The sequence below is a fragment of the Lolium perenne genome, chromosome 6 (genome assembly GCF_019359855.2).
Source record: "Lolium perenne isolate Kyuss_39 chromosome 6, Kyuss_2.0, whole genome shotgun sequence".
Lineage (NCBI taxonomy): Eukaryota > Viridiplantae > Streptophyta > Magnoliopsida > Poales > Poaceae > Lolium > Lolium perenne.
This window is the reverse complement of record NC_067249.2, coordinates 106,059,967-106,203,410: the sequence shown is the minus strand read 5'-3', so window position 1 is coordinate 106,203,410 and position 143,444 is coordinate 106,059,967. Positions and strand designations below refer to the sequence as shown.

At 45.2% G+C, this 143,444-nt stretch overlaps 6 protein-coding genes across 9 annotated transcripts; 4 read left to right on the top strand and 2 right to left on the bottom strand.

Annotated features, from left to right (window-relative positions):
- Positions 1-38,545: 38,545 nt before the first annotated feature.
- LOC127307440 (uncharacterized) lies at positions 38,546-40,987 on the top strand. The gene is made up of 6 exons (XM_051338166.2): positions 38,546-39,134; positions 39,230-39,332; positions 39,766-39,821; positions 40,229-40,393; positions 40,463-40,576; positions 40,714-40,987. Exons 1-6 carry the CDS (start codon positions 38,562-38,564, stop codon positions 40,813-40,815), a joined length of 1,113 nt encoding a protein of 370 aa, XP_051194126.1. The 5' UTR covers positions 38,546-38,561; the 3' UTR covers positions 40,816-40,987.
- Positions 40,988-41,359: 372 nt separating this feature from the next.
- Positions 41,360-77,043, bottom strand: LOC127307439 (senescence-associated protein OSA15, chloroplastic). 3 transcript variants are annotated; one of them, XM_051338161.2, is made up of 13 exons: positions 51,817-52,025; positions 46,808-47,209; positions 45,265-45,435; positions 45,072-45,145; positions 44,904-44,980; positions 44,725-44,796; positions 44,450-44,518; positions 43,630-43,676; positions 43,399-43,531; positions 43,256-43,324; positions 43,072-43,175; positions 42,098-42,173; positions 41,360-41,931 (listed from the first exon to the last, which is right to left on the bottom strand). In XM_051338161.2, exons 2-13 carry the CDS (start codon positions 47,125-47,127, stop codon positions 41,755-41,757), a joined length of 1,389 nt encoding a protein of 462 aa, XP_051194121.1. In that variant the 5' UTR covers positions 47,128-47,209; positions 51,817-52,025; the 3' UTR covers positions 41,360-41,754. The 3 variants fall into 3 exon arrangements, with proteins under 3 accessions (XP_051194121.1, XP_051194125.1, XP_051194122.1); XM_051338165.2 differs by having other exon boundaries at positions 43,399-43,522; positions 51,817-52,019; XM_051338162.2 differs by lacking the exons at positions 46,808-47,209; positions 51,817-52,025 and adding an exon at positions 76,668-77,043.
- Positions 77,044-79,340: 2,297 nt separating this feature from the next.
- Positions 79,341-82,206, bottom strand: LOC127307443 (uncharacterized). Its single transcript, XM_051338171.2, has 3 exons — positions 81,742-82,206; positions 80,779-80,980; positions 79,341-79,929 (listed from the first exon to the last, which is right to left on the bottom strand). Exons 1-3 carry the CDS (start codon positions 82,163-82,165, stop codon positions 79,764-79,766), a joined length of 792 nt encoding a protein of 263 aa, XP_051194131.1. The 5' UTR covers positions 82,166-82,206; the 3' UTR covers positions 79,341-79,763.
- A 25-nt stretch (positions 82,207-82,231) lies between these two features.
- Positions 82,232-85,916, top strand: LOC127307442 (uncharacterized). Of its 2 annotated transcripts, XM_051338170.2 has the most exons (9): positions 82,232-82,688; positions 83,481-83,561; positions 83,645-83,704; positions 84,174-84,217; positions 84,373-84,415; positions 85,197-85,268; positions 85,355-85,456; positions 85,531-85,659; positions 85,726-85,916. In XM_051338170.2, exons 1-8 carry the CDS (start codon positions 82,374-82,376, stop codon positions 85,654-85,656), a joined length of 843 nt encoding a protein of 280 aa, XP_051194130.1. In that variant the 5' UTR covers positions 82,232-82,373; the 3' UTR covers positions 85,657-85,659; positions 85,726-85,916. The 2 variants fall into 2 exon arrangements, with proteins under 2 accessions (XP_051194130.1, XP_051194129.1); XM_051338169.2 differs by having other exon boundaries at positions 82,237-82,688; positions 85,531-85,916.
- A 6,809-nt stretch (positions 85,917-92,725) lies between these two features.
- On the top strand, positions 92,726-103,191 carry LOC127307441 (uncharacterized). Its single transcript, XM_071822243.1, has 18 exons — positions 92,726-92,972; positions 93,092-93,189; positions 93,318-93,404; positions 93,477-93,624; positions 93,732-94,106; positions 96,657-96,980; positions 97,096-97,193; positions 97,289-97,375; positions 97,449-97,596; positions 97,681-98,031; positions 100,707-100,849; positions 100,931-101,122; positions 101,227-101,317; positions 101,399-101,528; positions 101,964-102,071; positions 102,142-102,226; positions 102,472-102,555; positions 102,723-103,191. Exons 1-17 carry the CDS (start codon positions 92,835-92,837, stop codon positions 102,521-102,523), a joined length of 2,655 nt encoding a protein of 884 aa, XP_071678344.1. The 5' UTR covers positions 92,726-92,834; the 3' UTR covers positions 102,524-102,555; positions 102,723-103,191.
- Positions 103,192-110,533: 7,342 nt separating this feature from the next.
- On the top strand, positions 110,534-111,721 carry LOC127310360 (uncharacterized). The gene is made up of 2 exons (XM_051341042.1): positions 110,534-110,724; positions 111,271-111,721. The coding sequence occupies exons 1-2, from the start codon at positions 110,534-110,536 to the stop codon at positions 111,719-111,721; spliced, it is 642 nt and encodes a 213-aa protein (XP_051197002.1).
- The last annotated feature ends 31,723 nt before the right edge of the window (positions 111,722-143,444 follow it).

Genomic DNA, 143,444 nt, shown 5'->3' with positions numbered 1-143,444 from the left:
GCGGCAGGGAGGGAGAGAGGGAGGCTCTAGGAGGGAGAGGAGGATGCTGCTAGGTGGTGTGGTGTTGTCCAAGAGCAGGGGCAGGGTTTATATAGTGTCCAGGGGCGGGAACGCGGCGTGGAGGCCATGGCGCGACGTCGACGGTTCCGGCGCGTGCGCCGGTCACGGGAGCGTGTCTGGCGGCTGCTGTCGTCCAGGGGAGCTCGTGGGAGAAGGTACAGGGCAAGAGGGGGCCTGGGTCGACGGCGCTGGTCGACGCACGGGCGTGTCCAGAGCGTGTCGGGCGCGTTCTGGCGCGTTCTGGCCACGTCGGGCACGACCCGTTCCCGGCGGTGCAGGGTTCCTCTTCGACCGTGGCTAGGATAGGCAGACTCAGTCTAGTGTGGAGAAGCAGAGGGACATGGTCGGCCAAGCTAGATAGGTGGGGAGAGAGGGGAAGCTTGTCCATGGGGGACATGGCCGGCATGGCATGGCATTGCCATGTCTGCCTAGTTCCTAGGGTGTGAGCAGGTGGCTTTGGGGTTGGAGGGGACCAGGGGACAAGGCCTGAGCAAGTGATGACCAGAAATTGGCCATACACTATTGCAAATAGTGAAATTGGATTTGGGTAAGATTTGCTCACAAGGTGTTTGCTATAATGGCCGAAATAAGAAAATGTTTGAATTTTGCAATTCTTTTTGGTGGAGTTCATTTATATAATTAATGTGATGGAATGGTGGTGGTGGTGTTCATTTTGGTGTTGTTTTGCAAAGTTTCAAAATTGGGGTTATCTTCACTTTATTTCAAAGTCTCCACTTGTCAATTCTATTCTGGTCAACCTGGTCAAAGTTAGCATGTGTGGTCAACATGAAAGTTGTTCACCTTGACAAGGTCTTGGATGAGATGGCAAGTGTTGACCCAGTTTGGTTGAAGAAAAGTCAAAAACCAGGGGGTAAAGTGGGGAACATTTTATAGAACTCAATTTTGACCATCATCACATGTAAGTTGATTTTGAGATTTCCTTTGATTTGATTCTTGTTTCTTTGATGCATTTGTGTTTTTTTATCATATATAAGTATTCTACAAGCAATAGATCAAGCAATGGTGGCCTTTGGTGAAGATTTGCAAAATTGGCCTTATGTGTATGTGAGTGAAATTGGGATTTTCTCACTATTTGATTTCTCTCCATTTGATTTGACTTTTCTTGACTCTAATGTGATTCTTATTAGTTTAGAAACATTTTCAAACCATTGAAACCATTTCAAATGGTCTTGTTCAAAGATTTGCAAAAATGGCCCTAACACATAAGAGGTGATGTGTCAATTTTCATTATTCTTTGTAAATTGTTCATCTTGTTTTACTTGGGCATGGGTTAGGGTCAATTTAGTATTAGATTAGATTTAGAGATGGTTTCACATCATTTGGTCAAGGTTTAGAGTCATAGGGCAAGAATTGGGTATTATGGCTATGTGTCACATATGCCTCTATGCATATGTGGCATTTGATTTTTAATTTGACTAGGCTTGACCCAATTGATGTTGTTGAGTGTTGAAATGGTATATAGGAGTGATCCAACCATTCACTACAAGTCTTAGGGTTAAGATCCTCAATTTCACAAATTGGATATTTTGCTCTCATATGCCTCTATGGCATTATTACTTTCTTTTCAAAATCTTTTGTTTCACTTTGGATTGTGTTTGAGAAGTACTAGATAAGGTTTATGAAGGTTTTCCAATCCTCTAAATAAAGTAGGAAGTCCTAGGGTAAAGTTTTACAAAAATAGCCATAGGCACATATGCCTCTATGCATATGTTTGATTTTATTTTGTTTCACACTTGAATTGATTGGTAAGTGCTTTGTTGAGTGTGTTGAGGTATTTCAATTCATCTACTCAAGGTAGACAAGGCAAAGCTCATCATTTTCAACAAGTATCCATAGGCTTGCATATGCCTTTTTCTTAAATAAGATCTTTTCTTTTTATTTTATTTTTCAAAGATTGATGACAAGAGGGATGAGGTTTAGGGTTTAGTAAGTTTTGCAAGGGTTCACCACCATTTTAGCAAAGTAAGAAAAGTAGAGTTCAAAACCTCCATATTAGGGCTATAGGCCCACCTATGTATTTTTCTTCTATTTTGGTTTCTCAAAATAGATCCAAAGGATTTTTGAGGAGGTTACGGTTTAGGGTTTTTCTTATTTGATTTCTTTCTCTTTTAATTTTATTTGGTTTGTGATCTTCACTTGATCACTTTAGGGTTTTAGGGTTTATCCCATAAGCATAATAACACTTGTCATGGCGAAAACACAAGTAATAGGTAGGAGCACTAAGCATAGCACCCTATATAGGAAAAGTTTTTGTTGGTTCTCATTTTTGGAAAAGGAAATTTATTTTCTCTTTGTTTTGAAATTTGGGGTGTTACAGCAACTCACATGATATTCAACAAAGAGTAGTTGATGGCGTCCCCAGGAACATGGTTATCGCTCAACAAGCAACTTATAAGAGATAAAATGCATAAGTACATATTCAATACCACAATAGTTTTTAGGCTATTTGTCCCATGAGCTATATATTGCAAAGACAAAGAATGGAAATTTAAAGGTAGCACTCAAGCAATTTACTTTGGAATGGCGGAGAAATACCATGTAGTAGGTAGGTATTGTGGACACAAATGGCATAGTGTTTGGCTCAAGGATTTGGATGCACGAGAAGTATTCCCTCTCAATACAAGATTTAGGCTAGCAAGGCTATTTGAAACAAACACAAGTATGAACCGGTACAGCAAAACTCACATAAAAGACATATTGCAAGCATTATAAGACTCTACACCGTCTTCCTTGTTGTTCGACCCTTACTAGAAAATATCTAGACCTTAGAGAGACCAATCATGCAAACCAAATTTAAGCAAGCTCTATGTATTTCTTCACTAATAGGTGCAAAGTATATGATGCAAGAGCTTAATCATGAGCACAACAATTGCCAAGTATCAAGTTATTCAAGACATCATACCAATTACTACATGTAGCATTTCCCGTTTCCAACCATATAACAATTAACGAAGCAGTTTCAACCTTCGCCATGAACATTAAAAGCTAAGAACACATGTGTTCATACGAACCAGCGGAGCTTGTCTCTCTCCCACACAAGGATGAATTTATTCAAACAAAACAAAAATGAAAACAAACAGACGCTCCAAGTAAAGTACATAAGATGTGACGGAATAAAAATATAGTTTCACTAGAGGAACCTGATAATGTTGTCGATGAAGAAGGGGATGCCTTGGGCATCCCCAAGCTTAGACGCTTGAGTCTTCTTGAAATATGCAGGGGTGAACCACCGGGGCATTACCAAGCTTAGAGCTTTCACTCTTCTTGATCATATTGTATCATCCTCCTCTCTTGACCCTTGAAAACTTCCTCCACACCAAACTCGAAACAAACTCATTAGAGGGTTAGTGCATAATCAAAAATTCACATGTTCAGAGGTGACACAATCATTCTTAACACTTCTGGACATTGCTCAAAGCTACTGGAAGTCAATGGAACAAAGAAATCCATCCAACATAGCAAAAGAAGCAATGCGAAATAAAAGGCAGAATCTGTCAAAACAGAACAGTCCGTAAAGACGAATTTTATAGAGGCACCAGACTTGCTCAAATGAAAATGCTCAAATTGAATGAAAGTTGCGTACATATCTGAGGATCACTCACGTAAATTGGCAGAATTTTCTGAGTTTCCTACAGAGAATTCAACCCAGATTCGTGACAGCAAGAAATCTGTTTCTGCGCAGCAATCCAAATCTAGTATGAACCTTGCTATCAAAGACTTTACTTGGCACAACAATGCAATAAAATAAAGATAAGGAGAGGTTGCTACAGTAGTAACAACTTCCAAGACTCAAATATAAAACAAAAGTACTGTAGCAAAATAAACACATGGGTTATCTCCCAAGAAGTGCTTTCTTTATAGCAATTAAGATGGGCTCAGTAATTTTAATGATGCACTCCCAAGAAATAGTAGTTGAAGCAAAAGAGAGCATCAAGAAGCAAATTCAAAACACATTTAAGCCTAACATGCTTCCTATGAAAAGGAATCTTGTAAATAAACAAGTTCATGAAGAGCAAAGTAACAAGCATAGGAAGATAGAACAAGTGTAGCTTCAAAAATTTCAGCACATAGAGAGGTGTTTTAGTAACATGAAAATTTCTACAACCATATTTTCCTCTCTCATAATAATGTCCAGTAGCATCATGAGCAAACTCAACAATATAACTATCAAATGAAACATTCTTATCATGAGTCTCATGCATAAAATTATTGCTACCCACATAAGCATAGTCAATTTTATTAATTGTAGTGGGAGCAAATTCAACAAAGTAGCTATCATTATTATCATCATCAAATATAGGAGGCATATTATAATCATAATCAAATTTATCCTCCATAACAGGCGGCACCAAAAGACCTCTATCATTATAATCATCATAAATGGGAGGCAAAGTATCATCAAAGTAAATTTTCTCCTCAATGCTTGGGGGACTAAAAAGATCATGCTCATCAAAACCAGCTTCCCCAAGCTTAGAATTTTCCACATCATTAGCAACAATGGTGTTCAAAGTATTCATACTAATATGTTCCATGGGTTTTTTAATTTTCGCATCAAACCATCCATGTCTTAACTCAGGAAATAATTTTAAAAGATCATTGTTGCTTTCCATTATGCCAAACTAGTGTAAAACAAGAAACAAAAAGATGCAATTGCAGGATCTAAAGGAAATAGCTTCGAGCACTTACAACGGCGCCGGAAGATAGCTTAGTAGCCGAGATCCGGAGTGTGAGTACCTTTTACCTTTCCTCCCCGGCAACGGCGCCAGAAAATATGCTTGATGTCTACTCACGCTTCTTTTCCTGTAGACAGTGTTGGGCCTCCAAGAGCAGAGGTTTGTAGAACAGCAGCAAGTTTTCCCTTAAGTGGATCACCCAAGGTTTATCGAACTCAGGGAGGAAGAGGTCAAAGATATCCCTCTCAAGCAACCCTGCAACCACAAAGCAAGAAGTCTCTTGTGTCCCCAACACACCTAATACACTTGTCAGATGTATAGGTGCACTAGTTCGGCGAAGAGATAGTGAAATACAGGTGGTATGAATATATGAGCAGCAGTAACAGCGCCAGAAAATACTTGATGCTACAACTGGCGTGTGGTTGATGGTGGTAATATTGCAGGCAGTATAGATGGAGTAGAACAGTAAACAAGTGATGATTTCAGTATTTGGGAACAAGGCCTAGGGATCATACTTTCACTAGTGGACACTCTCAACATTGATCACATAACAGAATAGATAAATGCTATACTCTACACTCTCTTGTTGGATGATGAACACCACTAATTGTGTAGGATTACACGAACCCTCAATGCCGGAGTTAACAAGCTCCACAATATTCGATATTCATATTTAAATAACCTTAGAGTGCATGATAGATCAACACAACTACACCAAGTACTAACATAGCATGCACACTATCACCATCACACTATGAAGGAGGCATAGATCACATCAATACTATCATAGCAATAATTAACTTCATAATCTACAAGAGATTACAATCATAACCTACGCCAAGTACTACACGATGCACACACTGTCACCATTACACCATGCAGGAGGAATAGACTACTTTAATAACATCACTAGAGTAGCACATAGATGAATTGTGATACAAAACTCATATGAATCTCAATCATGTAAGGCAGCTCATGAGATCATTGTATTGAAGTACATGGGAGAGAGATTAACCACATAGCTACCGGTACAGCCCCTTAGCCTCGATGGAGAACTACTCCCTCCTCATGGGAGACAGCAGCGGTGATGAAGATGGCGGTGGAGATGGCAGCGGTGTCGATGGAGAAGCCTTCCGGGGGCACTTCCCCATCTCGGCGGTGTGCCGGAACAGAGACTCCTGTCCCCCAGATCTTGGCTTCGCGATGGCGGTAGCTCTGGAAGGTTTCTCTTACCGTGGCTTTTCCGTATCGAAGATTTAGGTCAGGGACCTTTAAATAGGCGAAGAGGCGGAGTCGGAAGGTCGACGAGGCGGTGTCACCACAGGGGGCGCGGCCCACACCCTGGCCGCGCCAGCCTGGTGTGTGGGGCCCCCAGGGCTCCCCTCTGGCGGCTCTCGGGTGTTCTGGAAGATTCGTGGGATTTTAAGATCCTGGGCGTTGATTTCGTCCAATTCCGAGAATATTTCCTTACTAGGATTTCTGAAACCAAAAACAGCAGAAAACAGGAACTGGCACTTCGGCATCTCGTCAATAGGTTAGTTCCGGAAAACGCATAAAATCATCATAAAGTGTGAACAAAACATGTAGGTATTGTCATAAAACAAGCATGGAACATAAGAAATTATCGATACGTCGGAGACGTATCAACCATCCAAAGTCGCATGAAGAAAACGTCACCTTCAACCGCCTCCTCAAAAGCATCAACGTGACCTAGCAATGTCACATGCTTCAAGTGTGGAACACAAGGCCACAAGTCCTTTGAGTGCAAGAATACCAAGGTCATGATCACGTTGGAGAATGGTGACATAGAGACCTTAAGTGAAGGAGAATATGAAGCCCTTGTTCAAGCCGCCGTAGCTAATGAATAAGAATATGATGAAGAAAGTGGAGAAGATCCCCTCATTTGTGTGCATGATCCAAGTCCTTCAATTGTGGTCACAAGGGTGTTGACTACTCAACAACAAGCTATAGAAGATCAAAGGTGCAACATCTTCCAAACCTGTGCCGGCATTAGAGGAAAGTCCATCAAAGTCATCATTAATGGAGGAAGTTGCCACAACTTAGCAAGCACCGAGTTGTGTGAGAAGCTCAACCCCACGCTCCGCAATCATCCACATCCATACCATGTCCAATGGTTGAGTGACAAGGGCAATGTCAAGATCCAAAACACCGTCACCGTCACCTTCAAGATCGGTCCTTATGAAGACACCATCGAGTGTGATGTGGTTCCAATGACAGTTTGCCACATGTTGCTTGGACGGACATGGCAATATGATAAGAAGGCTACACATGATGGACACTCAAACGTCTACACCTTCAAGGTCCAAGACAAGAAGTTTGAGCTTCGCCCAATGACTCCTAGCCAAATAATCGCGGACAATGCGAAGGCTTTAGCGAGGGCACAACAACAAAAGAATCATTGTGACTTGAGTGGTGAGCGAGTGATCCACCTAAAGGAGAGTGACCGCCACAACCCAAATATGAGTGATATGAAGAGTGTTCTCATAGCCACCGAAAGTGACTTGAGAGAAGTGCAAGACAACCCATCAACCATATTGCACTATGTGCTCATATGCAAGGGGACACCATCGGAGAATAATGACTTAACAACCATTCCTTTGTCTTTGATGTCTCTTTTGAAGGAGTTTCAAGATGTCTTCCCCGGTGAGCTTCCTCCCAGAGTACCACCGCTTTGAGGCATTGAGCACCGCATCGACCTCATACCTGGCGCTCCACTACCGAACCGTGCCACCTACCGCACAAACCCCAAAGAAACGAAGGAGATACAATGTCAAATTCATGATCTTCTCGCAAAAGGGTATGTTCGCAAAAGCCTTAGCCCATGTGCGGTCACGGTCATTCTTGTTCCAAAACCGGATGAAAAACAACAAATGTGTATGGACTGTTGACCAATCAATGCCATTGCCGTCCATTACCGCCACCCCATTCCTCGCTTGGATGGCATGCTTGATGAATTGTGTGGTGCCAATATATTTTCGAAAGTTGATTTGCATAGCGGCTACCACCAAATTCGCATGGCCATTGGGGACGAATGGAACACAATATTGAAGACCAAGCTTGGTCTCTATGAATGACTTGTCATGCTGTTCGTTCTTTCCAATGCTCCTTCAACCTTTATGCGTTTTATGAACCATATATTGTGACCTCTTATTGGCAAGAGTGTTGTTGTGTATTTTGATGACATCCTTATTTATAGCAAGAACAACATTTTGCTTACTCATTTGGATTTTCATGTGTTGGTTCTTGATGAGATAAAGGAACTTAACCCCACTGACACATTCTTTTGCCCCATTTTTTCCAAGTGTTACATTTAAAAAGGATTTGATGATTTCTATTTGCATGATGGTTTATTGTTCAAAGCTAACAGAATTTACATACCCGAGTCTTATCTTTGAAAGTTGCTTTTGCAAGAGTCACATAGTGGTGGACTCATGGGACACCTTGGACGCGACAAGACTCTCCACCAATTACTATTGGCCCAAGATGAAGCGAGACATGGAACGACTATGCAACCGTTGCAACACGTGCCTACAAGCTAAGTCTACCACAAATCCCTATGGTCTTTACACCCCTTTACCAATTCCATATGCTCCTTTGTCCGATATTAGCGTGGATTTCGTACTAGGCTTACCACGCACTAGATATGGTCATGACTCTATTTTTGTTGTCGTTGATCATTTCTCTAAGATGGCTCACTTTGTACCATGCAATAAGACTGACGATGCTTCACACGTTGCTACTTTGTTTTTAGGGAAGTTGTTTGTCTACATGGGATACCCGCAAGCATTGTCTCGGATAGAGACGTCAAGTTCATGAGCTATCTTTGGAAGTATCCCATGGCCAAGTTCGGAATCAAGCTATTGTTTTCATCGTCCTTACACCCGCAAAACGGATGGACAAACGGAAGTTGTCAACCATAGCCTCTCCAATCTACTGCGTGCACTTGTCAAGAAGAACTTGAAGACTTGGGAAGAATGCCTCCCTCATGCGGAGTTTGCATACAACCGAGCAAAGCATTCAACAACATTAAGAAGTCCATTCATGATCATCTACGGCTCCGAACCTTCAACGGCACTCGACATCCTACCTCTACCACTTCATGAGAGAACCAACATGGACTTTGACAAGCGCGCCCTCAACATGAAAAAACTACATGAAGACACAAGGGCAACAATACAAGAACATGTACTTCGCCAAGCTACAAGACTCAACGCCAAGAAGAAAGAAAGGATATTCGAAGAAGGCGACCTCGTTTGGATATATCTCCGGAAGGAAAGGTTCCCACATGAACGCGACTGCAAGCTCAAGCCAAGATGAGATGGTCCCTTCAAGGTGCTCAAGCGCATCAACAGCAACACCTACGTCATCGACATACCCACGTCCAAGTATTTGTTGAGCAACACCTTCAACATCTCGGATCTCTCACCTTATCACGGAGATGAGGAAGAACTAGAGTCGAGGACGACTCTTTCCCAACGGGGGGAAGAGATGATGTAGCCCCTCCAAAGGTCGACACTACATCAAGGACAAGTAATCCCCCAAGTGGATTGATGACACGAGCCCGGGTGAAAGCGCTATAAGGTGAATTATATCCTCTCTACAATCAACCTCGACACACCCTTGAATGGTTTTCTACTTCATTCCGAGACCCTTTGTGTGATCATGTATGAGCATTGAGAGGAGTACGCCAAGGGTGGCCCAACACCGGACAAGGAAGGAGAAGGAGAACAGCTTCAGCCAGAGGCCACTGCCCAGGGCCGGCACTGCCGCCCTCAACATGCCGACACTGCCGTCAGGCGCACCCCGACACTGCCAGCCCGTCGACGTTGATGTCATCTGAACCGAGAACTGTCCATCGTGTGGCTAGGTTTATTCCTCGCAAAAGTACTAATTTACCTCTGTTTCGAATCTGGCCTATATGTATGGCTCCCCCAGCCACTTTCTAGGGCTAGACATAGTTTTGGTTTATTCCTCTTGGGCTTAGCTACAGAAACCTCTGGGATAATCACTCCTATGTTATCAAGGTACCTCTCGTTGAGATTTGGATACTGGTGTGTGAGATTCTAGTGAAAACCACTCTCTCTGTCTCACACACACATCTGTGTTCAATTCCCTCACTGATCTCTCAACCGGAATTCTAACTCACGATCTCTTCCGGGTGATTCTATCGGCGTGGTTAATCGAGGCACGTGTGTGAAATCGATTTTGTATCGGACTGGCATGTGTGTGTGTTCGTCGTGTTCATCGAGTTCGTCGTGTTCTTCGTGTATTCCTCTTTCCCCTCCTCTTTCGGTCAATTCGTGAGATTGGGCCAACCCCTTGAACCTAGGTCACATCGGGTTTTTTTCCTTCTAATTTACCCATGGAAGCAAAGTCGAAGTTGGGGAGGGAGACAAGGCCGGGGAAAAGAGATGATATGCTTCGCACGGAAATATCAAATGGTTATTAATGAAAATTTACCAGATCGGACGTCCGTGAACCCGGGGATCAGGAATTTGATCCCATGGGCAACACTCAGCGTGACCCCAAAATTTAAGAGATATATGGGGACTAGCGTAATACCCGTGCGTTGACATAGAGTAAAAATAAAGATGTACGGTTACATAGACCGATAGACGTTATTTAAGCATAGTTTAATATCACCGGCATGTGTCATGTGGGCATTTTGATGATGTCATTGTCTCCCCTCCCATCATACCCACCACAGAAATAGACAAGGTGCCTCTCAGTTTCTCCTTCTTTTGCAATATAGACCCCTTTCATGACACATTTTTCCTACTCTATTTTACGTCGATCCACCATTTTTTCTTCTCTATACAGTTTTCATTGCCGATGGTGGTATAGGTGAAGGCATTGTAATAGGCACTTTATCTTCTTATACCCACTTCATCTTCTTATTGATTATAAAAGAATAACATCAAAAGGTGGTAAAATATTAAAAAGCGTTTAAAATAGTAGCTTTCTAATCCGTCAAAAAAAGGGTTAATTTGATATAAGCGGCTGCCAACTTTGTGTATATAAAAGATGGTACTCTATAAAAATATGGAAATATATGTTTTGCCAACACTTGGATACCTTGATATACCCAATTAGCTATGGCAGTAACATAGAACTTAATGCTTGAAGTCAAAGTTGTATCAATAGTACATGAACAAACAAGAGGGAGGAATAATTAGTTCAATCAATATAAATAAATAAGAATAATTAGTTAAAATATTATCTAAGTTTGACCATATTTTCTGTAAAAGTATGCGAATAAATATAATATTAAATCAATATCAACGATCCACTATAAAATCTATTTTATATTGTACAAGCTAAATATCGTAAATGTTGATATGTTTTGTATGTGTCTTGTCAAACTTAGCAACTCTTGATTATCTCTAAATTTTATAGGACATATTTTCTAATTTTATAGGCTCGTGCTAGTGTTTGTAGTCAGTCATCCGGAGATCTAATGAGTTATTCGTAATTCTTATTACTTTTTAGTTTTTGATACTACTCCGTATTATGAATGACTAAGAAAAATGCCCGTGCGTTGCACCAGAACAATTAAATACATAAAATCTCTAGCAAACTGTCAGGGTATATATCCACCTCCTTTGGAACGTATAGTATAAAATGCCTATTTGAATAACCAACTGTAACACCAACATGATAAACCAAACCCCTCGATATCATGGGACCAAAACAAGAGTTTTCTATATATCCTGATCCCCTACATATTTATCTATACCTAATAATAAAGAAAATAAGGTTTCTTGCGGTCCAACATTTTTTGGGACGGATTTACCCTCCCACCAAATCACATAATACAGAAAATACCACTGTACCCTTTTGTTGTAATTTTCTTTCTTATTCTAACCCAAAACCGAACGACACCTTCCACCTATCCGGTTCTAATTTTACTTTCGTCCATCGCAGTTGATTAAGCAGTCCCGGTTGGAGCCAAGCAAAACGCGGTCCAGAGCAAGTATGCCAAATAGCGTATACGATCTGGATAGTCCTAGGACGTGGTGGTTACGAACTTGAACTTGCTGGCCGGCTCGGTCGCGTTAAAACGCAAGTATGTCTACCAGCGTATACGAGCTGGATACCCAAACGTGGTGCTTACGAACTAGGACTTGCTCGCTCAGTCCCGTTCCTAAGCCCTATATAAACATGCCAGAATTGATTGGAAGCTCCTACTCCGTCTGTGGAGGATGTTGGCGGCTCGGCGCCGTGCCCTCCTTCGCGCGCCTCTCTTGCGATCTCGTCTGCTTGGCTGATGGGCTGCCTGGAGCGGAGACCACGACAATGGAGACAATGACTACATTGAGAAACAGAATCGGACGGCCGACCGTGCCCTGACGAGCACTGACAGTGTTAGTTGCCCAGCCGAAGATAGGCCCAATCGTTTACGCCTCGCGCACGCGTTTCAGATGTGTGGTTGCGATATCCTCTTCTGGTTCTTTGCCGTGTCGTCTGGCTTGGTCTAAGAGATGTTGGAGCAGACGTCCATACTGCCTGCCATCAAAGCTGAGCAGTTCAGGATCACATTGCGGACTTGATGACATCGCCGATATGGACTCATGAATGATGATCATGTTTGCGAGACCTGGTTCCGATATCATGGACAATCGTGAGGAGGAAGGTGTACGCGCAGGCGCGTAGCATTAGGAGATATGATTCAATGGTTGGAGTCCTACCAGTGTGCAACCATGCCCCTGGTTAGCAATACAAGGGCAGAGTAACATCAGCCGGCGCACTTGTTGATGGCCACCACACTGGCGATAGGGCAAGAGGAAGATGGGGTGGCATGCCAGATTCCCCATATCGCAACTAGGTGCGCGGTGGTGACGTCGGACTCAAAAGCGGAATCGGTGCAGGGTGTGCGTCGGAAAAGACGTCATGGCGTTGGTGACATGCCCTGGGAGCCGGCGAGGACAAGTAGGATAGATGGTCCCTTGCAGTATCAAGAAGATCAATGAAGGAGGCAGATGACTGCAAGTAGCCGCATGAGCACCACGACACTCTTCCAATGATCCGCCAGCTGTTTGTCTCTGATTTGTAGTGAATAATCTTACAGAAGACTCCCTTCTAAAATCAACAACTTCTTGGATGCGTAATCTTGCTATTGTTGCTGCAAGAAACTAAGGTTAAAAGTAATTTTGTAGCGTTGTTTTAGATGGACAAGCAAGGTCAACTCGATTTTGATGGTTGTGTAACTATTGTACTTTTCTGAAAGTTTAGAGAAGAACAAATATGATCAATTAAAGTTATAGGTCTCTGATTCTTGTCACCTTCAAGACATGCAGATGAATCAGGCAGGTTAGCAGATTGAAGTTGCTTCATAAAACCTATGTATAAATAGCAAGGTTTGGTATGATGGCTAGAGAGAGAACTGGAAAAAATTACGTCAAGAAAGAAGATGTAATAAAGATCGGAGGCATCTATCATTGATGAGTTCTTTTGCCAAAGAGATTATGTACTTGATTAAATTTTTATTTAACCAGTGCATTCATAATACTAAGAAATGTCTCTCAAAAAAAAAAATACTAAGCAATAATGTTGATTACAAGGGTTGATCAATGGAATGAATTAACCAAAAGTTGAATTTTTCGTATCCCGATGCAACGCACGGGTACCTTTCCTAGTCTATACCTAATAATAAAGGAGCTAAGGTTTCTGCCAAAATTTTCGTCCAACAATTTTTTTGGACCGTTTTGCCATCCCACCAAATCGCATAATACGGCAAAATGCCACTGTACCGGTTCGTTTTATCTTAGCCTCCGTGCAGAACTGCTCTGCGCCAACCGACGCGAGATACGAGCCGCACGCCCGGCCTGCTCGGGAAGATGGTCCAAGTGGCACGTCTGTCGCCGGCCAGGCCCCCGCCGCCAGCGCCCCTCCTTTCCTCGTCGGCATTACTTTCCCTTCTCCCCACGACGACGCCCTGCTTCCCTCCTCACGCACGCCCCCAATAAGGATTCTCTGGCGGAACGGGACAAGGGGGCGCGGGATCGAACGGGAGGCGGATGGCGTGGGCGAGTCATGGGACTGGCAGATTAACCGAGTTGGTCCCTAGATCGATACTGCGTTGAACCAGATCGAGAGAGGATGGATGAGCAGAGAGGGGTCGGGGCAGGTGCGGTGGTGGCGCATGGAACGATCGAGGCCAGATCTATTGTTGTCGGCCGGCATGGCTTCCCAGGCCACGGGAATCAAGTGAAGCTGTTCAGGTTGGTGATGGATTGATTGGACAAAGGAATTATCGTAGCTGCTGTTGCTATGTTGCGCATGAATGGTTGATTGGAGCAGAGCATCTCTTCGATAATAAATTGATGCGTATGCGTTCGGCTATGGCGAACCGCCTGCCAACGAAGGCGGCGATTCCGGCGGCGGGGGCGATGTGATCTAGGCCACACAGTCGAGCTGCAGGCCTCTCCGTATCGTCAATGTGCAGCATCGTCGTGGAGCTACAGGCCGCCGGCGTCGTCAAGAGAAGGGGAGCTCCAGCGCGAAATCGATTTCCCCTGGTCCTCGCGCCGTGCAACGGAGCTACGCGGGAGCGTACCTCTAGAAGCTGGGGAGCGAGAGCGAGAGCGAGGAGGAGAGAAATCAGATGCAGAGGGGCAGAGAAGGGAGCCGGGATGAACTGATGTGCATATCCAGGCTCTCGGTGCCAGATGCTAGCGGCAGGTGCGGCGACCGGCGGCACTGCCCCCATCCCCTGCATCGCGTGCGGTAGTCGGCGTCGTCCCCGTCAAGGGTCGAGCTCAAAGCCGTTCAGACGTAGCTGTTGAATAACCTTCAGGTACCGGATGATGTGCGATTCCTCTCGCATGTGCAGATGCAGCTGTGACCGCGTGAGCCAATCCTGTATACGAAGTAGCATCAACATCCATTGTACAACTGGTCGGCCGGCTGCTGCTTGTGGGAGTCGAATTAGTCGATGCATCCATGCTAATTTTGTTTCTTGGCATACCTTGCTGTTCCTATGTCTTTCAACTGAACTGGATTTTTTAGCTCGATTAAAACTGACCTTAATTTATGGGTGCCATTTGCAGTCCTAAATTATACAAGATATTGGTATCGTTTTTTACATTCTCTTTTTGTTGTTGGCTTCTGTGTCTTTGATCTGAAAGCTTATCCTTTATTCATGGATGCCATGTGCGATTCTCAACCAAGCTTGATTGTCTACCATGTGCCATGCAACGATAGTGCAAACCAGAGCGTGGTTGAGCTGATGAAGGAACTAGGATCAAGTCATACCAGCAACTGACCATCTATGTGCCCAAAGCATAGTTGAGATGTGGATAGATGTCATTCTTTGCTATGTGCTTTGCTTCAGTGTGAGAGATAGTTAAAAAAGAGAACGCCGAGATATTTGATAGATTTTATTACTTACTATTTCATAATTATAAACTACAGAGGAACTTTTGGTAGTTACAAAAAATTAATATAATACAGGGAGTGAGGTTTTCCGCTTACATCGAAATGTGAGTGCAAACCAAATAATTTTTTTAGAGAGCTCTCCAAATAAATATACTATCTCTGTCAATTTTTAGATGTCAAAAGTTATCTAAATTCGAATGTATCTAGACATTATTTTAGACATAGATACATTCAATTTTAGATGAACCTCCCGACACCCATTAATATATATAGAGTTAAATTTGCCGTTTTCGTTGGACCATATCTAAGGAGAGAACTCTTTCGTACCATTTTAAACCCGTTGCAACGCACGGGCACTTTGGCTAGTAGATCATAAATTGTACATAGAATTCTAGTAGGACACAGTCTAAGGCAAAATCGATTGGGTATAGAATGTGTCAGACCACTTGGCAGCCTTCAAACAAAGACCTGATCACTGATTGTCTTGGTAGAACGGTAAACATGCAACCGCTGCTCCAGCTGCGGTAGCGGGCAGTTGGCGTTTCACATCAGCAAGCTGAAGTTCTCATGTGCCGACCAGTTGGCGAGTTGCTCCAATTGGCACGAGCAGATCCGGTGATTGGAGTGTTGGGCTGACCAGGTCTTAGTTAGTTAATTTCCTTGTTGATTGGAAATCCCTTGCTCCACGCGTGATGATTGTACAACTGCGGTACCAACCCGACCCTCCATCAGCATCGGGGAATAGTGGCTGCAGATGCCAACAAGGGTCGGCAGGTCCCTGAGCGCCGAAGGACATCAGACACGTCTGTAGGTGATGCTGCAGTTCATGAGTCTCACGCCTGGCGGCGATTTGTCCACCGTGGGACCCAGTTTTGTGAGTTGTGCCAGCGGTAGAACTCTGTGGTGCCGCGGAACTCTAGTCGCTCGCGTTCGGGAAATCGGATCACACCGCAGCCTGCCTGTATATCTGTAGTACGTGATGGAAACTCGATCTAGTGATCGAGTCATTGACCAGTAAGTCCTGAAATGACGCGGTGCCGTCGCAGGCCGGCGTGATGAGCATTGGGATGCCGCGTCCGCGATGGGACGGCGAGAAATGGAGGAGAGTAGGTCGCACCTGATGCGGCGAGTGATGAGGTCTAAAATCCGTGTGTGACCCGATCTCGCGGATTGACTTCGAAACCAAGGGGGAAGATGGAAGAACGCGAGGAACACGAAGAACACGACGAACACGAGGAACTCCGAGACTCACGCACGCACACCAACCCGATACACCCGATGCTTACCTCCGTGGCTCGATGGACCATGCCAATAGAATCTCCGAGGAAGAGAAACGTGGTAGAATTCCCGGAGAGAGATTGGGGTTGGAGAGGAAGAGCTTGGTGAGGGAGAGAGAGTAACTTGTACTAGAATCTCACTCAACAAGATCAAAGTCAACAACCAAGGTGCCTTGATTACAGAGGGATGATACCCAAGGGAGACTAAGCTCAAAGGTAGGTTTGAGTTCAAAACAAGTCTAAAGAGGTAAAGGGGCGTCTGGGGTGCTTATATAGTCTTACAAGGCGTCACGGGCCGAAAAGGTACAAGTGAAACAAGTTCGGGCCGATTTGGCGACTTAAGTCGTGCAGGCCGGTCAGGAGGCCGGTCAGACCGGGCCTGGGACCGGGCAGGCCGGTCCAGACCGGGCCTGGGACCGGGCGGCAACCGGACGAGGTTCCGGGGCCCCTGGATAGCGCCCGGATGGCACAAGCGGGAAATCCGGTTTGGGACCGGGTGACCCGGTCAGGAGGCCGGTCAGACCGGGTTCTGGACCGGGGGCCCGGTCAGGAGGCCGGTCAGACCGGGTTCTGGACCGGCCGGCCAACTTCTCTTCGTTGTGCTCTTCGGGCGACTTCCGGTCCAGCTCCATGTCCATCTTCGCGTCCAGCTGCTCCTCTCCTCCCTTTGACCATGGTGTGTCCTCTACTCCGTGATCTTGATGCTCCTTGTACCTAATGACACATAGCACGTCGGCATGAGGTAGTAATCCATCCAAAGGGGTACCGATATCAAGGGTGGTAAGGAGCGAGTTCACCTCATCATGAAGAGCTTTAACTCGGGCTCTCGTCATTGGTCCACTTGGGGGACTTGTTGGTCTTGGTGTGGGAGTGACCGAAGGCCACCCCGCATCATCTCCCCCCCCCCCCTTGGGAAAGAGTCGTCCTCGACTCTTGTTCCTCCTCATCTTCATGATATGGCGATAAGTCCGCAACGTTGAATGTGTTGCTCACCAAGTACTTGGAGGTGGGGATGTCGATGACGTAAGCGTTGTTGTTGATGCGTTTGAGGACCTTGAAGGGGCCATCTCCTCTTGGCTTGAGCTTCGAGTTGCGTTCATGAGGGAATCTTTCCTTCCGGAGGTGGATCCAAACGAGGTCGCCTTCTTGAAATATGCGTTCCTTCTTCTTGGCATTGAGGTGGGTAGCTTGACGATGCACATGTTCTTGAATGGTAGCTCTTGTTTCTTCATGAAGTTTCTTCACGGCGGCGGTGCGCTTGTCGAAATCCATGTTGATCCGCTCATGAAGGGGGAGCGGGAGTATGTCGAGTGCCGTGAGCGGCTCAAACCCGTAGACGACCATGAAGGGACTCCTTGATGTAGTCGAGTGCTTGGCGCGGTTGTAGGCGAACTCCGCGTGTGGAAGACATTCTTCCCATTACTTCAAGTTCTTCTTCACGAGAATGCGTAGGAGGGTGGAGAGGCTTCGATTGACCACTTCCGTTTGGCCGTCCGTTTGCGGGTGCGATGATGATGAGAACAAGACCTTCACTCCAAACTTCGCCATGAGCGACTTCCAAAGATAACTCATGAACTTGACGTCTCGATCCGACACAATGCTTTGCGGTACTCCATGTAGGCGGACAATTTCCCTGAAAAACAATGAAGCAATGTGTGAAGCATCGTCGCTCTTATGGCAAGGTATGAAATGAGCCATCTTAGAGAATCTATCCACTACCACGAATATAGAATCATGACCATGCTTAGTGCGAGGCAATCCTAGAACAAAATCCATGCTAATATCGGTCCATGGTGCATGTGGAATAGGCAAAGGAGTGTAAAGGCCATAAGGGTTGGAGGTAGACTTAGCTTGTAAGCATGTGGTGCACCGGCGGCAAAGGCGTTCAACGTCGCGGTACATTCTTGGCCAATAGTAGTGGGTTGAGAGCATGGCATATGTCTTCTCTCGACCAAAGTGTCCCATAAGACCACCTCCATGTGACTCTTGCAAAAGCAATTTTTGAAGCGAAGACTCGGGAATGCAAATCTTGTTAGCTTTGAACAAGTAGCCATCATGCAAATAGAAATCATCCACTCCTCGCTCAACGGAGCACTTCTCAAAAATTGGAGCAAAGAAAGAATCGGAAGGATAGAGTTCTTTGATCTCTTCAAGTCCCAAAACATGAAAATCCAAACGAGTTAGCAAAAGGGTGTTTTTGCGGGAAAGAGCATCCGCCACAACATTGTCCTTGCCCTTCTTGTATTTGATCACATATGGGAAGGACTCAATGAACTCGACCCATTTTGCGTGTCGTTTGTTCAAGTTGTGTTGGCTTTTCAAATATTTCAAGGACTCATGGTCGGAATGAATGATAAACTCTTTTGGCCAAAGATAGTGTTGCCAAACTTCAAGAACACGAACTAAAGCGTAGAGCTCCTTGTCATATATAGGATAGTTGAGGCGTGCGCCATCTAACTTCTCACTATAGTATGCCACGGGTTTGCCCTCTTGCATAAGAACACCACCAATACCAAGCCCACTTGCATCACACTCAATCTCAAAAGTTTTGGCAAAATTTGGAAGAACAAGAAGGGGAGCTTCGGTAAGGCGTTTCTTCAATTCATCAAAAGCATTTTGTTGGGCCTTTCCCCAAACAAACGGAACATTCTTCTTGGTAAGTTCATTCAAAGGGCAAGCAATGGTGCTAAAATCTTTCACAAAGCGGCGGTAAAACCCGGCAAGTCCATGGAAGCTTCGGACTTGGCCAACATTTGTAGGGGTAGGCCAATTATGGATGGCCTCCACCTTGGAAGAATCAACTTCAATCCCATTAGCGGAAACCACAAAGCCAAGGAAAATCAATTTGTTTTGAGCAAAGGTGCACTTGGGGAGGTTAGCATAAAGCTTTTCATGACGCAAGATGCACAAGACCTCTCTCACATGTTGCACATGGTCCTCGAGGTTTTTGCTATAAATAAGAATATCATTAAAGTAGACAACCACGCTCTTGCCAATGAGAGGACGCAAGATGTGATTCATGAGGCGCATGAAAGTAGATGGAGCATTGAAAAGACCGAAAGGCATAACGAGCCATTCATAGAGATCAAGTTTGGTCTTGAATGCCGTTTTCCATTCATCACCAATAGCCATGCGGATTTGATGGTAACCACTACGCAAATCGACTTTAGAGAAAATCGTGGCACCACTAAGTTCATCAAGCATGTCATCTAAACGCGGAATGGGATGGCGGTAACGGACGGTAATGGCATTGATGGGGCGACAATCCATACACATCCGTTGCGTCTCATCCGGTTTAGGCACAAGAATCACGGGAACCGCACAAGGGCTAAGGCTTTCGCGGACGTACCCTTTGGCGAGGAGATCTTGTATTTGGCGTTGTATCTCCTTTGTCTCTTCGGGGTTGGTGCGGTAGGCGGCACGGTTTGGAAGCGGAGCGCCGGGTATGAGGTCGATGCGGTGTTCTATACCGCGGAGTGGTGGTAGTCCATGAGGGAGCTCGTCGGGGAAGACGTCTTGAAATTCCTGTAAAAGAGACAACAAAGACGGAGGAATGTTGGTTAAGTCGTTAGCCGCCGACGAGGGTCTCTTGCATATGAGCACATAGTGCAATATGGTGGATGGGTTCTCTTGTAGCTCTCTCCACTCACTCTTGGTGGCTAGAAGGACACTCTTGGACTCACTCATATATGGCTTGTGGCGCTCACTATCTTTGTGGTGGGTCGCTCCCTCTCCTCTCATCTCACTATGGTGGGTGCGGAGTTGTGCCCTCGCTAAAGCCTTCGCATTATCCGCGATGATTTGGCTAGGAGTCATCGGGCGCAACTCGAACTTCTTGTCGTTGACCTTGAAGGTGTATGTGTTGGGGAGTCCATCATGTATAGCCTTCTTGTCATATTGCCAAGGGCGGCCAAGCAACATGTGGCACACCATCATGGGTACCACGTCACACTCGATAGTGTCCTCATAAGGTCCAATCTTGAAAGTGACGGTGACGGTATGTTGTATCTTGACGTTGCCCTTGTCACTCAACCATTGGATATGGTAAGGGTGAGGATGCTTGCGGAGAGTGAGGTTGAGCTTCTCACACAACTCGGTGCTTGCAAGGTTATGGCAACTTCCACCATCTATGATGACCTTGATTGACTTGCCACCAATTCCGGCACGGGTTTGCAAAATGTTGCACCGTTGTTCTTCCATAGCATGAGGTTGTGTTGTTAGCACCCTAGTGACCACAAGTGAGGGACTTCGGTCATGCTCACATAAGAGAGGATCTTCTCCACATTCTTGCTCATAAGCTTCTTCACTTTCCACGGCGGCTTGCACAAGGGCCTCGTATTCTTCTTCATCTAGTGTCTCGATGTCACCATTCTCCATAGTGATCATAACCTTGGTGTTCTTGCACTCAAACGATTTGTGACCTTGGGTGCCACACTTGAAGCAAGTGACACTAGAGGGTCCCGTGGATGCCTTAGAGGAGGCGGTGGAGGAGACCGTTTGCTTCATGCGACTTTGGATAGTCGGTTTCTTGGATGGTGTAGAGGATGCGTCGGCCTTGGCACTTGTAGTATGAGGAGTTGATGTAGTAGGAGGAGTCGATGTAGCGAGCTTGGAGGAGAAGTAGGTCTTGGCCTTGGAGTACTTGATGTCCTCAATCACTTGGCGCTCGGCCTTCGATGCTTGGTGGACCAACTCAACCATGTTGGAGTAGGGTTGGAACTCGACAATCCTCTTGATGGGGTAAGTAAGGCCATTGAAGAAGCGAGCAATGGTTTGTTCCTCGGACTCTTGGATGTTGGCTCGCATCATAGTGAGCTCCATCTCCTTGTAGAACTCCTCAACGGTCTTGGTGCCTTGCTTCAACTTTTGGAGCTTGTTGAAGAGGTCGGTCATGTAGTGCGTTGGGACAAAGCGAGCATGCATCTCTTTCTTCATGTCTTCCCAAGTGGCAATTGGCGGTTCACCCTTCTCTTCTCGAAGAGTGAGGACTTGCTCCCACCAAGTGTTGGCGTAGTCTTCAAACTCGAGTGATGCCATAGCCACTTTCTTGGCACCGGAGTAGTTGTGGATGCGGAAAATCTTGTCCACCTTGAGTGCCCATGAGAGGTAGGCTTCGGCGTCGTCTTCACCTTTGAACTTGGGCATGTTGAACTTGAGTTTGCCATACATGTTCTCTTCATCCTCCAAGTTTCTTCGACGAGGAGGGGCGCCTTCATCTCTTGCGGCTAGAGGAGGAATAGGAGGTCTTCTACGGCCAACCATAGCATTGGGTTGGCGTTGAAGATGAACGCTTGCTTCACTTGGTTCACGGTGAGGATGTGGTTGAAGATCTTGTCGCGGTTGAGGACGATGCTCAATGTTGGGTCTCTCATCTTGATCATGTTGTGGTTCTCCTCGTCCACGTTGGTCATGGCGAGGGTGGCGACGGAGATCTCGCCGAGGTTGATCTTGAGGACCTTGGTCTTGGGGATGGCCATCACGCCCATGGTGGGCATGGCGATCCGCTTGGTGATGATCTTGTTGTAGTACTTGGTCTTGTTGAGGACGCTCATGTGGGCGAGCATGGCGATGTATTTCTCCACGCCTAGAGTTGGAGCGAGAGTCTTCATGACGAGCATGTGGGCGATGAGGTCGATGATGGTCTTCATGCCTTGAGGAAGAGCTTGAGGACGAAAGGCCACCATGAGAGTAATAGTCTTGTGGCGAGCTTGATGAATATGAAGTAGAGCGGTGTCGACGATGACGACCCAAGTTGGTGATGGCGCGCTCGAGGCTATCCATGCGCCGCTCCATGTTGGCATCATTGGCCGCCATTTGGCCATTCAAGTTGTCCGTAGCTTCACGAAGAAGATCCAAGTCTTGGTTCACGGTGGAGAAGTTGTGAGCCACCTCATCGTATTGCTCATCGATGCGCGTCTCGAAGAGGGCGAGTTGCTCCTTGAACTCTTGTCGTTGCGTCCATAGGTTGTGTTGAGTAGCCAACCTCTCGGTGTTGCGGAGGATCTCTTTATCCCTATTGGTATCTCCGTTCCTATCCATGATGGAAAGACAAGAACTATGTTGTGTATGTTAGTGGAAGGATACTACCTCGTACCCTTACCAAGGTAAGATAGTATTGAGGCAATCCACCAAGCCGAAAGCAAGATCAAGTGTATCGGGAACACACGCAAAACCACACGCAAAAGCTAGCAAATATGGTGTTAGGCGAGTGTTGTGGAAAGCCAAAAGACGAATCCAAGATCGAGTATGTTGTTAAAAGTGGGTGAGGTCCAAAAATCCAAATGTCAATGTGAAGATCACTATAAACACGGAAAAAGTTGTGGAACACACACACGAGATAAGCGGGGTTAGTGCAACCAAAAGTGAGCGGAAAAGTGTATGTATAAGTGCTCGGTGTCACACTAACACAAGGAGAGCCAAAGCTTCGGTTGCAAAGGAAGAGACAACAAGATTCACACGCGGCCTCTCTTCTCGTATCTCTCTTTGCTTAAAAGCTTTTTCTCTTTTGTATATGGTGGCACTTGCACTCGTTTGTATCTTTGGTGGCACGTGGACACTTTTGTATGTATGGGCGTATGGATGTATGGATGTATGGATGTATGGTGCTACTCGCACTCTTTTTGTGTTTTTGGGGCTTTTTCACGCACTATGTTAGCGTTAGCCTCGCTTTTGCTATCTTGCCACACGAGTGTTTGCTTGGATGCCTTACTCAACGCGACACACACACCTCACAATGCGGGGCCACGTGCAATGTCTCGCAACACTAGACAAGCAATGCTCGATGGGATAGATCGCAAAAGGAAGAGGGGTTACAAGGTGAAAGCTGCAAGTTATACCTGCGATGGTGGTGGTGGTGGTGGTGGTGGTGGTGGAGATCGCCGGAAGTCGAGGTCGAAGGAGGGCACGAGGAGGCGCCCGGTCTGGGGCCCGGTCGGACCGGATCCTGGACCGGCTTGCCCGGTTGCCGCCCGGTCGACCGGGTTCTGGGCTGGCTCGGCCGGTCGTGGGCCCGGTTGACCGGGTTCTCAACCGGATTTCGCGAGCTTGAGCTTTCTCTCTCCTGTTCTTCCCCAAACCAAAACCAAATCGACCAAAACGAAGGGAAACGATGGAATCGGAGGCTCAAAGTTGGGGGAATAGTAGATCAAGCACAACAACACCAGATCCACGGACCAAAACCACTCAAAACGCCACCAAATCACAGATCGGTCAAGAGGCAATTTGGGGCTATTTTTGGGGATTTTTTGGAAAATTTTCTAGGGACAAAATCGAGTGGGTGGAAGGTCAAATCCGCGGTAACCAAGAGCTGCTGATACCATATGATGAGGTCTAATACCCCGTGTGTGGCCCGATCTCGCGGATTGACTTCGAAACCAAGGGGGAAGATGGAAGAACGCGAGGAACACGAAGAACACGACGAACACGAGGAACTCCGAGACTCACGCACGCACACCAACCCGATACACCCGATGCTTACCTCTGTGGCTCGATAGACCACGCCAATAGAATCTCCGAGGAAGAGACACGTGGTAGAATTCCCAGAGAGAGATTGGGGTTGGAGAGGAAGAGCTTGGTGAGGGAGAGAGAGTAACTTGTACTAGAATCTCACTCAACAAGATCAAAGTCAACAACCAAGGTGCCTTGATTACAGAGGGATGATACCCAAGGGAGACTAAGCTCAAAGGTAGGTTTGAGTTCAAAACAAGTCTAAAGAGGTAAAGGGGCGTCTGGGGTGCTTATATAGTCTTACAAGGCGTCACGGGCCGAAAAGGTACAAGTGAAACAAGTTCGGGCCGATTTGGCGACTTAAGTCGTGCAGGCCGGTCAGGAGGCCGGTCAGACCGGGCCTGGGACCGGGCAGGCCGGTCCAGACCGGGCCTGGGACCGGGCGGCAACCGGACGAGGTTCCGGGGCCCCTGGATAGCGCCCGGATGGCACAAGCGGGAAATCCGGTTTGGGACCGGGTGACCCGGTCAGGAGGCCGGTCAGACCGGGTTCTGGACCAGGGGCCCGGTCAGGAGGCCGGTCAGACCGGGTTCTGGACCGGCCGGCCAACTTCTCTTCGTTGTGCTCTTCGGGCGACTTCCGGTCCAGCTCCATGTCCATCTTCGCGTCCAGCTGCTCCTCTCCTCCCTTTGACCATGGTGTGTCCTCTACTCCGTGATCTTGATGCTCCTTGTACCTAATGACACATAGCACGTCGGCATGAGGTAGTAATCCATCCAAAGGGGTACCGAGATCAAGGGTGGTAAGGAGCGAGTTCACCTCATCATGAAGAGCTTTAACTCGGGCTCTCGTCATTGGTCCACTTGGGTGACTTGTTGGTCTTGGTGTGGGAGTGACCGAAGGCCACCCCGCATCAGCGAGGCAAGAGGAGGATTTACGTATGCTCTGTGCGGCTTTTATCGAAGGGATTGACGGGCGTGGATGAACTTCCTTTTTTTTCGAGAGCACCCGCAAAGCGTGCCTAGTAAAACAATTTACAAGAACAGCCGAGGGCTGCTACACACTCACACCGCACACTCCTCCTCACTCCGCCTAAGGCCTACTCTCGCGCTATCCTATCTCTCCCTCCTCTCCTCGCCCTTTCCCAAAGCTGGAAATCCTCCTTGATCGCCACCAGCGTTTGCTGCAAGGTCTTCTTCTCGCGCTCGTTGCCGAAGGCACTGGCATTTCGTTGTTTCCAAAGCGACCACGCCGTGCTAATGACCATCGAGTCAAACCTCCTTCTGTCGAGCTTCTGAATTCTCTTACGGGCTTCCGTCCACCACCTCTCCAAATCTCCAACAACTCCTGGTCTGGGAAACTGAGTCCGGCACTCTGCAACACTGCACACCACACCTGCCTCGCATATGGACACTGCGCCAGTATGTGATTCACATTGTCCTCCTCCTTCAAACACGTGAAGAAGGTATCCGGCTGCTCCTGGAGCCCGTGTCTAGCTCTCCTGTCTGATGACCAGAGCCGGTATTTCAAAGCTAGCCAAGCGAAGATTTTGCATTTCATTGGCGCAAAAGATCTCCAGACCAGCTTGCTCATGCTCCATCTCGTACTCCCCTGGCATAGAAGCTGGTAGGTAGCCTTTGCCGAGTACTCTCCCGACACAGAGCCCTTCCACCCAATCTGATCCGGCCTCGACACGTCCCGCTCCACCGTCTCCACCGCCTCCCAAAGCCTAAGGCATTGCTCCCATATTTCTCCCGTCATCTCACCCTCCAGGTCATCTAACCAGTCATTCTCTCTCATCGCTTCTGCAACCATACGTATGTTTTTGCGCCTAGTTAGAACCCTCTCAAAAGCACTCGGGGCAATCTCCTCCGCTGTGTACCCGCTTATCCATCTGTCCGTCCAGAAGAAGGTCCTATGCCCATCCCCCACACTGAAACTGGCCATACTCTGGAACACCTCTGTAGCCTCCCTGTCGTGTAACCCAGGCAAACCATGCCACGGTCTATCCGGATCTGTACGTCTTAGCCAGAGCCACCGGACTCTCAATGTTAGTCCCTGCAGCCTGAGATCTTTGATCCCCAATCCTCCAAACTCTCTAGGCTTACAAATGCTCCTCCAGGCGACTAAACACTGTCCTCCCTGGATCTCCTGTCTTCCTGCCCAGAAAAAAAGCCCGCATCCACTTATTTACTTCCTCCAACAACCAGGCAGGTGCTTCTGCCACCATCATTTGATGTACCGCCCTAGCCGATACCACTGAGTTAATAAGGACTAGTCTTCCTTCTCTCCGGATCAGCCCTCTTTGCCACGCAGGCACACTCTTAACCACTTGATCCAGGAGTGGTTGCCATTCCGCCTTGGTAAGAGGTTTCAAAGCGAGTTGGAGCCCTAGGTATTTGATGGGGAACTTCGCCAGCTCACAACCAAAGATCGATGTCGTCCTCTCCTCCTGCTCCCGCGAGCCTCTAATAAGGGTGGTTTTCCTGAGATTCACCTGGAGCCCCGAGGCCTCACCGAACATGCTCAGAATATGTTTCATGGCCCACAACTCATGGTTTTCCGGCTTAAGAAAGATCACCACGTCATCCGCATAAACTGAAACTCTCTGTAATGGCGAAATGGATGCCAAAGCGCCAAACAGCTCCTCCTGCACCGCCTTCTTTATCAAGGCCGTTAGGGACTCCATTGCTGCCACAAACAGCATCGGGGAAGTAGGGTCCCCCTGTCTCAACCCACGACCATGGTGGATTCTATCTCCTGGCACTCCATTCACCAACACTTTGGTATTTGCGGTGTGCAACAACAGAGCTATCCACTTGAGGAACCTCTCTCCAAACCCCATCCTCCTCAACACCTCAAAAAGAAAACTCCAAGAGATCGAGTCAAAAGCCCTTGTCAGGTCTAGTTTTAGGAGCACTCCCGTGTTTCTCCTCGTGTTGATCTTTCTTGCCACTGTCTCACCAGGACAAAATTGTCATGCAGACTCCTCTTTTTGATGAAAGCCGATTGGTTCATGCTGACCAACTCTCCAAGTCTTGACCTCAAACGATTCGCCACCATCTTAGAGAACAGCTTGGCAAAGCTATGCACCAAGCTTATGGGTCTATAATCTTTTGTATCCTCCGCATCCGGTCTCTTCGGAATAAGCGTAATGTACGCTCTATTCAGCCTTGCAAAGCCTCTCCCATCTCTAATTCCTAGTTTCATCAACCCTGCTAAAATATCCTGTTGGATGAACTTCCTGAGGGCATGTACAATGGAGACACTTATGGATGGGCGCTAGGATTATTTTCCAGATTAATCGGCAGTTGTATCCTACAATCCGAGCCCATAGACGCTTAATTACAGGAGTCAGACGCAAGAAGATGCGCCAGACGCTCCATGTTAAAAGGTTAGAGAAATAAGTGCCGAAAAAGAGGCTTGCCGTTGGAGCTTTTGCATCGTGGGTCGGACGCCAGGATTACTTTCCCTTTTTTCCTGAGCCTAAGCGCCTACACAAGCGCTTTGCATTGTACTTAGGGATGGCAATGGGTACCCATGACCCGCGTACCCGTCGGGTAAAAACCCAATAGGAGTACGGGTTTGGGACAACATATTACCCATGGGTTTGCAAATGGAAAAATATCATACCCATCGGGTAGAGTGGGTATGGGTATGGGATCATAGAATCCATACCCACATACCCATGTACCCATCTAAAATTAACAAGTAGGTCACTGCAATATTCTAAACTACTTAATTTTTCCCTAATTATGCATTCATGTTGCTAGGCTAAACCTCACGCTCCCCGGTCTCACAATTGTTGGTAGGTTAGTGAGGATTAGACTCCTATTTAGAATCGTTTCACCTCTTATCATATTTTTTAATCAATTTTATTTGTTATAAGCGCGGGTATTTTTACCCGCGGGTACCCATTTACCCTGTCGGGTGACGGGTATGGGAAAAACTTATACCCATTGACGGGTATGGGTACAGGTGACGGGTAAGAATAAAGGTGACGGGTACGGGTATGGGATGGCTCTACCCGTACCCATACCCTGCGGGTGCCATCCACTACTTTCCCTGATAGCTTCAGTTTCACGTATTCTCCCTGTTTCTGAGATCAGTAGTGGGGCAACTCAGACTATTAGGCTAATGCATGATGCCACGTTGCATCCGTAAGCCTATTCCGTAAGAGCAATCCGTAGGTGTAGGATTATCGAGGGCGATTATATCCCACGTGGGCAACGCGCTGCTCGTTGGCTGTATCTCGGCCATCACCGTGGCCGCGACGATGGGCCACTGGATCGGCGCTAGTGAGTCTCCATGCTTGTCGACTCCGACCCTAACGCCCACATTACGGAGGTTTCCATTGAGGATTTCGAGGCCCACTGGATCGGCCTTGGTGAGTTCATGATCGTCAACTCCAACCAAGCCATCGTTGCCCACATTGCGGAGGTCACCATTGCCTATATATGGCGAGACCGCGCCACCGGTTGTCGACCTCTTGTGCTATCGCCGTTGTTTCCTATATGCCCAGAGATATATGGAGATGATAGGTGGGTGTGGTTACGATCGGCTTTTGTGGATACCCTCATCATGCTAGGGGACTCCTGGTTCGTGGTGGATTAGAACTTATGGTGTTGTACGGACGGACCAAAACTTTGTTCCGATTTTTTTGACCTACCAACACCATCAGTCCGGAACTTATTAGTAGAGATTATCCATGCATCTGTGGATTGTTCGAATACGATGGAGGTTTTGAAATTGTAGTTCAAGTTGTAGTACGTGGACTGTTATTTTTTCCGAGTTTCCCTTCGCCTGGGTCGTTTCTTCCATTGCCATCGGCACAATCCAAGTCGCGGCTTGTTTCTTCGCAATTTCTATTTGGCAGCCGACCTTGATCGGGCTTTACAGCGAGGTCACTCGCGCTGCCGTGCGATCTCAATCTAGCGGTCCTTCTCAGCGTTTGGTGGAAGTGCGGCACCACAAGGAAACAAGGCCACACACGCATTCCCCGACCCGCACGCCCTCGACCGGTGCGCCGCCGCCCGAGCTCTTGCTCCGCCGTACCATGAGCTCCCGCGCCGCCCTCCACGAGATCTCGTTCCTCCATGCCTTGCTTGGCAACCCGACCCTCGCGTACGCCATCGAAGGCCACCGTCGTCGACGCGGTGCGCGAGGCCGCGAGCTTGCTGGCGCAACCTCCACTTTGACCTTGGTCAGCTGTGACCCACCAACCTCCACGTGCGCCGATTCGCCGACCTTCTCGGCCTCGCTGTCCGGGCCGATGTCTACAACGACGGAATGGCTCGGGATCTGGGGCGGTGACGCTCCATGTTCGTGCTGCTCCGCCCGCATCCGCCGCGAGGGAGTTCTAGGCTGCGCCGCAGGGAAATAGACATGTATTTCTGGTAGATAGGTGGTACTCGGGAGAAATTCCACTTCGTTTTGGTCGGATTATGGTCAGATTCAGGTAAAGAACTACACAAACCTGCGATGCGTAAATGATGATACAGTTTCTGACAGTGTTACACCCTATTTTTTTCAGGATGTAATGAATTTGTGAACTAGATGGTGCGGCCCCTTGTGTTTTAGTTTGATTTTTTTTATGTAATGTAGATGCAAATCTAGAAAGGCTGACACATTCTGTTTTTGTGTTCCACCATGTTGTTAGATGTAACGTAGTGTTATTTTTAATTGTAAAACTAGATGAGAGTTTTCGCTAACGGTGGCTGCTTCTTCGAGGTTTGGGATACATCTTCTCGGCGGAGGATTAATACTCACGGGGGCGGAGATTGCATCATCCAGGATGCGACTACATCCCTCGACCAGGCGGCTGCAACTAGTTAGGGTGGATACAACCTCGTGGTGATGGCTACATCCTTTCGGCGTCAGCTACTTCCAGGTGTCGCCGGCTGCATCCACGAGTCGTCGACCACATCCACGCCTCATTGGCTACATCCGAGCGGCTCCTGCTACATCTCTTTTTCCACAAGGTAAATAAGTGTTCTACGTTGGAATATCTCGATGTAGCAGTTTTGAGTAATTTTGTTGTGCATTTTAGGGTTCGGATTATTGATGTAGATGTAGCAGCGGGAGAGAGGGGGTGGTGGATACTGTGTTGTTGTGTCAGTTTGTGTGCTTTTGATGCTACTGATTTGTTGTTCTTGTAGATGTGAACATAGTATCTGTGGCCTGGTTTTGTCTTTTTAATCCATAAAACTTAGCCCCTGTTATGTAATTGATATGCATCAGGTTAGTAACTCCTTCCATCAAGTAGATGTAGCCATTGATTTACTGCTTCCATCAGTGTTACTAGATGCCATCTATTTGTTTCAACCCCCTGTAACATTTTGTTTTTTTTTGGCGATTCTGATGTGATCTATTTGGGCATGTTCCATCCACATCCATATTGGATGGAATCAACTCTTTTCAATCATATTAGATGGAATAGAACACATTGATGTGATTCATGAAGTAAGTTTTTCAGCTGTTATACATATGATGTAACAGATGTTCCCTCCTTTACATTGTCCGCGTTATTTTTCCCCATGTTTTGCTGTATATTACTTCTGATGGAACCTACTTTTTGTTCAGTATTCATGCCAATATAAAACTAGGATGTAACCGTTAGAGCATGTCTAATGGAACCCTTAAATCCGTATACAACCGTTTTTTTACGGATTTCAGGGTTCAAATGCTATATAGTGGAACCCCTAAATCCCTAAATCCCTAAAAAAATTTAGAGGTCGAGGCTCCAATCCGTGCCCCGACCTGTACAGGTAAGGGTTGGAGGCCCTGACCCGTGCTCCGACCCCTACGCGTTCACGACGGATGCGGGAAAGATTTCAGCTCCTCCTCCCTCCCCGAGCTCGCCTCCACACCACGCCGCCGGCCGCCGCTGCCCCAGCCCCTCCCCTCGCCGGCCGCCGACGCCACCGGATCGAGCACCCCCACCTCCTCCTCCCCCCGCCGGACCTTTTCCCGGCCTCCGTCGCCTCCTCCCTCCTCCGCATCGAGCTCCGCCCCGCCGCCGCCCCCAGCCTCCCCGCCGCCCCTAGCCTCCCCGCCGCCGCTCGCCCGGCCTCGTCCCTCCTCCCGCCGCCGCCCGCCCCGGCCTCCTCCCTCCTGCGCCGCCGCCGCCGCCCCCGCCTCCTCCTCCTCCGCCGCCGCCGCCTCCTCCTCCTCCGCCGCCTTCGCCCGGCCTCCTCCTCCTCCGCTTCGCCCCCGGCTCGTCCCTCCTCCACCCCGCCCCCGGCCTCCTGCCTCTGCGCCCCGCCGCTTCGCTTCGCCTCCTCCCTCCTCCGCTTCGACTCCGACGCGCTTGACGCGCTTGCCCGCCTCTCGAAGGTATTTTCTTCCCCTTTTTTTTGTAAATTTTGTTCATACTATTTTGTTCATACTATTTTGATGCAAATATGCTCATTTGTTGTAGATGGAGATGAACTCCGACGACTCCATGTCGTTGTCCTCCGAGTCCGGTTGGTCTTCGTCGGACGATTCGGACATTGAGGAGTTGCTTCAAGACGATGACGTGGAGATCAAGGTAGTCAGAGTCGGGATTCGGAGTCGGATCGATTTTCGTCAGGCAGAATCGAGTCGTAGTATCGAATCGTAGAATCTGGGATCCTACCTTACTTACTCAGAGAAGATATTTTCATCATACAGAAAGTTTGTGTAATAGTATAATGCAGATAAAAATTATAATACATTAAGTTTCTAGCAATAATATTCTAGCAATAGATCATTTGATATTTTTAGGTAAATAAAGGGTAGTAAAGCAAGTGAAAAGGGCTTGGGATGTTTAAGTAGTATCCTTGTATGGTTTTGCGAATGGGAAAAATAATGAGTTACTAGAATCGGAAAAATCCATAGAGGGGATCGAGATTCTACATTATTTTAAAGGATTCTATGATTCGGATCGGGACTCAACATGGATTCTACGCGATTGGGACTCATAGTGCGATTTGGATCCATACAGTGATGTAAGATCGTCAAATCGTAGGATTCCGGTAGTAGGATCGGGATTCTGACTACCTTGGTGGAGATGATGAGCCTCCTCGTCGACGTCCAAGAGATCGAAGATCGCGCAAAGCTGTTGGATCATAGGAGAGGATCGGTGATGGGGCGAGAGTACATTTACCGCAACCGTGGTCTCGGGCACGAGCAACTGATGCGAGACTACTTCGCGAAGGAGCATCCTACATACCCACCTCGCCTCTTCCGGAGAAGGTACCGAATGCGTCGTAGTTTGTTTGTGAAGATTGTTAATGATTGTGAGGCCGCCTCGGATTACTTCAAGCGTCGTAGGTCCGCCTCCGGTCAATGGGGGTTTAGTGCTTATCAAAAGATATCGGCGGCAATGCGTGTGCTCGCCTATGGCGTACCCGCGGACTATACCGACGAGTATCTTCGCATTGGTGTACAAACAACCACGGATTCCGTCCGTAGGTTTGCAAAGTTGGTCATCCGGTTGTATAGTGATTTATATCTTCGGGCACCCAACGAGGAAGATACAAAGAGGTTGATGGAGATGAATGAAAAAAGGGGATGGCCGGGGATGCTTGGTAGTCTTGATTGCATGCATTGGACATGGAAAAATTGCCCCAAATCATGGCATGGAATGTATTGTGGAAAAAACAAGGATGCAACCATTGTGCTTGAGGCCGTGGCATCGGAGGACACATGGATTTGGCATGCATTTTTCGGTTTGCCAGGTACACTCAATGATATCAACGTGCTCAATAGATCTCCTTTGTTTGCAAGATTAGTTTCTGGAGATGCTCCAACTTGCAACTACAAGGTCATGAACCATGAGTACTCAATGGGATACTATCTCACCGATGGCATTTATCCCGAGTGGGCAACTCTTGTGAAGTCCATCAAGGAGAAAAATGGTGTGCCCCTAACAAAAAAACAAGCTCATTTCACAAGGGCACAAGAGGCAGCCCGCAAAGATATTGAGAGAGCTTTCGGTATTTTGCAAGCAAGGTTTGCCATAGTCCGGGGTCCAGCTCGTTTTTGGGACAAGAAGACCTTGCAGGACATCATGACATGTTGTGTGATTCTACACAACATGATCATAGAGGATGAGAGAGGGTTAAACCTCCCTTGCTTCTATGACAATGTTGGCACCCGTGTGCAACCAGAAAGGAACCCCAATCGCGTAGAAGCTTTTCTTGAAGCACACCGTGCGATTGAGAATGCAAACACTCATTGTCAACTCCGGGATGATCTTGTAGAGCACCATTGGCAGTTGGATGGGCGGCGCCAAGGCTCATGATGTGTCTTTGTTTCACTTTGCTATGTCCTATTTGCTTCGAACAATTTTTTTATTTTGCCAAAAACATTGTTGTAATATTTGGAATGATTATCTTGTGCTTGAGAGTACTATTTGATGTTGTAATAATAACTAGAATGATTATTGTTTGATGTTTATGGTGATATTTGTGATATTTGTGATATGAAACTGTGATGAGGGTTTGAGGGTTTGAGGGTTGAGTCAAATAGTGGAACCCTCAAACCCTTAAAATTTAAGGGTTTGAGGGTTCCACTATTTGACTCAACCCTTAAAATTTAAGGGTTTAAGGGTTCCACTAAATGCCTCATGTTTTTCACACCTCCAACCTCTCCAATTTTGCCAATTCTCGACCCTTATAGCTATAAGGGTTTAAGGGTTCCATTAGACATGCTCTTAGGACTAGGACAGACTAGGACAATCTGATGCATCAAATGCATGATCTATTTCGTTCTGTTTTCCTTCAACTAATGCATTAGGATGTAAATAACCTAGCATCAGATTTTATGTAAGAATATGGATGGGAGTTTTGCCATCGACACGATTGGTTTATGTTTTTGTTCTAGTATCGTTCGCCTTCTGAATCAAGAGGTGTAGTTAGTGTGACGGCAGGGAGAAAATTAGTAGTTACTGTTAGGTTAGGTTCAATGGCAATAGGGATTTGATACACCGTGCTAGTATAGTATTTGGTTATTTTTGGGGGCTGATGACTACCAAGACATAGTGCTATTGATTCACTAGCATAATCTGGGCGCAATTTCAATCCCTATGTCGACCTAGTTATGGCTTACAGTGAGGTCAGGTCCTCGGGTAGTTTCCAGAGAAGCGAGCACTTGTATTCCCATTTCTTCTCCTCTTTTCTACCGCCGATCTGGTAACGACATGTCTGCAGCTCCGTCCGTGATTCACCGCCGTTCAGAGCGCTCACGTGCGCGCGGGAGGTGCTCTCTAGTTGCTCGGTGTCTGCCGGTTTGCCCAGCCTGGTGGAGATTGAGAAGCACCACGATTCGTCGGGAGACCAGTGGAGTGTGCATCTCGCCGCTGCGGTGGTGCCGTCTGAACCAGATCGTTGCTGTCCCACATAGAACTTCCTGCCTCGGTGGAGCCAGATCGATGCGACGCTCGCGGCCGGATCTCCTGTGACTGCATCAGGTAAGTATACGCCTGGTTTTCGTTGTGATTTTTTTGTAGTTTCCCTAATGTAATCCCGTGTTAGCCGCTAACGTGATGGTATTCCTCCTTGTCACCAGGACCGGTCCTGAGATTTCGGGGGCCCGGGGCAAATCAGAATTTAGGGCCCCTAATACTATTATTAAAATAGTAATTAATATTTGTAGCATAAACAAATGTTATTCCAAACACATTTATAACCTATAAATTATAGCTATTAGTTTAAATAATCAATATATATTATTGTGACTTGATAAACTTATATTTCTTTTAACTGTTGACGATATGGATGTTTGAAACCACCATGAGAGAACTTGTCACCCAATGACGACGAAATATGTGATGACGCATGTGAAATGACCAAGTAGCCTTTTTTCCTTATTCTTAAAAGTGGGAAAATAAAATTATCAATCTTATCGTTCTTCAATTCGGGCCTTATAAAATGAAAAATATTTATATATGTATATAAGGACTTTTATACAAAAATGCATATAAAAGCAACATCTATATCACATAATTTATGCATAGTGTATTAAAATTTTCTCCAATATCATGTCGACTTCGTCTAAAACCATAGTGGTCATGGCGGAGTGTTGGTGATTGGTAGTCTCCAGTTCTTGTCAAATAAACGGATGAACCGTGTCATGCACTGCCTCGTAGACTGAGAATTAAATCCGTACATAGCCATATGTCCTTTTGCATTCCTTTTTTTGTCAGATGAAAAAAGAAAATTCATACGACGGTTTTTAGTAGGAAAATTTGCATTTCCATTTTTCTTCTGAGCTGATCGTCATTGCATTTCTTGGATTCGATTTTTTCTGTTGAGATAAACATTTCTGGGATCGATATCTTGCAACCACGGTCCAGCACGTGGGGCCCAATTGCACCTGAAGTCTTGGTAGCAAACAAAGGGGAAAAAAGGACCAACCAACGGAAGAAGGCCCAAACAAAGAAAAGGATAAATGAAAAAGGCCCAAGCTCAGAATAACGCTTCGTACCGAACCCTTCTCGTCTTCGTCGTCCTCCCAACTGTACGAGAAAAGATCCACTCAAAAAGAAACTGTACGAGAAAAGAAAGTAACGATCTGCTCTAATGGCGCACGCTTGAGTTCCTCCAACGTCGCCGCTAGTTCGAACTTGGGCCCCTTGGTCCCAGGGGCCCGGGGCGGCCGCCCCGCCTGCCCCCCCTCAGGGCCGGCCCTGCTTGTCACGATACTAGATGTAATCCAGGCTATGTTGCCAAATTAGATGGGACTTAAAAGAGTTACATCCTCTTTTCTTTTATAATGTAACAGTAGATGGAATTAGATGGGACTTAAAAGAGTTACATCCTCTTTTATAATGTAACTGTAGATGGAACTGTTTATTTTTCTAGCTGTAACACATTAATTGGAACAGATTATTAGTATTTTGGATGGAACACATTAATTAGGATGTACTCTGTTTTTCGTTGTGGATGTAACAGCATAACCGATTTTTTTTGGATGTACTGTTTTTCCTTGTCAATGTAACAGCATAACCACAGTAAGATATTTATTCCATCTTTAACGGAGGGGAAGAGCAGAAAAAATCCGTTGGTAAAACAGTGGCTTGCACGGTCTTTCGTTGAAGAATGGGTTGAGAAATGTAAAAAGTTGGCTTGGCGTGGTTGCGGTATGGGGCAGGTTGCAGCCTTGCAGGTACAACCAGCTGGCTCAGGATTAATCGCAGGTCGCACGCGCTGACGCCCACCAGTTTTTGCCGTTTTTGGCAAAGATTTGTGGTCCACATGTTTCCTGTTTTAGAAATAAAATCTGGTCGGAGCGACCTCGTTGTAAGCTAGGATCTAAGTCGACCTCGATGTAGCATGACCCTTGTTTCTTTTCTGAGTACGCCCCGGCCTGCAGATTGCGTACATTCACGAGAAAGAATAGATACGACAAGATCATGTATGCTGCGTAGGAGGTCTTTTTTTTACCATCCAACACAGCTAGCTAGTAGCTACACGTGCTAACCAAGTCCATCTCATCTGGCTAACGATCGGGTATGTTTCCGGTTCAAAATTTTCCAAGGACAGTGCTAGAAATCCTCCGGAGGCTCTAAACTTTCCAGCCTCCTACTTGCATGCGTGACACGTGTTCACTTTTACCTGAAATCTAGACTTTGCTTCGTCGCAGCAAAAAATCTCCCGCTTTTGCTTTATTGAAGCAAAAAACGGTTCGACTAAAATAGAAGAGAGTTGCGACTAGTTCAGACTTTGCTTCGTCGCAGAAAAAACCTCCCGCTTTTGCTTCATTGAAGCAAAAAACGGTTCGACTAAAATAGGAGTGTTGCAAGTCATTCAGACTTTGCTTCGTCGCAGCAAAAAACCTTCTGCCTGTTCGACCGAAAAAAGACTCGTCGGAGACTCTCGGAGCACCATACTTCACAGGTGACCTCGCGAGAGACTTCGTAGCAAAAACTTTGTGCTATTGATGCTAAGCCGACCTCGCTGGAGACATGGCCAGAGACATTGAAGCAACAATTTTATACTAAAGTAGAAAAACAACAAAACATTTGTAGCAAAAAAAAAGTTGTACCACGGTAGCATCATCCACTACTCGCCAGAGACATTGCCGGAGACCTCGCCGGAGACATTGTAGCGCAACATCTATACCAAAGTAGCAAAATAATAGAACATTTGTAGCGAATGATTTATACTATTGTAGCGTCGTCAACTACTCGCTGGCGCAACCCCGATGGCATCCTAGCTCCGGCTAGCATCACCATCACTCGCTTCTTGCCCCATCGTGTAGGGTTTGCAGCACAATTGCTGAGCCTTTGGAGCAATGTTGCTGATAGATTGCAGCTCCGTACCACAACATTTGCATCTCCGTCCCACAACATTTGCATCTCCTCCCGACATTGTTTGCAACACAGTTCGTATGTGTGTGCATGGGAGAAAGAGGAGGCACGGCCGGGAGTGGCCGGCGAGCGGCGCAGCAGCTGCGGGACATCATGAGACTTAAGGGCTCGAGGCGGAACCGCAATGTGGGTTGGTAGTGCCCCGATGGTCGACATGGCTGCAGGATAAGCACCGCCTCACTTCCTTTGCAGCTCCGTTGCCGCCTATTGCTCGCGGCACAACAACCCTTCTTTCTAGCTGCGCCGCCAACCGCACGTAGCAGGGAGACCAAACATTTGCAGCTTCGCCGTTGAAAGCATGCAGCAGGACATTTGCAGCTCCGCCCTTGCCCAACACTCTACAATGGTGCCCCTAGCTTGCAGCATCAACGTTGAACCTTTGTAGCTTCGACGCATGCCTCTTGAAGCTCCGGTGATGGGCGGTTGTAGCAGCGACAATGTTGGCGGAGGAAATCCCGCGAGCAACACGCCCCTCGCTAGGTGTTGGTGGTGGAGGAGCTCCGGAGACCTCGTTGGGCACACTAGCGCCGCCGATGGTAGAGGAGGTGCTACAGGGCACTAGCGCCATGGACTTCCGTGTCTGTGGTGGTCCACGTGTGGAGATCGGTGGTGGCCCCCTTGAGGCACAGGTCGATGCAGTGGAGGTCAGCGGCAGCGCCCCCAGGGCACAGGGCGGCGCGGTAGAAGAGGTCTGGCAGAGGCCGGCAAGGTGGACGTGGAGCGCGGGCTTCCGGCGAGGTGGAAGCGGAGGTCGCCGGCGCTAAGATGCCCTGTCGCGCGGCGGCAGACGTCGAGGTGGAGGTGGAGGCGCGGCGGTGGACGTCGAGGTGGAGGTAGAGGCCGGCGCTACCGGCGAGTTAGAAGAGGAGGTCGGGCGGCGGAGCTGCGTGGGTACGACGACGGTGACGGCGCTACGTGCGGCCGCTCTCAATACTTTCCCCGGGTCGGGATCCTGTTTTGCATCCGCGTTGACGAAAAGAAAAGGCAGGAGAAGATAAGAAACGTGGCCCACCAATGCTGGACACGCGTCAAGCTTTGGGTGAACTGATCGATCGGATCGGACGAGTCACGACCCGGAGGTTGCGATCAGCGCAGCCTCCGGAGGATAAGAAGCATTTTCCATTTTCCAATCACAAGTGGATTTGTTTCCGTATCAAAATTTCCCAATCTAAACACAGGAGCGCGGAGATACCATGACTTAATCTAACGATACAGATATATGGTGACCTACTATCGCCAACCATTACGACCTATTGCAGGTAAAGATTGTCCGGTCAAAAAAAGGACCTAAAGGAACCCTGCATTGAAACGGGGACTAACCTTTCCCTAAACCCTGGACGTCGCCTTCCGATGACAATCACCGGCTGCTCCGACAGTTGGCTGATCGCCCTGTCGAAACCGCGACGCCGTGCGCCGGCGCCGGCGCCTAATCTCCGCTTCCCCGTCATTTTCCGAAGCAATCGCGCAACCTTGACGCCACCACCGACGACTGTCCATGACGACCCTGGACCACGCGAGATCCCGCTTGCTTTCGCTCTGCTACTCGCCGCCGCCGCCGCGGCGGCCATCCCGCATGCCGCGATCGCTGCGTCCGGTGGCTCCATGGGCGGGCGCTCGTCCTCAAGGTCGTCTTCTTCAACATCCAGAAGCTCGTCCTCAAGGTCCTCCTCTTCATCATCCAGAAGCTCATCCTCGTGGTCCTCCTCTTCAACACCCACCAGCTCCTCGTCCTCTTCAACATCGAATTTGTTCGACTCTTCGAAGACTCACGAATCGGTAGGCACAGCGGCGCCTCCACAACCTATGACTAAGGAAGAAATCACCCTAGTCTTCCAAGTGTGTGCGGCGTTCATCGGTGTCATTTTCCTGGCCCTCGCTGTGTGGCACTACAACCGGCCGAGGATTACCGTGGTTAAGCTCCAGGTTCTCCTAATTTCCTTTAATTCAAAACCCATTTTAAAAAGTTGTCTTCTTATAACTTTGATAATGCTAGTCAATGAATTCCGCTGCAATTTCAGGTCGCATTGCTGGGCTTGGCAAAACCGTTTCAGAAGGAACTGAACGAGATAGCTGAGAAGGTGGAGGCTTCCAACCAGCGCTGGTATAAGTTCATATTGACAGGTGACCCAACTTCTATGCTGTTGTTAGCTTTGAGTTGGAGATAGAGATAGCATACTGGTGTCATTGTTCAAATGCTAACAAACTAGTCTTTTTTAACCGTATTTGCTTTTCAAACCATTAATTTGTTCTTCTGTCAAGTTTACCCTCATTGAGAATCATTTTCTAGTTGTTGTATCATATAGAGAGAAAAAGGGATTAAGTTAGCATTACCACGTACAACATAGAATTATCTTAGTACAAAGTGAAGGAGTACGACTTCTTCAACTGAACGTGTTTTTGTTGTAGTCCCGTGGAAACAGATTGATAACTAGAAGCAGGGATGATCAACACAAAAAAAAAAACTAGAAGCAGGGAATTCACATTAGCACTAGTCAATTATTCATCCGTACTACTTAGTTTGTTTATCCCGTTCACGCTATGTCTCATTATGCAGAGACAGTATCTTCCTTGGGCCGTCACAACGACTGTTGCGTCTCTTCGGGCTTATCAGTAAGAAACACGTACAATTCCATATACCCTTTGGTGATGCATATTTCCTCCGTTCTAAAATAGTCTACATTGTAGATTTAAATTTTATTTTGAAAAATTCTACATTTTAGCTTTTAGTCAACAACAACACTGGAAATGAAATGGTTTTGCTCTCTTTAATGGATGTTATTATTTTGAATGTAGCTTGAATTGGTGGTTCACACATCTAAGTAGTACTAATAAATGCAACACTAATTTGTCAGATTTTTTCTAGAATGTATACGAAATGAGAACGGAGGGAGTCTTGTTTATCAGTCTATGGGAATTAAAGATTCTTTTCGGAATAGATGGTAATTGGGACTTTGTATACAGTCCCCTATACTTTAGCTTACCGAATCTTGTGATTTTTCTGTTCCATTTACTTTTAGGTTGATGTCAAAGTTGGAGAGGATTCATGGGAGAAGTATTTCGATAAAGTTGCTATTGAGGAGAGGAGCAAATTTGATGAAGAAACGCTTTGCAACTTGGATGGGGTTAGGAGCAAGAAAGAATACTCCAATAAACCAGATGGCTTTAGAAACGAATATATAGTGGTAAGTTGACTTTATTCACAGTAAAATGCTTCGCAAATGGATTTTTGGGATGATTGCCAAATTATACAGGTAACCATCCTAGTCGCTGCTGATGGAGCACTGAAGTTTCCAAAAATCACAAGACCCGCTGATTTGGAAGCAGTACTGCAAAAACTTAACTCTATACCTGCAAGAGAAATCCAGGTATGGAGAATCTTTCCTATCTTTCATAGTTCACAACTGTTTCTAAATGTATGATCGAGATAAGCGAGACAATGTTTTTACATGCCATTTTCTTCTGACATTGCTGATAATTAATTTCCAACTGCCTACTATCTCAGGGCATTAATGTCTTATGGACTCCACAAGAAAAGGATGATGTTCTTTCCGAGGAGAGGCTTCTAGCGGATTATCCTTATCTGAAGCCCCTGAGTGATTACTAGGACGTACGTTTCTTGGCTGCCATGGTATAAAATTTACGCCAGGGAAAAACTACAGGCAAAAAAAAGGGAATGGTAACTCATGGTAGTTTTGAAGTTAGTTAGTAAAAGAGTGCGTCGGGACCGCAAACTCCATTTGTACCGCATGTATGATAAGCTCAGCTTTAGTTCTGTTTGGGTAGTGAGTAGTATTTTTTTTTTCGCGAAAACGCAAAAAAGCTTTGCGTTTCGATTCATTGATAAAAGAAGAGTTTACATTATAAGCCTAAGAAAAAGCCAAACACGCACAGTACACACCCAACTCAAAACAAGACTACGACACCACACAGAGAAGTCCATTTTTCTAAGCTCAACGATGAGCAACGCAGGCAAAGACAGTTTGTCTAGGAGCAAAAATGAACAAAGTGAATATTGCAACGATTTAAGGTTCGTGGTTCACGATTTAAGTGATAGACTGATAGTTTAGGGAGTTCCAATGATATTATAGTTGCAATTGTATCTATAACACAATTGCTTAAATAACTGAAGCAACAAAATTCCAGGAAGCAGTAGTAGCACAGTAAATTTTATATCTTTTGCATCAGGATGTACACACAATCCCCCTGTTCTGATAAATCATAATCAGGCTAGAAATACCGCTGCAAGATTTGGGAAAATATCCTTAGACTATATTCTTATGCTTCATCTATAATCAATTTGGGTCCGAGGAAATGAGTACTCATTACACTACTTTCCATTTGTTCAGCTCTTACGAGACCATTGGCATCCACCCTGGTGAGCTGATCACCAAGCAGGGCATTGTATGCTGCCACTTAAGATGAGACGATGCAGCCGATTCATTTACACAAGTTCTTCGGTTCTTAAAGCTGTATCTACGTGTCAATCATGATGCTGTGGAAGTTATGATTAATCTTTACTGCAATATTTCATCTGATCTACGCCTCACGGGGTTGTATCATCTTCTGCTGAACTGTCATCACCAGTCTCTTTGGTATCCAAGTTTTGGTTCACGACAAACCTCAGACTGTCACCCTCTTCAAGCTCCCACTGCTTTCTGAGTTCATCAATGGCTCTTGCTGCAGAGCTAGCTACAGCGTAATTGGAATCTTGAGCCAATCTCTGCAATCAAAAGAAGGGTTAATTTATATAACAAGCAATCTTACTTTCCCAACTGAATTCAAAGAACTACAGCTCATGTAACGAGCAAGTGAGCATCAAACAGAAAAGGCTTCTGCTCAATGGCTTTGATGATGGAGAATTCTTCCTTTTGAGAGAATATGATAACCTGTAATGCACCCATCCCAGCATTCCCTAGAGTCCACATAGATGGAGCTGCAGCCAATGCGTTAGCCAAAGCTTTCCTGCAAAGAATAGAAATACACAGTGGTCATTAAAATGCAGCATAGTAGCACGGAAGTAGTATAGAAACACAAGTTAGGCATAAGGATATTTCGATAACATGATCTCTATTAATCTAGGGGTCAGTGGGTAAGTAGTAGATGAACATTCCATTTCTACATCCTGTCAAAAACACAAACCCTATTTATTTGTACGAAAACAAACAAGTCACCTGCGTTCATAGTAGGAACAAAAACAATCGGTGTTAGAAAGATTGTAAATACAAGAGAGTAGGGGGATATAAGTGACAGATATAACCATTTTTCCAAACAATCATGAAAACAAAACAACTCTTTCATACTGTCTAATCATCATACTGCCTGCCAAATAGCTACAGTAAATGCTCTAAGCTATCTATTTTGTTGTTACATATTTTAAACCTGGATTGAGGTATTTAAATCTGCATGTTTCCTGTGTATTCTCTTCTTTAAATTAGCCCCTCAAGGAAATGGCACTCCACAATGTACTTGGTCTTTCCCACAAGGTAAACGTTGCTCAGAATTTGGACACGGTGAATTGATGACTACAAAAAAGAGCTGAAAGGCGTGGCTTTGGCGCCATGTTTGTAAAGAGTGAATAAGACCCCCTGGCCCCTGGGCATCTTTGATCATGTGCCCATGATGAGAATGTATGTTTCGGTGTGTGGAAATTTTTTGTGTGTTTCTATGGGATTCTACAATAGCTTATTGATCTAATTATAGATACCTAGTTATGAGAACATCAACAACAAATTCAAATAGAACCCACTTATGAGTTTCAACATTCTCTTCGTTTCTTTGGTACTTGGCAGGAAATGAATAGCTACAAGCCTACAAGAAAGGAAAATGCGGTGAAATTGAGTAACAGAATGCTGCTATTCACCTGGTATTAACATCTGGAGAGCTTGAACATTCAGCTAATAAGGAAACACTCCTTTTCCCATCCATGGCATCCAGATCAATAAGAGCCGCTACTAATAATTCAAGCTTCACAAACAGAAAATAGATAATTGTAACACTAATATAACAAGGTTCATGTTTAATCGATGAGTTTAAACATGGTTCACCTCCTCAGGATCTGTGTAGTCGATACCATCAGCCTCAGACAAGGCAGATGCCATACTCAGGTATGCATCCTTTGAAAATATAAATTAAATACAAATTAGCAAGGCAATGAGAGCACCACTAAACAAATTAACATAGATACAACCTCTATGGCAGCAATTTGATCTGTAGAGACTTCACGAGGGAACAGCTCAAGAATCTTCCCATTTTTCTCGAGTGTGATGAACCTTGTTGAATTAGTACGTGAAAATGAAGCATCCTTTGGAATCCTACAAGTACTTATAACTTAATTCAGGATTAACATATGTCTGCACTTTTAGTAAACATTCATTTGCTTTACGGAACTTGGCATTTGAAATTTGTATTAGAAACTTACTGATCCTGTAATTTGTTTGCCATCATGTCATGGATATCCCGTACAAACTGCGCTAAATATTAGAATATTACATTCCAGTATAAGAATTCATAATCAGGATGTAATTTGGAGTAATAATAACTGCATGATAGTTGTCAAGTGAGATAAAAAATTATCAAACCAGCTAGGATAATCTAGTCTAAACTTCAAGCAATTGATTTGTGTTACAAATGCCAAATGTTTTTTTCATACACTAGTATGTTGCGATCACATATAGCATGGACTAGATCTACAAGGCAAGGTATAAACAGTGAGGTTCTTGGCTAGCTACTGGGTGCAGGATTATCTACTTTGTTCCAAGTATAAAAAACTACCCTGGATTATTTTTGCAGAGCATATAAGTAAAGGATTCATCGTTATAGCAGGCTCATAACACTTTACACTGAAGAAACGTTACCATGATGGATGGGGCATTGCACGATACTGATAAAATGCCATGGTAATCGTTTCAGAAAAAGCTGATACTTGGCATACACAAAGGCCACAATCAGTCTTTTTTCTTTCTATTTTTCTTCCTAAATACAGTTTTGCATTCCACCAGTTGCCAATTGTGTGTTATTGGAATTCTAACTACATCAGATGTCTCAATGGATGTTGCATTAGATATTTTCTTTGTATGATTTTCAGTATGCTGCCATTACCGCATCTAGTAATGACTATTGACAAAATAAGCAAGTGTAATGGCAGTTTGCACTGAAGGAGTGCCCGGTTATTCAGATATTACAAATCACCATGTGATGAAACACACAGGATGTAAAGATTATGAACTAAGTTAAGCTACCTTTAGAGCCATGAAAGCGTCCTCCATGGCACGTCGTCTAACAACCATGTCAGCTCGCCGCAGATCTGCCTGAATTGCAAATAACTAGTGTGTTAGATCAACATGAACCATGAAGCCAATAAACAGTAACATATAAATAGCATGTGAGGATGGTCAATAAAACAGGTACACCAATGGCATAGATAGGACACATGCAACTTTCTCTACAGTATATGTAAACTTAAACCTTTCACTTAGTTCCTACAAACTGAATTGAAGGAAGTTGTATAGTAGACCTCTAAAGCACCATCACTCCAATGCTGATCTGCTGCTTTCTTCAAGTCTGATTCAGCGCGCTCCTTCAGTATCTTGATTATGCGTACAGAGGTCAGATTACAGTATAAAAGTATGATGCAACCAATAATACAAAAGCATATGAAGCATTCAATATCTGATGAGCACAACAAACACATACTCTAGCAAAATTGGTCAGGTGGGCTGCTCGCTCCTTCACACTGTTATCAATCTTTTGAGTGTCCTTCCTTGCGCGAGCTTCCAGGAAAAATCATAAATTCACATGAGAAATTGATTCATACGGGATAAAAAACTAAAAGCTTGATAGTCAAGGGAGAAAACCATGTACCATCAAGCTTGAGAAATCCCAACCCTAATACAGCAACATCCTGAGATGCCCGTTTGTTTAGCCTTGTGATGCCACTAGTATCAAATGGGTACCAGATATAAGAAAAGCAATCCAACAAAATATTTTTGTATTCACCAAAGAAAATAATTGGCAGAATATTACGAAAATGATTACACATAGTGAACAGTACTACCGTGAAAGCAAAAGAATATCACTCTGAGCTCTTTCATTCACAAACTTTGCATCATTGTAAACAAATTGGCAAGCTTTAGATAGCCCTTGAATAGAGTAGAGTGATTTTTTCTGAGCCGCAACTTGATCATCTGAAAATTGCGAATTTCCTCTTGGCTGCTCTTTAAAATCCCTGTAAAGAAGCTTCAGAATATAAACCTAAGATGACGAACGGGTCTATATCCACTTTAAAATGACAATGTGCAGCTTAGCACAATAGGATCGTAGAATCCAGATACTGAACTTCAAATTTATTTTGGAAGAAACTAGATATGTGTGAAATAATGAAACTATGTGAAATTAGAGGGAGTCTTCTTCAGCTGGCTAAGCTTAATATTGTAAGTCAAAATAGATTACTCAGAGCATCATGGTACCAAGTTTAGCTTTATAATCATATGTACTGAATGGGCTCATCATAGACTATACTGAAGCAAAATATAAAAAGAACACTCTAAGTGAAACTTAAAAGATGCATATAGGCAGGTCTGATGAAGAATGAAAAAATTGCACATGCCCTAAAGCACATGGGCCCTATATTATCTGGTCAATTTGATAGGCCACTAGATCATTTTCCCTCTGGTTCTTTTCTATAAATTGCTAGCATCGTGTACGCTTTAGTCAACAAGGTAAAATGACAAATTGTCCTAGGTCATCCGTCTGCTTTGCTGAACAGGTGCAGCCATGGCGCTGGAGCACTTGGCCAAACTGCTTTTGGCCTGCGCTCTGCATCTCTGGGGAGAAAAAGAAAACTCCAGGGGTCTTTCACGGGCTGATAATTATGTTTCCAGTCAAAAAAAAAAATTCAAAGAGGAGCTACAGCTATAGACTGAGAGAACAGGCAGACATTCTTGCAGCTGATTACTCTTCTGAGTTAAGATGTTTGAGGCGGGATTGCTCTGCCCATTCTGGGCTTGATTTTTTCCTTTTTCTTGATGTTTGTTTTTTCTTTTCTTTTGTATATAGAGGACAAAAGGAACCAGCATTTTTTTGTGTGTTGAATTACATTACTGACATTTTCTCATCAGCTTACACTTGAGTCAACTAGTTGGTGCATGCAACGCAATAAGAAAATAAAACTAGAGAGCAGATGATCAATTGGTACACCAACTTTAGTGAGTATTATCATGTAGGCTCACAATTTATGAAATCCATCAAGGGTTCATGAACTCCAGGAAGATAATTTTCTCAATGAAAAATAGATGAACAGTATGCAAACTTGAGATATACCTGGGTTATTCCATTGGTTGGTTATTATTCTTTAGATTTCATTGACTTCAGAAAAACTAGGCTAGATTGCTTCACATTATGTGCAGGATCATGAAAAATAAAAGTAGCACAACAACGTTACTGACAAGAGAGTCATATGGAATGTCAAATTTCGTAACATTAGGAACATGGGAAGACATAGTATTTTTCATGCCAAAAAATATACATAGATTATGAAGTAGTAGTAAATTGGGGCAAAGGATAATCTCATGGGCCAGTACATGTAGTTCAAGAGTTACCTGTAAGCATCATTGTCATCTTCAGAACTCTCGCGCTCTTTAGTTTCACTGCTACCACGAGGCCCATAAGAACGGCACCAAACACTCTGACCTTGTCTGAGCATGGAACTGTTGGACTTAAGAGTGGTTTGCCCATATCTATCATTTGAACAGAACCTGACGACTAAGTGATATCCACTCATCCCCTTCCTTGCCTCTAAATTTGGGGGTATACAATTCAATGATACACAATGTAGTCCTTTCATCTTACAGGGCATTCCGTATTGATCATTATAGCACACCCCACTAGATGCTACAGTACCAGAGATTTGGCTAGCCATGTTGGTGGAAGCTGTATGTTTACTACTGATCGCGATACAATACTGGTTTGGTTAAGCTGATTTCCCAGCCAGTTTGATGTACCTGATGTCAAATATGGGCGTTAGCTGCACGTAAAAACAAATGCACACATATAACACCTAGAAACTATTTTGCAGTGTAAGTACTGATGTTTTTACACCATACGGATAGCAATTAAGGTAGTGTATATACGGGGATCTCTGTCAACGAATGATTCCAAAAGTAGTAGGAAACAGAAGATTTGATCCATGGTCGGTCAGTACTTCCACGGAAACATCTAATTTCTTCTACATGACACCAAATTGTCAGCTTATATTACACAAAGGCTTTTTTTTTTGACAAATACAGTGGGGAAGATCCCCACTGTGTCATTTTCATATATAGTGCCCCAAAGATGGCATGGTTATATACAATGAGAGGGCAAGAATAAAAAAGGAGAGAAAGACAAAAAAAGGCTTTTGACTGGCGTTTACGAACAAGTTGGCAATACATCCCAGCCAAACTTATGCTACCCACACAACACAAGCATGCATAAGATAATCAAAACCGTTAAGCATACAGATAAACTTGTCGGCACAGCCTCACAAAAATCAAAGGCATAATCATGATTTGTTGCAATAAGGTGTGCATCTATCTCTATTTTCTGCCCAACGGTGATATAGATTTAATTGCACAAACAGTTGTATGTTCTAATTTTGACCAACGTTGGATTATTGCATGCAATTGTTGTTATGATCTCATTTCATTGTGGTTTAAAGGAGGGTACTACTTGATGAGCTGCATCAAGGATGTTCCAACCCTCAGAGGTGATAACTACACTGAATGAAGAAAGAAGGCCGATTTGTGCTGAGGTGGACTGGGTTTCCCACAGCCGGTCAGACCAAAAGATCCAGTCAGAAATGACAAGAAAGATGATTCTGCATGGTAGAATAAAAGTGGCTAAGTGCCATTTATAAAGAATACAATTGAGAACGCTATTGTGGGCTCAATTGCAAAGTGTGCTTCCGTATGGGAGTATCTTGAAAGAATAAAGAGCCAGTTCACTGGTTCTTCAAAGATATGTGCGACCCAGCTGCTATATCAATTGGTGACAGAAAAGTACACATGGACAGGAAGGACATGGCAAGTGTGCCATATGGTGTAATAATGCTTATGTGGGTGTTGTCTATGTGTAATGTGAATGAAAAGTGTTGTCCGCGTTGGACAAAGAACAAAAGAAAAGAACTGATGAATCATCGAAATTGTGGCATTGTCGCTTATGCCATATTTCGAGGGGGAGAATAGAAAGACTTGTTAAAAATGATATTCTTCCTCCATTAGAATTCTCAGACATAGAACAGTGCATCGATTGCATTAAAGGAAAATTTGTAAAGCAAATTAAAAAGGGTGCAAATCGAAGCACATCAACACTAGAAATATTTCACACCGATATATGTGGACCATTTCCTGTGAAAAGTGTGGATGGCTATGATTCGTTCATAACATGCACGGATGATTACTCCTGACATGGTTATATTTATCCAATAAAAGAAAGAACAGAAGTGTTGGATAAATTCAAAATATTCAAAGCTGAAGTTGAAAATCAGCATGATAAAAGAATAAAGATAGTCAGGTCTGATCGTGGAGGGGAGTACTACGGTCGACATACTCCATATGGCCAAGTCCCGAGACCTTTTGCAAGGTTCCTACAGGAGACTGGAATAGTCGCCCAGTACTCGATGCCGGGCGAACCTCAACAGAATGGGGTAGCTGAAAGGCGCAACCGTACCCTTATGGATATGGTGCGCAGTATGATGAGCTATTCCACCCTACCATTGGGATTGTGGATTGAGGCGCTAAAACCGCTATTCACATTCTAAACAGAGTACCAAGCAAATCGGTGCCCAAAACGCCGTATGAGCTATGGACAGGGAGAGTGCCTTCTCTAAACCACCTGAAAGTGTGGGGGAGCCCTGCTGAGGCCAAAGTATTCAATCCAAATATCGCAAAGTTAGATACCAAAACAGTCAGCTGCCATTTTATTGGCTATCCTGAAAAGTCAAAAGGTTATCGTTTCTACTGTCCAGAGAAATACACAAAGTTTGTGGAAACGAGACATGCTGTCTTCTTAGAGGACGAAATGATGAGGGGGAGCATGGTAGCTCGGAAAATTGATCTTGAGGAGAAGAGGGTGCATGCACCTAATCCGATGACTCAGGGGCCATTTTTGCGCTACCATGTGCACTTGTACCGATGATCCCTGCGATTGTGGTGCAAGCGCCTATTGTAACTCCACCCATGACAACGATGAGTGAAAATTCGGAACCTGTCCGTCAGGAGCCGAATGAACCATTTGTTGAGCATGAAAGGGAGCAACAACAGCCACCTCTAGTGGCAAAAGGATTTACACAAAGAGAAGGGATAGATTACAATGAGACATTTTCTCTGGTCTCATGTAAGTTCAGAATCATCATGGCACTAGTTGCACATTTTGATTTAGAGTTGCATCAAATGGATGTAAAGACGGCATTTCTAAACGGGGATTTAGAAGAAAATGTCTACATGAAACAACCCAAGGGTTTTATCATGAAAGGCAAGGAAGAAATGGGATGCCGCCTAAAGAAATCCATTTATGGATTAAAGCAAGCCTCCAGACAGTGGTATCTAAAGTTTAATGAAACAATTAAGAGATTTGGATTTAAAGAAAATATTGAGGACAATTGCGTTTATGCAAAGTTTAAAAGTGGGAAATATATTTTCCTAATCTTGTATGTGGATGATATTCTGCTTGCCAGCAGTGATGTTAGTCTACTGCAAGAGACAAAGAAGTTCTTGTCCTCAAATTTTGATATGAAAGATCTTGGTGAAGCGTCATATGTTTTGGGCATAGAAATTCACCGAGATAGAAACAATGGAGTATTAGGACTATCGCAAAAGGCTTATTCAGAAAAGATTCTAAGTAAGTATAATATGCATAAGTGCAGTGCCACACCTGCCCCTATAGTCAAGGGCGACAGTTTTGGGAAACATCAAAGTCCCCAAAATCAATACGAGCTCGATCAAATGAAAGCGGTTCCATATGCTTCGGCTATTGGAAGCCTACAGTATGCACAAGTGTGCACTCGCCCTGACTTAGCATTTATCACCGGAGTACTCGGTAGATATCAAGAAAATCCAGGTTTTGAACACTGGAAAATGGTAAAAAAGGCATTGTGTTATGTAAAGGGCACAAAGAACTACATGCTAACATACAGAAGATCTGATTCCCTAGAAATAAGAGGGTATTCAGATGCAGATTTTGCGGGGGATAAAGATGATAGAAAATCCACATCTGGATATGTATTCACCCTCGCAGGGGGAGCTATTTCGTGGAGAAGCTCCAAACAGACCATAGTTGCATCATCCACGATGTATGCTGAATTTATAGCATGTTATGAAGCCACGGGGCAGGCATTATGGTTAAAGAAATTTATACCCGACTTGAAAGTGGTAGATTGTATTGACAAACCACTAAAGATGTACTGCGACAATGAGCCTGCAGTATTTTATGCTCACAACAACAAGTCGAGTAATGCTACGAAACCAATTGAGGTTAAGTATTATGTTGTGAAACACAAGGTCCAGGATCAAACTATAAGTCTCGAGCATATAAGGACAAAAGATATGCTTGCGGATCCGCTAACGAAAGGCTTACCACCCAGCCTGTTCAAGGAGCACGTAGCCGGCATGGGTTTAAGGGAAAGTCTTACCTATCCTGGATCATAAGAGGCCCAAAAAGCAAAAGAATTTGTTTCAAAACAGAGAAGTGTATTGTGGCTGTCTGATTCTATCGGCAATAGAGCTGTGACGATGAAACATGCCCTATGGACTGATCCAAAATGAAACGGATAAAATGAAAGTATAAAGTTAAAAGTAAAGTTGAGATCAAGGGGGAGAATGTTAGGATGATCTCCACCTGTTCGAGTCCAACGACTCGACGTAACCCTTGACCGCGTCCTGATCGGGGACGCCCAGCCGCATCTGGTTGGTGGGCCCCTGTCGCCTGCGCAATAAAGAGAGGTGGGGGTCGGTGGCACTCAGTACGAGGTGATCTGGAGCTGCCACTCGCCCCACTTACAGATCCACCGATTAGGGTTTGCGCAGTGCCGACGGGAAGCTCCGCCGCCACCACCTCCTCACGAATCCGTCGCCACCACCTCCTCACGTCGACGGGTTCGTCTTCCTCCAAGTGAAAGGTAAACGCTCACAGTATCCTATCCTACCCGGCTAAGATCTACTCTAGACGATCTAGTGCATCTAACACTAAGAACAACACAAAGGGCCCCACACAACGGATTCATGCAATTTTATTCCCGATCTATGGTACGCGCTAACATTTTTCCCTTGGTTAAGTACAACTGGACCATACTAATTCCCGAAGGAACTCGGCCTAAAATCAAAATATAACTCGCCGAAGGCCTATGCAGCCATTCTCGCATATGCTCTCTCAGATATTCCAAGAGCCATCAATCAGATCCTCTCGTGGCGCTCGTGCTAGACATTTCGGTGAACAAGTAGTGGGCGTTTCAGAATCCACTCCTCCGAACACCTTTGGTAGTGCTCGTGCTAGCAAGCAAACCAACCCAAACCAAACCAGACCACACCACGCATACCAAAGAAGTAGCGATGAGAAGGATGATGGCTGCACTTACTGTTGAAGGAGGTCGGGGGCCGGGGAAGGACGAGAGAGGAAGGGGGAGGGGGAGGGGAGATCAGGTACAACAGTACAAAGACTGGAGCAAGGTAGATGACGCTATGGACGAGCGAGTATGGGAAGGAGATTCTGGAAGCAGCAGCGAGAGCGACGCCGGGCCACACATGTTGGGGCCGCGAAGTGGCATGGCATGGCAGCCACCAGTTTCCCCTGAGGCGGGAGGGACGCCAACGGGCTGGGGCCCCGTTCTGATCCGGTGTATGTGGCCATGATGCGCCGACGTCCAGGATCTTGGCTTAGCACAGCTTCCGGTGGATAATTCAGAACAACACAAACTCACCACGCGATGTAAAAATTCTTTCTTTTGCTTTTACTTTCCTGAAACACAACGAAATGTTTCTCTTTTTTTTTTGCAAAACAATGGCATGGTTGCAGTGGCGGAGTCAATATTTTTTCCTTGGATAGTCATGTTTTAATTTGTATAAAGTTTTGATAAGTTTTACTAATGTCTTCTTTTCGAGAAAAGATCTACCAATCTATTAGTAATAATTATTCATAAAATCAAAAGAGTGAAAAATCTGAGCAATGGAGTCCTTCTATGCCGTCCTTCTATGTCAAATAGTTCCCAGAAAAAAAAACACTCATGTCCAAAGTACTCTTGAACTGCGTCAATTAATTTGGACTGCGGGAAGTACCAATCTTGCAACATGGCAATTTGAGAGAAAAATCTATTCACGAAAAAAGCTACAATGACTTAACTTGACTTTCTACCGAAATGACTATTAATTGTCAACTGTTAGCACAAGTGCACACGCAGACCGTACCAGACTAGTCCCAGTGTCTGTAGCAGTTAATGCAAGTGATTTGATTATCAACTATTTGTTGCCTAAATAGTTGGACAGGGTGTTTCTACACCCGGGTGCATATGCACCCTTTATTTGAAACGCATATTAAATATATTTAAAAATGTTAGAAAAATACAAATAAAAATTCTTTGTGTATACCTTGACATGTTACATGCTTACAAAGTTGTTTCAGCAAAAACCGATATGTTTCATGCCTTGTGCAAAAAAGACAAATCCTAGGTGCTAAAATAGTCTATTTTTTGAGGCATTATTTGCCTTTTTTACACATGGTACAAAAAATGTTGGTTTTAGGTGAAAATTTACGTGCACACATAGAACATGTCCCTCTACATGCTAGTTTTTTTTTCTAATTTTTTTACGGTTTGGAAATATGTTTTATACATATCGGGTGCATATGCACCCGGGATCAGATTTGATTTTCCGGTAAACACTACCTATCGTAGGCCCATGGCAAACAAATTATCGGACCTCCCTGACACCGTCCAATTACTTTCCATCGAACGGCTCTACAGTGCTACTGCTTTCCCACAGAAAAAAGGTTTAACCCCATTGATCCTGCACCCACCTAAATCCCAGAAATTTCCGGCTGTTACACTTGGCTCCTCCGCGCTTCCCGTCGGGATTTTTCTATCCCCATCGCACCTCATCTCTCTCCGCCGCTCTGGCCGGCGGTAATCTCCAATACTGGGTGCAGACGCGGCTGTGGTATCTAGCGTCGTGTACGAGCATATATCAGGATCGGCAGCTGCAGGTGAGGCACAATCTACTAACCTATTTCTCATTGTATTGTACTAATTTTTTTTGACAACTTACTAATTTATTTTGGATTCCAGTTTCTTTGCGATCTGGAAGTAGAAACCTCCAGACTTAACACTTGGTCCAAATTTTTTTTTTTTTGGAGCAAACACCATGAGCTCTGGCTATTCATTTAGGAAGAAAGGAAAATGATCCAGTTTATGAGGGAAACCGGATCGAAAACCATACATACTTGAGTACCTCCGACATGCGGACTACTCCCAAATTCTAAAACAACGACACAACAAGATCGAACAACCCGTCAACGACAAAACGACACGAAGGTTGCATGAAGTGCATCCATCATGTAATCTCAGCAGCCTTCTTCTTGGCGCCGACCTTGTTGCCCTTGGGCTTTTTCATCTTCTCCACATTCTTCACAAGGGAGCCAAGCATCGTGATGGAGCGAGGCGACAAAGGGGTCTTAAACTTGTCAATGAAAGCATCAAGGGCGTTGTCATCGAACTCAGCGTTCTCTTTCAAGATGCCCAAAACACGCGCAAGCAACTCCTGAGATGTAACATCCTTCCGCAATTGCTTCTACTTCTCGATGCGACCACTCCGACGAGGCGTGGTGGCCACCTCCTTAGGAGCACGGGCTCGCCTAGAGGGCGGCGAAGCAAGGATAGGCAGAGGCACTGGTCGAAAAACCGATGACAAGAAGGCATTGAGCTTGTCAGCAGCGGGATCCCCGGGATCAACTTGGATGTCCTCCGCAGGCACGGTTTCGGAAACAACGACACTGGCAGCAGGGTTCTCCTCCAAGGACTCACACGAGGGCGACATGAGCGCCCGCTTTTTCGAAGCCAAGTTGGCCAAGAAATCGCAAAGCTTGGTGGAGTCGGCCACCTCAGGATCTGCAACAAAAGGCACCAAGGGAGCTGCCAACACATCAACCACATCATCATGTTCAAACGCAGATGCCTCAAGCCTCGAGCGCTCAACCGAAGAAGCTTCAACAAAAAACTCAGCCAACCCAAAGCCCTCGACGTCATCAGGGATTGGGCTCTGAAGACACTCAGGGGAAGCAACCTTGTCATCAACAGCATCCGGCAGTAAAGGAGCAAGATCAGGGCAACCCTCAAGAGGTAGACGAAAGACGTCGAAACCAAGAGGAGAAGAGTCGCAGGGACGGCGGACAGGCGAGAAGGGGCCGAAGAACTCCAAGAGCCCAGCCTCCCGCAACCTAGCATCCGAAGCGCCGACAGGGGCGCGCCCAACACCACAGGTGGCAACCTCTTCTGCACGCTCCCAACTTCCGGCAGCACGCGCTAACCATAGCTTGATTGCAGCAGCCTCGTCCCGCAGCGGCCGAGTTACCTCCTCGATGCGGTCTGCAACAAGCTGGAGGAGCTCCATGCGCAGAGAAGCAAACTGGGTCCAAATATTAGGTCCTAATATTAGATCGCGAATCTGGTACTGCTACGACTATAATTTTACTCAAATCAACATCCGTTCTTATGCTTACACCGCCCCTGGGCACCCTCTCGATCCATCCAATGACTACACACTCCATTTGTAGGTAATTGCTACTGATGCAGATCCCAAATTGTCCATATTTTGTTTATTTTTGAAGATTAAATCCATGTAAAGTGTTATAACTATTTGTGAAAAGATTTTTTTATGCCGGTTCGTAGAACTAATGATTGTGGCAATGTAATTTGTGCGCTTCCACGCACACTACTTGTTATGTTCTGTTGCCGTGACATGTATGCTTCTTGTTTTGAACATTCTTCCAAACCATTATAGATTGTTGATCAAGTTGATATCATCATCACAAAATCTGCGGCAAACATTGTTACAATTTAATTTTCGAATTTCTGTGCTTCTACATAGTACTCATTATGCTTCATTACAAGAAATCTGATAGAAGCGTGTATTTGCTTTACTGGAAGCAAACATTGTATTCTATTGAAGTAAATTGGTGACAAGGTATCAACTTGTCAATGCCTATGGATTGTAGGCTAGGGTTTAGTTAGAAGTAGAGAGCAAGTAGATCTCGAAGGTTTCAGCCGAAAAGTACTCGACGATTATGAAAACTAGGGTTTGTAACAATGATTCGATTGCCTCTTCGTCCCTCGACTCCCCCTTTATATAGGAGGCGGAGCCGAGGACTTCGTTTTGTACAAGTTACAGAGTCCGGGACGGTTTCTAACTCATCCCGCCAGATTACAAATAACACTTCCTATTACAACTCTAACTTTCCTCAATATATCTTGGGCTCCCGAATCTTCTTATTCTTCGGGTATTGGGCCTTTAGTAAACCCCGGGTACTATCTTCGGCAGGCCCATTTGGGATGCCTATGTCAGTAGCCCCCGAGATTTTGCTTGAATCGTAGAGTCAAGGAAAATCTCCACTGTTTATTTCTATTCGAGAGCTTTAACTTTTTTATATTTCTTCACATAAAATTCTATATTGTACAGGGATAATGGTAGTTGGGGCTAGTTCATCTGACGGATCAGGTACTAGTTAACTGCTCTAGTGGCAATCCGCAAAAACCTACTTCAAGATCACGTCCCTGGACATGATCTCGGGATACTGGTGTAAACTTCGACAGGTGCCGCTTAAGGTCTTACCATTCTGTCGAGTCCCAGTCAAATTTATCGAGTACCTAACGCGTCCGTTAGGATTTTTCTTCGTATCTGTTGATACGGATAAAAGTAGCAGAGCGCAGTCTTCGGTGATGCCACGCCCAGCAGAACGGATCTGGGGTCTTACCTTCGCAAATTTGCGGCATTCAGAAATTGATCGCAACTTTGGCGTTCTGAGAATATATTGTCGAGTGCTTTTCCGGCTGTTGGAATGGCACATTTTATCGAGTCAAATATGACTTATATTGCTCTCCCGATGGGAGTATATGTAGAGTTAATTATAACTCGAAATATACTCTCTTGCTTTTCTACCTTTTCTTTTTTAATTTCATCGGGCACGCGAACAGCGTTCCCGATGGGAGTAGCCCCCGAGGCTACAGCCAAGAACTTGTGCTTGGTTGTAGGCTCAACATTTTAGTCCACCTTGTCGCTATATTGTCATTATTTCCCAATATGATTTTCTTTTTATCGCTCGGGTGCGCGAACAGCGCTCCCGATGGGAGTAGCCCCCGAGACTACAGCCAAGGACTTGTGCTTGGTTGTAGGCTCCCGCAATTTCTATACTGCCATACTCGAAATTTTACTTTTTGTCGAAGTAGCCCCCGAGCATTTGGGCAAAAACTTGTATTTGATCAAAGGCTCCCGAAGTATTTAATAACTCCTCCTGTCGCCAATCTTCTTTTATTTTTCTTGTCGGCATGCTTCCCTTAATCAAATTTACTTCATCTCTGTTAATAGTCGCGATTTTTCTGCCTTGTGGGTCCATTGCTTCCACCACGTTGACACGTCGTGCAAGTGGGGGACACACGTCCTCCGCTTTTCCTGGCGCACGTACGGTAACGCCTATCTCAGTAAAAATACCTTTTTACCCTTTTATCTAGAAGATCTTTTTTCACCACACGATTTCTTCATCCAACGGTGCATTGCTTCACCCGATTCTTATATAAACCTTTCTTCAACCTCCGTTCACTCCTTCGCTTGCGCCGCACATCTGTTCCCCTTTGCAAAAACTTCCCCTGCGCCCTACTCTCTTTGATCCTCCGCACGCATGAACATTGCTTTTCCAGTGCCGTTGATGCCACCGCACACGCGACTCACTCGCCACAGTACTCCAGAGTCCAAGATGGCCGCTGAAGATCTTGAGTGGGAGAGATCTAAAATCTCCAACCAAGACGTCAACACGCTGAAGAGGCTTGGCCTGATGAAGAAAGAGGACGCCATCCGCTTTCCCAGCGAAGAAAGCTATCCAAACCCTCCAATGGAGTACCGGGTTAGTTTCGTTGATCACCTCATCCGCGGCCTTTCTGCCCCAATTCACGATTTCCTCCGCGGCCTTCTTTTTGTTTATGGGATTCAGCTGCACCAGCTGACCCCCAATTCCATCCTCCATATTTCCATTTTTATCACGCTGTGCGAATGCTTCCTTGGAATCCCTCCTAACTGGGCTCTGTGGAAACGCATTTTCTGCCTCCGCCGCAATGGCTCTCACAATGCCACTTATAACATAGGCGGCGTTGTTATCTGTGTCCGAACTGACGTTGATTACTTCGACGTCAAACTTCCTGATTCTGTCCAAGGGTGGCGCAAAAGGTGGCTCTACATACACGAAGAAAGTGCCAACTCTGTGGAACACAACATAGTCCCTTTCGATGGAAGTGCCAAAATTCAGCGCCGCCGTTCCTGGGATGCTGAAGCTTCCGAAGAAGAGAAAAAGGCGACAGAAGCACTTATGTCTCGTATTCATCAGCTTCAAAATACTCGAGGCAAATAACTGTCTGGTGTTCAAATCACTGCCTACTTCCTTAGGATTAGAGTGCAGCATCTTCAGGCTCGCAAAAATCCCCTTTGGACGTATTCTGGTGAAAACGACGCCAATAGAATCTCCAGTGATCTTTCTGCAAAGGACTTGGAGAAGTTGATTCGAAGAATTTCCCGCTTGGCCAAGAAGGATCCTATTCCCTCCTCTTGTTGCGTGGAACCATACAGCGCCGCCAATCCTCTCCCCGAGGTATTTTGTCTTCTCGAGTTTCTGTCTTGTTCCGAGCTTTCCCTGCATCTCATTGTATTGATATCTCTCTAATTTTTCTTTTGTCGCTATTTTTCTGCAGAACCATCCTACTATGGCTTCCCTTCCTCCTCTTCCTGAGGATGGAGAAGTCGAAGAACAGGTTATCGTTGCCGAAGACAACCAAGGTTCTTCTCTTCCTGAAAGTGAAGTCGCAGGTTCTCACAAATCTGCGGCTTCCCATGAAAAAGAAGTTGAATCTGACGCCAGCGAGTCGACGCAATCTCTTCCTCCTGCTGTTTCCCCAAAGAACAAAAGGAAAAGGAATGACGCTGAAGGTTCTGGCACTTCTAAAGCCGAAAAAGTTGTTTCTTCTCATCCGAAGGCAGCTTATGATCCTTATATTGAATCCCTCGTCAGCTCGTAAGTCATTTTTATTTCTCCTTACTTCTGTACTCAACATGTTTATCTTGTCTTGCTTTTTATACTGTCGATTTTTAATCAACAGTGATGACGAGGAAGAAGTCCCAACTGTTGACGTGGCTCCTCGGACAAGCACGTCACATACTGTACTTGCCTCAGACACGCTAGTTGAAGGAGAAGAATCCTCGCCTCCTCAACAAAACGTCGTCACCACAACTCCGCCAGCAAGCCCCCTTGCTCCTTCACCAAAAAGGACAAGGATTGAAACGATTGTTGAACCTGCCCCTCAATTGGGCAGCTCGTCGACTCTGCTCTTAGATGATGTAAGTTTGTCGATATCTATATTTCCTCTATTTTGCTTCTTCACGCCTTCACTCTCTTTTTCATGCCGATGTTTCTCTTGCTGTGTTCTTCTTTAACAGCCCATGATCAAAGAGCTTCTCCGCATCGGATCCCAATTTATTGGGTACCGTGAGTATGCTAGCAGAGCCGAAGGTAACAACTTTTATACTTGCCGTTTTTTCTTGACTTTTTGCTCCTGTTGCTTGTCGCGATTTTTGATCTTTCTTCTTTTTATTGTTATCTCGACAGAGAAACTTGCAGAGGCCAACAAACGTGTCGACGCACTTGCTCAAAAACTTGAGCAAAGTGAGGCGGCTCGCAAGAAAGCCGAACTTGTTGCTAGCGAAGCCAAAGCCGAGGCTGATGAAGCCAAAGCAAAAGCTGCTAGTATCGAGGAACTGCAGAAAAGACTTGAGGATGCTGAATCTGCCTTAGACAAGCATAAAACTGCACAAGCTGCTCGTGAACAAGGGATCCTCAAGCGCCTGAAATCACAAAGTCGACGTACTGAAAGTAATATTATCGATCCCTTCTATTTTTTAGTGGACTTCCTGTTTCTTGTTTTTTGATTAATGTTTTGTCTCCTGTGGCAGCCCAAACGAACCAAGATTTTGATCTGGAGAATCCTGTCAATGACCCTCTCCTTGACGCACTTACTTATCTGGAGCTTCATGGGTCCGAAATTCGTGAAGGCGTGGCAAATGCGAATGCGGGCTTGTCGGCGCTGTTCCCCTACTTCTTCCCGAAGAAAGAGGAGCCCCCGACTTTCCTTACCCTTGCCAAGAGTTTCAATTCATCAGAAGACCTTGGACTGAAGATGCGTCAGGAAAACATGAAGATTGCTGTCGAAAGCACTGTTGCTCTGGTTGCTGACAGCCAACAGACTGTTGATTGGACAAAAGTTGGCGACACCGATCAGATAGAGCAATCAAGATGGAGGTCGCTGATTAAGGCAGCCAAGCCCAACACGAAGAAAATCTTGGCTTATCTCGGGATCAAACCAGCTTCGACTCCTAGCTCATCAAAGCCGGAGGTCTAGTTGCATGCCTCTTTGTTTTTCTTTCTCTGTTTCTTTTGCTCTTGTCGCCAAAGTAGTTATTTGGCGACACGTACTTCATTAGTTCCACTGTAAGGCCTTTGTAATTATTCCGAAAGATTAATGAAAACTCTATCTTTTGCTTGTTGATTGATGTTGTCTTGTTTTATTAAATTTCAGTTGGTATTTGAGAACTATACTCCATCTTCCGCTCCTTCCAATGTTTCGCCTTCTTCTTCTTCTCGCCCAAGGAGAACTCTTGCTGATGCGACACCTGTCGAAGATTCCTTGCCCCGAGAATTGGATGAACTTCGGCAGCAACTTCAGTATGCCAAGAAGCAAACACTTGTGATGATGGAAAAATCTCGTAAGTCCTCTGAAGCCGAAAGAATTGCACTTCAACAAGCTCGCGAGGCCGTGGCTGCTAAGGAAGTCGCTGCTTCCGAGGCTGAAAAGGCAACTACTCGAGAAAATTTCATGCTCGAGTTAATGAATGAAGCCAGTGCGGATATGTCGGGTATGCTTGTTTCATCCTCCGATATCTTTCATCTTCATGCTGTGTCTCTTAAAGTTTTCTACTCCGTTGTTTTGATAGGTTCCTTTACTGATGCTGCTGCCGAGGAAGAGAGGGTAAATACTAGGACGAACCTCCTTGTTAACCTTTCCCTTGACCATGGTTCTCTGTTTTGGGATACTCCGGAGAGGACCCGCCAAATTGTCAGATTTCAGGATCGCGCCTCTCAAACTCGCGACTTCCTTGACTTCTGTACCAAGATCCTATCTATGGTTTATAACTCCATGTTTCCTCGGAACATTCAACCAAAAACTCTTCCTGAGTTAATGGAGAAATTCAAGGATGCCCACAGGATCCATGATTTTGTCAGAGCTCAACTGGTAGCTGGCGCCAGATTTGCTCTTATCATGCTTCAGATCTGCCACTCAAATCTTGACCTTACCCAAGTTGTTGCGAAAGTTCATCAGAAGGTAAAATGTCGAAGAGTTGGTGTTGACCGAATTAACACGAAGGTTTCGCCTGTAGCCGAAGAAATGATTGAAGACCTTCTTCGGATGGACGCCGACTTTTTTGCCGATGGTCATTATGCTGATTTTCTTGGCGCTGCTCCTGAAGAAAACAGAGTTACCCTTGATGACATATTGAATCAAGGCTAATTATTTTCCTTTTGTAGATAACTCTTCTTTGTAACCCATGACTGTGATTATATTGTGAAGCAATCATTATATTTCTATATTTGTCTAGCCCCCGAGTGTTTCGGTGGCTTTTTACTGTATTTGTATATTGCGAGGTTTTGAACCAAGGCATTTATGTATTTATGGCGAATATCAACCCCCGAGCTTCTTTATTGAGTACTATTTTGTATTTTTATTGACTCACGAGGTATTTTAATACCAAGGCAAGGCTTTTCTTTTTCGATGAACTATATTGAAATTCGTGGGGTCAGAGACTTTGAGCATGTCGATAAAGAAAAGGTTATATTGACACTATCTTTATTATATTGCAGCACCGCGAGCCCGCCTCATTAAAAACCTTTCCCGGCCCCACTCGGTGCCCCGAAAAAGGAAAAGAGTGCGTCTGAAAACTCGCGGGCATTTCAGTACATTGAAGTTTTACAAGGACTATATTTCGACTCTAGGCGTAGAACCGCCTGAGTTGCGCCACGTTCCAGGGGTTTTGCTCCTCCACCCCTGTCTTCTTGTCCTTTATTCTGTATGCTCCTCCTCCGATTACTTCCGTGACAATGTAAGGGCCAAGCCATGGTGACTCAAGTTTTTCATGACTTTTTTGCGTGAGCCGAAGAACTAGGTCTCCCACCTGAAAAGATCTTGGCCGCAAACATCGACTGTGGTAATTCTTCAAGTCCTGTTGGTATTTAGTTACCCTTGATAGTACTTCGTCTCGAGCTTCGTCGAGTGCGTCGACGTCGTCTTCCAATGCTATCTTGGAAGTTTCTTCATTATACTCTGTGACTCTGGGGGAGTCGTGCTCTATTTCTATTGGCAGTACTGCCTCTGCTCCATGGACCAGGAAAAACGGGGTCTCCTGTGTCGCTGTATTTGGTGTTGTTCGGATGCTCCACAAAACACTTGGTAGTTCGTCTGGCCAGGTATGTCGAGCTTTTTCCAGTGGTCCTAACAGGCGTTTCTTGATGCCATTGCAGATGATGCCGTTGGCTTTCTCGACTTGCCCATTGGTTTGAGGATGTGCAACTGACGCGAAGTGCAACTTGATACCCACTTCTTCGCAATAATCTTTGAATTCGTGGGATGTGAAGTTACTGCCATTGTCTGTGACGATGTTGTGGGGCACTCCAAATCTGAAGACGAGTCCTTTTATGAATTTTACTGCGGATGCTCCATCTGGTGAATTTATCGGCTTCGCTTCTATCCACTTTGTAAATTTGTCGACAGCTACTAGCATGTACTCCTTTCCTCCTGGCCAGGATTTGTGTAACTTGCCCACCATATCAAGTCCCCATTGGGCAAAGGGCCATGACAATGGTATTGGTGTTAGTTCTGCTGCTGGAGAGTGGGGTTTTGCGGCAAACCTTTGACACGCGTCGCAAGTTCTTACTATTTCCTTAGCGTCCTCGATTGCTGTCAACCAGTAGAATCCTGCCCGAAAAACCTTGGCTGCAATAGCTCGACTACTTGCGTGGTGGCCACATATTCCTTCGTGTACATCCTTCAAAATTATTCTTCCTTCTTCGGGTGTGACACATCTTTGCAGGACACCTGAAATACTTCGCTTGTACAATTCTCCTTTGACCACCGTGAAAGCTTTGGAGCGTCGAATTACTCGCCTTGCCTCAACTGGATCATCGGGTATTTCTTTCCTGAGGATGTACGATATGTACGTCTGCATCCATGGTATCTGTATCACCATGACCAGGTCCTGATCTTCTTCTTCTTCCTCTTGCTTTTCCTTGGTAGCCCCCGAGGGTTTCTTCTCCTTCTTTTTTGATTTTGTCGATTTGGTGGATCTCTCTGTTATCTCTTCCCAGAATACACCTGGCGGGACTGCAAGGCATTGATGACCCACAAGTATAGGGGATCGCGATAGTCTTCGAGGGTAGTATAACCCAAATTTATTGATTCGACACAAGGGGAGGTAAAGAATACTTATAAGCCTTAACAACTGAGTTGTCAATTCAGCTGCACCTGGAAAAACACTAGTAACAGGGGTGATGTGAAAGTAGCAGTAATATGAGAGCAGTAGTAATAGTAACACAGCAGCAGTAATAGTAACACAGAGGTAATATGATGACATGTAGAACAAGTATTTGATGATGAAATATGGACCGGGGTTCCCAGCGATCTACACTAGTGGTAACTCTCCAATAAGTGACAAGTGTTGGGTAAACAAATTACAGTTGGGCAATTGATAGGAATCAAAGCATTAAGATAGAACATCAGGCTTATTAATTATGTAGGCATGTTTTCCGTATATAGTCGTACGTGCTCGCAATGAGAAACTTGCACAACATCTTTTGTCCTACCAGCCGGTGGCAGCCGGGCCTCAAGGGAAACTACTGGATATTAAGGTACTCCTTTTAATAGAGTACCGGAGCAAAGCATTAACACACCGTGAAAACATGTGATCCTCACATCACTACCATCCCCTCCGGTTGTCCCAATTTCTGTCACTTCGGGGCCATTGGTTCCGGACAGTGACATGTGCATACAACTTGTAGATACAATCTAAGCAACAATATAGAGCTCAAATCTAAGATCATGCCACTCGGGCCCTAGTGACAAGCATTAAGAATAACAAGATTGCAGCAACAATAACTTCACAAACTTTATAGATAGACTAATCATAATCTATCATCCATCGGATCCCGACAAACACAACACCGATTACATCAGATGAATCTCAATCATGTAGGGCAGCTCATGAGACCATTGTATTGAAGTACATGGGGGAGAGTATACCGACATAGCTACTGCTAGAACCCGTAGTCCATGGGGGAACTACTCACGGAGCATGATGGAGGCGGTGGCGTTGATGGAGATGGCTTCCGGGGGCACTTCCCCGTTCCGGCAGGGTGCCGGAACAGAGTTCTGTCCCCTGAATTGGAGTTTCGCGATGGCGGCGGCGCCCCTGGAGTCTTTCTGGAGTTTCGTCAATTGGTACGGTGTTTTTAGGTCGAAAGGGATTTTATAGGCGAAGAGGCGGCGCAGGGGGGCACCTGGGGGCTCCACACCATAGGGTGGCGCGGGCCCAGGCCAGGCCGCGCCGCCCTATGGTCTGGTGGCCCTCTGGCCCCTCTCCGACTCTTCTTCGGTGTTCTGGAGCCTTCCGGAGAAAATAGGAGGTTTGGCGTTGATTTCGTCCAATTCCGAGAATATTGCCCGAACAGCCTTTCTGGAACCAAAAACAGCAAAAAAACAGGAACTGGCACTGTGGCATCTCGTTAATAGGTTAGTTCCGGAAAACGCATAAAAACATCATAAAGTGCAAGCAAAACATGTAAGTATTGTCATAAAACAAGCATGGAACGACAGAAATTATGGATACGTCGGGGACGTATCAGCATCCCCAAGCTTAGTTCCTGCTCGTCCCGAGCAGGTAAACGATAAAAAGAATAATTTCTGTAGTGACATGCTACTTACATAACCTTGATCATACTATTACAAAGCATATGAAATGAATGAAGTGACTCAAGGCAATGATCTATAGTTGCTAACAAATAGATAACCTATAGCAAAACTTTTCATGAAGAGTACTTTCAAGACAAGCATCAAAAGATTGCACAAGAGTTAACTCATAAAGCAATAGATTCAAAGTAAAGGCATCGAAGCAACACAAAGGAAGATATAAGTTTCAGCGGTTGCTTTCAACTTTCAACATGTATATCTCATGGATATTGTCAACATAGAGTAATATGATGAATGCAAATATGCAAGTATGTAAGAATCAATGCACAGTTAACACAAGTGTTTGCTTCTTGAGGTGGAGAGAAATAGGTGAACTGACTCAACATTAAAAGTAAAAGAATGGTCCTTCAAAGAGGAAAGCATCGATTGCTATATTTGTGCTAGAGCTTTGGTTTTGAAAACATATAGAGAGCATAAAAAGTAAAATTTTGAGAGGTGTTTGTTGTTGTCAACGAATGGTAATGGGTACACTAACTACCTCGCCAACCGGACTTTTAAGAGCGGCTCCCATTTTGTTTTATTTTTGGGTGGCACTCCTTCCAACCTTTCTTTCACAAACCATGGCTAACCGAATCCTCGGGTGCCTGCCAACAATCTCATACCATGAAGGAGTGCCTTTTTATTTTAGTTTTATTATGATGATGACACTCCCCCCAACCTTTGCTTACACAAGCCATGGCTAACCGAATCCTTCGGGTGCCTTCCAACAATCACATACCATGGAGGAGTGTCTATTTAGTTTAATTAATTTGGGACTGGGAATCCCATTGCCAGCTCTTTTTGCAAAATTATTGGATAAGCGGATGTGCCACTAGTCCATATGAGAGTCCATCAAAAGTAAATGACAAGGTTGAAAGCTAAACACCACATACTTCCTCATGAGCTATAAAACATTAACACAAATCAGAGGTGATAAATTTTGAATTGTTTAAAGGTAGCACTCAAGCAATTTACTTTGGAATGGCAGGAAATACCACATAGTAGGTAGGTATGGTGGACACAAATGGCATAGTTTTTGGCTCAAGGATTTTGGATGCATGAGAAGTATTCCCTCTCAATACAAGGCTTAGGCTAGCAAGGTTGTTTGAAGCAAACACAAGTATGAACCGGTACAGCAAAACTTACATAAGAACATATCGCAAGCATTATAATACTCTACACTGTCTTCCTTGTTGCTCAAACACTTTACCAGAAAATATCTAGACCTTAAGAGAGATCAATTATGCAAACCAATTTTAACAAGCTTTACGGTAGTTCTCCACTAATAGGTTTAAACTACATGCAAAAACTTAATGATCCACTTGAGAGCTCAAAACAATTGCCAAGTGTCAAATTATCCACAACATATGAGGCATTTTCTTTTCCCAACCAAATAACCAATAAGTGATGTAGCTTCCAACTTTTATCATTGAACATTAAAAGTAAAACGAAGAACAAGTGTTCGTATGAAAAAGCGGAGCGTGTATCTCTCCCAATCAAGGATTGCTAGGATCCGATCTTATTCAAACAAAAAAAACAAAAATAAAAGCACACAGACGCTCCAAGTAAAACACATATGATGTGACTGAATAAAAATATAGTTTCAGGGGAGGAACCTGATAAGTTGATGAAGAAGGGGATGCCTTGGGCATCCCCAAGCTTAGACGCTTGAGTCTTCTTGAAATATGCAGGGATGAACCACGGGGGCATCCCCAAGCTTAGACTTTTCACTCTTCTTGATCATATATCATCCTCCTCTCTTGACCCTTGAAAACTTCCTTCACAACAAACTTCTCATAAACTTCATTAGAGGGGTTAGTACTCAAAAAAAATTGAATCCACCTTGGTCCTGTAGTGGCACATTGCAAGAACTCAATAAAACATTAGCTACAGCTCTCTATGTCTAGAAAAGCTCGCTTAAAGTCCACAAGAGACAATGCAAAAAACAGAGACAGAATCTGCCAAAACAGAACAGCCAGTAAAGACGAATTTTAATAAAATACTTCCGTTGCTCAAATCAGAAAACTCAAAACTAATGAAAGTTGCGTACATATCTGAGGAACACGCACGTAAATTGGCATGTTTTTATGATTTTTATACAGGGAAAACAGCCCAGATTCGTGACAGATAGAAATCTGTTTCTGCGCAGAAATCCAAATCTAGTATCAACCTTCGATTAAAGGCTTCACTTGGCACAACAAAACACAAAACTAAGATAAGGAGAGGTTGCTACAGTAGTAAACAACTTCCAAGACACAAATATAAAACAAAGTACTGTAGCAAAATAACACATGGGTTATCTCCCAAGAAGTTGCTTTCTTTATAGCCATTAAGATGGGCTCAGCAGTTTTAATGATGCACTCGCAAGAAATAGTATTGGAGGCAAAAGAGAGCATCAAAAAGCAAATCCAAAACACATTTAAGCCTAACATGCTTCCTATGCATAGGAATCTTGTACACAAATAAATTCATGAAGAACAAAGTGACAAGCATAAGAAGATAGAACAAGTGTAACTTCAACAATTTCAGCATATAGAGAGATGTATTAGTACCATGAAAATTTCTACTACCATATTTTCCTCTCTCATAATAATTTTCAGTAGCTTCATGAACAAACTCAACAATATAACTATCACATGCAGCATACTTTTCATGATTTCCAAACACATAATTTTTATCAAGCTCAAATATAGTAGGATCAAAACTTCCAAACTCACTTTTATCAATAATATAACAAGGTAATCGATCAATCTCAAGAGATATGGGACTCTTAAATAAAGTCAATACTTTTCCAATCCCATTTTCATTAGTAGTACAATTAATATTATCAAGTAACATAGGACCATCATCTAGAGCTTTATCATAAACATTTGCCAGGCAAAATTCTTTAGTACCATGCATTTCGACATCAGGCACAAACAAAGCATTATCATAAGATTTATCAAAGTAGCATGGATTATCATATATAACAGTAGCATAATTATTCTCACAAGTTTTACTCATAGGTACTATTTCAAGAGAATCCACAGGAACATAACATTCAACCTCTTTCGGTAAGCATGGAGGACAATCAAATAGTGTAAGAGATAAAGAGTTACTCTCATTAGAAGGTTGGCATGGGTAGCTAATCCATTCTTCCTCCTTTTGTTCGTCACTCTCCTCTTCTTTTTCATCCAATGAGCTTTCAGGTTCATCAATTTCCTCCTCTTTTTTATCCAATGAGCTTTGAGGTTCATCAGTTTCTTCTTCCACAGGTTCCTGCAAATTATGAGTGCATTTTTGTGCATTAATGTGTCTCTCTTTATAATCAAGGATATAAGGATTATTACCGAAGCATTCTATGCAACAATTAAGGATAGAAGAGACATAATCTTTAAGGTCCTTACAAACAACACAAGTTTCATAATTCTCAACCATGAAGGATTCGATCTCAGAGGCTCCCATAAACACGACAAATTGTTCTACCTCTTCGAACCCATAATGAATATAGCAATTCCGATTATAGTTCTTAATTAAAAATTCCTCACTAAAGCCACATTGAAATTTAAGATGTTTAGTATCCTGTTGAGAGCAACAGTTTATATCATGGCATTTAAGCAAGATTTTAGCAATTGTATTCACTTTTTCTATCATAGCACTCATTACTTCACCAGCTCTTGATTTTCTATAATTATTATAACATTCTATAAGCTCCAAGTAGGTTGTTGGTTCTCCCATAACAGCAGTTTTTAATTTTTCGGTTTTTCAAATTTTTATGGATTTTTGGGTATATGAGACAAATAAAACAAGACAAAAATAAACTAAGCAAAAGTAAACTACGCGAACTAATACTAGACAGAAATAAACTAAGCACAAATAAACTAGACAAAAGTAAACTAAGCAAAACAAAATAAAATAAAATAAAAACAGAGAGATAGGTAGAGTGTACTCCCCAGGTGAACTTATGAGTAGAGCTATGCCTCCCCGGCAACGGCGCCAGAAAACAGTCTTGATGACCCACAAGTATAGGGGATCGCGATAGTCTTCGAGGGTAGTATAACCCAAATTTATTGATTCGACACAAGGGGAGGTAAAGAATACTTATAAGCCTTAACAACTGAGTTGTCAATTCAGCTGCACCTGGAAAAACACTAGTAACAGGGGTGATGTGAAAGTAGCAGTAATATGAGAGCAGTAGTAATAGTAACACAGCAGCAGTAATAGTAACACAGAGGTAATATGATGACATGTAGAACAAGTATTTGATGATGAAATATGGACCGGGGTTCCCAGCGATCTACACTAGTGGTAACTCTCCAATAAGTGACAAGTGTTGGGTAAACAAATTACAGTTGGGCAATTGATAGGAATCAAAGCATTAAGATAGAACATCAGGCTTATTAATTATGTAGGCATGTTTTCCGTATATAGTCGTACGTGCTCGCAATGAGAAACTTGCACAACATCTTTTGTCCTACCAGCCGGTGGCAGCCGGGCCTCAAGGGAAACTACTGGATATTAAGGTACTCCTTTTAATAGAGTACCGGAGCAAAGCATTAACACACCGTGAAAACATGTGATCCTCACATCACTACCATCCCCTCCGGTTGTCCCAATTTCTGTCACTTCGGGGCCATTGGTTCCGGACAGTGACATGTGCATACAACTTGTAGATACAATCTAAGCAACAATATAGAGCTCAAATCTAAGATCATGCCACTCGGGCCCTAGTGACAAGCATTAAGAATAACAAGATTGCAGCAACAATAACTTCACAAACTTTATAGATAGACTAATCATAATGTATCATCCATCGGATCCCGACAAACACAACACCGATTACATCAGATGAATCTCAATCATGTAGGGCAGCTCATGAGACCATTGTATTGAAGTACATGGGGGAGAGTATACCGACATAGCTACTGCTAGAACCCGTAGTCCATGGGGGAACTACTCACGGAGCATGATGGAGGCGGTGGCGTTGATGGAGATGGCTTCCGGGGGCACTTCCCCGTTCCGGCAGGGTGCCGGAACAGAGTTCTGTCCCCTGAATTGGAGTTTCGCGATGGCGGCGGCGCCCCTGGAGTCTTTCTGGAGTTTCGTCAATTGGTACGGTGTTTTTAGGTCGAAAGGGATTTTATAGGCGAAGAGGCGGCGCAGGGGGGCACACAGGGGCTCCACACCATAGGGTGGCGCGGGCCCAGGCCAGGCCGCGCCGCCCTATGGTCTGGTGGCCCTCTGGCCCCTCTCCGACTCTTCTTCGGTGTTCTGGAGCCTTCCGGAGAAAATAGGAGGTTTGGTGTTGATTTCGTTAAATTCCGAGAATATTGCCCGAACAGCCTTTCTGGAACCAAAAACAGCAAAAAACAGGAACTGGCACTGTGGCATCTCGTTAATAGGTTAGTTCCGGAAAACGCATAAAAACATCATAAAGTGCAAGCAAAACATGTAAGTATTGTCATAAAACAAGCATGGAACGACAGAAATTATGGATACGTCTGGGACGTATCAGGCATTGCGACCCGATGTTTGCAAGAACGTCGGCTTCGTCGTTGCTCAATCTACTAATATGATTTACTTCGCATCCATCGAACAACTTCTCGAGCTCATTGTACACCTCCTTGTATGCCATCATGCTATCATTGACTGCGTCACATTGGTTCATAACTTGCTGAGCCACCAATTGTGAGTCGCCAAAGATTTTTAGTCGAGTTGCACCGCAAGCTTTCGCCATCTTCATCCCGTGTATGAGAGCCTCATATTCTGCTTCATTGTTAGATGCGTTAGGGAACGTCATCCGAAGGATGTACTTCAACTTGTCGCCTTCAGGTGATATGAGTACTACTCCTGCGCCAGCCCCTTCTAGTCTTTTGGACCCATCAAAGTTCATGGTCTAGGTTCTCGACAAGTCTGGAGGTCCTGTGTTTTGCAACTCCATCCACTCTGCGATGAAGTCCGGCAGAACTTGCGACTTGATTGCTTTTCTTTTTTCATACGTGATGTCCCGAGGGGAAAGTTCTATTCCCCAAAGGGAGACACGACCCGTAGCTTCTGGATTGTTTAGTATATTTGACAAGGGAGCTTCATTGACCACTATGATCGGGTGTGCCGAAAAATAATGGCGCAATTTTCGTGCTGTTGTGAACACTCCATATGCTAGCTTTTGGTACTGAGGGTACCTTTGTTTTGAGGGCGATAAAACTTCGCTGACGAAGTATACTGGCCTCTGCACGCCGTGAAGTTTTCCTTCTTCTTCTCTTTCGACAACTAGCACCGTGCTCACCACTTGGGGCGTGGCTGCAATATACAACAGGAGAGGTTCCTTTTCCTTCGGCGCCACCAGAATTGGTGGTGTCGAGATTGTGCGCTTCAAATCCTCGAAGGCTCTATCGGCCTCTTCGTTCCACTGTAATTTATCTCCTTGCTTTATTAGAGCGTAAAATGGTAACGCTTTTTCTCCCAACCTGGCGACGAATCTGCTCAAAGCTGCGACTCGCCCGGTTAGCTGTTGTATTTCTTTCAACTTTATTGGCTTTCTCATTGTTACGATAGCTTGTATTTTATCGGGATTTGCTTCAATCCCTCTTGCTGAGACTAGAAATCCCAGAAGTTCTCCTGCTGGGACGCTAAAGGAACACTTCGTCGGGTTCAGCTTGAGGCAGAATTTGTTGAGGTTGTCGAAGGTTTCCTTGAGATCCTCAATCAGTGTTGCCCCCTCTTTTGACGTTATGACGACATCGTCGATGTATACTTGCACGTTTTTCCTGATCTGTGTCGCCAAACACTTCTGCATCATCCTCTGATATGTTGCTCCCGCGTTTTTTAAACCGAAAGGCATTGTTCTGTAACAAAACACACCGTAAGGTATTATGAACGCTGTTTTGGCCTCGTCTTCTTCTTTCAATCTGATCTGGTTATAACCAGAATAAGCGTCCAGGAAGGAAAGACGTCCGTGGAGTCGATAATTTGATCGATCCTCGGGAGGGGAAAGTGATCCTTTGGACAATGTTTATTGAGACACGTAAAGTCGACGCACATGCGAAGGACTGTCGTGTGTTTCTTCGGCACCATCACTGGGTTAGCTACCCATGTGGCTTCTGTAGATATCTCTTTGATAAAACCAGCTTCCTCAAGTCGATTTACTTCTGATAGCATAGCTTTGCGGTTTGGTTCCAAAAAACGCCGCAGAGGTTGTTTGATTGGTCTCGCTAATGGATCCAAGTTTAGGTGGTGCTCGGCAAGTTCCCTGGGTACTCCTGGCATGTCAGCTGGACACCATGCGAAGATTTTCCAGTGCTCACGGAGGAACTCGACGAGCGTGCTTTCCTATGCGATATCCATGTCGTTTGCGATAGATGTCGTCTTTTTCGAGTCTGTCGGGTGAATCTGCACCTCCTTAGAATTTTTCTTGGTACTAAAAGTTGATTCTTTATTTGGCCTTCCAACGTCTGGCAGTACGTCGTAATCGGTCATGCTTTTTGACGCCAAATACTCAGCTTGCATCCCGAAAGTTTCTGATAGCCGATGAAAATCCTTGTCGCATTTATCGGCTAAGGCAAAGCTTCCTTTAACTGTGATTGGTCCCTTTGGTCCAGGCAATCTCCACAACAGGTATGTATAGTGTGGCACCGCCATAAATCTAGCATATGCTGGTCGTCCCAACAAAGCGTGGTACTGCGACGGAAAATCCACGACTTCAAATTCCAGCCTCTCGATTCTATAATTTTCTCGGGTCCCAAACTGAACGTCGAGATTGATCTTCCCCAATGGATAACTTGGTTTCTCCGGTGTGATGCCGTGGAACCTTGTGTCTGTTGGCTTCAAGTTTGCTAAGGATATGTTCATCTTCCTCAATGTATCTGCATACATAAGGTTTAGGCTGCTGCCGCCGTCTATGAACACTCGGGAGACATCAAATCCCGCGATAACTGCTGGCAGAATAAGTGCTGACTGCCCTGGTCGAGGAACTTGCTGCGGATGATCCGCTATGGTGAAGCCAATATCTTGTCCTGACCAATTAAGATACTCAACTGTTGGTGGAGGCATTTTTTCTGTCATAAACACCTGTCGTGAGATTACTTTCTGAGCTCTATTGGACGGCCTTCCCTTCTGAATCATCGACACCGCTCCGTTGGAGTTAGGATCAACATAAGGTGGTGGTGGAGGTGCTGCCGCTATTCTGAGCTGATGCCGATTGTCGTCTGTGATTGCCGGAGGAGGCGGCAAGTGAATCTCGCTTCTGGGTTCTCGAGGATTTCTCTGTGTTGCCCGCGCGTTAGCGTTCTCTGCATATCTTAGCATTGCCTGAAAATTTCGACAGTCTTTCTGCAGGTGCCCTGACTGTCTTTTACCGTTGCTGTCGAGGAAAAAGTGCATTTGACACGGCCCGTTCATCATCTCTTCAGGGGACACGAAAGGCCTTGGGAACCTAGGCCCGCTATTTTGCCTGTTGTTGCGAGAATCATCCCTGTTATCGCTTCGTTGTTCACTGCTTCTCTGATAATCATCTCTGTTGCTTCCTCCTGTGTTTGCCCGAAAACCTGCCGAAATTTGCCCTGGAGCGTCATAGTTCGGGTACTGCCGAGGAAATCGTCGCCTCGGTTGATAATTTCGACCACGGTCCTCCTCTGGCGACCTGTGCCGTTTGTTGTGGACAGCGTCTTCTCCATCTGCCCATCTGTTTGCTATCTCCATTAATGCAGATACTGTCTTTGTATTGGTCCTTCCCAAGTCTTCGACAAAATCTCCACGCCTGATTCCTGCGACAAACGCATCTATTGCTCTTTCGTCAGATATATTTTCTGCCGAGTTTTTGATGATATTCCACCTTTGGATGTACTTTCTCATTGGCTCATCTGGCTTTTGTCGACACGCTCTCAACTCCTCTAACGACGCAGGTTTTTTGCACGTGGACCTGAAGTTCTTGACGAACACATCCTCGAAACTTTCCCAGCTGTCGATAGATCCTGGAGTAAGTTTCTTTATCCAGGATCGTGCGGCTCCACTCAAATGCACCTGGATGCTTTGCATAGCTGTTGCCCTGGTTCCTCCTGTGAGCTTCACTGTCTCGAGATAATCAACTAGCCAATCCTCTGGATCTTGAAGGCCGTCGAACTTCTTGAAATTATCGGGTAACTTGAATCCTGAGGGGACTCGAGTTTTTCGGACTCTTCTCGTGAAGCATGGTAAGCCGCACATATCTTCGTCATTAAGCTCCGGAGATTGCCGATGATCCCTTCTGCTTTGCCGCGCTCTGTCGACCCTTGCTTGTGCTGCTGTGTCTCTTGCTCCACTTGGTCCTTCAGTCTTTGCCGCCGTTCTTGCTGCAGGTCGTGGACTATTTTGCCTTGCCGCTCCTTCGGGAGGCGTTGATACAAACGCTGTCCCCATAGCTCCAACTCCTGCTACCGCCATATTGTATAGTGTTTCCCTTGGATCACCTGGAGGTGGTTTAGATGCAAGGATAAAAGCATGTGTCGCCATATACCCAGCCTCTGGTGTCTTAGGAATGATATTTCCTCTTGTATCTATCGACATGAAGGACATGTCGAGGTTTTGGACCAAGTGCTCTCTTTCTGCCTCGGGTATATGTTGCAACCTTGATCTTGCTCTGTTCCGCGCCTCTCTGTGGCTATCACCCGAAGTTCTAGATTGTCGACTTAGATCTGCCCTCCTCCTGCTAGATGCAGAAGCTGCCTCCTTTCTTCTGTTTAACTCAGCTGTCTGTTTTTCCAATTCTCTTGCAGCTCGTGCGAGCCTATATTGATATGCTTGCAATTCCTCTGGTGTGGCTGTGGTGGCCATTGGTTCTGAACCGTTCATAGCTCTCGCGGCTCTGTCCCACGCTGCTTGTGAAAGTTGAACTCTGTCTCGCGGCTGCGGCCCGACGTATTTATTTCTCAGGCCTTGTCGCAGATTGGAGGGATCGACATATGGATTTCCCAGATCGTCGAAAGCCTCAGATGTTTCCTCTTGATCTTCAATGGCATAAATCTGATGATACTTTGTACTCAGATCTATGTTGGGTTTGGTGACATCATCGTTGAGATTGATGAAGACCTTGCCCACTGTGATAGATTTGTCGATGAAGTCATAACTGTCGACATCGCTTGAGCCATCGCTTATATATGAGTCCGCAGATGACTCAAACGACATGTTGTTGAAGATCTTGGCGAGTTTCTCTCTTGCTCTGGTGCTGACGTAGCGTGTCGCCGAAGTTTCTTCTTCTCCTGACTCGGTTGACGATGCATAGCTTGAAAAATCGGAATCGACCGCCGACGATCCCGACGAAATCGGAATCTCGACACGATACGATCCTTCCTTCTCGACGCGAAAGTGAAACCTTCCGAACGTCATCTCCATGGGCTCCGCCAGATACGCATATGCATCCAAACGGGAGGGTGGGTGAGGAACAAAATCGACAAGACCAGCAGCGATCTGTTTACCTCGATCCATTGTGTTGCTTGCGGTTGACGATGTCGAAGATCTTGAACGTGCCATCGAGATCAGATCCTTACGCCTCTAGTTCCCACAGACGGCGCCAATTGACAAGGTATCAACTTGTCAATGCCTATGGATTGTAGGCTAGGGTTTAGTTAGAAGTAGAGGGCAAGTAGATCTCGAAGGTTTCAGCCGAAAAGTACTCGACGATTATGAAAACTAGGGTTTGTAACAATGATTCGATTGCCTCTTCGTCCCTCGACTCCCCCTTTATATAGGAGGCGGAGCCGAGGACTTCGTTTTGTACAAGTTACAGAGTCCGGGACGGTTTCTAACTCATCCCGCCAGATTACAAATAACACTTCCTATTACAACTCTAACTTTCCTCAATATATCTTGGGCTCCCGAATCTTCTTATTCTTCGGGTATTGGGCCTTTAGTAAACCCCGGGTACTATCTTCGGCAGGCCCATTTGGGATGCCTATGTCAATTGGGTTCTGTTTTTAACATCATATACCGATGGAAGCGTATATTTGTTTCACTGTAAGCAAATCAATTCTACATTGAGAAATTCTCTGGTCATTTGAAGGATATCAATAGAAGCAGATACTATTTCATATAGTTGCAGAAATTCGATTCTTTTCGACGCAACGATGATAGGAGCATATATTTGCTTCACTGGAAGCGAGCGTTGTAATCTATTGAAGTAAATTTGGTTCTGTTTTTAACATCATATACTGATGGAAGGGTATATTTGTTTCACTATAAGCAAATCAATTCTACATTGAGAAATTTTTAGATCGTTTGAAGGATATCTTTTCAATGTTTTCGAAAATAAAATAAAACTTGGTGGAAACAATCACCAGTGGGAGCTTCCCCGTTAATTTTATGCTTCTATGTCTCCATGCTTCCCAGTTAATTTCGTATATATTGTCAGTACTGCTTTAACTTGCTGTCAACAATCATCAAATGTATCATGTTTCCGATCTTTTTTGCAGTACCAATCTTCATAATCGTGAAGGCTATCCAGATTTTATGCTAAAGACAGCTTTCACTGTGTCTCCAGCATCAACCTCGCCACATAGCCTCGTCAACGACCACCTTCATTCATCGACGATATTATAGCAGCTAGCAGTACGACTTTAATTTCTTGCTCCTACTTAATGCTCCTTTGCATGGTTCTATAGATGTTTATGCAGGCATCGTCCAAGCTATCTGTTAGAGTACGTCATGGGCCTGGACCCGTTAGTCCTATGGTGCATGCAACGCAATAAGAAAATAAAACTAGAGAGCAGATGATCAATTGGTACACCAACTTTAGTGAGTATATCATGCAGGCTCACAATTTATGAAATCCATCAAGGGGTCATGAACTCCAGGAAGATAATTTTCTCAATGAAAAATAGATGAGCAGTATGCAAACTTGAGATATACCTGGGTTATTCCATTGGTTGGTTATTATTCTTTAGATTTCATTGACTTCAGAAAAACTAGGCTAGATTGCTTTACATTATGTGCAGGATCATGAAAAATAAAAGTATCACAACAACGTTACTGACAAGAGAGTCATACGGAATGTCAAATTTCGTAACATTAGGAACATGGGAAGACATAGTATTTTTCATGCCAAAAAATATACATAGATTATGAAGTAGTAGTAAATTGGGGCAAAGGATAATCTCATGGGCCAGTACATGTAGTTCAAGAGTTACCTGTAAGCATCGTTGTCATCTTCAGAACTCTCGCGCTCTTTAGTTTCACTGCTACCACGAGGCCCATAAGAACGGCACCAAACACTCTGACCTTGTCTGAGCATGGAACTGTTGGACTTAAGAGTGGTTTGCCCATATATATCATTTGAACAGAACCTGACGACTAAGTGATATCCACTCATCCCCTTCCTTGCCTCTAAATTTTGGGGTATACAATTCAATGATACACAATGTAGTCCTTTCATCTTACAGGGCATTCCGTATTGATCATTATAGCACACCCCACTAGATGCTACAGTACCAGAGATTTGGCTAGCCATGTGGGTGGAAGCTGTATGTTTACTACTGATCGCGATACAACACTGGTTTGGTTAAGCTGATTTCCCAGCCAGTTTGATGTACCTGATGTCAAATATGGGCATTAGCTGCACGTAAAAACAAATGATGGATCCATGGTCGGTCAGTACTTCCACGGAAACATCTAATTTCTTCTACATGACACCAAATTGTCAGCTTATATTACACAAAGGTTTTTTTTTTTTTTTGACAAATACAGTGGGGAAGATGTCATTTTCATATATAGTGCCCCAAAGATGGCATGGTTATATACAATGAGAGGGCAAGAATAAAAAAGGATAGAAAGACAAAAAAAATTCTCTACCCACCCGCCGCCGCCGCACTCCGAAGTCCCCGCCGTTCTCTCCCCGGCAGAGATCACCGCAGCCCTCCGCGATCTCACCACTGCTGTCCAGGAGATCTGCCTCTTCCTGGCCGGTCCCTACGGGCCGCCGCTGCCGCCGGCGGCGCTGCTGCCGTGGCAGCTGACGCACCAGGAGGCCTCTGCCGCGACCGCCGGGCCGCTGCAGCCGACGCTGCTGCTGTCGTCGCCGCCACCCGACGTCGGGCTGCTGCAATCCCCGCTGCCGTTGTCCACCATCTCCGGGCCGGGCCCTACCTCAGCGCCAGGGGTCCCTCTTCTCCAGCAGCCGGCCACCTTCTTCCCCACCGGGACGCTGCAGCAGCAACAGCTGCTGCCGCCGTCACCAACACCGCCGCTGCAGCTGCTGTCCTCACCGACGATGTCCCTGCCGTTCGCTGGGCAGCTGCAACAGCAGCAGCTGTTGTCGCCACCAACACCGCAGCAGCGACTGCTGCCACCACCGACGCCGTCCGTGCCTTTCGGCGATGTGGGAGCGACCTTGGCCCCGGGCTCTACATCGACACCGCCCGGGATGCTCTTGCACCAGGTCCGTTTCCCTCCGTCGCCGTCACCGCTTCCGGCTTGGATCGCTATCCACCACGTGTCGGCGGCGGTGAGGCTGCAAGCTGCTGCGCACGGCCTCCTAGTTCGCCGGCGTGTGCGGGAGATGCGTGATCTGCAGCTGCAGCTCCTCAAAGTTGCGCTTCGTGGCGCAACTGACCTCGATCTCTTCCGCTGCGTCGAGGATCTTGGGCGTGCGGTTTCCCCCACGGGCGGCGGACATGTTGTTTTTCCCGCGGGCAGCGACCTCAAAGTCTGCGCCATCGACAGTCATCCGGCGGGGAGAAGGCATGGTGTCACCGACAGTAGCGCACCGCGTAGCGCCACTGCCTTCCGCCGCCGGCTGCCGCGCGAGCTCCTTTTGTCCCGCTGGACATGATCGAACCCGGGGCGATGTTATTTATATTGAAGCAAATTATAATCTCTATAGAAAGCATTATTGGTCGAAACAAATATTTTAGTCCACTAGGAGCAATTTAATGGTAAACCAAAACATTTATTTTGTCCTTGGAAGCACATTGTTTCTACGTTGGAAACTAAATAATAGATCGACACAATCTACGGTTAAGTTAGAAGCAGCCTCCTCGACCTGTGGAAGCAAAGTATTTTCTCTTTTCAATGATTGTTGGTGGAAACAAACTTTATTTCATTGGAAGCAATATATGATGGATCCACAGGCCTGCCGTGTAGTTTGGCTACATATCATTTTGGCGAAAACTTCACATATAGGCTAACATTCATGCAAAAAAGAAAGCTACAAATATATACAAATACATGTATTTGATATCACAACTTTGTACTCCCTGCTCCACCAGTATTACACGCAAGCAACTCTTTGATCTTTTGAAGCACATTTTTCCATATCAGAAAAAAATATACTCGTATCATCCTATCTAGCTGTCTCAGAGAAAAAAACCAGTACTGGAGGCAAATTTAAGTTTCAACGAAAAGCAAGCGGACGATACAATTGGAAGTAAAAATTCTTCCCGTGGAAGCAAACTGCATGGTGCTAGTATTTAGTTGTGTCGTGAATCAAGGGAGCGGTTTTAGGAAAGTAACAAATTTCCGTTACTAGTAATTGCGCTGCATGCAAAAAAATTGGGGCGCTTTTTGCTGGCCAATTGCACGCTCGTGATGAAAACAATCGTGTGGTTCGGCGCTAGTTTGATGGGAAGCCAAGGATCGACATCCGATTTCTAGTGGTGCCCTAGTTGGTAAACACTACCTAAATAGTAGTTTACAAGAATAGCGTGGAGGCAGTCTGTCTTTTATTTATTTTGCTATTAATGTGACACGTCAAATGTCACTATCAACCTAGGATGATATAAGCTGTGGCCGATCAGGATACTGTAATATTTAAAAAAAACATGATTCTACCCGCAAAAAGAAAAACATGGTACTAATAAATTCAGTGTAAAACTACATGAACAATTATTCCAAAAATGAGTTGTATATTGTACATTGATACAGAGCTCAACACTTTTGTTCTGGCCACTCTGCCGACAAAAAACACTATTTATCATCGGATGAGGTACCGATTTGCTCTTATCTCCTTTTAGCAAGCAACTGATTTGCTCTTGGAAACCATACCAAATGTCAAGGACTGAGATTAATTCAACTCCTCCTGTTCGTCCAATGATCCAACAACAAGACCTTTCAGATGGGCATGGAAACTCAACTAAAACCACTGAAAATCTGAGGGTATTGCTTCCAATCCCTGCCTATCTAAATAAACCCTTGGGGAAAAGGTTTTAGACTTTCTTGCTAATGTCAATGCTATCGTCCACAAAAAGGGGAAGTACGGATGGCTACGGAATGACACATCAGCCTGTCAATCACCTTACGGTCACCAAACGTTGGGGATTTGATGGCCCTGGCACCTGTACACCGGATGCTTGCTTTGAAGTATCTGGAGAGCTGTGCCCTTCAGAAATGCAGCACTTGATTGGCTTCTGAACCTTGCCAAACAACACATCTTTACTAGAGTATACTTCAACAAACCTGCACACAAAAAGTAAAGCATGTTTAGAGTTGTTGGAAACCAAAAGGTATAAAAGGGCTGAGAGAATTTGCACAGAAAATATGAATGCTTGCTCTCAGGAATTTATCCAAGCACCATTTAATACTCTTAAAAAATGCATGCAGGAACAAGATTAATGCATCATCTCCGAAATGAAATGCATGTTAAATGAACTGAAATGGGAAAATGCATTCAGCATGAACAAATGAACTTGCCAATTTGAAATGGGTGTTCTATGCTGTATAAATAAGTTGGTAGTTGTTGTATTCATTGAATGGGCAATGAGTGATGCGAGTTCGAAAGGATCTCAACTGCATTACACGGAGTTCTTTGTGGCCGAAGACAGAATTAAAAAGAAACAAACGTGAATTCCTGAGAAACAGCTTCAGGACTTCACCTTTAATGCGGGGTTTCATCAATATTTCAGTAGGAAGGAGTTGTATTCATTTGAATGGGCGATAAAAGTTCAGTAGGAAGCACTAATATATTAATACACATTGGTTTGCCGACAGCAATAGGGAGAAGCAAAGGAAACATTTCAGCCAGTTAGACAATGTAGGTACCACACATCATTGTGCCTGTTGGCAGAAGTAGCGTGCAATCCACAAGCTAGGAAATGGGATAGATGAATAAGAATGCCCAAGACAAGTTCTGATGGATGTATTCAATTAGTTATGTCATGTTGGAGTAACAGAAGATTCAGCTACTACTGAGCAACAGCACCAAATCTTTATTCATTGATAACATGAGAAAGGCACATGGCAGGAAAGATAAGGAATAACAAATAATTGTGCAAGGATGCGAAGAGAATTTAACGAAAATAAAATTACCTGGTTGCAGCCTCCACTGACTCCAGTTTGAGAAATGCAAAACCCTTACAAATAGGATCACGGGTCTTTTTAGTTCCAGAGTTTACTGGGTTTATAGCCACCAGTCCAGGAAACCCTTTAAAAGCCAGGTTCAGGTCCTTATGTATGTTCTTCTTTTTCGGGAGGTTCCAAATACGAACATGAACGCCATCCTTACTGAGATCTGTGATAAAGTACAGGAAATTCATCAATCAGGCTTATGTTCAACAACACTTTCTTCAAAGCTTCCATAGCGGCCAAATCACAAAATAAGTTGCCAAGAATTTCAAAAGGTTTCCAAAATGCAATGCTGAGGCAGGTGTGGTATCTAGAGTGGATACGAACAGTACAAGCATTTATCGTTTAAAGAGAAATCGACAAGATGTTCCACTTTAGCATTAAAAATCTAGTATGGACACTAATTTCGCATTTAGCAACACAGTTATTTGATATCTACTTTATAGTTAACCAACAAACTAAAACCATTGCTGATCTTTGGGATGGTAATCAACTTAGATGCACATTTAGAAGAGCCTTCTCTGAAGATTTGATGATCCAATGGCAGGAGGTTCTTGCCATTGCTGGGTCAATTGTCCTATCTGATCAGGAGGACCAGATGATCTGGATGTATGAATCCACTGGGGTTTATTCATCCAAATATTTATATGCTGTTTTTTTTCTAAAATAAAAATAAAAATCGCCTCTTCGCAAGATGGCACTGAGCCAATTCCCCATTTCTTAACCAACTTTGAACGTTTGCATAAAATAGTTTTTGCATATCGGATATCTCGGTATATCCAACATTGTAGCATTCACAAAATCTCAGATACTCCCTAAGATAAGCAGCAGGTGAGAATTCCCAGCTAGCATTATTACTTGGCTGACGATTCACAAAGAAAGCAGAGGAATTGTGAGCTGATGAGAGCGCGGGGAGAGGAAGCTAACCTGCGCCGGTTTCTTTGGCCGAGCCAGCGGCCTTGACGCTCTTGGCCGGGGATGGTTCGCTCTTGCGCCCCGCGCCGCCCAGGCCCATCTCCCGGAGAAGCTGCTCCTCAATGTCGGTGGTGTAGGTCTTCCCTACGCCGAAACCGGGCGGCTTGGGCCGATTCTTGAGAAAGATATCCTCGTCAACCGCCTCCTCGATGTCGTCGTCGTCGTCGTCGTCATCGTCCTCGTCCGCCTCGTCGAAGCTTTGGCTGGCGGTGGGTACTGGCTCACGGCTCTGGCGGCCGTATTTCCTCAGGCGACGGAAGGCGAAGACGAGGTGCGACGCGCGGAGCCGGGAGGGCGGGGGCCGCGAGAAGGCGACGGACGCCGACGCCGACGCCGCAGCGGCGCAACGCGCGGCCGGCAGCAGTAGCAGCGGCATTTCGTCTGTGTTGAGGAGTAGCCAGCCAGTCAGTCACGGTGGTTGTTTCCTCTTATCACCTCAAGAGTTACCTGCCGCCGTCCGATCCTTATCACGACCGCATCGCGGCCTCTGCTCTGCCTCGCCCGCCCGCCTCCACTCCGGCCATCTTCCGGGCACACCGCCGCCGCCTCCCCTCCGCAACGGGGCAATCCTCGGCTAGGGGATTATGCTTCGCCTTCGCCTCCATCCTTGCCCGAGCTTCTCGCCGCCTCCACCCCACCCCGCCGTTCGCCGCCACCTGGCCGCGTCCCCACTCCCAAAGCTTCCCTTTCCAATTCCATCCGCCGTCGCCGCTCTCCGTGCTCGAAATCCTCCGCTTCGGCTCGCCGTCGGCCGAGCGGTCTCCGGAGAGCGACGGCTGGGCGTGGATGAGGAGGACCTGCGCGAGGCACTCGCCAAGACACGGCAACTCGTGGAGTGCGCCATGTTCGCATCCGTTGCTGGCCTCGCATACTTCCTCAGCAACTCCCTCGCCATCGAGGTATTCTTCCTTCCTTCCTTCAGATCGTTGTGCTATTTTGGTGTCTCTATCTATTTAGTCGACTGTTGACACATCATAGTCCCCGTAGCGGAGTACTTTTAACGAATCATAGATGTGCTTGATAAATCTCGCCGGCATTATACATGATGAAGCTTGACTGCTGATTCAAACTTCAAATTATCCACTGGTGAGTTTGCTTACAGCATATACTCGCTCAGACTGCTGGCTTGTTTAGTTTTGTTCAGTGGTCTTCATCTAACAGTTGGGGGATGGCAAATTGGTGCAACATGTGATTTAGTATCCCGAAAGGAAATAAATCATTTGTACATTCGGGGTGGTGATTCGGGATGACAAGTACTAACACAATTTGGTCCGACTTAGCTAGTATCTACGCAAGCATGTGCCGCGCTGTGTGTCTAGAATTATCTCTCTTGTATTTTGTTCAATACTGTTTGACAGTAATAAGTAAAATAAAGTAGGATCTGCATTTTAATACTAGTTATAAGGAATGGTGCTCTGAATCCAAGTTTTGAACTAAAGCAGGCTAGTCATTGGAAAATAGAACTTTAATGCCGAAAATCTTCCTGAGCAGTAAATACTTTATTTTACTTATTACTGTCCAAAACTAGTTGTCTAGTCCCACTCAAAACAACTGTATGGAAGAATTTTATCATTTTTTCCTTATATTCCTTAAGTTATTAACCCTATTATTTGCAACTAAGATATTCGAATATTGTAATTTTCCATTCGAATTGATGGAGTAATCAACCATGTATTTATTTGCTGATGCAGAATTACTTTAGTTGCTTTTTTCCATTGCCAATAGTCATCTCCTCCTTGAGATGGGGACTAGCAGCTGGCAGGAAAACTATGGTAAGTCTGACCATATGCTTCATTTTCATATCGAAAGAGCTGTCATATCTTTTATCTTTAATTTTGTTCCATTGCCTCACCAGGTGGCCACTGTTTTACTGTTATTCACATTGTCTGGCCCTGTAAAAGCGTCAACTTATCTGGTAAGTATCTATGTTCTGACTTATGATTCATGTCGTAGTTGTAGCAATGGCAAGTGTGCAGTTTTAAACATGTAGAGTTATCAATCCACATATTTATCTTGAAATTAACAGCTTTTTGTACTGCTGTGTAGTGTTGAACTGGTGGCTTCACATCATTGAATGAATAATACGGAGTAGTAAAGCATCAGTACGTCTTAGCACTAAAAGAAAGCAATATTCTATATTCATAGATAGCCAGCTGCAACAGCAAGGTTATCATTAATCAATCATTGAGCAAACAGTATTCCTTAGCTCATTTAAGTACTTTAGTTTTGGTTTTGTTGGTGAACTTACCTTTTTCTCTTTGCTTGTCTGCATATGTTGGTCCATTTTAGTTCTGCATCTTCTGTGAGACTTGAAAGATCGAAAGAACTCTTCATTTTTTATGACTGAGGACATTCTTACATTCCTTGCTCTTGTTTTCCTGCAGCTTATGCATGGAGTAGTTGGTCTGGCCATGGGTACTATGTGGAGGTGAGGAATATAAAAGCTTAAAAGGTGAAGCTTTTGCTTTCACCGTTAGCTTATTATAGATTTGCATTAGAGATGCATCTGTTCATCTGCAGCTTCCGCTCAGTGTTACTTTGACCATGAGTAATGGTAACATTTGTTTCCTCTTCTTTCATCAGGTTGGAGACCAATTGGATTGTTTCCATTATACTTTGCTCAATTGTAAACATCTTTTCTCACTTGGTATTCATATTTTATAGATATATTCCTAAATGTTGATCACATAGAGATAACACATGTAAGGTTTTGGACAGCCTTACCATGAACGTTTTGAAAGATTCTACATAAAGTTAGAACATTCACCTTTTGTAAAGTTTTAAACATACTTATATAGTTTCTGTATGAAAATATGAATATAACTGTCTAGCCCATGACTTTAACAAATGCAAATCTCTGTATTCGTTCTTATACCTCTTAGATATCCTTTGGAAGAACTTTGTACAGTAAAGGGTTACCTTTATGCTAGTTTTTGTCACAAAACTACTGAGTGAACTAAAACTAGTAGGAATACCAAATATTTCCTATGTTCTTTTTACCATTTTTAGCAAGTAGCATATTCTTTGCTATTTCTTCTAGGAAGGCAATACATGGCTAGTTCATGATTCTCTTAATTTGACGTCATGTCTAAATTGACCAGATGAAACTTTCTTGTAACAGAAGAATAAAGGTTGGAAGAAATAATATATGCTGGCGCATAAGCTCATGTTTCTGTGATGACAAAGTGGATAGTCGATAGGTCCAAATAACATCAGAGTTCAGTGTCAGTGGGTGGAAATAAATAAACAGCCAGTGTTGCTAATACCAAAATTCAGGATCATTGGGTACTAAGAAATAAAGAACAAGACTTGCTTACAAACTAGAGCAATATCAGATATTTTCGCAATGATCATTTCGATCAGATATCTGTGCTACTCCCTTTCTAAGCTGACAATTTGATTTGCAGATCCGTGCTGTGGGAGCTTGCGGGTATGTTTTAGTGTCATCGTTCCTGATAAGAGAAAATATTCTTCAATTGGTATCTTTATTACTCTACTTGTCTATTCAACTTTAAGACCAACTGGGAGAGAGTCTGGTATTTTCAGTAACTTCTAATCATTTCAGATAACCGTTAACATACATGCCTCCTTGACGTTCATTCTGGCGGCGGCTGGTGTTAACGCAATTCCTTCCATGGATGCAATATATGTAATCTTTGGGACGCTGGTAATTTTCAACCTGCCAAATTAAACTTATAGCACAAGCTTGCTTCATTTAGTGACTTTTACTTTGTGTGACAGCTTCTACTTAACTGCGCGTTCTTTGTCTTCATACTGCATATAATTTACACGATCTTCCTGACTAAGCTTGGAATCAAGCCTTCAGTGAGACTTCCAAGATGGCTGGACAAAGCAATTTTGAGTTGATAGGTAGAGTGCCACTATACTAATTCTTAGATGCAAATTTGCGACCTGACTGAACCTGAAGCATTTCAGTATTACACTTGCTCTCTCATAACCACAACAAGTCTGTGCTGCTGCCATGGCCTTATAAAATGGACATTCCTGTTCGGTTTCCTGGTACGTTGTTCTTATTGTACCTATGCTAAACTAAATCTGTAGCACTGGAATACATGTATGTTATTTTTCTTTGTTGATGATTATTCAGAGTTGGTGGAACTGACTAATTAATTTCTCTGAATTGAATTGGTTGAATTGACTAACTAATATGCCTGATTCAATGGTCTTTTTTGACTGGTTGATTCAATAGTCTCATAGAGCTTGTTGGACTAATTTAGTACATTGTCCCAGAACTGCCCCATGATGATACATCGGCTTGTTCTATGAGATAAGCATGCTTCTGTAGTTGAGAAAATCCATAAATCACTCTGAGTTCCATGGTATGCAAAGAATAACTGCTTACTTATATATCCAATCAGTTTTTAAAATTTATTTGCTCTACGCCACGTCTCCTGGCATTAGCCTTATCAGCTTCCCTAGAAGAAAAATATTGCTTATGTGGCTGTGAACCATGGACCGCATTTTTTCTTGGATTCATAGTCAGTGTGAGTGGTGCTCCAGTAAAATATGTGGGTGCTGATTATATTGGTCATGAAGGAGAGCAAATAGGATCGAATTAGGTACAGTAGCAGATATTTTGTTGCGCATTGCATTCTCCTTATAGCCAAACGATGTAAATGGCAGAGTGGACTTTACATAACTTCCAGTGCCACTGTGGCGTTTAGATACAGCCATGACCAAAGGAGATAGAAGGTAGGGTTGTTTGCACCTATTAGCATCAATTGCATTGTAGCTTATTGTATCTGTGAGAAGTGGATCAGCAGCCACTAGCACTTGGTCGGTGATGTTGCTGGTCACCTCAGGTATTATTATAAGTTAAAAGAAGCCTCCTTAGCATCACTGTTAACCCAAAAGAACCACTTACTTGTGCTATGGACTGTCACACCTTAGCTTCCGATGATACCAATTGTCTTGAACATCACCAGAAGCCACTTTGGGAGGCATAGTCGTCCACCTCAAGCGAACCCATGAGTAACCGTAAGTGGTTTCTACCTTTTTCTACGCCGTGTTACATATATAGGTTGACTTCCTATAAGGAGACATGTGTGGACAAATTAAGACATCTCCGGAGATATCACGCAACCAAAGACTCGACCAAACTCTGTAAGATGAGATTTTGATAGATGACGAAAGAAATAGTTCCTGTCCTCTGCATTATCGGGTATACCGCTGTATACATACATGGTCTACGCTATTACTCAAATATTAAGACCACAAACCCAATGCAACATATGCAAGAGGGGAGTCCACTATATGCATCTAGTCTCTCAAGCGTTCCCAGTGGCAATTCATGCACAATAGAGGCTTGGTTGGGCAATACTTGACATGGCAGCGAAGTGATGACAATCAAACTGCACAATGTCCAAAATTGGGTGAAATGCCCAGTAGCAAAAGTACTATAGTAGCCCTCCTACTCTTAACCTTCTACGGGGTGCTTCTTACCGTTGCCTTGTACTAGCCATATCAGTACATCACTCTATGTCCATGTCATTTTAGGAAAACCAGCTGTCATACAGATAGTCGTTTCTGATTACCAAAACTCATTATTCACTCATAATGAGAGAGTACCTGTGGAGTACCTGTTATTGATCGTCTATGTTACTTATTATTCACTCATACAGATCGTCTACGTTACTGATGTGGGCATACCTTATTGAGTGCCTTATTGTTGTACTTGATTCCATACAATCGGAGGCCCATGAAGCCCACGAAAGGAAACACCGTTCACGTCACACTAGAAGCCCATGAGCTAGACGTAGAGACTAAGGAAAGCCCATACAAGGAAGATACTAGTTTGTATACGCCTCGAATAGCGTGGCACCCAATACCAGGCCTCCTATATAAAGGCTAAGGCTAGAAGGGGCCTCCGAGAAGAGGCTAAGCAATCCCAGAACACAACATCATGCAACACAAACCCTAGCCTAGCTAGACCATAGCTAATCTCGGCGACATTGTATTATCATCAATACAAACCACAAGCAGCACGTAGGGTTTCTCCTCTGGAGGCATGAAGCTGGGTAAAACCCTCGTTGCCCCCATGTGTCTTGTGTTTGTACACCACCGAAACCACCATCATGCCGCTTTGCTTAAAACCAAGTCCATCATGTGTGGGAATTGTCGTGGTTACCCCCACGTTAAGTAGTGCTCATTAATTTAGTTCTTACAAGTTTGCTCATGTTTATGCTCTCTTTCCTCGAAATACCAAAAGGAGTTCGGAAGAGGTTGAATTTTTTTAGGTCTCATTTTTTCTGGCAAAGTGATGGGCATAAAAAAATATATGGATTGACAAAATGGAGTATGATATGCAGGCCCAAAGAGTGTTAGAGTTAAAGAATAAGAGTCTACTTAGCAAATGGTTATATAAGCTAATGAATGAAAACGGCATGTGGCAAGAGTTGCTACAAAAAAAATCTTAACTCTAATCTTTATCTCGGGTTTCAGCATAACCAACTAACTCACCATTTTGGAAAGGCTTGATGAATGTTAAAGATGAGTTTTTCGGTAGAGGTTCTTTTGTGGTTGGCAACGGCCAGAATGTTTGTTTGTGGGAAGATAGGTGGTTAGGTGATAAACCCTTAGCTGAGGACTACCCGACTCTTTACAACATTGTCTATCATAAAAATGTAACGGTGGCAAATGTGATGGGATCAAACACCTTAAATATTGGTTTTAGGCGCATGCTGAATGGCAAGTGGGATAGAGGGACACATATGTTACATAGACTCATTCTGGTGCAGCTAACAGATAGTGAAGATGCTTTCAAATGGAACTTTAATTCATCGGGAAAGTTTTCTGTTAAATCGATGTATATGGATCTACTTAATGGCCACACGTTTTTTTCTTAAGAAATATATTTGGAAACTAAAAGTCCCACTCAATATCAAGATCTTCATGCGGTTTCTACGTAAGCAAGTAATTCTTACTAAAGACAATCTGATTAAAAGAAATTGGAAGGGATGCAGTAAATGTTGTTTTTGTAATCATGTGGAGACAATTCAACATCTGTTCATATCTTGCCCTTTTGTTAGAATGATTTGGAGGGTTGTTTTTATGAGTTTCAATATACCCCCACCTTTGAATATTACTAACTTGTTTTGCAATTGGTTAAATGGGGTATCCAAACAAGATAAAGCCCATATTAGAGTTAGTGTGTGGACTTTACTTTGGGCGATATGGAATGTTCCCAATGATTTTACCTTCAACCAGAAAACTTCCTATCATTTTTACAGGTTATTCCTTTAGCAACCCACTAGATCCATATGTGGTCCTATCTCCAACCGGTGTAGCAGCGTTAGGCTACAGATTTTAGGGGCAACCGACTGGCAATGGTAGCACGGGATTTTTACAGCCAGTGCCATTGACGAGTTGATCTATGATGCTGCATAGGCGCTTCATGCTACTTTTTATTTTTAGATGGCTCCTTTTTATTGAGACCTTATGTAATAAGAGCTGTGATACTCGGTTTGTACTGTTGCTTTATATCAATGAAATAAAGATGTATGCATCAAGTGATGCAGTGGCTGGAGATGCCCCATTTCGAAAAGAAAATGGAACTTGGCTGAATTTGGCCATGTGTGATGGTAGCGCAATCGTGTGACCTAAAAATTTCCACGACGACCGAAATCTCGTGTTTTCCAATTTATTCCCTCCGACTTAGCTTTGTCCTATATCTAGACCTATTTTAGTTATAGAAACACTCGTAGTTAAGAGCAACTCCAACAGAGACGATATATCGCGCATGCGCTAAAATAACCGTTTATGTACAGCGCGCGTGGTCGATTTGCACTCTTAGTAGACCCGTTAAAATTGTGTGCGCTGTAAATCATTTTTCACGCAGCATTTTGCCTCCGACGACCCAAAATTAGCGCTTCCACTCGGCGCGCTATTGTTGTGGCTCGGGCGCAAACAACCTACCGCCGCCCGGAAACTTCCCCCACGCCCTTGATTCCCCTTCACCTCCGCGCGGTCGTCGGCGGTATTTCGATGATGGACGGGTCCTCAGGCACTCCGTCGACCCCCCTACTCGGCGCTCGCGGCAAACCCTAATGTCGTCGCCACCGTCCGCCCGCGTCCTATTCGTGTCGCCGCGGCCGAACTCACAGACCGGCACTGCGCCGCCCGATGCCACACCTTCTGCACCGCTGCTCACGTTGAAAGGAAAGGTCCGAGCCTCCAAGCGTCTGGCCGCCGCTGCTGCGGAGGGCGCCCAAACGTCGGTCAAGGAGGCGGCAAAAGGAAACCTGTAGGTCGTCGCTCTGCTCGACCTCCTGCACCGAGCGCACCACAACAGCCAGCGCCACCGACTAGAGCGGCTTTCAGCGCGCGCAACCTGCTCGACCAAGCGACAACAAGGTAAAAAAAAGTCTTCTTTTTTGTTGTAGTCAAGATAGATGAGTGTAGACAATGATAGATGAATGTAGACAATGATGTGTTAATTTAATTGCAATGTAGTGTTTACATGAATGTTGGCTCTTCTTTCTCACACTCCAATTTCGATGAAGAAATTGGGGAAGAAGAAGAGGAGTATGTAGTGGATGAGCATGGTGAGGGTTTGATTGAACCGCCGAGAGGAGGTAGGATGGCCAACTACACCATGGAGGAGGATAGGTTGCTTTGCCAAACATGGTTGCATATTGGTATGGACCCGGTGGTTGGCATGGACCAATCAAGAGATACCTACTGGATGAGAATGAAGGACTGCTTTGATGCACACAGCCCAAGTGACAATGAGCGCACCGATCATTCTCTTCGGTCCCGGTGGAGGATCATCAACACCGATTGTCAAAAATGGACGGGTGCTTTGGCGGCGGTTGATGTGCACTCAATCTAAGTGGCACGGGTGAAGTGGATACGGTAAGTTGTTTCATTGTGTGATACTATCTTGTTTTGTTGATGCACATGTTTGTTCTTATCTATGACTCATTCTTCTGTTATGTTCACAATGTAGATGACCATTGCTCAAATTTTTGTTTAAAGATGAGGGGAAGGGAAACAAGAAGGGTAAGACAATTATAGGCAAGTCATTTGTGTTGCACCATTGCTATGAAGAGCTGGGAAATGAGGAAAAGTGGAAGAACCGTGATGAGATGGACGTGCACACATAAGGGATGAATGTAGCCACCGAAGCCACCACTATCATAGATGATGATGCATCAAGTGATGACAACAAGAAGAGAAGCTCCACTCCACACTTGGTTGCCAACACAAGAAGGCCCTTGCTTGGAAAGAAGGCCCCCAAAGAAATGAGGGGGGAAGACCGGGGATGAAGATCTAGCAAAAGCTATGGAGGCAATGGTGGCTGCAAGGCAACAAACAAACGAGGATACGAAGGTGGCTAGGATCTTGGAGGCTAAGGCCGAGGCCGAGGCGCGGGCGGTGGCATTGGAGGAGAGGATGACGGCAACCGAGGAGAGGAAGTTGGCATTGGAGGAGAAGAATGTGGCCAATGAGGAACATCAACGCCTAGTGGAAGAAGAGAGAAAGCTCTTTTGTATTGACACTTCCAACATGGATGAAAGGCAAAATGAGTACATAAACCTTGCTCGCGATGAAGTGTTGGCAAAAAAAAGAATGATGGCAAACTACTTGAAGAGCCAAAGTGATGGGAAGAATGCACCGATGAGTGGCTATGAGGCATGGGTGGCCATGGAGCTATGGAGGTATAGGAGCACCACCGTTTCCATTTGGAGGAATGGGAGCACCACAATGGAGGTTATGGAGGCATGGGAGCGCCGCGCGGAGGCTATGGAGGCATGGGAGCGCTGTGCGAAGACTATGGAGGCATGGGACCGCCGCATGGAGGCAATGGTGAGATGGCTCAGATGGGTGGCATGGGACATGGATGGATGAGTGCATCGATGGGTCAAGTTGGAGGTATGGGTGGCATGGGAGCACCGCCGGGGGATTCATGGCCTCCTTGGTGGATCCACCACCTTCTTACCAATGTTGATGCCTATAGAGATTCGTCGGTTCATGCTAACCCCACCATCCAAAAACTCCGAAGAAGATGTTGACAAATGATGTGTTTGTGTGTGTTTGAGTCAAATTTGTGTTGAACTTGGTTGTGTAAAACTATCCTTTTGCATTTGATTGTCATGAATTTGAACTATGCTATCTAGATTGAGATTTGGGGATTTTTAAAGCAATTTATTGGTCTATTTATTTTGACTTGTTTGATCTTGTTGATCATTGTAGTTTGTGATGAAAATTATTTGCGCCTGCGACACCTACAATATTTTAGCGCCTCTAGTAGAGAAGCGTTTTCTGCGCGTTGCGTTTTAGCTTTTCTGGTGGAGGACAAGCGGTCGCCACACGCTAAAATAGGATCTAACGTGATACAACTCTTATTTTAGGACGGAGAGAGTACCAAAAAGAAAACATTCATGTTATTTAATACTCAAAAGAAATGCTAATCAATTTAATACTCAAAAGAAAGGGCTAGATTAGCGAAAAGTGTATTTGGCACATGAGCACCAGTGCTCCTGATTTTTAAAAATCATATTTTTTGGATTTAAAAAAATATAAAATTAAATACCCACATACATATAAACATTCTGAAGGTACGGTAGAAATTTCGAAGAAAAATATGTTATATTTTAAGCTATACAAAAAAGACAAATTTCTGACAAATATATACCTCTATACGTAGCCACAAATTTGTTTTTTTCCTGTAGCTCAAAATACAATGCAATTTCTACCGAAATTTTACATGAATATTCAGAATATGTGTATATATTTATAGAATAAATGTGATGATTTTTTGAAATACAGAAATTCAATTTTTAAATATTTTAAAAATCGAGAGCACTGGTGCTCATGTGCACCAAATTTGCTTCCACCTAGATTAGCGGAATGGTTTGCGGGTTTTATTTTTGAGAATGATTAGTCGTTTATTTTAGTACGCCCTTTCTTTTGAGTGTCTGCTGGAGTTGGCCTAACAGAAGAAATCGCAGTAGAAGTCTTCCGGCTTATCGAGCTTCTTCATTCGTCCCTACAACTTCTCCTCTTTCTCGAGAACATCTTCCATGGGGAGGAAGGGCGCCGGCGGTGAGCAGATGAAGAAGGTCAAGGATGCGGCTCCCAGGAAACGCAACCCGTGCCCCGGAGTCCGTTTGGTCGGCGGCCGGATCTATGACTCGGAGAACGGGAAGACCTGCCACCAGGTGAGCACCTGTCATCGCCCATCTCCTCCATTCTGGATCTGCAAATGCCTGTGCGCTGTAGGTCATTCTGTTGGGGCGGATTTGGTTGATTCATTGTCGTTTTTGTTACCCGCCCGCAGTGTCGTCAGAAAACAACGGACTTCGCGGTATCTTGCAAACAGCCGCAGAAGAAGGGTCTCTGTCCAATCCACTTCTGCCACAAGTGCCTTCTCAACAGGTTAAGGAAATTCTTTTCACTTCTTTCTCAGGTTTAAGCCATCATTATATATCTCCATGGTCGGGCAAGCGGTAGAGCCTCTTGGTCTGATCTAATTTCCTTCGAATTATTGTCATGTCATTGTTTAGGTATGGTGAGAACGCTGAAGAGATGACCAAACAGGAGGCCTGGACCTGCCCCAAATGCAGGGGCATCTGCAACTGCAGCTTCTGCAGGTGTGCCAAGCAAAGCTGATGCTCGATTATTGTGGAATTTCTTGCATATTCTTAAATGGTTTTGGTTGGCAGAAAAAAGAAAGGGGACACGCCGACGGGAATACTGGCTCATGCTGCCAAGGCATGGGGACACTCATCTGTCCATGAGTTGCTAATCAAGGGCTCGGACATGGTGGCTGCTGCACAGACGCTGACATCACTCCCTATGACGGCCAAGAAGGTAAGTTTTGCTTGCCAATTCTTGGGGAGGCAACTTGCTTGGCAATTCTCTTTCGTATAATGTGACTGCTCATTCTTGTTGATCTGTTTTTCTGACCCCTTTGTTAGGAACACAAGGATGGCAACCCAAAGAGGGCCCTAGGGACAGATGACACTACTGATGGATTGTTGGCTGAAGGGGATGAGAATATAGGGACTGATCTCAATGCATTTCCATCTGTTCCTGTTAACAAGAGACTGAAGAAGGGCAATTGCAGGGTAAATAACATGACTGCTTATAAGAAGTTCCCTGTTGACATTAAGGGTGATCCTCAAATCCGAAATGAGAGCACTGATGTTCTCAAGACCAAAATTGAGCTACCCATAGCTACTCCAGTCACTAACATTTTAGGGACCGAGCTGGACGCAAACGATGTTGGTTCTGCAATTCTGTTTTATGAATTCTGCCGCACATTTGGGGAGGTTCTAATGGCAAGCAAGCAATAAGGATAGTCTTTTAGCTTTTACTTCCTTGGTCATTGTTATGTAAGTGTTGTTTACAATGCTAGAACTAAATGCAAGTGATAGCAGCAGCTTCTTCTATTTATTTTTACTTTATCCTATGTTTGTTCCCCCCTCCTGTTTGCTGCACATGATGCCTATTCATGTTTTTCTTTTCTCTGGTTTATTAACACTTAGTTATGTGCATGCCGTACGTTTTAACTACTACCCCTGTCTAAAAAAATGTCAAAAATTTATCTAAATTTAGATGTATCTAAACACTATTTAGTGTGTATCTAAACACTATTTAGTGTGTATCTACATTTAAATTTTTGACATTCTTTTATGAACGGAGGTAGTAATATACTATCTTTGCATGCCTCAGTAAAGTAATAATAGTCCGGAGGTTGGTATGTAGACTAAATCTGGTTCGCATGACAGGGACGTTGTAATGTGAACTCCTAGCAACCTTTTAATCTTTGATTACTCCGTTGAAATCTCTTAATGCAGTGATTTATATGTGGTTGAATCATGTTTTCTTCTTTGCATGACTGCATTGCAATGGTTCAATCGATTCCAATGGATAGTAGACTGCCGAATGCCATAAACTTGCACCGATTTTGACAAGTCATGTAACAAAAGTCTATTGAATTTCTTTTTAGTTGTGTGCACTATGCTTTTTAAAGATTTCATACTTAGCTCATGTCAGCATTCAATAAAAATTAACTTGTTGCAGTGCACGGGTAACTATCCTAGTTTTTCATATGAAAATGCCTTTTGAGGGTATAATATGATTTTTCCATGGAAAAGTCATTTAGAACAACTGACTGACGGATCCGCCGGTCTGGTCGTCTCGCCGCGCTGTCGAAGGAGTCTCAAGCCTCACCTGCCCCATCTTCTTTGTACCGTTTCACATAAGGAAAAAAAAGTCGAAGGATGCATAGGCAATGCCCAGTTTGATGTGGGCCAACCAGATGGCCGAGCGTCGCTGCTGCCATGCATCTCGTTGCCGGTCTCCGCCGTCATGCGTCAATGGCCGAGCGCCGTCGTTGTGTGTCTCGGTGTCGTGCGCCGAGAGCCGTCGTTGTGTTGCGGATGGTGGTGTCGCCATGGTCGACGGTGGTGGAGATAGATTTTGGGGAATTTTGTTGATGATACATGTGCTCATTTTTTGTGTGCTAGTATGGGTAAAGTGCTAGAATGTTTAATACGTATATGTTTCAAATAGATTGCACAAATGTTACAATCATCATGTAATGTTGGATAGGTTAGGCAAAAATGTTGAATGTTATACGGAGAAATATTGTAGAACAATGTTGGAGGTTTGGGATTTTTGGGATGTTTTACTGGGAAATGTTGTAGAACAATGTCGGTTGGGCAAAAATGTTAGATGTTTTACTGATAAATGTTTCATTTTGGATTTTTTGCTCCTAAATTTCACAATTTTTTCTTTCGAAAATACAACCTGGATGGTGTATTAATCATATAGTAGAATAAAGGCCAAGATAACCGATACAACGCTACAACCCCCACTAACTAGGCTACAACTCCACGTACACACCATAATACATTGCCAACGGCAAACAATGGATCCTCTACACACTCAATGATAAACGGCCCGCCTTGCCCAACCTCTAACCACAAATGGCGAGATGAAGGAGCACATGGTTTCAAGACCGCGTAACGAACCAAGCAAGACACCACTAAAGCTCAACCTCGACTCCAAGGCTATCCGGACCAACGTACCTCCTCTCATGCGCTTAGAGGAGACGGTGAGAAGAAGGAAGGGTCTCGAGGACTAGGGAAAGATGCCGATCCAGATGCGTCCACCATGTCGTACATTGAGCCCTCGAAGCCCAAGCCTTGGGCATCAACCAACACCGACAACGCACCACCTCGCCCAGTCTCCAATTGTCGCATCGGCCTCACTTAGATGGTCAAGACAACGTATTCAAGAGGATAACAACACCATGGCGCCGCCGGCAACCGAGGGGAGGGACGACATGAGGACATGGCCACGCTTGCAACGAGGAAACAACGCCCGCAAACATCACCGTGGTCAGCATCGGCCACCACCGAGCAGGGCTTTCACCCCAGCCATACACCATAACCCAATGCAGTGGCGACCGGAGATGGGGACGATGGTAAAATAACGGTGATGTTTGCGGGCGTTGTTTTTTATTTTTATTTTGAGGGAAAGCCACCACGTCAACTTTATTAATTTTTCTTATTTGTTTAGGGACCGATGTTACATACACACAAAAATTGCTACACGTGAAACAGTTTTTGTTACGTGATCGAACGCTGTGGAATTTAATCATCGGATGGTTCATTAGGCGGCTGATGTTCTGCAAATACTCGTGTGTAGACGAAGGCAACAACCTTTGGCCCGTCACTAAACCCGAAAAGTGAGGACGAGCTGTGGGAGGGAAAACATTGGGCGAGGGGGGGAAAGGGCTTGAATAGTGGCGAGAGGGGGAAATTTCAAAATTTCGGGGCAATTCACTGGCGGCATGCCACCCGCTCTCTCCTGACGCCGCTGCTATGATCTGACCTGACGCTTCCGTTCCCAAAATTTATCACATCCAACACCACAACGGAGGAATTCCTTCCGGCTTCCGCACCCACCCAAGCCTCTTGAGCTTTCCTCACTTCTCTCTGCCCCTTCTCCCCTTCCTCCAGCCCATCTCCATGGGGAAAAAGGGCGCCGGCATCTCCATGGCGAACAAGGGAGCCGCCGGTGAGGAGAGCGTGGTCCTGCCGGAGCAGACGCAGGAGATCAAGGAAGCCGCTCCCAAGAAACGCAACCCGTGCCCCGGAGTCCGTCTGATCGGCAAACGGATCTATGACCCGGAGAACGGCAAGACCTGCCACCAGGTGAGCACCTGCTGTCGCCCATCTCATCCGTTCTGGATCTGCAGATTCCCTTTGGGCCACCGCTGGGGACGGAGGATTTGGTTGATTCATTCTTGTTTTGGTCATCCGCTCGCAGTGCCGTCAGAAAACAACGGACTTTGCGGTGGCTTGCAAGCAGCCGCGGAAGAAGGGGCTCTGTCCAATCCACTTCTGCCACAAGTGCCTGCTCAACAGGTTCAGGAATTTCTTCTCGATACCTTCTCACTCGAGCAAGCGGAGCCTCCTGGCCTGATCTAATTTCCTTTGGATTGTCTTCATGTAATTTTCAGGTATGGTGAGAACGCTGAGGAGATGACCAAACAGGAGGCCTGGACCTGCCCCAAATGCAGGGGCATCTGCAACTGCAGCTTCTGCAGGTTTGCCAAGCAAAGCTGATGCTCCAGTATTACAGAATTTCTTGCAAATTTCTTATCTTGTTTTGTTTGGCAGAAAGAAGAAAGGGGAGACGCCGACAGGAATACTGGCTCATGCTGCCAAGGCATCGGGCCACACCTCTGTCCATGATTTGCTAGCCAAAGGCGAAGACATTGTGGTTGCTGCACAGGCGCTGTCATCACTCCCTGCCAAGGCCAAGAAGGTGAACTAGTTTTGCTTGGTGATTCTCTGCCGTATATCGTGATTGTTCAGTATTGTTCATCTGTTTTGCTGCCGCCTTTGTCAGGAACAAAAGGAGGGCAACGCAAAGAGGGCCCTAGCAAAAGACGATGCAACTGATGAATTGTTGGCTGAAGGGGATGAGAATATTGGGACTGATCTCAATGCACTTCCATCTCTTCCTGTCAAGAAGAAACTGAAGAAGAGCAGCTGCAGGGTAAATAACTTGACTGATGATGAGGTCCATGTTGACATTAAGGGTGATCCTCAAATCCTCAAGGAGAGCACTGATGTTCTCAAGCCCAAAGTTGAGCTACCCACAGGTACTCCAGTCACTAACATTCTAGGGACGGACCTGGAGGCCGACGATGTTGGCGCTGCAATTCAGTTTCTTGAATTCTGCCGCACATTTGGAGAGGTACTTATGGCAAACAAGTAATAAGGATAGTCTTTCACCTTTTACTTTCCTGGCCATTGTTATGTAACTGCTGTTCACCCATGTTAGAACTAAATGCCAGCGATAGCAGCAGCTTTTTGTATCATTGTCACTGTGTTCTATGTTTGTTCTTTTAGTAGAGCTGCCAGCTTGACCTTCTCCTAAATGGAAGTGCGATAGTCAATGCTAACATCTATTTAGGAGAAGATCATGAGCTTATCCCTAAGTTTATATTTGTTCATGCAGACTATCACATTGAGAAAAATATGTTGGTTATCAGGATGCATGTGCATGCTAGTGCCCACATCTGTAATGATCTGCATGTGTGTTTGTCTGTTTGACCAACCACCAGAAAATAACATATCATACATATTTAATTCATCATATATCTCGAACAAGCATCATCAACAATTGTATACATATAAATATATGAGCAGGTGAAGTATGGAATCATATTTTGTTGCATTGAGCCATCAACTCACTTCTGAATCTGCTTTGCTCAAGATTGTCATTGTGCTCATGGATTTCATTGTTGGAATGTCTAGAATCGCAGTACTGTTCTTATTCTGTCTTGTAAAAAGAAAAATAGAACTGAAACTTTTAAAAAATCTCAAACCTTGGTTTTCATGCAGTCGGACAAACTAGGCATAGCATGGGACAAAGTGTGGCTTTGGGGAAATTTGTTTATGGTCCAAAGTAAAGAAAATAATGGGCTGGATCCATATTCATGTTTGGTCTGTTACTTGTCAGGCCAAATTATGCACCATTGGCATCTAAGTTAGAAAGCTATAGTATGTAATATTTTACTTATTACTCCATCTGTTCTCTTTTAGTCTACATCTTAGACTAAAATTTTGTTCCATATTAGTTATTTTAGCCTTGTAATCAACAACAACACAGAAAACAAAGCAATTCTACTGTCTCTATTGGATGCCATTAATTTTAATGTAGCTTGGATTGCTTGATATCAAAGTAGAAGTATTAAATGACCTGGTAAATGGTCTAAAATTTGTAGAGTGTAGACTAAAAGAGAACGGAGGGAGTATATTGCAAATCATTCTTTATTATTCTATCTATGCCTGGTATGCTTGCAAGAAGTGTCATAATTCTTGTGTAGATGAATGGACTTATATTGCTGCAATAATACATTCTAGATAGATGTGTTTTATGGCTTATTTTGAAAGCAATAAATGTGAAGTAAAGCTGTTCATCTTAATGGGTACAACCTATAGTGAAATGGCAATGATGAAAATGATGTATGGGCTTGTTCTATGTATATATATGATCTAATCTTGACTTAAAACAGAAAGGAAAGTAAGTGTAGACAGTTTTTTTTAAAGAATATATCATATAAGTCTACATTATTGTGATTGTTTTTGAGAAAACGCAAAGGACCTTTGCGTTTCATTTCATTGAAAAAGATCAAACTTGTTTTACGTTCCTCCTAAGAGCATATTACATTTTATCGAAAAAAGATGCATATTACAAGGGGCACTATTGCGATTCATGCTCTGGCCCCCAATTAAGTTCCATCACTGGCCAGCAGCCCTCACGGGCATCCAGGGGAAGACATAATGGGTGTGTCTATAGTTTTTGGAGAGCGATAATGGTGTGGATATCTGTTGGCTTATTGCTTTCATTTGAAAATATTTGTGTACACATATTTTTTACCTAAATAAAAAACGTTGACCAACGGGGGATGCATCCCTTCCTTAGCTATACGTTGTTTGATAGATGAGACCTCTCCAGTCCGCAGATATCACCCTGTTTAGTCCAAGCGCGCTTGAGCTGCGACTCGAACCCAGGTGGGCTGGCTCAACACCGTGAGCTCTAGCCACCAAGGCAGCGCTTGGTTCTCTTTTTACTTACCTAAATAATGAAACAAGAAACACTTTTTCTAGCATAGCCTTCATGTTTTTATTCTATCGATATAATGCTATGCATCACTGATACGGATACATGTATCTGTATCGGGCCGATACGGATACAGAAATACGGCATTTTGAAAATGCGCGGATATAAGGATACGTTTTAATAGCTTTCTAAATTAGAAATAAATTTACACCAATACATTGATACAACGACATTTGGTATTGCCGCACAACCCCTGATTTCTCTAAAATAGTAACATGACTCCACAGTAGAACGTTAGGATTTGTAGCTTGCTCCTGGCTTGCTGGTTGCTGCTTGGCATCGGCTGCTTGCTGCAGCCGCCAGTCAAGCTTCTTGGCTCCTGCGCTGAGACGGAAAAGTTGTCGGGTCTCTACCAGCTAGGTCGCCAACTGCTGCTGGGTGCAGATCTAGTGGTGCCGGCGTGCCGCCACAAGAGGGAGGAGGCAGCTGTGTCGGGGTCTCGGGGGAGGGTGGGAACTGACAAGCGGAGGGTTAAAGGCATAGCTATTGTCCTGATAGATTCAAGAACTACATAGCATAATATTTGTTTGCTTCAAGCATTTCATGCTATCTTTGCTTGGTCCAAATCTCTAACGTGATGTATATTGTATTAAATTTGTTTCTTTGGACAACTTTTATTTCTGAAGCAATTTTCAAAACTCCTTTTTGTTTTCATAGTTTAACATGTCTTTTAGCGTGTGAATTTACTGTTACAAAATCATTTGTTTCCAAATGGAATTATGTAGACGATGATTTTTATACAGGTGCTTCAAATAAGGGAGGGACAACCAGAAAAGGTTCTACAAGTCATAACTGGAAGAGGTCGTCGTAATCGAGAGGGTTCCTTGGTTGTTTCTGACTTTCACATTAGTTTGCTCTCTGTCATCCAAGAAGACAGAGGAGAGAAGTAAATACCCTCCTATTTATGTTTCTGTGTTTTTCCCAACTCTGGTTATTAATTGGCTAAATGAGGTTGTTTTCTTCATAGCCCTTCAGATTATTCAAGTGACAGAGATGCTTGGATGGATGAAATTGGCAATTATATTAGTGAATCAACACTCATCTCAAAGGAATTGCCTCTTGGCTCTTTGGATCAAGGGGAACTAGAATACAAGAGTTTGAGCCCTTCTTTAAAGCTGCATGTATTAAATCTGTTGTGTGATGAGACCCTTTCTACTAGGTAAGTACCCCCTCCCCACCTCCACACAAACATGCCATATTTGCTGGAGTAGCTCATTTCACTATTTTACTTCTATAACAAGATTTTTATTTGACTTTTCTCAGTAAGTTGAGGAACTGGATCATCGAACAAAATGAAAATGCCACTGAGAGAAAGATTGCTGCTAAAGAAAAAATCCGTGCTGCAAAGGAGAAGGTAAGAGCTTGGGCAACCCTTTCTTTTATGCTTAGTCACATTTTTTTGCAGTAATAAATAACACTTTCTTTGGTTCCATAGGAAAAGGAGCTGAAAGAAAAACTAAAGACTGAGATGGCCAAATCAATGTTCTTGAGAAAAGGAGCAGAAATAAATAGTCTCATTGCTCAAATCAAGGAGTTAAACGAAGACAAAGAGGCAGCAGTAGATGGTTTGTACATCTTTCCATGTTATATTTGTTTTAGCTTTCCGCACATTCTTATTTCTCCATAAGTTTGCATTTTACTTGTTTACTATTCTGTGACTTTACAGCTTTTTCTTGAATTTGTGTTCAGCAATGTCATCACTTCATTTATGTGGGCATTTACTTTCAGTTTTGCTTATGTGGTGATAAGTTTTTAGTTGCATGTAGCCACGTGTATTGTTTTGAACATGCAATTACTAAAATAAATGTTTATGTTAGGCTCTTAGTATTTAAACATAACACTTGTTACCAGAGTGTTTATTTTAGGCTCTTTGTTTTCAAACATAACACCTCTTACCAGAGTGTGTACTTACAGCCCCCCTACGCTATCTATCTTATTCTCTACTGTGTTTAAGACACTGAATTAAATGTGTTTTGTCACGTGAATTGTGTCAACATTAGAGGAGAAGCTGGGAGGTTTAATCAGGGCGAAGCCTGTCAGGAAAGACAAAGGAGAGGCATACTGGAAGTTGGATGGCTATTATGAAAAGACAGCAATTATGCGCCAAGGTATGTTTGAAATTCTTGTGCAATACGGTTATTATAAAGTTAGTGACTACTAATATCATGTTTGTCCCAGAGTTTGATACAACAGCAAGCAATGACAAGTGGTTCATGTTCAATGAAGAGGAAGAAAAAGTAATTGGAGACCATCTAGCCCCAAGGTAAGGAGTTTACTGTACTAACATGGTTAGACGTCTCTACCTTTAATGAAGATGGTGTACTTCCTATTTAAGTAGCAGCAACTTTAGATGCGTTGACTTATCTAGCGAGCTTGTTTTTGTACGGTGTTATCATTGTTGGTCAAGCTGACTAGCAATTTTACTCCCTATGTGTGCATAGTAGTATAATAGTTCTTGTTGGCATGAATCATTTCTAACCTGTGTTCTTTTGCAACTTGTTGATATAGGTCCCAATTCCAGTGTAAAAATCCTACCCAGGTGACAGGTGTAGCGGTCTAGAGACCTCAAACTCCTGGTTCAGCTCGTCGAAGGTATTTATTTGGAACTTTGCCTGTTAGTTTTTCTTAGATTCAATGGCACAACACATTCCCATACAACTGAAACCAATCAAGTTTTAATACAATCACAGCATCACCAGCTGTGCAGTTCGTCTGCATTCAATAACTGACGCTGCATTACGATCTTTCTGTTTTGGCAGGTGCGTGAGCTGAGACCTGGGAGCGTTGTAGAGGGGATCAAAGTAGCTGACAATTTTTGCTGTAGGGAAGGCACCCAGTTGCTGAGCAGCCAACAACTATCTGAAGATGAACGCAGTCGCAGCGTTGGAACCTGAAGTTTGTGACACTTTTTGGCCAGACGGAGACTTAAGATAGTTTTTGCGAAACATTGCAACTGTTCCCTGCTTGTGCTGCTAGTTTAAGGGAGGTGTAGGAGTGTGCACAGCCTTGTGCGAAACTTGGCGTTGTCGTTTCAACGCTGCCTGGTCCCTTATCCTGGTGGTATAATCAATCGTTCCGTGGTATGCATGTAGCAACAAATTTGCAGGTTGGGTATTCGTGGATTGACTGCAGTCAGGGGCTATGCCCTTGTAAGCAAGCTGGTAGGACTGTCGCTGGTTCATATGCTCGTAGCTATGCAGTTTCAGATCCATCTTTCAATGTCGGTCATCTTCCCATACACTGTTGGTGGCCCATGGCTTTGGTTGTTTGTTTAGTTTTTGGCCCGGCAGCAAGGATAGGCCGTTGGTATGGGGACACGGGTGTGAATGGTGCCTGTTGGATTTCGGGGGACTTGTCGTCGACCTGATGGCAGAGAGAAAATAACAATCCCAAAACCCCACCTCTCCTCTCATTCTCACCCACCTCCACTAGAGTCCTTAGGCTGGTGCCAACGCAGGCGGTAGGAGGGGCGGTAGCACCGGCGCCGGGGCGAGAGGGAGGCGAGAGGGGGGCGAGATGAGAGTGCGGGGCGGTGGCGCGGGCGCCCGGCGGTAGCGCCCGCTACCGCCAGCTGCGCCGCCGCGCCCGGGGGCGATAGGGGGGCGACAGGGAGGCGGCAGCGTTGGCACCAGCGGGCGATAGGCGGGGCGAGAGGGGGGGGGGGGGGGGTAACGGCTAGCTGCGGTGGCGCGATCTGATTCGTCCACCTCAGCTAGCCGTTGGGGTAGCCGTTGCGGGTGTTTAGAGTAAAAGTATTGAGAGATGAAAACATTATTTAAATTATGATTGAGGGGTATATATACCCAAATAACAGCACCAATAAAGGCGGTTTACAAGGTTGTGTCCCTTCGAAGAGACACGACTGTTGGACAAAAGTAACTACCTAGTTAGCTTAAGACTTAAGCTAATCCTATTTCTAACACTCCCCCTTGGACAACGCCATTTCTTGAAAATCTCATGTGTAATCTTCAAGATCTTCTCGCATAGTCTTCTTACTTATATATGAGGATGTCCTTGTAAACAATGGTGCTCTTTGTAAATATTCATCATCTTGAAAGTCATCATCTTTAAAATGTCTCCCCCAAAAACCCTGTGGGAAAAATATGAGGAGAGTTGTATTTGATATGTTGTTAAAACTCCTTTAAACCCTTTGGGAAAAATAAGGAGAAAATAGTACAACATGTAAAGATTGTTGTCTCCATGAGAACTCATATGAGAAAACCTTAGAGAAGGGAAAAACCTCACGAATGAGTTTGGAGAACAATAAATATGCCTTATATACTTCCTTTAAAAACCCCAGTGGGGAAAATAGGAGGTACAACATATAAATATTGCAAAAAGTGCAATATGATGTGCCACCGAAAACTCCTTTAAAACCCAATAGGGGGGAAATAAGGAGAAAGCAATGTGACATATCTAGACACTTATATTTATATCTTCTCATTAAAAACCTTTTATGAGAAACCATTAGGGAAAACTCATTAAGGGAAAAAGAGTACAATATATATGATCTAATGATCATCACTGGTTATAATTTGGGAGTTTTACTCCCCGAACTTTGCAAATCTAAAAGTTGTCTCACACCAATCCATGAACTTAAATTCATGAGCGTGGGAATCTGTAAAACACTGTGAATAAATCTGTTAGATTTTCACATGATATGTTTGCAAAGTGTTTATCTCCCTAGTTTGAAAGATATTAATTGAACCCTGATGCATTTGAGCAATACAAGTGGTATTATCTGATAGATAATGGTGGGTGATTCTGTTGAATCTTAACCACATGATCTTGAATGTGTTCAATTATTATATGAAGCTGTTAGAGTCTATTTTGTATTCTTATTTTAGAAGACTCTTTCATTGAACTCAGTCTATGATATGGCATTTTCGGGATCGGGTAATTATAGCCAACGTAGATTACATGATGGTCAAATCTTGATATTCCTAAGAAAATTAATCAAGAACATTTGTGCCTTAAATATATCAGAGGATATTACTTACACCAACCTTTTAGTTGGGGTTTGCACTTAAAAGAAGTTGACAACAAAATATTTGCATTCGTGATGTAGTTTGTATTGAGATATGGAACAAGAGGTCCAATATCACTTCATCACTACTACAATGTATGAATGAATTTGTATCTATGTTAGGGATATTGTGACCATATATATCTTTGATTTTATTTATCCATATTTAATTTCTCCAAAATTTTATGGACATGTAAAGACTGATTGATATCTATTCCGAAGGAATATACTCAAGTTATAAACTTGGTTCAATCCAAATCTCCGTCTTGATAAGATTGTAAGGACCTTTCATGTATATTATAGACTTTGATGATAAAAGTATCGATATATACAAAGGTCATGTAGAATCCAATTAGGGATTTTGTTTATGACTGCATATAAGCAATCATTATTGTACGAGTAATCCTTTATAAGAAGGAGCTCTTATAGTCAATTGTACCACAAAATTTGTGTTTGACTATTTTAAGTCATAGAGTGACTTTTGTATTATTACACATATGTTGCTATTTATTTTGGATTTGGATTTATAAGTCTTAAGGACTTTAATATAGATATCCAAATTGAGTGACCCATATGATTATGTAATCACTACATCCATCAACTACATGGATAGTTTATTTATAACTGCCAATAATATTAGTATCGAAACGTAATTCCACTTATACCAATAGGGTATGTTACATCATATATAATTGATGTCAGGTCTCTGCGTGAACCCTTGCGCTACAAGCCTCACTTTATCACCACCTCATTGTTTTTTTTTGTTGTTAACAAAAATTCATTTCTCTTCCAGAGGGAAGGTGCTTATGAGGAATAGGTATTACGATGGTAAATACCTCCCTTGTTGAGTGAGTGCTATTCTTATTCAATTGCATCCTTCTAGTTGAACCAATATATGAGTGCATTAGGCACTCTGCCATGGACTTTGGTTCAGGGCCCTAAAGGTTTTAGCAATTTAAGAATAAATATTTGTCGACAAAATGTAGTCTTTGTTGTATAATTCTGTTGAATCGATAAGATTTGTGGAAATGTGATTAAAATATTTGAACTCCTCATGATTTCCCATAACAATGGAGTCAAGGTGTTTCGATGTCCCAACACTTAAAATTATGTGCACATTTGTGTTGGATTTGGATGATGAGCATCCACTATGTGTTATTCAACTTGAGGTTGAACTACATTTACTTGTTGAGGATATAATTTCCTCTGTTCCGCGGAAGCATGTGAGAATTTATATCTCATGTGGCCAATTTTCTCCCCCTTTTGCTCTCATTTCGGAGGAAAGTGGTTATATTAGGTACCTTCACTCTTTTTGGCACATTGTTGCATGCATAATATGATTTTGTGACATATTTGTCACGAGTAAATGTATGTGGCAGATTTGCAATGTGTTGCAAATTTATGACTGAACTTATCGTTCAGATTTTCAAGTACGTGAATATAAGGACTGAAAGTCTATGACATTTATTATTTATTTACCGGCATTCTTTGTGGTACTAATCTCCCCTAATGCCGAAAAATGTCGTTATTGCAAATGCAATCAGCGTACGGGCTATCAATAACTCCCTTGTTAGGGTCTTAAGGTATTTGACGGATAAACGATTATACCTTAGTTATTTATCACATAGATCCCAAATTGATGTGAGTGCCCATGATGTACGTTGGGGTGGTGATAACGGTATATAACCGTATTATCGCAGATGGGAAATACTTGTTTGATTTCCACGTACTTACTGCTAGGGGAAGCAGTATGATAAGCAGTTGTTGTGATCTGGATCAGATCTACGGCGTGTAAGACCGCATGTGTCCAACAATATGTTGGCATGTTAAAAATTTGTCAAAGTGGTCATTTAGTTAGTTTGATTCTTTTGATAAAGAATTTAGATACACCATTCTGGGTATGTACAAGAAGTACTTAGTAAAATCACAAATGCTTATGAAAATAATAATTGTATTGGTTTAACCAATAGGTTATTGATATTTTGCCCTTAATTTGATAATTTGAGCAATTAATTTAGTAAAATCATGGGTTTGTGGAGATTAGAGACCCACATAAGACCATCCATTAAAGTGTATATGAATACCATGAAATAATTATATGACCCAGATAGTTGTGAATAGTCCACATGTATCTTCTTGAATAAGTTCAAGAAATTTGAGCGGAGTGTGAGAGACTTATAAAAATAATTCTCATGACACATTAGGTGCTTATAACATCTGATGATTTGAGAATTTTGCAACTTTTAAGTTGTGAACAATGAAATTTTCACTAATTTGTTTTTCCGCATTATCCCTATAATGGGTGACCAAGGCGATTATGACAAATCTTAAATTCATGAAGATCCAAAATATTAGTTTCTACACAACAAAGTTTAGCATGAATTTAGTTCATACATTGAAATGTCATGTATGAGAAACATGATATTAATGGACAACATACCACATATGGTAGCATAAATATGGGCTTATGGGGATAGGTATGAGACTAAACAAGGTCTCCAAAATGTCTTGGGAATTTCATTCCACAAGAAAACTATTATTGCAAAGGAGTGTATCTCCAACCGGACTAGGCTTATGTTTTCTTCATGATGAAGATTATAAGTACAATCCCTAACAAGATTATAGTACGGTGTTTCTTGAAGTGAGCTTCAAAATTACCCCGCTTAACTCGTAGATGATCAAATTGTGGAATAACCCTACCAAAAAGCTTGGGAATTGAGATTTCATATGTGTAATGATTCATACAATAACATCTTTGATAATCTTGAGAGTTATCTTATCCCTTTGATAGATCCACTATGTTTCTGCTTGTCATTTTACCTCCACTTTACATTCATTTCTTTTAGTTCTTTTCAATACCATTGAGATTCTTAGTATTATGAGTAATAGTTGAATTTCAGGTAGTGCTATATATCACCCGTAGGGTGTATCTAATGATTCTATATAAGAAGACATCATATAGCCTGAAATAAAGACGATAATGTTTTTACATTACCATCAAAGTAGGATGTAAAGTTCATTGAGGTATTTGAATCAGGCTTATATTTGAAACTACCTAATCACAAAATATAAACTTGGAGCTGATTTTATAGACAACAGAAATGAATAACTACAGTGGATTAGAAATCCTCAAAAGGGAATGAGAACCTATTGGCATTGTGTTTATACAACAAATATCTTGTTGGTGGAGATTTAAAGAGGAATAGATATTTATCCAATTTCTCTCATCTATTTGAGTTAAGTGAATTCCTTTGATGGAGATTCTAGCCCCGCATGAGATGATCATGCAACTCATTTATTATGATAGTAAATAAGTTTATGAAAATGCTTCGATTGAGCATATTTATGGTCGAGGTAATTCCTTAATGACCATGGAGTAGACATTCAATATTGAGATATTAAATGATACTTCTATCAATGCTTTGGAGTTCTTACCCAAAGTGATGTGAGATCTTAAATTAATTGCCAAAACATAGATATGTATTTTCATATTGGTTATTTATGGTGAATATAATTATCACCATATAATGGAGAACCTATAGTAGTTTTGTGAGAAAACTCAATTAGTGTCATGTATGATGGATCTTGTCTTGATATATATAAGACACTACAATAGTATTTCATGATATAGACTCCTTAATTTTATGTAGCACCAATGGAATAGAAGCATGAAATGATGGTGCATGAATTTGTTTTACTATGATAGTAAAATATATTTGGCAAACAAAAAAATGCTCTAGAGGAACAATTTGAATATTAAGCTGATGCTTCTATGCCATATATGTGCGTGTGTTGATCTCAAATAGTAAGTTAACACAGCCAAGGTAACCTCCATATTTATGGAGTATATCTCAGTGGGACACATAGCCTAACATATGCTAGTATACATCTTATCCTAATACCTTGTGTCATACTTTGACATTAATATTTTTGGAAGAACACTTTTGGAAATGTCAAATTGACAAATTGGTACATCTCTTAGTAATGGAAAATTCTGCAATTTCCGCGGTCGATACCCATTACCTAGTGGTTCACAAATAAAATTTAAGATAGTCACATATTATGTTGGCAATTTTATCTTAAATTTCAATGAGAAAGTTTGCAACGAAAGTTACTAATTTCGGTTGCAAATAAAGTTTGTTGTACCAAAGTTGCATGTTATAGATAATTCTAGAGATAAATCAATTGAACATGCATCAAATCCTAAGAAAATAGTGTCTAGAATGTAAATGTGATCCCATTGCAAAAGTTTCGCCGCCCAAATCATGTATGTCAACTTATTGTAAAGGCCCGTGGTTGCTATATACAAACTAGATCTGATGACCTAAACCCAAAAAAAAATCTGAAATGAAATCTGTGTACAGATTTCCATGCGAAATATAGACAAGCCGACTAGCCGAGGGCTACAGGCATGGTACTGTACAGAAAATACAAGGGGTGAAGCTTATATCAAATCAAGTACAGTATCTGTATTGGATTGCAAAAATGCTGAAGGATAACCGGATAAGGTTCTCCTCTATCTCTTGTTAGTGCGGTTACTACCCGGAGGTGAATTTTCGCCAAATCCATTCTAAGGACGGAGGTGACACCGCCGCCGCGGGCCTCTGCAGCCACCACCTTCGCGAGGAGCAGGCCGCATCGTGCACCAGCCGTGGTCCGCGTTGCCGTTTCGCCGGGAGCCGCGGGCTCGAGTGCCGGCGTAACTTGGCAGCCGCGCTCGGAGGAGCGCCGCCGGGCGTGCTGCCCCTGCGCCGTGTCCGCCTTAAGCGGTCTTGCCGCGGGAACGAAGCGCCCACCATCATCACTTTACGGCGGAGGAGCACTGGTCTCCATGACGGGCTCGAGAGGAGCAGCGCCGGGAAGGGAAGCGGAGGCCGGTCGTGCGCAGCGCCGCACCACGAGGATGCGGTCCGTATCGGCCGCCGTCGCTCGTCTTGGTGCCCTGCCGAGTGCCGAGGACGGGCTGACGAGCACGTCACGGTGGGGACGGCGAGGCCACCGGCGATGTTGCCGATTGCAAACTGAATTTGATGCGGTAAAGCATCGTTTCCTTTTCTTCGACGGTGAGCGAAAAATCGCAGTTCCGACGCTCCGTCTCCGAGTTCTTCTACTCTGATCCTTGTTCTCCAGAGTAGATATTTTTTTTTGTGGCTTTTATGCTCTTGGCAGAGAAAAGTGCTGATAACGTGTTTAGAGTAAAAGTATTGAGAGATGAACACTTGATTTCATTGATGATTGAGGGGTATATATACCCAGCGAACAGGCACCAATAAAGGCGGTTTACAAGGTTGTGTCCCTTCGAAGAGACACGGCTGTTGGACAAAAGTAACTACCTAGTTAGCTTAAGACTTAAGCTAATCCTATTTCTAACAGCTGGCTCAAAAAATTTGAAAAAATGTCAAAAACCCCAAAATTTCATCCCCACCCCCTATAAATACCCCACATATGGTTTCACTCATTCCACACCTCACTTCATCTCCTCCACTCTCCATTTCCACTCCTCTCAACGCCATGTCTTCGTCTAGCAGCAGTTCGAGCGACGGAATGGAGGGTGATATGATCGGTGCATTTCAGGCGGAGTATGAGGAGGCGATGCTCAACGAGGAGGCGGAGCCAAGACGGCCGCGACGCCGTCGAGAGTTCATCAGGCGTGATCGTCTGGGTGCCCACGATCGGCTCTTCGAGGACTACTTCGCCGACGACTGCAATTATCCTCCGAGCTTCTTTCGACGAAGGTATCGGATGAGGCGATCCCTTTTTCTGCGCATTGTGGATAGATTGGGTGAATACTCTCCGTATTTCACCCAAAGAGTTGATGCTCTCAACCGTGCTGGTTTTTCTCCCCTACAAAAGTGTACTGCGGCTTTGCGTCTGTTAGCTTATGGAGCCGCTGCAGATACGATAGATGAGTGGCTTAAGTTAGCTAGACAAACTTCATCAGATTGTCTAGATAGATTTTGTGAAGGCATCATTGACTGTTACGGGGAACAGTTTTGCCGTCGACCAAATGTCGAGGATACTCAGCGTCTGTTAGCGAAAGCCGAGGAGCGTGGCTTTCCGAGCATGTTAGGGAGCATCGATTGCATGCATTTGCAGTGGAGGAACTGCCCAGTGGCGCATGCCGGTCAATTCACAAGGGGAGACATCAAACACCCTACCATAATCTTAGAAGCTGTTGCGTCGTATGATCATTGGATCTGGCATGCCTATTTTGGAGTGGCCGGGTCCAACAACGACATCAATGTACTCAACCAGTCGCCGTTGTTCACTGATGTGCTTAGGGGAGAAGCACCCATAGTGAACTTCACGGTGAATGGACATGAGGAAAACTATGGTTACTACCTTGCCGACGGCATCTACCCCTCCTGGCCGGTGTTCATGAAAGGTGTTACTCTTCCACAAAGTGAAAAGCATCGACTGTTCACTGCTGCTCAATCAGCTTGGCGCAAAGATGTCGAGTGTGTCTTTGGAGTGCTGAAGGCTAGGTTCAACATTCTAGCAGTTCCGGGACGCTCCTACTCGAGGCGTACTCTTGGGTTGATCATGCGTGCATGTGTCATTCTGCACAACATGATCATCGACGATGAGCGTGATATAAATTTGGAGAACATCTATGAGACAGTTGATTCCAATGTCGGTCCTGCGATACACAACCATGCACCACCAAGCCTAGCAGCCAGGATTCAGATGGACAACGAAATGAGGGACTCACCGATGTATACACAGCTCTAGCATGATTTGATTGAGCATGTGTGGGCTAATGCCTAGTATGTAATTTTTTCAAATTTTTATGTAATTTTTTTCAAATTTTTATGTAATTTTTTTTTATAATGTAATTGGTAACAATTTTAGTTGAATAAAATAATTTTCTTGCATTATTTTCAATGTTGTAATCTGAAAAAGAAATGCTAAATGTCGAGGAGAGAGAAAAGATGATGTGGAGGAGAGAGAGGTGAGAGCTGGCACTATAGCCCGTGCACTGGCACCGTGGGGTGAGAGTGGGGTGACAGTGAGGAAAAAAGCTGACGTGGCAGGCTATAGTGTGGTGATGCATTGGCACCAGCCTTAGATCTAGGGCCGGTTGGTTCCTCCCCTCCGCCCTGGTGGTGACTGGAGGCAAGTAGGGCGAGGGTCCCTACTTAATACAGTTGTAGAGTTAGGGAGTGCTTTGCTGGAGCTTTTGAGCCGAGTTCGGTGACCTAGGGTGGTGATCTTCTTCGCGGTGTTCCTATGGTTGGAGATGGAGCCGGGGATGGGAGGCATCTCCGATATCAATATGGCTTTGGTTCTTGTGCTAGATCCCAGGGAGGAAAGAAGATGTGCACGAAGGCTCTTGACACTGCATATGGGAGCTCATCATCGGTGGTGCATCGTTGGTCCAGGGCCGATATTCCGACGATTTCCATAGCCGAAGGGCGCATGCTCCGAGTTGGCCTTTGTCAAATCCATCTTCAACCTTGAGGCCAGAGCGTCATTTCGAGGCCCATCCTCAGCTCAGCGTAGCGTTTCAACATCAACTCTGACCCAGTGGTCTCATCCCTGGTGTTGGAGAAAAATGCTGCACTTCAAGGTTTTGTCTACGCGGCGGGGAAAGATTGAATTGTGTTTCTCTTCCTAGATCTAGAGCCCTTTTTGAAGTTTCTAAGGATTTGATTGTATTTTTTGTTATATTTCGAGATCCTCTTTGCATCTTGTAAACCACCGACGCTAATAAAGGAGCAATGCTATATCTACGAGGATATTATTACAGGATGCAACCTACGCGATTACATGGAGATTGGACAGAAACTACGACCCCTGAATTCACGGAAGACAAGTAGATTTGCACAAACCAAATTCATCCAGCAAATCCCGTAAGTATATCCCGTAAGTATCTCTACATAGCTCAAGGATTATTACTAATAAAGCAATGTCTCTAGGTCCTTAGGGGCCTTTCTTGGTTAAAAAAATAAAAAAAATCCAAAATAAAAAAATTTGTTGCCAGCCTGACCCTATGCTCCGTTACTGGCTTACTGCTAGGGGCGCCATTAGAGTGTATCCACCGGCACGGCCCATAGCGATTTGGGGGCCCGACGCGTTTTTGGGCCACAATGACGCACCAAATAAGTAGTCCGTCAGTTTTGGAGCCCAATACAATTGCCAGAAATCCCATGCCAACCTCTTTGCGTAGGGCACCGAACGGCCCACCGACACACAATGCCACATCGAATTCGAAGTGCAGGACCGCCACGTTAGGGACTATACAGCCGGCTCCATCCTTAAATGCGACGCCTCGGATGCTTTGCGGCGAGTCGTCACCGCCTATTTATTGCGCCCTCCGTCGCACTAGCATCTCCACCATCGTCGCTCTCTGCTCCGCCAAACTCACCTCTCCAGAAAAATGCTGTGTAGGCTGGTGACCACACACTCGATGCTACTCCGGAATGGCCGCACGTCGCCAGCGACGCCGCAATAACCACCGCAGCCAGAGGCACCGAAGACAGACCCCATGGCCCCGCCGCAACCCAATGTCGAGTTTGAGCTATCAGACTTCAACTTCAACGACTCCCAGTTCGATGAGTGGAACAAGGGGTTCATAGCACACGCGCATGCCGAGGCGGTGGAGGAGGCGACGCAGTGGGGAGCGGAGCAACTGTTCCACGGCGACCCGGATCAGGCAGTGATCTTGGCCTCCTTCAATGTGCACACTTCCGGCGACTGAAGAAGGAAAAACTAGAGTGTATCAACGACGCCCACTTTGAGCACACCGTCGAGATCTCGCGCCAGCGGGCGGCCACGGAGGAGGCAGGTCGCCTCCTCATGGCGGCCGAGCGGCAAAGGATGTGCTTGAGCTCAACCTCAATGCTAGGCCGAGGCGGCTGCCCGGGAGAAAGTAATGCTCACCCAGAATGAGGAGTCTCGCAAGTGACAAGCGGCGCTGAGGGGGCAACACTCTTACCAAGCATCGGCGTCACCGGCGGCCATGTTGCACCGCCAGATGCGTGCAGCAAGGGCAGAGAGGTGGGCGCGGGTGCATGCAGAACCAGAAGGGAAGAATAGCGACGAGGCAGACCCATTGCGCGCCCCAACCAACAACGAGTAGATTAGGGTTTATTTTAGTTCAGCCTAGTTCAAGTTTCATTCAAACTTTTGTGAATAGTCCTAAATTTGAATGAAATTTTCAGTTTATTCATATAAGCTTGTTTAAAGTTTTTTTTGGGATTCTTATCGAGATCGATGGTGTGTGTAACCTCTCCCCAAATTAGGGAGCTAGTGCCGACATCTATTTGGGGCTCCCCGGCGGAGATGCTCTTAGTGCAATTTGGGGGCCTGTCGAGTTTTTTTGGCCACATCGGCGTACCCCAAAAGCAGCCGGCTAGTTCTGGAGCCCAATACAACCACTGGCAACCCCATGACCGCTCCTTCGTGCGGGATGCCAAACAGACGCACCGTCACTCCGTCCATGTAGGATTTCACCCCGTTGGACCCTATACAAGGGGCACACCGGAGAGTGTTGTGTCATACTTGAGGGAGTGGTTGCTATGACCTCTGGGTTTGGCACACCTTTTTCGGAATGGCAGGAACTCACAACGACATCAACGTGCTGCAACGCTCTCCGGTGTTAGCAAGGCTAGCTGAGGGACATGTTCCGTCGGGCAACTTCAAGATCAACTACCACGCATATAACTGTTGGAGATATGCCCAAGAGGCAATAATAAAATGGTTATTATAATATATCTTTGTGTTTATGATAATGTTTGCATACCATGCTATAATTGTATTAACCGAAACATTGATACATGTGTGTTATGTAAACAACAATGAGTCCCTAGTAAGCCTCTTGCATAACTAGCTTGTTGATTAATGGATGATCATGGTTTCGTGATCATGAACATTGGATGTTATTAATAACAAGGTTATGTCATTAGGTGAATGATATAATGGACACACACCCAAATGAGCGTAGCATAAGATCAAGTCATTGAGTTCAATTTGCTATAAGCTTTCGATACATAGTTGCCTAAGTCCTTCGACCATGAGATCATGTAAATCACTTACACCGGAAGGGTACTTTGATTACATCAAATGCCATTGCGTAAATGGGTGGTTATAAAGATGGGATTAAGTATTTGGAAAGTATGAGTTGAGGCATATGGATCAATAGTGGGATTTGTCCATCCTGATGACGAATAGATATACTCTGGGCCCTCTCGGTGGAATGTCGTCTGATTAGCTTGCAAGCATATGATTGGATCATAAGATATGACATACCACGGTACGAGTAAAGAGTACTTGTCGGTAACGAGGTTGAACAAGGTATGGAGATACCGATGATCGAACCTCGGACAAGTAAAATATCGTGTGACAAAGGGAATCGGCATCGTATGTAAATGGTTCAATCGATCACTAAGTCATCGTTGAATATGTGGGAGCCATTATGGATCTCCAGATCCCGCTATTGGTTATTGCTCGGAGAGGAGTCTCGACCATGTCTGCATAGTTCGCGAACCGTAGGGTGACGCGCTTAAGGTTCGATGTCGCATGAGTAGATTTGAATATGGTATGGAGAAGAAGTTTGTTCGGAGTCTCGGATGGGATCCAGGACGTCACGAGGAGGTCCGGAATAGTCCGGAGAATAAGATTCATATAAGGGAAGTTGATTTCTAGGTTTTGGAAAAGTTCGGGATTTTTCCGGTGGATGACCGGGAAGGTTCTAGAAGGTTCCGGGGGTCCCACCAGTGGGCCCACGACCCTAGGAGGCCTAGCATGGGCCGAGGGGGTGCTCCCTAGCCTAATGGGCCAGGGGCACATGCCCCTCAAGGCCCAGCCGGCCAAACCCCTAGGGTTTCCCCAAAACCCTAGGGGGGATGAACTTGGGGGGGGGGGGGGGGGGGAAGAAAACCCTCTTCCCCCCCACTTGGCCGCCGCCCCTAACCCTAGATGGGAAAGGGGGCCACCCCAGCCGACCTGGCCCCCTATATAAAGAGGGGAGGGGGTGGCCGGCCATCCCACCCCATTGTCTCCTCCTCTGGCCGCCTCTCTCCTCCACCATACGCTGCTCCGGCTTAGGCGAAGCCCTGCAGCTTTTCTTCCTCCACCACCACCACCACGCCGTCGTGCTGCTGGAACTTGGAGGAGATCTACCACACCTCCGCTGCCCGCTGGAACGGGGAGAGGAAGGGCTTCATCGACACCGTACGCGCGACCGAGTACGGAAGTGCTGCCGGATTGCAGCACTGGGGATGATCGTCTACACCAACAACGAGATCTAATCTCGTAGGCTTTGGAAATCTTCGAGGGTTAGTCTCATATCAATCTCGTTGCTCCGATCTTGTAGATTAGATCTTGGGTGTTCCATAGATTAGATCTTGGATTTATTCGTCTTGCGGTAGGAATTTTTTTTTGTTTTCTATGCTACGAACCCCATCAGTGGTATCAGAGCCATGTCTATGCATAGATCTGTTGCACGAGTAGAACACAATGGTTTTGTGGGCGTTGATGCTTTTGTTGCTTTAGTTTGTGTACTTTGCATCTTGCGGGATGGTGGGATGAAGCGGCCCGGGCTAACTTTACATGACCGCGTCTCATGAGACTTGCTCCACGCTTGACATGCAACTTGTATTGCATAAGTGGCTTTGCGGGTGTCTGTCTCTCCCACCATAGTGAAGATCCAATTTACTCTTTCTATTGACAACACTAGTATCACCGTTGTGGTTCATGTTCGTAGGTAGATTGGATCTTACTCGAAAACCCTAAACCACGTAAAATATGCAAACCAAATTAGAGGCGTCTAACTTGTTTTTGCAGGGTTTGGTGATGTGATATGGCCATGATGTGATGATGATTATATTTGATGTATGAGATGTTCATTATTGTATTATGGCAACCGGCAGGAGCCTAATGGTTGTCTTTAAATTTGTTAAGACCTGCGTGTCTATTCACCTTGTAATAGCTGTATTTCAAGTAGTTGTTATAGTAGCTATAAGTGATGGACAACCATGAAGCGGTGCCATGGACCTTGGTGCAATGCTGGTGATGATGGAGATCATGCTCATGTGCTTTGGAGATGGAGATCAAAAGCACAAGAAGAAAGACCATATCATATCACATATTATGAATTGCATGTGATGTTAATCCTTTATGCATCTTATCTTGCTTAGATCGCGACGGTAGCATTATAAGATGATCCCTCACATTAATATCAAGATAATAAAGTGTTCTCCCCTCGTATGCACCGTTGCTACAGTTCGTCGTCTCGAAGCATCTCGTGATGATCGGATGTGATAGATTCTACGTTCACATAAAACGGGTGTAAGCCATGTTTGCACACGTGGAATACTTGGGTTTGCTTGGCGAGCCTAGCATGTACAGACATGGCCTCGGGACACAGGAAACCGAAAGGTTGAACACGAGTCATATGGATGATATGATCAACATGTTGATGTTCACCATTGAAGCTACATCATCTCACGTGATGATCGGTTTTGGTGTAGTGGATTTGGATCGTGTGCCACTTAACAACTATGAGGGATGTTGTATTAAGTGGGAGTTTATTAGTAATTAGATTAAAACATGAACTAATTATCATGAACATAGTCTGAATAGTATTTTGAATTAAATTTGTAGAATTGGCATCCGGTATCTACCATGCGCTAGTCTTGTAATTGAGATAGAAATACTGTTAAGTCTGACAAGTAACTTTACGGACTGGTACCGTATTGTTAAAGAATCAAGATATGATAAAGTCCTAATGCAAACTTTTAGTAAACCTCACATAGATGATTCAAAGAGCAATGGTTTCAATTAGTACCAAATCATCTTGTCTCCGTGAAACTTGAAGTTCAAATCCGTTTGAAAAGTAAGGAGCTGGAAATTTTGTTTTCAGAAATAAGCAAGGTATGAGATATATGTGATATCTAAGACCTTATTGCAAGATGATAGAATATAATCTAGTGAGACTACATAAACTCATAAGTTTTATGGGAATGTACGAAGGTTGAAGACGCCCGGCGTCTCAATCCTCCAACTAGTTGGGCACTAACGGTATTCGCATATCCATTAAGTGATCGTCCTTAGTATGCACCGTTGCTAAGACTCGTCGTTTCGAAGCATCACGTGATGATCGGGTGTTATAGATTCTACGTGTGCATACAACGGGTGCAAGCCAGATTTGCACATGCGAATACTAAGGTTAAACTTTACGAGCCTAGCATGTACAGACATGGTCTCAGAAAGTCGTCATGATATGATGGATAAAATTATGAGTGAAATTGTTCATCATATTAAAAAGTTACTAATAGTGAAATCTGGAACACTTGTCATATGATGATCAACTTCAAAGTAAGAACCTCAAGGTTATTGGTATTTGACCAGTGGACTTAGAAGTTATTGAAAGTGAAGTGTTTTCTGAGAATGAGGAAAGCTAAAAGAGAAACTACAAAAGATATTTTGGCAGAAAGAAAGAAAAAGACTAGAAAGTCTAGCTCAGGTGTATATAGATGATATACATGTTATGGATGTATTCCTTGTTTGGTCACATAATAAAATTCTTGGGTATTTGTACCAGATTGGTTGGTATGAGATGTCATACAATACAACGCAATACAAGAATACGATGGCCTAAGTGACTGATAAGGAATATGGTAATAATGCACGTCTGGAACAGAATAAAGTGTTATTATGTTTGTCGTTGGCATTCTACCTAGCCCTTAGAATTTATAATAAAGAACTTAATAAATTGTTATTTTGCTCTGGTCAAATGAAAACAATGAGTTGTTCAAATTATGACATTACTCCATGTACGATGGATAAGTTATTATAAATCTTTATGGTGAAGCACACATACATAACACTGACGCTGAAATGCCATAAGGCAAATGATGTGAATTCCACTCATTAGTGGAACCGCCATTTAGGTCATGTTAGAAAGGAACGCATGAAGGAACTCCATTTGAATGGATTTTTGGAGTCATATGATTTTTGAATCATTTGGCGCTTGCAAATCTCTTTTAAAGAGAATGACTTAAATACCGTTCATAGGCCAAGAGTTGAACGGGCAATTAACTTAGTGGAAACATACATGGTGATGTATATGGTTCACTGGGCATAGTTGTGTGCGGGAGATTCTTCTACTTCATGAAAACTTCCAACAATGAATTGAGTATATATATGTGGATATATTCGATAAGGAAGAAGTTTGAAACATTTGAATGGATTCAAATAAATTTCAGCATGAAGTGGAAATCATCGTAATATAAAAGTCAAATGTCTATGATTGGATCATGGTGGAAATATTTGAATTACGAGTTTTAGCGAACATCTAAGAGAGTTATGAAATTGTTCTACAACTCACGTTTCTTGGAGTATCATAGTGATGATGGAGTTTCCAAGAGAAGTATCCAAACCTTGTTGGGTTAATGATGAGATAATATAAAATGACGCCATTATATTTTTGTGGATTATGCTTTAGAACTACCGCTTTTACACTGAATAGAGCATCATCATGATCCATTGAAATGACACCATACGAGTTATGGCATGGGTATAAACCCTAAATAGTCCTTTCTTAAATTTTGGTATGCATAGCATAAGTAAATAAGTTTACAACCAAAATCGGATAAATGTCTTTGTTGATTATCCCATAAAATTGATTGGGAATTCTTTCCACTATAAAGTCAAAGACAAAAGTGTTTGTCGATGTTTCTTACTTATTTCAAAGAAATTATTTCTAGCGAAGTATTTGAGTGGGAGGACAATAGAACTTGATAAGGTTGATGAACCTGAGCATGATGATCAGAGTAGCGCAGCATCAGAAATGGTTCTGGAAGCGGCCACGATGTTCATGGCTCCCATGTCTACAAAGTGTTATAGTCATGGAGATCGAAGTACCTGTTGAACCTTGTAGGTATGGTTTACTTTGTGATCAAATAAATGATTTGTGGACAAAGGATTGATTTTGAACAATGATAAACCAACTACATACAAAGAAGTTATGATGGGCCCTGACTCTGTTGAAATGGCTATACGCCATGAAATCCAAGATAGGTGAATACTTTTTGAAAGTAAATGGATCTATAAAATAGATGGACTTGGATGGAATATCCTTAAAGAAGCTTGAATTATCGAAAAGTTGTTTGCGACAAAGTTCAAAGAGTTGACTACGATAAGATTAGATCTTCCGTGGCAATGCTTATAGTCTATGTGGATTATTCTAGTAATCGCTACATATTTCTTTTATGAGATATGATAGTAGGATGGCAGAAATACATTCCTTACCAGAAATATGTATGAAGGATGTATACTAGATACAACCAAGAGTTTTGCTGGTCCGTGGAATACTAGATAGGTATACAAACTTCAATTGGATGAAGTGAGTATCGCGGAGTTGGAATCTTCACCGGATGAAATAATCAAAGAGTTTTGATTTCATCAGAAACGATGAAGATGCTTGCATTTGCAAGAAATTAAGTGGGAGCGCTGTGACATATTTGTAATACTTTATGTAGATGACATATCATTGATTATAAATAATGTAATTATATAATTGATTAAAAAGGTTTCATTGAGAATTAACTTCAATGAAAGGATATGGACTGAAACATATTTAGTGTCAAGATCTATGAAGATAGATTGAAACACATAATAAGTTTAAGTCAAAGTACATATAATGAAAATTGAAGTAGTTCAATATAAAAATATTAAGAAGGTGTTCTTTTCCATGTGAAGGTTTAACAAGACTTGAGTGTATTTGACACTCAATGAGTAAAAACACATGAGTGACTTTAGATCAAGAACAATATGTACAAAGTCAGATGTCCTGTGCTCTAAAGTGTTACGAGCATATACCAGAATGATTCATGTGATGATTATTGGACAACAGTAAGAATATCCTTGAGTATTTTAGAAGAACCAAGGATATATATATAGTTTTGTATGGGGTAATGACAAACAAATTTCTGTAAGGTGTTACACCGATATTAGTTTGGTCACATATGAAAATGAAATTTCAATCTCAATTAGGATAAGTTTGAGGTAGCACAATGAGCTAGAAGTTGTCTATGCTAGATTTAGATGAGTTCTAAATATTGTGACGGATTCTACAAACGAAGGCAGAGTATGTTATTGTTTGACAATGACTGAGGATGTTAAGTCGAGGAGTTCTTTGAGAACTTGGTGTAGTTCCGATAGTGTCAGAACTTTGAAGCTATATTGTGTATGACAATATTAGTGACTTATTTTCAGACCGCGGAATTAAGGTTCCACCAGAGGACTAAGCATATACAATTAATGCCGACTCATTTGGAAAATGAGTGATGCGTTGAGACGCAAATGAATTGCAAAATACATACTTTTCTGAGCGAGTCAGATCCGTTGACTACAAACCTCTCCTGTGAGCAAAACATGATAAGCACCAGAAGGCCAAGGTGTTATATCTTTTCAAATGTAAACTAGATTATTGACTCTAGTGCAAGTGAGAGACTGTTGGAGATATGCCCAAGAGGCAATAATAAAATGGTTATTATAATATATCTTTGTGTTTATGATAATGTTTGCATACCATGCTATAATTGTATTAACCGAAACATTGATACATGTGTGTTATGTAAACAACAAGGAGTCCCTAGTAAGCCTCTTGTATAACTAGCTTGTTGATTAATGGATGATCATGGTTTCGTGATCATGAACATTGGTTGTTATTAATAACAAGGTTATGTCATTAGGTGAATGATATAATGGACACACACCCAAATAAGCGTAGCATAAGATCAAGTCATTGAGTTCAATTTGCTATAAGCTTTCGATACATAGTTGCCTAAGTCCTTCGACCATGAGATCATGTAAATTACTTACACCGGAAGGGTACTTTGATTACATCAAACGCCATTGCGTAAATGGGTGGTTATAAAGATGGGATTAAGTATTTGGAAAGTATGAGTTGAGGCATATGGATCAATAGTGGGATTTGTCCATCCTGATGACGGATAGATATACTCTGGGCCCTCTCGGTGGAATATCGTCTGATTAGCTTGCAAGCATATGATTGGATCATAAGAGATGACATACCACGGTACGAGTAAAGAGTACTTGTCGGTAACGAGGTTGAACAAGGTATGGAGATACCGATGATCGAACCTCGGACAAGTAAAATATCGTGTGACAAAGGGAATCGGCATCGTATGTAAATGGTTTAATCTATCACTAAGTCATCGTTGAATATGTGGGAGCCATTATGGATCTCCAGATCCCGCTATTGGTTATTGCTCGGAGAGGAGTCTCGACCATGTCTGCATAGTTCGCGAACCGTAGGGTGACGCGCTTAAGGTTCGATGTCGCATGAGTAGATTTGAATATGGTATGGAGACGAAGTTTGTTCGGAGTCTCGGATGGGATCCAGGACGTCACGAGGAGGTCCGGAATAGTCCGGAGAATAAGATTCATATAAGGGAAGTTGATTTCTAGGTTTCGGAAAAGTTCGGGATTTTTCCGGTGGATGACCGGGAAGGTTCTAGAAGGTTCCGGGGGTCCCACCAGTGGGCCCACGACCCTAGGAGGCCTAGCATGGGCCGAGGGGGTGCTCCCTAGCCTAATGGGCCAGGGGCACATGCCCCTCAAGGCCCAGCCGGCCAAACCCCTAGGGTTTTGGGGGGGGGGGGAAGAAATCCCTCTTCCCCCCACTTGGCCGCCGCCCCCCTAACCCTAGATGGGAAAGGGGGCCACCCCAGCCGACCTGGCCCCCTATATAAAGAGGGGAGGGGGTGGCCGGCCATCCCACCCCATTGTCTCCTCCTCTGGCCGCCTCTCTCCTCCACCATACGCTGCTCCGGCTTAGGCGAAGCCCTGCAGCTTTTCTTCCTCCACCACCACCACCACGCCGTCGTGCTGCTGGAACTTGGAGGAGATCTACCACACCTCCGCTGCCCGCTGGAACGGGGAGAGGAAGGGCTTCATCGACACCGTACGCGCGACCGAGTACGGAAGTGCTACCGGATTGCAGCACTGGGGATGATCGTCTACACCAACAACGAGATCTAATCTCGTAGGCTTTGGAAATCTTTGAGGGTTAGTCTCATATCAATCTCGTTGCTCCGATCTTGTAGATTAGATCTTGGGTGTTTCATAGATTAGATCTTGGATTTATTCGTCTTGCGGTAGGAATTTTTTTTTGTTTTCTATGCTACGAACCCCATCAATAACAAGGGGTACTATCTAGCTGACGATATCTATCCTGAGTATGCTACATTTGTGAACACAATTTCAGATCCTTCTTCGAAGAAGGAAGCTTATTTTGCGACATGCAAAGAAGCATGCCACAAGTATGTAGAGAGGGCATTTGGCGTGTGACAAGGGATTAACTTGTCAATGCCTACAGATTGTAGACTTGGATTTTCGTAGAAAGTAGAGGGCAAGGAGATCTCGAAGGTTCAGCCGAAAAGGTGCTCGACAAAGTAAAAACTAGGGTTTGTGGATAATAGATTCGATGTTTCTTCACCCCTCGGCTCCCCATTATATAGGAGGGAGAGCCGAGGGTTTCTTGCCGTACAGGTTACAAACTCCGGGAGACTGTCTGAGTCCTTCCCGTACAATTACATGACTCTCGACTCCTAATATAACTATCTTCCATATCGATGTTTACTGGGCTTCTGGGCCTTGAAATCTTCGGGTCGTGGGCATCCAGATAATCTCGGGTACCTTATTCCGCAAGCCCATCCGGGATGCCTATGTTAGCGTGCTCCAACAATTTTTTGCCATTGTTTGTTACCCTCCTCTCACCTGGTTGGAGGCTCAGATGTGGGAGGTGATAAACGTTTGTGTGATCTTGCACAATATGATCATTGAGTGTGAGCGCGACACACATGCGGATGATGACGAACCATTTGATTTTCAGGGACCTCTTGCTCAGATTGAGAATGTACCGGCCTAGTTGGCCACTTTCCTCTAGAATTATGAAGAAATTTTAGGATGTAGGTGTTCATTCTCAACTACAGAATGATCTATTTGAACATTTGTGGGTGCGAGAGAGAAAGTGCTCCATGATTCACAAACTTGTTGGATTGTAATTTATTTGATGCTTGTATGAATAATTTAATTTATATTTGCAAAATACGTGTTATAATAATATACTTATGTTTAAATACCATACATTATTGTTTGAAGTGATCGCAAAATGTAAAAAATTGGTGAAAAGATCAAATCTGGGGGATGACAACATTAAGCATGTTGGTGTGCAATGACCGTCTCTAAAGTAAGGAGTTCCTTGTTCAAAAATAAAATAAAATAAGGAGTTCCTGCCACGGCGCCCCGTAGCGTACTTCAAACACACCTGCCTATTTAAAACGTATCCGTGAAGATGCTCTTAGGGCATCTCCAACCGGGCGACCCATCCCGCGCCCACGCGTCCGGATGGGTCGAAACGGACAAAAACCCGGCCCAACGCGGGGACGCACCACAAAAGCGGACGGCCGCGGCGTCCGGAACGACGCAAACCCGGCCCAAATCTGGGCTAGGTTTGCGTGGCCGCGGATGGCACGCGCCGTCCGCTCGCGTCCGCGCGCTGGTCGCCTCGTCTCCCTTGGGCCCACCCGTCGGTGACCAGGGAGTCTATTAAATGGGGACTGGAGGGGATCTGGCCCTCCACTCCAGTCCCCACTCCACTCCCGCAGCGAAACCGCCGCCATGGCCCCGAAGCGAGTTTTCGCCGGAGCCAATGACGACGAGGCGAGCAGCAGCCGACGTCGTCCGCCGGCGCTGCGGCCATCGTGCGGAAACCGAGGCGGCCTCCACATCGGAGAGGTCGCCCGTGGCGGCGCAGCATTGCCGCAACCGCCGCCGCTGCTGCTCGAGCCCAAGCCCGAGTCCTCGGAGGAGGACCCAGACCTCCGCGCCGCCCTGATCATCTCGGCGGCGGAGGAGGAGGCGAAATGGCCGCAACTCCATGCGGCCATTCGCACCTCCGAAATGGAGGAGGCGGCGCGGAGGGAGGTGGAGGACGCGGAGGCCGGGAGCTCTACGCCCGGGCCCTCCGGGCGCGACGGGAGGAGGAGGAGGAGGAGGCGGCGCGGCGGGAGGAGGCCGGGCGCCGCGCCGACGAGCAGCCGCCGCCAGAGGAGAGGTGCCGCCGGCCGGAGGAGGCGGCGCCAGAGGCTGTGCGCCGCCGGGCAGAGAGGCAGCGGCGCCTCCGGGCGGCGCGGGTGGCTCCGGACCCCACTCGCCGTGGGAGGAGGCCCCGTGGTCTCCCTGGCCGGAGTCCCCGGCGCGGTCGAGCCACAACGGTGCCTCGCCGCCCGGGGACCTCGACGACGTCGCCGACGACGCCCACAGGGGCTAGGCGGCGCACCGGCGGCCACCGCGCCGCCGACCAAACCCTAGAGGGTTTTTTATTTTCTGTTTATATTTTAGTTTAAATTTAAAAGCCCATATAGGGGCTTCTTTTGTTAGTTTTATTTGCCCAAAATAGGGCTATGTACTAAATTTGCCGAAAATAGGGCATATGTTTAATCAAATATCGTTTAAATTTGCCATTTTCATTTTGTTTTCGTGTTTCTCCAATTTGCGATGCGTCCGCGCGTTGGGCGCAGCGCGCGACCCAAACGGACACGCGGACGCGGGGCGATGTCCGCGTGTCCGGGCGGCGACCTAAACGGCCTAAAACGGACGGCCCAGCGCGTCCGTTTGGATCGCCCGGTTGGAGATGCCCTTACAGCCCGTGAGATAGTAGTGGGCTTGCACAGAGAGTTGAGTTTCGGTGACCAGCGACCAGCATCTCGGTCACTATAACAAATCGAAGAATCAAAGCATGGAATATCCTGCGGTCTTCTTGATCACCTCTGGGAGCTCCGTAGTATTTTAACCTATCCGAATCCTTTTCCCAGATTCTGATAAATCGACCTCTCGCCTTGGATGGCTCCTTGGCGCCACGAAGGGCCGAGCTCCCAGCTGTGACCAGAGAACAGCGTAGCCAGCCCTGCCTGGATGTGAGGCCAGGGCGGGCCATGCGACTGGATTTTGAAGTTCGTTCTCACATGCCTTTGCAGAAGCGACTGTAATAAAGTCAAAATGCTGGAGGTCGATGGTTAGGTTTGGGTTAAAACTTAAATCCTATCTATACTGACTGATTAGTAGTATCCCTTCTGCCACTATTAGACGACCGAGAACTCAGTTAAACTTATTCAGACTCTAGACTCTAGTACCAATAGATTAGCTCCGCGATTCATGTTCGAGAATTTTTCCAGTTACACATGAATAGAACCATCTTTATTGGCCGCCGCTGTCAACGATGGTGGCCGAGGGCGATGTAGGCACACCGTGTACCCCTACGACGCGTCTACGAGTAGAGATGCTAATTAGATTGATGCACTAGCTAAGGTTTTTTAAAATTAAAACTATTTTTTAGATAACGAGAATATATCAATATAAAAAGATACCAATTACATCCAGTTTCTGCAACAACCCCACTCTAGTGGCAGTACGGATGCACACAACCAAAAAAGAGTAAAAAAACTAAGAAATAAAAATCCTACTACCTCTAGACCTAGAACCAGCAATACAACCACCACCATAACAACACTTGAAATACAGACTCTACAAAAGAGACGCCTTCAAGAAGGGAACAGTGCACCAACGCCGTCGTCGTCCGACCAAAGGTCTTAGGTTTTCACCCTGAAGAGAGTCCCCACTCTCAAAAAATGCTTCCAACAAAGTCATTGTCAGGCACAACCAGTTAAGGACAGACCTTGGGCTTTCACCCTGAGAGGTGAGACTCTGAACTTCACCAGTGCTTCCGCCCCCACATACATACCACTGCTGCAGAGCCTGGAACGCCAAGATAATCCCTCAGCATCACGGAGACTCGAACCTCTTTTAGCCAGTCCACCAATCCAGCCTTCATGATATTCCTTCTTCTGACTTCACCATGGACCAAAAAGTCACCTGATGTCAACACGAATAGAGCTTTACCCTGCTCCCTCCGGAACCAAACGGTCGAAATAAAAATATGGGTGCGCGTGACCAAATACCACCCGATCCAGCAAACTCCGGGCAAAAGATGCACTGTTCCATTCGCCCGTGGAGCTTTCCGGAACTCATCTCTCCAGCCATATCAAGGCAAACTGCCCTCCGGTAGATCTTCATCTTCGCTTGCGAGAAACCCGAGGACCGCCACCAAAAACAAAGCAAGACCAGCAGCCCCCACGCCACCAGACCCTCCTGCCGGATCACCAGGGAAGGGGACGGCGGTGCGTGTTGTGGGTATACTTTATGGGTATATCAACGGCATGGCCTAGATCCGGCAAGCCCGGGTGGCCCATAGTTGGTGGTGAGGCATGTGGCCCATCGGGCGGCCCAGTTGCTGTAGATCATGAAGGATGAGGTCCAGCCCTGGAACAGGAAGCCGGATCTCAACCGACCTACGAAGGAGGCCGGATCCGTGACAGCCCATGAAGTATCCGGATCCAGCACGTATTTGGAGGAAGGCGGATCCTTTACGTACACGGCAAAGCATTGTACCGTAGTTAGGCAACTTGTATTCCGGCTAGGACTCTCCATGTAAACCCTAGATCTGTGCGCCTTTATAAGCCGGATCCTGGGAGCCCTAGAGGCACAACCACAACTCATTGTAACAACGCGAAAGCGCCCAGATAATTCTAGACAAGCAGCAGTAGGCCCTGTCATCGTGCAGGTGTTCCGAAGCTGGGTAAATCGCGTACCACCGTCCCGAGAGCACTCCGCCCTATGGCCCCTACTTCTTCTCCCCCTCGTGAGGATCCCTCCTCCGAGGTACCGTCGATTAGGCAACGACAGTTGGCGCCCACCGTGGGTCCTGTGGCGTCTGGAGGCCGGAACCGGGAGGGTTCCGCCATGGGAAGCTACGACGACACCATCGCTGTGGGGCGCGTCCTCTACTCCGGAAATCTGCCGATCGTCCCTCCGGATGAGTGTTGGATTCCGGCTAGGACAAACCCCGTCAAGCTCTCCATCGTCCCAGTTGGCGGCATACACATCTTCATTGGGGAAACCGTCGATTCCAACGGAAACCCACTGGTAAGTAACGCAGACGCGACCGCCACAGAGCTGGACGCTGTCGCGAAGATCCGATCTGAGATGCAGGAGCTTCCCAAGAAAGATTCCGCCTCGGATCTGGAATTTTCAAAGCCCACCCAATCCGCCCCTGAGCAGGAAACAACGGTGGAAGACCAATGCAGATCCGCCTGGGTCTCCCAGGTGTTAGAAAAGCAGAGGTGCCACTTCGTACACTTCTTGGCCCATACCGCCGGAACCGCCCCTCAAGAAGACGGAGCTGGTCCTGAGCAGGTAGAGGCACCGGAAAACGACGCGGATCCGGATCAGGCTGAGCCTGTCGGAGAAAGCGAAACTCCGGTTGAAGAATCGATTTTGGGCAATCTGAGCCCAATTTCCGGAGATACCCCCTCCATGGATACTGACGAGTTTAACCGCAAGCTAGGGGAGTACGGTTTCGGTGATCAGCCTGAAGTCGACTCCGCCCAGCCTAAGCAGGTTCTCGCAACCGTAGCACCGCTGGGACAACCTGGATCAGAAGAGGCAACCAACCAATCTGACCCTCAGCCATCCCGCCAAGGATCTCCAATGTCACGGGAGCGACCCCGCAGGGACTCTTCCTCGGAGGAACTCCTGTCACCTGAAGAGATGGTTGCACGAGCAGTTCTTAACAAACCTATAACCTCGGGCGACGCCGCAGATCCGGAGGCTCTAGAGGCCACTAGAAAGGAAATGCTGGCCACAGCCAAGAAGCTCGCCAATACCGCAGCCGCATTGAGGGATGAAAGGGCAGAAGCTGCAAGTTTGATGGACCACTTCGACAGACAGGATCGCGAAATTGCTGACACACTCGAGCATGTCAAGAGCATGAGGCAAGAGTGGGAAGTAAAGATGACTTATGCGCAGGCGGAGGCTGATCGAATCGTTAGAGAAGCAATTCCGCCTCGCAGAATCAACTTCGCCACGCCCGCAGAGCAGCAGCCGCTGGAAACCCCAAAGGACAACATGCTAAAAGCTGCGGAGCTATTGAAGAAGAAGGACGAAGAGGTTGATATCAACTACCTCCGCAAACTTGTCGCTTCAAAGAATGCAAAGAAAGCAAGGCGGATACCTCGCGCAGGTTAGAATCCAATCCGGATAACTGTGTATCTACCGCGCAGAAGGACGCTCGCGCCGATCGGCATCCCGACGATGAATCACACACCGGATCCTCGGTGCGCAGAAGAAAAACCAGGGAACACCCAAATCCGATCCCCGTTCCATCAAAGACGCCTTCGTCAGATCCAAGAAAGGGAAAGGATGCAATGTACTCTGGACGAGATAAATATCGCAACCCTTCTCCTCCGCCTAATGGTTACCCGCGACCCCCTCGCCGCCGTAGTCCAGCCGGAAACACCAGGCCCCCAGGGCATGGTGGGATTGTTATCCGCGACAACGTGCTGCCAAGAAACAGAAACAGGGAGCGCTCGCCGGAACCTCGCCGGAACCAGAACAACGATCGTGAGCCCGAGCCCAGGAGGAGTCGGAATGAGGAGCGTGACCCAGAGCCTCGCCGGAGCCGTGACCCGGAGCCTCGCCGGAGCCGGAACGACCAGGGCAGCCAGCGCCATGGCAAAGGCAGCCACAGAAGCTGGAGCCAGCACCGGGAAGGCCGAGGAGAATCGGAAGGCGGAAGCAAGAAATCGGACCGACCACCTCGCAGGTCTCCCTCACCACCACCTAGCGGTGGCGGCGGAGGTGGAGGCGGAGGCGACGGCCGAAGATCTCGCTCTCGCTCACAATCTCCTCGCCACGGCCCGCGCGATGCGCGGGAACGCCTTAACGAATACAGAACCGACTACATTGGTCCGAAGTGCTTTGGCAGGATGATTCGAGAGGAACCAAAGCCAAGGATGAACCTCAAGCTACCCGGAAACCTAAAGCATTATGATGGCACCGAAAGGCCGGATACCTGGATTGAGGATTACTATAATGCAGTAACCTTTGCCGGAGGAACCCCTAACATCGCCTGCCGCATGCTCCAGTTGTACCTTGTAGGTCCAGCCCGGATCTGGCTCAGTGACCTCGAGAAGAACTCCATCTTTTGCTGGTTCGACCTGAAGACCGCTTTCGAGAAACACTTCAGAGGCACCTACAAAAGACCTGCCACGGCAAGCGACCTGCAAGCCTGCATCCAGAAGAAGGGAGAAACCTCAAGAAACTACCTCACACGATGGTTGGCATGCAGGAACGAGTGCGAAAACGTCGACCATACCACCGCCATGTACGCCTTCATTGGTGGACTGCAGAGGGGAGGATTGCTGAGGCATACGCTCACTCGTTTGGCTAACTCAAACAAGCTGACTTTGGATGAAATGATCTCCATTGCCAGTGATCATACTGCCGCCGATGATGACGCAGGCGGTGATCTCGCAGCCTACAAGAATCCCCCTACATCAACAAAAGAAGAACCGTGATAACGGCAACAGCAGCAGCCATAAGCGCAAGAACCCTGATGACCAGAAGAGTGGCGGATCCGAGATGGTCGCCATGGCGTTTCAACGCGGAGGTTCAGGAGGCGGAAGAGGGCGCGGCCTTGGAGGCGGAGCCGGCAGGGGTCAGCAGCATGCCACTGAGGTCACAGCTGGCGGATCCCGCGCACCGCAAACCTACGAGGAGTACAGAGACATGCCCTGCCTGGCCCACCTGGATCCGGTTACAGGGAAGTCCACTCACACCAACCGCAACTGCAAGTGGGTCAATGATCTAAAGAACGACCCGGAGGCAGGATACAAGCGAGCCCGAAAGCACCGCCCACGCGGCAAGGGAGGCAAGGGCAAGAACAAGGACAAAGAGGAAGATAGTTCCGAGGCGATGGATGAGGATGATAACTCGCCGGATCCCAAGGTAGGATCCGCAGGTAAATCCAACCCATTCGAGAAAAAGAGCGTGGGGGCTTACCACACTTTCCTCGGAACCCCAACAGTCCGCGCTGCCAAGTCAGCTACCCGGATCCTGAACGCCACAGTTCCGGCTGTGCCGCAGTATGTCAGGTGGTCGGAAATCCCGTGCACATTTGATAGGGAGGATCACCCTGCTATTGTGCCAAAAGAATGCTACGCCTTGGTTGTAAGTCCCCACATAGACGGGTATGACTTCTCCAAGTGCCTCATGGATGGTGGAGCCAGCCTGAACATCATGTACCTGGAGACTCTAGAGCGGATGAACCTCACCAAGGAACAGCTCAAACACAGCAACATTGAGTTTCATGGCGTGGTTCCGGGTAAGAAGGCGAATTCCCTCGGCAGCATCACACTTCCCGTGGCTTTTGGCGATGTTCATAATTTCCTCGAAGAAAAGATCACGTTTGAAGTTGTGCCCTTCAAGAGCTCCTACCACGTCATCTTCGGCAGGCCCACCTACCACAAGTTCCACGCGAGAGCGTGCTACATCTACAACAAGCTCAAGATTCCGGGTCCTAAGGGTATGATTACCGTATCCGGAGACTACAAAAAGGCTCATGAGTGCGAGTTAGACGAAGCCGCCTTCGCGGAATCTGTGATATCTGGAGAGGAGCTGCAAGGCTACATAGCCGCGGTGGATCCGACTGAGATGCAGACCACCAAGAAGCAGATCTCCGAACAGAAGACCTCCTTCAAGGCCGCGATAGAAACCAAGAAGCACGACCTCATCAAAGGCGACCCTTCCAAGCAGGTTTCAGTCGGAGCCAACATGGACCCCAAATAGGAAGACGCGCTCGTCGAGTTCCTCCGCGCTAACATGGATATCTTCGCATGGCAACCTTCTGACATGTCCGGAGTACCTAGGGAACTCGCCGAGCACTACCTCAACATAAATCCGGGGGCTAAACCGGTGAAGCAAGCTATGCGACGTTTTGGAGATAAGAAGCGCCGCGCCATAGGAATGGAACTAGCTAAGTTACTAGAGGCAGGTTTTGTAATAGAAGTTATCCACACCGATTGGGTCGCAAATCCCGTCCTTGTACCCAAAAAGAACACTGAAATACTAAGAATGTGCATCGATTACTCCGGCTTGAACAAGCATTGCCCGAAGGATCCGTTCCCCTTGCCGCGCATTGACCAAGTCATTGATTCGACGGCGGGGGCGGAACTTCTGTGTTTTCTTGATGCGTATTCCGGGTATCATCAGATCCGGATGAAGGAGTCCGACCAAAAGGCGACTTCATTCATTACCCCGTTTGGTACTTACTGCTATGTTACTATGCCTTTTGGTTTGAAAAACGCAGGTGCCACCTACCAACGTACGATGCAGCGGTGCCTGAAGGACCAAATCGGCCGGAACGTGCACGCCTACGTCGACGACATCGCGGTCATGACCCGGAAAGGATCCGACTTGATCAGCGACCTCACGTAAAACCTTCGACAACCTCCGCAGGTACAAGATGATGTTGAATCCGCTGAAGTGCGTCTTTGGCGTGCCAGCCGGAAAACTCCTTGGCTTCATAGTCTCTCACAGAGGCATTGAGGTTAACCCGGAAAAAATCAAGGCAATCTTGTGTATCAAATGGCCAACTTGTCTTAAAGATGTGCAACGACTAACTGGTTGCGTCGCAGCAATCAGTAGGTTTGTTAGCCGTTTTGGCGAGAAGGCGCTACCTTTGTACAAGCTGCTGAAGAAAACAGACAAATTCGTCTGGGACGACGCAGCCGACGCAGCTCTTCGGGGGTTGAAGGAAATACTCACCTCCCCACCTATCTTGGCAGCCCCAGCAGAGTCAGAGCCAATGCTCCTTTATCTGGCAGCTACCAACAAAGTCATCAGCCTCGTCATCGTGGTGGAGCGAAAGGAAGAAGGTCATGAATATGACGTCCAAAGACCTGTCTATTACATTAGCGAGGTACTGACGGAGTCAAAGCAAAGATACCCTCACTTTCAGAAGCTAGCTTATGGAGTGTTCCTAGGCAGCCGGAAGCTGAGACATTACTTCCAAGAGCACCCAGTAACAGTTGTGAGCAAAGCTCCGCTGTCAACAATTCTCAACAACGCTGATGCAACAGGGCGTACGGCTAAATGGGGCATCAAATTATCCGCCTTCGACATCGCTTACAAGCCTAGGACTGCGGTTAAATCCCAAGTCTTGGCAGATTTCGTCGCAGATTGGACAGAAGCTCCGGATGCAAGTCTGGAGCCGGAACCAGAAACATGGGTCATGCACTTCGATGGATCCAAGCAGCATCAAGGCTCAGGAGCCGGAGTCACCCTGAAGTCCCCTACCGGAGAAGAACTGCAGTATGTTCTGCAGATCCACTTCGAAGCTACAAACAACATGGCGGAATACGAGGCTCTACTACACGATCTGCCCATCGCTAAGGAAATCGGGATCAAGCACATTATATGCTGTGGAGATTCCGACCTGGTGGCACAACAAGTAGCCGGAACCTGGAACGCCAGAAATTCCGTCATGGCGGCCTACAGAGACGAAGTTGACGAGATCGCCAAGTGCTTCCTCGGATACGAAGTCAAGTACGTTAGGAGAGATGATAACACAGCGGCAGACATGCTATCCAAGCTCGGATCCGGCAGGAAGCAAATTCCGCCTGGTATTTTCCTGGAGCACCTACGGATACCCTCAGTTAAGGGCGCTAACCCGGAAAACCCAGAGGTGGCAGTATCTCCGGCAAAGGAAGTGATGGTTATCATTCCGGCTTGGACCCAGCCTTTCCTGGACTACCTCATCGATCAGAAGTTGCCAGAGGACGAGGTCTTTGCGCGACAGATCGTCAGACGAGCAAGATCCTACACAATTGTTGATGGACAGCTCTACAAACGAAGTGCAACAGGGGTATTTCTCAAATGCGTCTCCAATCAAGATGGCATTGAAATCCTCAGAGAGATCCATGCAGGGGACTGCGGGCATCATGCCGCCTCCAGGTCACTCGTTGCAAAAGCTTTTCGGCTAGGTTTTTACTGGCTCACAGCTAAAGAAGATGCTGACAAAATAGTCAAGACCTGCCGAGGTTGTCGCACTACGCTACTCAACCAAACGCTCCAGCCCAAGAGCTGAAGACCATACCTATCACCTGGCCATTTGCGGTCTGGGGGCTCGATATGGTTGGTAAGTTAAAAAGATCATCTCCTGGCGGTTTTGAATACCTTCTGGTCGCTGTTGACAAATTCAGCAAGTGGATCGAGGCAAAGCCAGTGAGGAAAGCCGATGGTGCTACGGCACTAAAATTTGTCTGCAGCCTCGTGATGAGATTCGGCATCCCACACAGCATAATCACAGATAATGGCACAAAATTCGCTCAAGGAGAGTTGAGGGATTATTGTGAGACAGTAGGGATTCGATTGGACCTTGCATCTGTGGCTCACCCACAATCCAACGGTCAGGTTGAAAGGGCTAACGGCCTAATATTATCAGGAATTAAACCGCGCCTTGAAGAACCACTGCGACGAGCAGCTGGAGCTTGGGCTGATGAGTTGGAAGCTGTTTTGTGGAGTTTACGAACTACCCCTAACAGATCAACAGGGTTTACCCCATTTTTCCTGGTATACGGATCCGAAGCCGTGCTTCCCTCCGACATCATCCACGATTCACCGCGAGTTTCCGCCTACAATGAATAAATAGCTGACGAGGCCAGACAGCTATCTGTGGACCTGATCGAGGAAGCTCGGAACCTAGCTGACCAGCGCTCCGCCATCTACCAGCAGAAGCTCCGACGCTATCACAGTCGTCGAGTTCGGAATCGCTCCTTCATGGCAGGAGACCTGGTCCTCCGCCTTCGTCAGGTGAAAGACCATAAGCTGCAATCTCCATGGGAAGGACCCTTCATCGTTAGCAAAGTGCTTCATAACGGGTCGTACTACCTTGTTGATTTCCGCGAGCTGAAGGATAGACCTGCTAATTGGCACCGGAAACGCAAGCGTGAGGATCCGGATGACATCTACGACGAGACAGATCGCCCTTGGAACATCGCACAGCTACGTCCTTTCTACACTTAGCATATTTTTTCCGAGTTACAAACTCTGTAATAGTTATACATGATCAATGAAATAAAGCTTATGGTTCACTCTTTGAGTCTTTTACCTCCTTTACTTCATTTTAGATCGTGTATGTTTTTCCGACTAAAACCGCAGAGCTGGATATTTCCGCCTAGGCGTGCATGAAAGTTGTGATTTTCAAAATCGTCCTTTAGGACGTAAGCATAAAGTTTTCTGGTGGAAATTTTTTTCGTTGCGAACTCGTGGATTCCTGGTAGCGACTTCCGGCACCTAGGCTGAGGGCTTGTTTCCGCGGTTATGGATGGACGCCATTAGGTTTCGTCACCGCAGGCGAGCGTTTCCGGCCAAAGGTTTTCCGGCTCGTGGAAGGTCAAACGAGTAAGCTGGAAAATTAACAAACCAGCACTTGCTTTTAACAAACGAAACATGCAAATAATTCTAACGGATAGCAGGATAAGTTTTCCGCCCATGCATAATTGTTTCGTCCCTAGATACTAAAGAATTAAAGTTATATTACAAACCCTCGCTGGGGCCAAAATGATGCATTGTTTTTCCGCAGGACTAAGTTTTTACTTCTCCTCAACCGGAGAAGTTTCCACGTTGGCATCAGCTCCCCCTGTGTTAGTCGGAGTTTCCTTCTCTGCGTCTTTGGCAGGCGAAGAGACATCTTCATCTTCTTCCGCTCCAGCTGCAGTCGGAGAAGTAGCGCCACCTTGGTTCTTTAAGCTTGTCCATGTATACTGGCTTCCGGATTGGGCGGGCCTGTTTTCCGCTTCGCGATCCTCCAAATGCTCAGCTTCGAGAGGTTCGTCAGCAGGAAGAATCACCTTCTCATAAAATTCATCATGGCGGATCCTCCGAGCAATGCGTGTATCATAGCCGCTAACCGCGTCAAGCAGCGCATTGACATTGCATTCCGGAGGAACGCCAGAAGTCACCCGGTCCAGGTCTAAACTCGGATTATGCGCTAAGCACATAGCCAAGGACATGGCAGCTGCACCCCGTGCTGAAGAGGATTGCAGGTCCACAACCAGCTCCGGAAGCAAATCCATCCTCTTGATGAGCTTGCGCACATCGCAGACTCGGCTCTTCTTAATGTTGAGGTTGTGACAGATTTTCCTGGAGGCGGAAATGAGATCCTTGCAGTCTTCTCCGGCCAGCTGAAGCAGGTCATCGCGCGGGAACTGACTCCGACGTTCCTCGTCATATCCGAGTGGATCTGGAAGATGCAAATTTTGTTAAATACAACGAGTTGCACACATACTGTCGTACAAGTTTCGAGGACGTACCCATGACGTCGGAGTTGAGCAGGTCCCAGCAGCTCTCTGCTGTTTCCATATACTTGCGAAGACCTCCAATTTCTTTTTGCTGCTTCTGGATGATGTCGCTATCAGTCTGTCTTTTCAGCTCAAACTCACCAGTTTTCCGAATAAGCTCCGAGTTCTTCTCAGAAAGTTTCTGTTCTGCCACTGCGAGTTTGGCTTCGAGATTCTTGTGTGCAGCACGTAGAGTCTCCAACTCGGAGGAAGCTGCAGCGAGAGAAGAGGAGGCACCTGTTCATAGTTTTATAAAGCATCAAGGTCGGAAAGTGCGGGACATAACCCACAATCGTCAGATGATCGGAAACCAACCTTGAGCTTCTGAAAGTTGTTTCTTCAGAGCCGCATTCTCCGCCTGAAAGTGCTGGATTTTCTCCGCCTGGCTGATGGTCACATGACGCTGCAGCGCAATGTTTTTGTGCAACTCGTAATGCAGGGCTTTTTGTTCCTGCAAACACAGTCAGAAATGGAGTGAGTTCCGCCATCATGGTTTTGTCGCTGGAAATTTTTTCCGCCATCATGCTTGGGGGCTACCACGACATTTCAAACTTTCCTTTCAGATTGAGTTCTCTAAAAGTATTCAGACGCTAACTGATAAAGTTTCCGCTAAATACTTGGGGGCTACTGGGGAGTTACCTTTTGCTTGCAAACAAGCTTGTCGAAGAATTCGCCAATGTTTTTCTTGGCGTCCTGGATCTCCGACGTCTCAACGTCTGGTTTGCCCCAGGCATTGTTCAGCATAGCATTGAGCAAATCTTGCTCCAGCTCCCACTTCTCCGCCTCCGTTAGTTTGTTAAAAAACTTCGTGGCATAGGCTTTTGGGGTGGAAGTAAGATCAGCCGGATCTCCAAAGTTTTTGGGGAAAACGACCATATCACCTGTGGTGGCTTCAGCTTTGCCAGATGAATTAACTTCTGCATCCCCCTGTTTTCGTCCTTCAGTTTCGTCGTTGATGGGACCCTTGCCGCCGGAACCATCTCCGCTCGCTCTGTCGCTGCTAACCGGAATTACTTCCGGTGGAGTGGGTGCGGCAGGAGTCGGAGATTGGTCCGCGGGAGGAGGAGAAGGCTGCAGGGGGGCTTGTGGAGCGCTCGGCGGAACTGGTGTCGAAGGACCAACGGCGGGAGATTTCTTCTGCATATACTTAGTGATATGCTCCTGAACATTGGTCCGCGCGATGGTTGGGTTCGGATTCTTGTGAGCAAGTAAAAGGAAAATATACATAACACAGCTTACTAAGATAAACAATGCATGTTACTCGGAAGCTTACGCTGCGCCCGGAATGTTGGGACGTGAGGGTCTCCCTGCTGTCGAAAGCATCTTCAGGCGCTGGCGCTCCGCTTTCCTGGAGTCAAGTGGAGGTGGTTTGACCACCCTGGGTTTCTTGGCGGAAGCCTCACCGCTGCCTCCGGCGTCGGAGCCAGAGACTTTGGCGCGGGGACGCTTTGAAGGTCGAGGAGCAGCCTTTCGGGGCACTCGTTCTTCTTCCTCCTCAGGGTCTTCCGGATCCTCTTCCGCCGAGTCACCGCTAACGGGAACTCGGAGTATGGTGCGTAGGTTTTCTTCCGCCAAAGAGTCAAGCTGCGAAAAGGGTGAGCAGAACAAGTTAAACACTAGGAAAATTGTGAAAGGATAAAGGAATGCGAAGGATTAAGTGCTTACCGGAGGACATTTGTCGTGTGTGCTAATATCCTTGATCAGTTCCGGGACCTGTTGGCCCCTAGGAATTTTCACCAACGTCTTGAACCTTCTCTTGAGGGAGTCGGCCGGAAGATCGTGGCGAGTGACTCGGAGGAGATCGTCCGCCCCAGTGTAAGCGCACATTAGGCATGCGTTGTAGCGCTGGGGCTGGATCCTCCGGGTAAACCAGCTGAGAGTGAGCTGGGCCCCAGTCAGTCCATCATGAACTAACCAGGAAATCCTCCGCGCGGCCTTCTCCAGTATGGGTGTTTGGGCAAGCGTGGGGATGAAGCTCCAGCTCGCCAATTCTTCCGGAGGCGTGTTGCTGAAGGGCGGGAGTCCATCGTGGACGTTCGGAACTGACGCGTTCTTCACATAAAACCATCCGGCGTTCCAGTACCGGACGGACTCGTGGGAATCGTGAGGCGGATACATACGGCCAGGTCGGAGCATGAAAGTCATGCTCCCGCAGTTCAGCATGGCCTTGTCCTTCGTCTCCTTCTTCACTCGGAAAAAGAATTGCCATAGCTTGATGTCGGGTCGGATTCCGAGATGCCCCTCGCAAAGAGTTGCGAAGTTCGAGAGCAGGAGGTAGGAGTTGGGGCAGATGTTGTGGGGCTGGAGCCCGTACGTGTCGAGGACGGAGAGGTAGAACTCCGAGCAAGGGAGTGATAATCCGCGCTCGACCCACGCCTTTGTCATGACGCGTTCGTCCGCGTCGGGATTGGGAATGTCGGAGTCGCGCGTGAAACTCCAATGCTCGGAGATCATGCCTTCGTTTTGAAGCTCCCGGAGCTCCGCGTCAGTTGTCTCGCAGGGCCACCATTGACCCCGCACCCCCTCACGGCTCCGGGCCTTGGAAGCTTTCTTGTTTTCCACCTCTTGTACCTTGGCTGCCATTCTAGCTTGGCCTTGTAGCTCCTCTTCGAGCTCTTGGGCTGTTGGGATCCAGCCTAGTAAAGTACTGGAAGAGGCGGAGAATGGTTGAGCAAGCCTAACGTCGGAAACATATGGTGGTAGATACGCAATGGGATCCGGGCAAAATGGTTCCACGGCACTGGGATCCGGGCTACTCGGAGAACTACCAGTGCAGTGAGGAGAACCGTGAGACATGCTTCCGGCTGCACCCATGCGAGCTAAGTTGAGTAACCGGAAAATCTACGCTACGGCTACTTCTTCTTCTACAAGACCGGTGCACGTACCGGCAATGGCGCGACGGTCCGGCGAAGTTCCGGCGAAGTAGAGGTCGACGAACTGGCGGTTTTGAGCCTCCGATGACCACGAATCGGTGACGGAGTTGATTTCTTGATCAACCGTGGCAATCTTGGTTGGAGGAGAGGCTTGAGGCGGCGGCGCGTGAAGCTCCCGTGAGGAAGGTTCACCGGAGTTGAGATCCGTCGGGCGGCGTGGCGCGAGGAAGAAGATGAAGTGGTGAGGTGCGGTGAAACAATGAAGAATTACCGAGCCGTGGGGTATTTATAGGCCACTCGCGGAGATTCGGGATTCGGATCCAATGGTGGAAACGGAACGGTCGCACCGTTGGATGGATGACACGTGTTTTAGGTCAAGTGCGGTAAAATGACGTGGAGGTAACTTAACCATGCACTCCCGAAAGTTCCGGCTAAAAATTTGCATCTGCGAAAATTTAGCGCGGGAAATAAGGAGGTTGTACGCGGGAAAAGCGGAATCTCCGTTGCAATACTCAATCTGAAGATGAAGGATTTTCGAGTGAATGAACCCGGAATCAAGTAAAAGTTTTGAAGCTCTTCAAGATTCTCTTCGGATCCGAGTTGAATGAAGTCGGAGGAATGATGAATCTCGGAGAACTTCGGGGGCTACTGTTGTGGGTATACTTTATGGGTATATCAACGGCATGGCCTAGATCCGGCAAGCCCGGGTGGCCCATAGTTGGTGGTGAGGCATGTGGCCCATCGGGTGGCCCAGTTGCTGTAGATCATGAAGGATGAGGTCCAGCCCAGGAACAGGAAGCCGGATCTCAACCGACCTACGAAGGAGGCCGGATCCGTGACAGCCCATGAAGTATCCGGATCCAGCACGTATTTGGAGGAAGGCGGATCCTTGACGTACACGGCAAAGCATTGTACCGTAGTTAGGCAATTTGTATTCCGGCTAGGACTCTCCATGTAAACCCTAGATCTGTGCGCCTTTATAAGCCGGATCCTGGGAGCCCTAGAGGCACAACCACAACTCATTGTAACAACGCGAAAGCGCCCAGATAATTCCAGACAAGCAGCAGTAGGCCCTGTCATCGTGCAGGTGTTCCGAAGCTGGGTAAATCGCGTACCACCGTCCCGAGAGCACTCCGCCCTATGGCCCCTACTTCTTCTCCCCCTCGTGAGGATCCCTCCTCCGAGGTATGATACGTCTCCGACGTATCAATAATTTCTTATGTTCCATGCCACATTATTGATGTTATCTACATGTTTTATGCACACTTTATGTCATATTCGTGCATTTTCTGGAACTAACCTATTAACAAGATGCCGAAGTGCCGCTTCTTTGTTTTCTGCTGTTTTTGGTTTCAGAAATCCTAGTAAGGAAATATTCTCGGAATTGGACGAAATCAAAGCCCAGGGGCCTATTTTCTCACGAAGCTTCCAGAAGTCCGAAGGAGAGACGAAGAGGGGCCACGGAGGGGCCACACCCTAGGGCGGCGCGGCCCCCTTGGCCGCGTGGCCCCGTGGTGTGGGGCCCCGTGCCGCCTCTTGACCTGCCCTTCCGCCTATAAAAAGTCTCCGTGACGAAACCCCCGCACCGAGAACCACGATACGGAAAACCTTCCAGAGACGCCGCCGCCGCCGATCCCATCTCGGGGGATCCAGGAGATCGCCTCCGGCACCCTGCCGGAGAGGGGAATCATCTCCCGGAGGACTCTACGCCGCCATGGTCGCCTCCGGTGTGATGTGTGAGTAGTCTACCCCTGGACTATGGGTCCATAGCAGTAGCTAGATGGTTGTCTTCTCCCCATTGTGCTATCATTGTCGGATCTTGTGAGCTGCCTAACATGATCAAGATCATCTATCTGTAATTCTATATGTTGCGTTTGTTGGGATCCGATGAATAGAGAATACTTGTTATGTTGATTATCAAAGTTATATCTATGTGTTGTTTATGATCTTGCATGCTCTCCGTTACTAGTAGATGCTCTGGCCAAGTAGATGCTTTTAACTCCAAGAGGGAGTACTTATGCTCGATAGTGGGTTCATGCCTGCATTGACACCTGGGATAGTGATGAAAGTTCTAAGGTTGTGTTGTGCTGTTGCCACTAGGGATAAAACATTAGTGCTATGTTCAAGGATGTAGTCACTAGTTACATTACGCACCATACTTAATGCAATTGTCTCGTTGTTTGCAACTTAATACCGGAGGGGGTTCGGATGATAACCTTGAAGGTGGACTTTTTAGGCATAGATGCGGTTGGATGACGGTCTATGTACTTTGTCGTAATGCCCAATTAAATCTCACTATAATCATCATGATATGTATGTGCATGGTCATTCTCTCTTTATTTGTCAATTGCCCAACCGTAATTTGTTCACCCAACATGCTGTTCGTCTTATGGGAGAGACACCTCTAGTGAACTGTGGACCCCGGTCCAATTCTCTTTACTGAAATACAATCTACTGCAATACTTGTTCTACTGTTTTCTGCAAACAATCATCTTCCACACAATACGGTTAACTCTTTGTTACAGCAAGCCGGTGAGATTGACAACCTCACTGTTTCGTTGGGGCAAAGTACTTTGGTTGTGTTGTGCAGGTTCCACGTTGGCGCCGGAATCACTGGTGTTGCGCCGCACTACATCTCGCCGCCATCAACCTTCAACGTGCTTCTTGACTCCTACTGGTCCGATTAAACCTTGGTTTCTTACTGAGGGAAACTTGCCGCTGTGCGCATCACACCTTCCTCTTGGGGTTCCCAACGGACGTGCCAACCACACGCATCAAGCAAATTTCTGGCGCCGTTGCCGGGGAGATCAAGACACGCTGCAAGGGGAGTGTCCACTTCTCAATCTCTTTACTTTGTTTTTGTCTTGCTTAGTTTTATTTACTACTTTGTTTGCTGCACTAAATCAAAATACAAAAAAATTAGTTGCTAGTTTTACTTTATTTGCTATCTTGTTTGCTATATCAAAAACACAAAAAAATTAGTTTACTTGCATTTACTTTATCTAGTTTGCTTTATTGTCTTGCACTCTATATTAAAATACAAAAAAAATTAGTTACTTTTGTTACCATGTCTAGCTCTGAACCTGTTACTTCTTCGCCTGAAGAATTAGTCTTCACTTTTAAACAAGGGGATGAGGAGAGTTTTAAGGATGCTTGGTCTAGAATTTTTACTTCTTATCGTAAAACTGAACCTCAAATGACTCTAAGTTTGCTCCTCAGTAATTTTTATTTTGGTCTTATGGTTCGCTATAGATATGCTTTGGATACTTTAGTGGGAGGAGATTTCCTTCATTGCAATGGGGATCAAGCTTTTAATGCCATAAAGAAGTTGGTTGCATCACATGATTCAGCTTATAACTTTGATTCAGTCCTCACTAGCATTTATAGTAGATTAAATAATCTCGAGATAAGTACATCTCGCTTGAATGATAATTATTGCCACGTTCGTAATCGTCTTGAACAAGTCTTAGTGAACTCTAAACTCTCAATGTGGGATCCTGCTGTTAAAATTGTCATCGGTGATCGAACTCTCCACGCCTACTATGATATTATGTATGAATTTTGCCTTATGCCTGAAAGTATTTATAAATATTTGAAACTTTGGGGAGTCGAGGAAGGAGGAGAAGAAACAACTCTCATTGATAACTCTACTATAATTCCTAAAGGAATAGCCGCAGGTGTGCATACAACCATTCTTGGAAGAACAATATCCATTGATTATCTTGTTGTTGAAACAGGAAAACTCACACTCGGAAGATCCCTGCTGAAACTATTGGGAGCAGTCATTGATGTTGGAGAAGGCACTCTGAAATTCACCTCTATACCGGGGGAAACTCATACATTTCCTAAACCAAAGGGAAAGAAAAACAATAAGAAAGGTAAGGGTAAAGCCCAAGGTAATGTTGACACTTCGTCTCTTGATAATACTTGATACACACTTTCTGCGCCTAGCTGAAAGGCGTTAAAGAAAAGCGCTTATGGGAGACAACCCATGTTTTTACCTACAGTACTTTGTTTTTATTTTGTGTCTTGGAAGTTGTTTACTACTGTAGCAACCTCTCCTTATCTTAGTTTTGTGTTTTGTTGTGCCAAGTTAAGCCGTTGATAGAAAAGTAAGTACTAGATTTGGATTACTGCACAGTTCCAGATTTCTTTGCTGTCACGAATCTGAGTCCACCTCCCTGTAGGTAGCTCAGAAAATTAAGCCAATTTACGTGCATGATCCTCAGATATGTACGCAACTTTAATTAAATTTGAGCATTTTCATTTGAGCAAGTCTGGTGCCATTTTAAAATTCGTCAATACGAACTG

What these genes read in the sequence shown, in the direction of transcription:
- LOC127307440 (XM_051338166.2), top strand. Translation starts at nt 38,562, where the DNA reads ATGACAATCACCGGCTGCTCCGACAGTTGGCTGATCGCCCTGTCGAAA. An exon ending in TTAGAAACGAATATATAGTG is followed by an intron (nt 40,394 to 40,462) that starts GTAAGTTGACTT and finishes CAAATTATACAG; the next exon opens with GTAACCATCCTAGTCGCTGC. An exon ending in TACCTGCAAGAGAAATCCAG is followed by an intron (nt 40,577 to 40,713) that starts GTATGGAGAATC and finishes CTACTATCTCAG; the next exon opens with GGCATTAATGTCTTATGGAC.
- LOC127307439 (XM_051338162.2), bottom strand. Translation starts at nt 76,987, where the DNA reads ATGGCTAGCCAAATCTCTGGTACTGTAGCATCTAGTGGGGTGTGCTAT. An exon ending in ACTACACAGATCCTGAGGAG is followed by an intron (nt 43,176 to 43,255) that starts GTGAACCATGTT and finishes CTGTTTGTGAAG; the next exon opens with CTTGAATTATTAGTAGCGGC. An exon ending in CTGGGATGGGTGCATTACAG is followed by an intron (nt 41,932 to 42,097) that starts GTTATCATATTC and finishes TTTTGATTGCAG; the next exon opens with AGATTGGCTCAAGATTCCAA.
- LOC127307443 (XM_051338171.2), bottom strand. Translation starts at nt 82,165, where the DNA reads ATGCCGCTGCTACTGCTGCCGGCCGCGCGTTGCGCCGCTGCGGCGTCG. An exon ending in GGCCAAAGAAACCGGCGCAG is followed by an intron (nt 80,981 to 81,741) that starts GTTAGCTTCCTC and finishes ACTTTATCACAG; the next exon opens with ATCTCAGTAAGGATGGCGTT. An exon ending in TCAGTGGAGGCTGCAACCAG is followed by an intron (nt 79,930 to 80,778) that starts GTAATTTTATTT and finishes TTTTGTGTGCAG; the next exon opens with GTTTGTTGAAGTATACTCTA.
- LOC127307442 (XM_051338170.2), top strand. Translation starts at nt 82,374, where the DNA reads ATGCTTCGCCTTCGCCTCCATCCTTGCCCGAGCTTCTCGCCGCCTCCA. An exon ending in CCATTATACTTTGCTCAATT is followed by an intron (nt 84,416 to 85,196) that starts GTAAACATCTTT and finishes TTTGATTTGCAG; the next exon opens with ATCCGTGCTGTGGGAGCTTG. An exon ending in GAGAAAATATTCTTCAATTG is followed by an intron (nt 85,269 to 85,354) that starts GTATCTTTATTA and finishes TAATCATTTCAG; the next exon opens with ATAACCGTTAACATACATGC.
- LOC127307441 (XM_071822243.1), top strand. Translation starts at nt 92,835, where the DNA reads ATGGGGAGGAAGGGCGCCGGCGGTGAGCAGATGAAGAAGGTCAAGGAT. An exon ending in TGCAACTGCAGCTTCTGCAG is followed by an intron (nt 93,405 to 93,476) that starts GTGTGCCAAGCA and finishes TTTGGTTGGCAG; the next exon opens with AAAAAAGAAAGGGGACACGC. An exon ending in TCCCTATGACGGCCAAGAAG is followed by an intron (nt 93,625 to 93,731) that starts GTAAGTTTTGCT and finishes CCCCTTTGTTAG; the next exon opens with GAACACAAGGATGGCAACCC.
- LOC127310360 (XM_051341042.1), top strand. Translation starts at nt 110,534, where the DNA reads ATGGAGGGTGATATGATCGGTGCATTTCAGGCGGAGTATGAGGAGGCG. An exon ending in CCGAGCTTCTTTCGACGAAG is followed by an intron (nt 110,725 to 111,270) that starts GTATCGGATGAG and finishes TGATGTGCTTAG; the next exon opens with GGGAGAAGCACCCATAGTGA.